The sequence below is a fragment of the Sinohyriopsis cumingii genome, chromosome 1 (assembly GCF_028554795.1).
Source record: "Sinohyriopsis cumingii isolate HCF-2022 chromosome 1, ASM2855479v2, whole genome shotgun sequence".
Taxonomy (NCBI): Eukaryota; Metazoa; Mollusca; class Bivalvia; order Unionida; family Unionidae; genus Sinohyriopsis; species Sinohyriopsis cumingii.
The window spans coordinates 92,621,558-92,765,736 of NC_142961.1; the positions used below are offsets into that span (position 1 = coordinate 92,621,558).

The 144,179-nt window shown below is 37.4% G+C and overlaps 2 protein-coding genes across 4 annotated transcripts; one reads left to right on the forward strand and one right to left on the reverse strand.

The window, feature by feature from the left end:
* The first annotated feature begins 26,084 nt into the window (after positions 1 to 26,084).
* Positions 26,085 to 79,438, forward strand: LOC149807354 (actin-binding protein IPP-like). Of its 3 annotated transcripts, none has more exons than XR_016422438.1 (8): positions 26,085 to 26,226; positions 32,088 to 32,157; positions 49,966 to 50,222; positions 57,618 to 57,746; positions 67,471 to 68,355; positions 73,800 to 74,020; positions 75,232 to 75,507; positions 78,677 to 79,438. XR_016422438.1 is itself a non-coding variant. In XM_089965801.1 (8 exons), coding segments are annotated over exons 2-8 (1,731 nt in total). In that variant the 5' UTR covers positions 26,085 to 26,226; positions 32,088 to 32,143; the 3' UTR covers positions 78,678 to 79,438. The 3 variants fall into 3 exon arrangements, 2 of the variants coding, with proteins under 2 accessions (XP_089821927.1, XP_089821918.1); XM_089965801.1 differs by having other exon boundaries at positions 75,232 to 75,455; XM_089965792.1 differs by having other exon boundaries at positions 75,232 to 79,438.
* An 18,719-nt stretch (positions 79,439 to 98,157) lies between these two features.
* LOC149807355 (growth/differentiation factor 8-like) lies at positions 98,158 to 110,863 on the reverse strand. The gene is made up of 3 exons (XM_089965812.1): positions 110,012 to 110,863; positions 104,170 to 104,739; positions 98,158 to 102,812 (listed from the first exon to the last, which is right to left on the reverse strand). Exons 1-3 carry the CDS (start codon positions 110,832 to 110,834, stop codon positions 102,607 to 102,609), a joined length of 1,599 nt encoding a protein of 532 aa, XP_089821938.1. The 5' UTR covers positions 110,835 to 110,863; the 3' UTR covers positions 98,158 to 102,606.
* Between the last annotated feature and the right edge of the window lie 33,316 nt (positions 110,864 to 144,179).

The window sequence follows — 144,179 nt, forward strand, 5'->3', positions numbered from 1 at the left end:
AAGTCATGGAAGACTTTTATCAATGTTTATATAGTAGGGATTCTTTGGACATGGAATGTGAAGATCCTGAGGAAGGAGAACCCCAAGACAAAGACGAAGAAGTCATCATGATGAAGTCTAGATGGCCAGAACAAGAATCACATTTCGTTTCCTGTTATGCTATAGTCTTGACACAAAAAAATTAAGGAATTGATAAAGAACGATTGCTATGGATGTCAGAACGATCATCCCAGTCAAATTCAACACGATAAATGCCTGATGCTGAGTCAAGAAGAAAAATTGGACGAATATCTGGACGAAGCTTGGAGTCTCATCTCGGAAGAAGATGTGTTACAACAGTGGTATAAAGGCTTGCGTGAACATTATTGTCCTCCATTAACCACTCAAGAGATCCATCGCATCGAAGCTCTCTTGGATCAGAGTTGGGAGACAAGGCGAAGAAACGGTTACTTGTCAGACATTTTCAAGCAAAATGTCAAGATCGAATTGATGACTTATCATTACCTGTGAAGAAAAAACCCACACAAAACAGGGATACCTGGGAACTTTATTACCTTTTGAACCACAGTTCGTACACTGCTTCTTGGAATCCTGTCGTCTGTGCTAAAGATGAACTCCCTCATCGCACACCTCAAAACCATCAAGCTTATGTGATCAACACGGACGACAGTCATCTCCGAGGAACCCACTGGGTAGCCGTCTACTTTCCTCAAGAAGGATGTGTGGAATATTTCGATTCGTATGGATTGCCCCCTTTGGAAGACGATATCATTGACTTTATGAGAAGAAATGCTCAGACCACACGATTCAATAATGTGAAATAACAAGGCACATATTCCTTGGTGTGTGGACAATATTGTGTGCATTTTCTGCATCATCGTAGTCTGGGCTATTCTTTAGAACATTTAGTGACTTATTTTGATCGTCATTCTTCTAGAAACGATGTGAAAGTAGATCAATGGTTTTGTGACCATTATGCTTATCTTTTGTCTCAAGCAAGGAAACGTAGTGTCCATCAATGGCTTAATGACTTCCAACAGTGGAAATCACAATTTCATTCACAACGTTGTCAACCCTGTCCAAAATAATGTGTTGGTTGAAAAAAATGTTTGTTATTTGAAAAAAATGTTTGTGATTAGAAAAAAATGTTTGATGTTATATTGTTGGATTATTGTTAAAAAATCTTAGAGTTGTTTGTTAGTGTTAAGTGATTTTGAATAAAAAATGTTGTGTTTTGAAGAAAAAAATGCCTTTGTGGTTTGTTTAACTATAGGTATCCTGATTCATGCTCTTTGACTTCTCTCTATCTCTCCCATAACACTATTTGAACGGTTCGACTCGAAAACCGTGTAGTAATGTTTTCCTTCACGTCCGCGCTTTGACCATAAAAACGGGGCAATCTCCAGTCTGCCCATCCATTGTCGACTCATTTTCCTACGAAGATGTGCTCAAGATTAACCAAGTTGAACGAAGCCTATGTGAATTTACATACGGTCATGACAAGTCTGATACCGAGACCTGAAGAGATAGACAATATCATAATGCTGAAAGTCAGTGAAGACCTGAAGGAAGAGCTCTTCAAGGAGGAATTCAAGAAGGAGAAAGAAGAATGGACGGAGAAGTACAGACTTCAGAAACAGCAGAGAGAGCAGCAACAGCAGCAGCAGCATGAACCTGACAGAGGCTTTGTCAACAGTTGTATCGACACCAAAGAGTTCTTCTTCTCTTTCCGAAGAAGCAGACCTTGTCCTGTGAAAAAGCCTATCGTCAGAGGAGGCCGCCATCTTATAACCTATGCGATCGCCATAGTTTCAAGTTCCAAAAAAAAAATTTCAGGGCTACCCCATACTCTCGAAAAGAAATAACATTCCATTGCCTATGATATGTTAGTCAGTTAGAAGAAAAAATACAGAAGTGAGTCTATAAGTACATGATTTCTTTATCTTGGTTAGAAAGTGTGACTCTAAGTCCTTCGTTTCCGTCGCTTATCAAAATTTTTAAATTAGTAATGTTCTGTAAAAAGTGGGTGAGTGTTTCTTTTAGGTCTGTGCGTTTTATTTTTTGTTGGTGATAATATGGATAATGTAAGTTCGGGTACAACGAAATTAAAAGAATTAGGCCCAGAACTCGGTGTGGAGGGAAGAAATATACGCAACATCAGCGGGAGCAAGAAATGCAGACCTAGCCAGTTAGCACTCCACTCACCTCGAGAACACAAATAACATCTAGTCAACAGCCGACTATACCTAACAAACAACCCGCCCCGGAAAGAGTGGTGGCAAAACAAAGGGCAAATTATGTTAGACAAACGGTATGGCAAACTCAAATGTAATTATCGGAGGCACTACGTTCTTTTCTCACTCCGATACTACAGGCAATCTCAGCTGAAAGAACAACCACAGCAACAATAACAGCGACAGACACCATAGCAGGGGATTTGAAACTATCTACCTCAACTGAAGAATTAGTATCAGAACCAGAAGAGGAAATTGAGACGGTTGAGGAGGAGGAGGGGGACGCTGACCCTCGTTGAGAAGTACACCGAAATGGAGCTAGATCAAGCATTGTATGACGTCAACAAAGCAGGGCAGTTGATTAGAGCCATACGATACGTTGCCTACAAATCTCTAGACACCTTTAAACCAAGACCTTCTCAATGTGGATTAGGGGTCAGAGTTCTTCCCCAGTTCTACAGACAAGCCTACACTGAATACCCCCTCAGTCAGCTGGTAGAAGCCGCTGCTTACATTGCCGCCCATCATGGTTACGCATTTCCTGATATCAAGAATCATGAGACTAGGAGTGCGGGAAAGAACGTGAAAGCAAAAGAGAGACGTGTTATCTTCTAACAGAAAAAACAGCCTTTTATAGGGCTCCAAAAGATTGCTTTTTATTAAATAGGGAACCATATTTGGCTTGGTATCCTTCCTTGACTAAACTATTCTCGAAACAAACTTGACCCATTGGAACACCGCAACAAACTTAACTTTTTAAACCTAACAGTGACCAAACTGGTATATGTCGCTTAGACATAATAATTTAAATAAGATCAGTATGAGTATTTTTATGTACACTAGGTACTAATATTAGACAGATATGTTAGGAAGTAGGAAATTTAACAGACTCGTTAGATTTGAACTAATTGCACAGGTGGTTAACACATTATTGGTACTTTTTATTGTCCATTAGCAAAAACGGGACTTGATTTGAAATAAGTACGGGCTAGCGTTTTGGTGAGTAGTTAACCTCCATGGCTGTCTTGCTGAGCACCTTTTTCCTCCTTTACCACGCTCGGACAGAAAAATGAGTGTGTGGTGAGACAATTCCCACTCATGTTTAAAGCCTTTCAGTCAGGTTGTTAAGGACTAGTTAGTCCTACACCTGAGTGGCTAAATTTAAAAATAAATAGTCTGTGAGTACATAAAAGCCTGGGGGATGAGGCTCTCTTTCCTTCCCCAGGAGTAATTAAAAATCACGCGGTGCGTTATTAAACCAGTGATACATGCTCCATTAGAGCGAAAATCACTTTAATTCAAGTAAGCAAGCAAGCAAGTTCGGGTACCGTCTCTAGCACTCTTGATGACACCAACTGTCTGGGTTATTTTCTTTCTTGCAAGCCACTATGTTCCACTTCTGTTTTTGATAATAACTTGTGATACTTCACATTTTCTAAAGTGGAAATCTTTACAAGCCGTACAAAATACAAAACTTATATGACTTTGGCTTTTGACACTTGCACAGACTCTTCACTTTATAAGTGTCACGAGAAAATTGTGTATCCAATTTTTACCATTTTCAAAAACACGCACACACTTGCAGCTTGACCAGAAATATGTACATCTTGTTTTGTGGATAAGTCACAGACAAGTCCAAGCATATATAGGTGGTTATGAACGTTAGGAATATCCCCTCAATTTTTCAGAAATATCAAAGCTTGTATGTGCATTTCCCTTTTCCACTCTATATTAGTGCTTAGATTTGTTCCAAAAAAAAGAAAAAAGAAACGAAACAATTTTGAAGAAAAAAACAACTGAATTTTGAATTCAGGTTTCTCTCTGTTTATAAATTTTTTCAAGTTGATGGTGCATGACAGAGTACATTCGCCTACCTTTCCAAAGTGAGAGGCATTTCTTCACATGTCATTGCCTTTGTTAAATTCGGTTTCATTGGTTAGTTATCGTTAATCTTTAATTTTTTGATGCATTTCTTTTTGATAGAAGATTTAAGGCTTTCTAATGTTGTAACGGTATTTATGTTGTTTAGTCTGTTGATGAAATTATCTATACCAAAGTGCTTAAGATTTTTCAGTTTTTTTATTATTTCAAGCCCTACAAAAGGAGACCAAGTTTGTCTTCAAAGACGATTGAAACTCTAAATTACACGGGCGTGAAGGAAAACATCGTTGTGTTCATTCTAATCATGCTTGCCGTATCTCTTTGTGTTTTAGAGGTCATATTTCTTCTTAAGTAAATACACGCATCAATAGACAGACAGATTGGGTCATCATCCTAGAGGTTCACTGTACTTTCGGTTCTTTACTTCATACAAACCCCAAATTTATTAGTTTGAAGAAAAAAAAAGATAACATGCCCCTCAATACTGTAACACGTCTGTTTTGACTCTACCGATGTGAGTGTGAGTGTTTATGTTAAAATGTTTAAGTGAGATATAAAAAAAATGGTCAGCTTGAAAACGCGAACCAATACTGTGACGCTCAGTATTTTGATGTGGTAAGAAGAAATGATACAACACACACACACAAAGAGGGCTTGTAAGTTCACATTTCAGTCTGTCTGCACTGTAATGGTAACAACGCAAGAACATAGGGATTATTATGCCACACAGTCCTAGAACAAAACAATGCATCACCCGTTGTAAGCCATTTCATTGGCTATACTTATTTTCTTACCGCGTTCACTTCGAATTGACTTGAGTAGCTATTCAGACAGTGACGAGAATGGCCATGCTTTACTGGGTCTATTCTATAGGCGATTTGTATAAAAAAATATTTTAAAAAATTAAACTAATGCACGATCAATCGTACCATGGGCGATCCCATGGAAATTGTGTCCCTCTTATTGCAAAATACATCAACACTTAATTTAACCGTGCAGATCGCTAGAACAAACCTCTGATAATATACATTTTGAAAAGTGTTGTGTGACACGGATCGCCATTGTCGCTTGGTGTCTGCTTTCTTGTTCGAAAAGAGATCGTTTCGTCTTGACTATAAAAATTTAATTTGACTAAGTTTTACGCACTACTTGAACTCATACATTTACGTTGTAGGTGTAAGCCGTCGTTCTCAGTTTTCTGGAAGTTCGTTTTTGCGTTTCTCAGATGTGATACTATATTTTATGGACCGAACGAAATTTCTTTTGGCGTGAATCAGGACTCGTGGTTTTGTGGCATAAATGGAGAGCATTGATTAAAGCTCAGTTATGTTATGTCGTCTTCGAAATCGCTGACACGGATTTGAACTAACACTTCAGGTTTTGTGTGAGGCGATACGGTACATCATTGCCTTTTACTTTCTCAATGAAATCGTTTCATCTTATTGCAAAATTACATTTGACTAGGTTTCATACGCAGCAGGTCCCTGTATATAGGGAGAGTGTCTTAGCGTCAGAGTATTCATTCCACTCTCAAACGATCAAGAAGATGGAAGAGTCAGCACAGATCGACCTGCTGGTCAAATATTGGCTAAAAGTCATACGAAAGCATAATTCACATGCGAAAGTGGCAACAAAACTTACTCTTTTGGTCGTTGATTTGATGAGAGTCATACGAAAGTGTGTAAGTGCTAATGAAGTTTGCTATATCTGCAAAGGTAAATGGGTATTTGTCTCCAGAATACCTGCTTGGTCTAAGAAAGAGAGACAAAAGTCAAGATACCTAATATCGTCGTCGGGAGAAAGGACACTGGGATTCAGAGTGCCCTACGAGAAAAGAGAAGAAACAGAAACAAAACGAAACAGAGAAGAGGGATTCAGAAGAAGAAGAAATTGAAGATGATGAAGAACTTGTGCCAGTAAAGACATGGAAATGGAAAAATTGACATTGTGAGCCGATGCGTTGGCCCTGATGTGAAATTTCATACTACCTTCTAAAAGAGAATAGACCAGAAAGAAAACGTAAGTGTCTCTTTGTCTTGACATTCTATAATAAGGATGGCGTCATTTGTTTTTTACTCACACTTTATGAAATTGTGCTCTTTCACCTATCTCTATCCCTCTGGAACACGTTTTAGTTAGAATTGAAATGAAAGGATGTTTCCTTTCACGCACGCTCTTCAGGCATGCAAGTCGGTAAACAATAGTTAGTCTATTCATCCATCATTTTGTGTCTTGATGTTTCCTAAATCACACACTGATGCCATAAAATAACGGGTTAAATGGGTTTTGTAGTGTTGGGGGTGGGGTGGGGTGTAGGTGCTTGGCAGAGTTGGTCATTGCAGGTGAGGGCTTAGGTGCTTTCAAAAAACTTTTTCATCTTCACTGTGTTGATGAAATATAATGGGTTATTTTCTTCATTCTGTGTTGATAGTATATATAAGGGTTATTTCTTCACTCCGTGTGGATAGTGTATAATGGTTTTCTTCTTCCCTCTGTGTGGTTAGTATATTATGGCTTTTTCCTCTTCCCTCTTTGAGGATAGTGTATATTAGGTTATTTATTTCTTCCCTCTGCGTAGATTGTAGATATGGGGTTTATTTTATTTACATCTCACCTCCGTGTGGATAGTAGGTATGGGATTTGTATTCTTCCTCTTCCATGTGTAGATAGCATATTTGGGGTTTGTATTATCTCCCTTCTGCGTGGATAGTATATTTGGGGTTTGTTTTTTTTTTCCTCTTCTGTGTGTGTGTGTGTGTGTGGGCGTGTGTCTGTGTGTGTGTGTATTCGCGTACGTTGTGTAGATCGTATATTTGGTTGTTTTTTCTTCTTCCTCCCGAGTGTAGTTCGTATATTTGGGGTTTGTCCGCGTTAGCGACGTTGTGTGGATAATATATTTGGGAATTGTATGCGTTCCGGTACGTTTGTATGGAAAGCATATTTGGGTTTTGTATGCGTTCGCGTACGTTTGTATGGATAGTATATTTTGGGGTTTGTATGCGTTTGCGTACGTCTGTGTGGATAGTATATTTGGCGTTTGTATGCGTTCGCGTACGTTTGTGTGGATAGTTTATTTGGGGTTTGTATTATCTCCCTTCTGTGTTGATAGTATATTTGGGGTTTGGTTTTTCCTCTTCCCTGTGTGTGTGTGTGTTAGTGTAAGAACGTCTGGATAGTATATTTGTTGGTTTTTTCCTCTTCCCTCTGTGAATAGTATATTTTGGGTTTGTTTTTTCTTCTTCCCTCTGTGGTGTGTGTGTGTGTGTGTGTGTGTGTGTGTGTGTGTGTGTTGGTCTCTGTTTGTCCCTATAAAACTCCCTTTATCCCTATCAAATACATTCTACCTGCCTACCTACAGTAGCACGTATTCAGGTCAGCCACTTGCAACACTGTTGCCATTTATCCCCTAGTTTCCAGTACAGTGACGTCACTGACGCTGGAAATTTTGAAACTATAAATATGGACTTGGGGTTTTCCACAGGTTGTAGCTATACATATGTACTAGAGTTCATAAACAGGAACGTCACTCAAGCTGAGGCTATAAAAAGATAGTGGGGTTTTCCAAAGGAATAACCCACAAGTTGTAGCTATAAAATAGATAGTGAGATTTCATAGGAATTTCAGCTGATTATAGATACATAGGTATTTATCCACGATCGTCACACAAGTTGATATTGTAAGTAGTTACTAATTTTATCGATTTTAGTCTAAACCATTGTAACTTACTTTTCGGGGATATGTTTATTTTCCTTTAAATTCTGGGACAATTTCGTCATTTTAGCGTTACTTTTAGTCACATCCATTTTGTCGTTTAGCATTTCCTTGATTATAGCTATTTATAGCATCATTACAATTATGCAAATTTTTGAACACCCCAGCAAGATTTCAGGTCTTGGTAATGCTTTATATATAAATCTCACGCTTGTACTAGTGTATGTATGTCTCTGTCTCTGTTGTGTTTGACCCTCTACCATCATTGTCCCTAAACAGTCCCACCATGTTCAATTCCCCTTGACGATATACAGACCCACCATGTTCAATTTCCATATGTTAAATTCCCCTTGAGGCTAGAGTTGCCCAAGACTTTTTCCCATGTTAAATTCCCTTGAGGCTATATCCTCCCAGGGGTTTCCGTAATGTTAAATTTCCCATTGTCCCTAGACAGTCCCACGATTTATTCCCCATGTTAAATTCCCCTTGTCTCCAGACAGTCCCACGAACTATTCCCCCATGTTAATTCCCATTGTCCCTATACAGTCCCACGATTTTTCTCCATGTTAAATTTACATAGTCCCCAGATCGTCCCAGGGGTGTTTTTAATGATAAGTCCCATAGTCCCCAGATCGTCCCACTTAACTACTAACAAGGCTAACCACAAAAGTACCACTACCCTCCCCCCAATTGACACCACCCCTCAAGCAACAAAGAAATCAAGAAAATTCCACCCAATAGAACTCGCATTATGCATTAAAAGCCACTCAACCCAATTAGTAAACTTATCCAAAAACAGTATAACAGGGGCACTCCATAAGGGTGCACTCTGGACAATTCCATATCATTAGACCGAAAACAGGATACATAATAGTAAATAATGGCCAAATTTTTGGAAATAGAGTCAATTAACAAAATCCCAGTAGTTGTAAAAAAACATCATAAAACTAGGAAAAACATACACCCAATTAAACCTGCAACTAATAATCCAAACCAACCCCACAAAGAAGCCCCAGCCAAGGCCAACAACTTGTCCACACCCACCCCCATGAATCAGCAACCCACATTTAAAGCAATCTTTAAATTAAAAGGCAAAATCCAAAATTTAAATAATGACAAATTGACTGCTCAACTCAAAAAGGGCGGGACTCCCGGGGCTTTCAGATTGAGAAATTACATGGGACAGGAAACCAATACAGCTGTCCTGGAATCACAACTACCACTCTCATCACCAGTTATACTAGGCCCCTATAGAAATAAGTACCACATAGGGTCATTTCTCAACAAACCAAGGTTATGTAGCAACTGTCAACATTGTGGACACTTTGCCTCCAAATGTAAATATCAGAAAACCTGTCATAACTGCGGGGGGTGGGGGGTGGGGTGGAGGGGGAACCATAGGGGGAAATGTAATTGGACAACCCCCAAATGTACCAACAGCCAGTGCCCCCACCTATCCCAATCACAAGAATGCCCTCACACAGTAAGAGAAATCCAAATTATCAACCTAATGAATTCCAAACATATGCCCTATCACGATGCAAAAAGGGAAATAATAAGGAACAAACCCCATAACGTTAATAATACAAAACGAACTGAAGCTACCCCAAAACAAACCCAAAACAAAACTCAAGACAAATCCAAGAACCCAACTAAAAATCAACCCATGATTTCCCAAAGCACTCAAACAATCCACCAAGGAAAAGTCAGCACAAACAACAGCCCCAACCACAATAAAAAGCAAGATATAAAAATTGAACAACTTCTTAGGGAAATCAAATCCGACTTATCCAAAAGACTCCTACCGTCTGAAGAAAAAAATTAGATGAAATAATCACTAAACTCCAACAAATCCTAAATAAGATTAAATAATCCCCCAAACAACCAATTTATTACTAAATGACCACCACACCTATGAAAAATACAACAAGTAGGAATATTACCATATGGCAATGGAATGCTAGAGGACTGTCAGGGAACATAAATGAACTACGAATCAAGCTACAAAACCTAGCTCACAAACCTGACATCATCTGCATCCAAGAGACCAAAATAACAAATAGAATCAAATCACTACCTAAGATCCAAGGCTACGCCCCAGGCCACTTCCTAAATAGAAACAAAGGACAGGGGGTGGATTAGCAACTTACATTATTGATAACATACCAAATGTAACCCCAGTTCAAATCACCCCAACATTAGATAGTAACGTAGCGGTAGAAATACAATCATTCATAATACACACAGGAAGGGGTGATGTACAAATCTTTAACTTATATGACCCAGGTGGCAATGCTAATGCATCAAACCTTGAAACATACCGACACATCAATAAACACAAGCGAGTAGATCGGATAGTCGTCTGTGGCGATTTAAATGCACACAACGAGCTGGGGGGCGGGGGGGGGGGAGTAGGACGGATAAAAGAGGCAGGTTGGTCGAAGCATGGGCTGCTGGATCCAACCGGACCATCCTAAATGACGGCACCAAAACCCGCCTCAACCCTGAGGATGGAACACTGTCTGCCATCGACCTCACCATATGCTCGCCAACCATAGCACAGGTGACGAAATGGAAAGTGGATCAAACTGAAACACTTGGAAGTGACCACTTCCCAATAATTGTCACCCTACAGATAACTGTTCATTTTGACTCGCTCAAAAAAAAACCTAGGTGGCAATACAATAAAGCAGATTGGGCAGTGTGCAAAGAATATCTAAATAATGTTAACACTAGTGACATAGAAAATGAAGATATCAACATCTATTATGAAAACTTAATCAACACCATAACTCAGACAGCCTCCAGTAGCATACCAAAAACTATTGGTAACCCTAACAAACAAGCTGTCCCATGGTGTAATGCCCAATGTAAACTAGCACTTAAAGAGAAAAGGCAAGCTCTCAATAAGTGTAGACGCACAGGCAACTCTGTAGACTTTACCACCTACAAAAAACAGGGAAAAGACCCTCAAAAACCTAATAAAGAACTCCAAAGAAACAACTTGACAAGAATACTGCACAAGCATTAATATTAAAACTAACACTAAGCAAGTCTGGGATAAGATTATAACAATTAGAGGGAAAACAGCTTAAAATTACTGGTGCCAGCACAAACAAGGACAAAGCTGACCAACTAGCAAAATATTTCTCAGATATGAGCAGTAACTTAAACCACACGAAAGCATTCCAACAACATAGAACTAAAGTAGAACAAACTCACAAAAACCTATTCACTGACCTTGACCCGAAAGAATCAAACTTAAATAAGGATATAACAACCTATGAATGGGACCAAGCAGTAAGATCAAAGAAGGATACATCACCAGGGGAAGACCAAATAGGATACATTATGTATAAAAGCCTGCCAAATAACATCAAGCTCACCACTATCAAATTGCTAATAAAATATGGACAATCGGGAAACAAACTAATAAATGGAAAAATGCTATAGTTATACCAATTCCTAAACAAAATAAAGATCCCAATAACATCAGTTCATATAGGCCCATTTCACTGACCAACAATATCTGTTAGATTATGGAAACTATCGTCAACAATCGCCTAAAGCATCACCTATAGCATAACAATCTAATCTCCGAAAACCAATGCAGAGTTAGAAACAAAAGATCCACTACGGATCAGCTTATACGATTAGAAACTGCAATCAAATTGACATTTAACTCTAAACGGAAAGCAGATAGGAACCTCATTGCGGTATTCATAGACCTGGAAAAGGTATTCGATCTTGCATGGAATAAAGGCTTATTAGCCAAGCTTAATCATTACGCCATTACAGGTCGAATGTTTAACTTCATCGAAAACTATTTGACAGACCGCAAAATAATAACCAGAGTTGGTGACATCCCTTAGAAAACGGAACTCCACAAGGAAGTGTATTTGGTCCCACTCTGTTCAACCTCATGATCAATGACCTCGACAAAAACCTGGCATCCAAACTAAATGAAATATCGCAATTCTCTGATGACAGTGGACTATGGAGAGCAGGAAACCCCTCCAACCACAAAATAATTACAGAAATACAAGATAGCTTAAATAATATAGGGAAATGGGCTGACAAATGGGGATTTAAACTATTACATGAAAAAACCGTAGCAGTAATATTTACCCCTAAACGTAAACTAAACCAACAGTACCCTAAATTAACAATACAAAACCATGAAATTAAGTACGTTAAGATTACATGATTTCTGGGTATGTATTATGATGAACACCTAAATTGGGGACACCACATCAATAAAATAATTAAAAGGTGCAATAAGGACCTTAACCTACTTAAGAATCTCAAAGGAACCAACTGGGGCTCCAATCAAGAAACACTCTTAGCATTATACAGGGCACTGATTAGATCTAAACTAGATTACGGGTGCCAAATATACAATTCAGCACCTAAACATCTAAACAAACTAGACAACATACAAAGAAAGACCCTCATTATAAGCACTGGACACTACCATCAACATCGCTAGCAGAACTCCAGATATTAACCGGAGAACTGCCGCTCCATCTCAGACGGCAAGAACTTATTCTAAGATATGCAGCCAGATTAACAACTCACTCTAGCACCCACCCACACGAATAGCGATAGAAAAATGTGATATCAGCACTAAACTTAAACACAATATTCCTGCAGGAAAAATAGTGCACGAATTAAAGGGACAACTCCTCATTGGAAATCTCCAATCTGAAATAAACGACCATTTCGACACTGAACCTTGGATCAACGAATGGCCTAAAGTCAATACCTCCATCACCAAATATGGAAACAAAAAAGAACAGGAACTCCAGTTACATGCTATCTCAATAGCAGAAATCAACACTAAATATCATAATTTTCTCAAAATATATACAGATGGCTCAAAAATAGCAGAACCACCCAAAACAGCAGCCGCATTATTTGTTATTCCAGAATTAAACATCAAAGTAGGACATAGATTGCCCGACCACTGCTCCATCTTCACAGCAGAATTCTGGGCCATTATAGAAGCACTTAAATGGATTGAGGAAAACAACATTCCTGTAGCAGTAATAATAAGTGACTCGCTTAGCGTCATTTCCTCTATACTCAATAACATCACCAAATCTTGAAAAAACTTTCTAAAACAAACCAACTTAATGCTAAAAAAATAAACAACAATAAACAACAAATAGAATTCATGTGGATTCTATCCCACATTAACATACCAGGAAACGATCAAGCAGATTTAACAGCCAAGCAAACACATAAGTGAACTTAATTACGTACAACTAGACTACAGTGTTAGCGAACTATTATAGTTTAACAACAGTATTAATAAATAAAAAACGGCAGGACAGCTGGAATGACAACTATAAAGGTAGAAAACTTTACAGCATCATCAATGAAGTAAATAGAAATAGGAAACCACACATAATCAAAGGAAATGACCAAAAAATAATTAATAGAATTTACACAGGTAAAACCAATTTGGCTAGCAGCTTTGGAAAATATATAGGACCCTTTCCCCACAGTCCTAATTGATATTATTGCTGGGTTCCGGAAGACCTACCACACATATTCAATGTATGCAACAGAGTAAAGAAAGAACAAAATAAAATCGTATTCCCAGTCACATACCCAGAAATCATTAACAATTCAAACCCAAACTTAAACAATACCTACAAAAATATAATATCATATTTACAAAAAAAAACAAAAAAAAACAGGATTATATAACAAAATATAAAAAGCTGTAATACAATCAATATTCTAACAATCGAAAAGCTAGGGAATCAGGCTACTTAAATAGGGACCACCCAGACCAGGTGTCTTTGAGCGTCTTCCTAAGACCCGAACGCTCGGCAAAGACAACTATACCTAGCCTGAATAATAAAAACCAATTAAGGCCACAAAAACTTAAAATAGAAAAATAGGATTCGACAAACTTATACATAAGACCTAAAAATACAATTAAAAATAGCTAGATATAACACAAAATATTTCTTTAATATTTTTTTCTTTTTTTCTTACACAAGATAGGAATCAGGCTAATTAAATAAGGACCACCCAGATTAGGTGTCTTTGAGCTTCTTCATAAGACCCGAATGCTCGGCAAAGACGAACTATCAGGGAAAAAACTATACCTAGCCTAAAAAATAAAATCAATTAGGCCTCACAAAACTCTCATAATAGGAAATTAGGAATTGACTAATTATATGTACAACTTAAGTAAAACAATAATAAAAATTAAAAAAACAAAAACTTTAAAATTTACAATTCAAAATTATATAATTTAAAAAAAAAACTAGCTGTAACACAATCTAACAATCGAAAAAACTAGGGAATCAGGCTACTTAAATAGGGACCAGCCAGATCAGGTGTATTTGAGCGTCTTCCTAAGACCAGATAGCTCGGCAAAGACAACTATCTGGAAAGAAACTATACCTAGCCTGAATAATAAAAACCAATTATGGCCACAAAAACTTAAAATAGAAAAATAGGATTCGACAAACTTATACATAAGACCTAAAAATACAATTAAAAATAGCTAGATATAACACAAAATATTTCTTTAATATTTTTTTCATTTTTTCTTACAAAAGATAGGAATCAGGCTAATTAAATAAGGACCACCCAGATTAGGTGTCTTTGAGCTTCTTCATAAGACCCGAAAGCTCGGCAAAGACGAACTATCAGGGAAAAAACTATACCTAGCCTGAAAAATAAAATCAATTAGGCCTCACAAAACTCTCAAAATAGGAAATTAGGAATTGACTAATTATATGTACAACTTAAGCAAAACAATAATAAAAATTCAAAAAACAAAAACTTTAAAATTACAATTCAAAATTAAATACTTTAAAAAAAAAAACTAGCTGTAACACAATCTAACAATCGAAAAAACTAGGGAATCAGGCTACTTAAATAGGGACCACCCAGACCAGGTGTCTTTGAGCGTCTTCCTTAGACCCGAAAGCTCGGCAAAGACAACTATCTGGAAAGAAACTATACCTAGCCTGAAAAATAAAAGCCAATTAAGGCCACAAACAAACTTAAAACAGGAAAATAGGAATCTTGAATAAACTATATGTAAAACTTAATTAAAATAATAATAAAAATTCAATTAAAATATAAAAACAATTTTAAAAAATATTTCTTTATATTTTCTTACAATTCTTCCTATTCCCCCTTTCACCTTATATATACATAGAGAAATACAGACTTACTAAATAGGGAAACTCGGATCAGGTGTCTTTGAGCGTCTAATAAGACCCGAAAGCTCGGCAAAGACACCTATCTGAAATAAATAACATACAGCCTGAGATAATAATAAAAATAACTCATAGCCCAAGCATGTACCGCTACTCTCCATCCCTTTCATAACACTGTATGAAAACATCCTACATTAACAACAACCTGCAACTGTATACTGATGAATTAACACCTCTGAAACTCATCTTCTCAACCTAGGTGACAGCCCTATAAATTCATAGATCTACCTACAATACCCCGAATTAGAACGTATAAGGTGGTCTTGAACCCAGACCATCAGGGCCGTCCACATTACATCCAAGGACCCCAAATTAGCACATATAAGGTAGTCTAAAGCCCAAAGACTATCAGGCCCAGCAGCACAAGGCTGCAAGTAAAACTTGATCTAGGAAATAAAATCCCAAATTAAGACATATAAGGTGGTCTAATTCCAAAGACCATCAGGGCCAGCGGTCGCAAAAGCTCATAGTTTGCACAAGCGACTATAATTTACATTCATTCATTCATTCAGTCTGACCACCATTCTCATCAAGACCGCCGAGGGAAGCGGACCGCCAGACCAGTCTACCACAAGGCTGCAACATAAAAACACTTTAGATTAGAACATTAAGACCCCAAACAATCATACCAACCAAAGTGGTCTCAAAAGCCCAAGACCATTAGGGCCCGCCACACAAGGTGGCAATAACAATAACCATCGCTGTCAACCTAGGTTTCTATCTCTAACCCACTCTCAAAAACAGCACAGAGTTTTATTCAAAATTATGCAAGACGACATTTAGACCTCATACCCTGGAGTCTGAAAGCACTACTGACCTGTACCATGGAATCGCCTCCCGAGCCTAAACCATTCCTCCACTACTACGACCAGACACCAAATACCATACGTGCAGTGCACGCCCTAACAAGCAGTATAAGCGAACGTATGCTGGGTCCAATCCCACTCGTCGCAATCATAGCAACTGAAAACATGAGTGTGTGTTGGGTCCAATCCCACTCAATAAGGCCCTACACTCAGATCGCCAGGAACTTAATAGTACCTCGATCTGAGGGCCTAATTAATAAGAGTTATGTGAACACATAAAAGCCTGGGGGATGTGGCTCTCCTTCCTTCCCCCAGGAGCAATTAAAAAGCCAGCTGTGCTGGCACTAACCAGTGATACATGCTCCTAGTGAGCGCACATTTCTTTAACTCAATTTCCATTCCAGTCTGACCACATTTCAGTTGTCGTCTAACGAAGCAGCAAGAAGCACGAGATTTATGACCGATGGAAGCCATTTTCCTTATACAAGCCTTGAATGCGATAAGGGGGTTAAGCCTCCAGGTTGCAACAGGATGGAGCCTTCGGGCCCAAGCAAAGCGAACCACACTTTTGCTGATATGGGAAGAAGATAGTAGATACAATTGGAGAGGTGCCAATAGAAGAAACTAGAGAAAGACCGACAAGAAGAAGAGAAAATGAGGCACTGCAGAGGGAGCACGAATTACAACAGCAGAATTTACACACCCAGCTGCAAGTGACTCCCTTTGTCGGTAATTTAACAACTCCTACCCACGGAATGATGCGAACATCTATCAAATCACCTCCAAATAAACTACAACCAGAAATGGAAAAGAGGCTCAAGAGAGGGGAACGGAGGTGAAACCATTTCTACCAATTAGTGGAAGGGAGTCAATGGCAACTAAGGGCACCCCAAGGGAGGAGGAAAAAAAGGAAAAAAATTCCTTTAACTATCCCAGTACCGCCACACGAAATTAAGGACAACAATCAATTAAGGAGATCTGTTGCAGCCACACTACACTTATCCCAGCTAACGGACACGAGTCTGACAACAACGACAACTCCAATAACTGCTGTTGCTGAACCTAAAACTGGAACAACAACATAAACAACTCGAGTAGCACACTCGCTGATATCTTCTACTGCAGTACCCCCTAAACCAACTAGCGATGAAATTGCTACTGATCATGGGAAGCTCACAACAACAACAACCGAAACCAGTGAGAAACCAAGAAACAACAACCTACTACACTACCAACTGAAGCAACAATAACATCAACTACAACCAAGTCGGCAATTACTGGTGCAAAACCAAAAACTTGTACACCACCAGAAAGTTATAAAAAGAAACTACTACAAGCCACGAAAAAAAGATACAAAAGATGCAAAGGAAACAAAAACAAGAAGTGGCCCAACCAGGACTGAACAAGGCACAATTCAAACAGAAGTACAAAATTATGTGGCCGACCAATTTGATGCATGGGGCCTTTCCTACCTACTACGAAACAACAACGCAGCCACCTATTTTACAGATGCCCTCCTGACTATACTCGAGGCCCATCAAAAAATCTACTATGATGAAGCACTAGGGAAAAAAAACTCAAAAAGTTTGAAGACGCTAAGGAAGCCATTGTCGATATCAGCACCATGGGTGAATAATTTTATAACTGCCCAATACCAGTCTTGGCGATGCTAGTAAATGAGCTTCTGAAATTCCACGGAGAGCAGACCAATCCTATCAAACGACACCATCAATGGAAACTCCTTGTCCTGGGAGATATATGCGGTCTAGATGGATACACAAGACGCAGAAGGGAAAGCTTCAACCCTCCATCAAACATCAAGCCGTTCCTGTATCCATTCTCCGAGGGTAGCCCTCAACCCTTCTCTGGGCTAACAAAATTTGCCATTTTATCAAGAGATTTCAATTTGGTTGGAAATCTCTATTCGATAATACTATGATACCGGATATGATCCTTTGACCACCGTTCTAAATTTAAACCAAAATACCAAACTTGACATTCAAAAATTTATTTGGTCACTTAGACCTAAATTTGAATTAATGCACATTTTGTGCATTTGGAATTTATCAAGATAGGAAAATTAAATACTCAGATACGAGGCTCTAATTACGATTGTGTCTAACACATAATTGGTAATAGGAATACCCATCATATAAGTAACTGGGTTGAATTTGACAAATATTAATTTTGGCATTTCAAGAACGTTCCGGCGGCGTTTGAACCTCTCTTCCGAGTCCCTTTCCTCCCTACCAGCTCGGACATTAAAAGATGAGTGTGTGGGCCGATTCCCACTCGTCTATAATCAGATGCCCCGATGAGCGTGTAAACACGGAACCGGGGTGACGTCATAAGACCAGTGTCCAATTCTGAGAGACGTCTTATCATGTTATACCTTCAAAAACAGACATCTACTTACTTAACTTGAGTGCGTGTTGGGTCCAATCCCACTCGAGTTAGCCTTACATACAAGTCGAAAGGGACTTACTGTCACACGACCTCTCGGCTAATCAATCAGCTCTCGAAGAGTGTATTAATGCGTTGGGGGAAGTGGCACTATTCCTTCCCTCTTGAAAAAATCAAACATTCCCAAACCGGAAATTAACTGGTCGTGAATGCCCGAAAGGGTGATATACGACCTAAATCCAAATGACTGACAGTGTGACCATCATTCCATTCCAGCTCAAGACGTCGACCGGTGAACATCGTACAGCTGTACCTCGGAGCTGTCCACCTGGTGGCTAGGAAATTACCACGAAGAATGATGATAATGATGAGCCACCAGCCATACAAGGACTAAGTTGTTTGCCCGGGACAGCAATGAGAATTAGCCAAACCACTTCACCGGAAAACTATATCTTGGGGATGGATGGAATCAGGTTTCCTATGGCGCCATTTAGGGGTCCCTTTCTTCAGAGCCTCTGACAGGTACCATGTCATTTGTATTAGGTCAATGAAATTCATGCGGCATGAGCGGGCACGGGGACCTGTAGAATTACGGAAGAACAAAGAAAGCTGGCCGATAATACCTATTTTGTCAGCCTTCTCTACTATTGAATAACAGTGGAGAGTACTGTCGTGTAAAAGGGTGACCTTACACTTCTAGTATACTAGCCATTACCTATCAGGCTGAGAAGCAGCAGTCCGGTCGCGGTTCGGATCCCTCAGGAGAGGCCCTTTCAAGAGTGGGACCGCCGATGTATTGGGACTGAATGATAGCATTGCTGTAAATCAGGCACTGCTTACATCTGAGGACCCCGGGATCACTCGAATTGAAAAGATCGAGTGCCTAACAAATTGCCGTAGGGAGTCATGCAGTTTCCATTGGCTGGAAACTGTTTTTGATAATATCTCTATTTTTAGTATCCTAATTTGACTAGTTTCGATTACCAACATGAAAATTTTTATTCTCCTATTTTCTTTTATACGTGATACCAACTATTTATAAGTCATTCTGACTTTTTATTAATTAGCATTTTGAATGTACACTCTGTACACTAAATTCCAACTTTGAATGAATTATTTTCAAAATTCAAAAAACTCAATGGATTTGGTGTCTTACACATTATTGGCATTTTTATTGTCCATTAGCAACTGGACTAGATTTGAAAAAAGTACGGGGTAGCGTTTCTGGGAGTACACGAAATCCATGGCTGGCTTTCAGAGGCCCTTCTTCCGAACCTCACTCCGACATCGCACTATTGACGGAATGTGGGACCATTTCCACCCGTCAAAGAACCAGGTGTCCTAATGTGGCGTCATCGCTGCCGACCAATCGTAGCGAACGTTACATACTGCTTGGGTTGACACCTGGTGCGTTCAATGGCAAACTGAATTCAAACTCTTCAATCATGAGTGCGTGTTGGGTTCATTCCAACTCATGACGGCCCTACATTCAGGTCGTATGGGACTAGTTAGTCCCACGATCTGATGGCCAAATTAATTAGTGTTCTTTCAACACATAAATGCCTGGGGGATGAGGCACCAATTCCTTCCCCAGGAGTAATTAAAAATCCAGCTGTACTGGAGTAAAGGTCGAACATGCCCTAACAGGAGAAATCGACATTATTTCAACATATCATACTATACCAGTCTGACCATCCATAGCTGAATCGTCAACCTATGAAGATGCCTTCTTATTTAGCTAAACTAATCGAAGCCTACGTGCATTTGCATCGTGTTATGCAAAGCCTGATACCCAAACCTGAAGAGATAGAGAATGTCAGAATGTTGAAAGTGGCCGAAGACCTAATAGAAGAGGTCTTCATAGAGGAAATCAAGAAGGAGAAAGAAGAATGGACGGAGAAGTACAGGCTTCAGAAGCAGAGAGATCAGCAGCAACAACAAAAGGAACCAGACAGGATTTTGTCCACTGCAGTGCAGACACGAAAGAGTTCTCCTTCTCATAACGAAGAAGCAGACCTTATCCTGCGGGAAAGCCTGCCACCAGACGGGGACGCAATCCTAGCCGATGAAAGATTGCCATAATCTCCGTCCACAAAAAACAGCCCTTTTCAGGGCTACCCAGATCTCTAGAAAAGAGGTTATTCAAATTGACAATTGGTATGAGTGTGGAGTAGTGTGACTATAAACACTCACTCCTTTACTGATGTGTGTGTGTATTTGTGTGTTTGTGTTTGTATGCGTTCGTGTACGTTTGTGTGGATAGTATATTTGGAGTTTGTATGCGTTCGAATGTGTGTGTGTTTGTATGCGTGGGCGTACATTTGTGTGGATAGTAGATTTTGGGGTTTGTATGCGTTCGCGTACGTCTGTGTGGATAGCAGAGTGTGTGTTTGTATGCGATCGAGTTCGTTTTTGTGGATAGTATATTTTGGGTTTTTGTATGAGTTCGCGTACTTTGTGTCGATAATAGATATTGTATTTTTCATCTTCCCTCTGTGTGGATAGGATATTTTGGGTTTGTTTTTTTCATGTGTGTGTGTGTGTGTGTGTGTTGTATGCGTTCGCGTACGTTTTTGTGGAATGAATATTCGTTTCTTTTCTTCTTCTTCCCGTGTGTGGATAGTAGATTTGAATTTTTTTCCTCTTCTCTCTGCGTAAATAGCATATTTTGGGTTTGTTTTTTCTTCTTCCCTCTGTGGTGTGTGTGTGTATGCGTTCGCGTACGTTTGTGTGGATAGTATGTTTAGTTTTTTTCTTCCCATGTGTGGATAGTAGATTCGATTTTTTCCTCTACCCTCTGCGTGGATATCATATTTTGAGTTTGTTTTTTCTTCCCTCTGTGGTGTGTGTGTGTGTGTGTGTGTGTGTGTGTGTGTGTGTTCTCGTACGTTTGTGTGGATAGTATGTTTAGTTTTTTTCTTCCCGTGTGTGGATAGTAGATTCGATTTTTTCCTCTACCCTCTGCGTGGATATCATATTTTGAGTTTGTTTTTTCTTCCCTCTGTGGTGTGTGTGTGTGTGTGTGTGTGTGCGTTCGCGTACGTTTGTGTGGATAGTATATTTTATTTTTTTTCCGTTTATGGATAGTAGATTTGTTTTTTCCCTGTTCCCTCTGCATGGATAGCATATTTTGGGTTTGTTTTTTCTTCTTCCCTCTGCGGTGTGTGTGTGTGTGTGTGTGTGTGTGTGTGTGTGTGTGTGTGTGTGTTTATGCGTTCGCGTATGCTTGTTTGGATAGTTGAGTGTGTTTGTATGCGTTCGCGTACGTTTGTGTGGATAGTATATTTTTTTTCCTCCCGTGTGTGGATAGTAGATTTGTTTTTTTCCCCTCTTCCCTCTGCGTGGATAGCATATTTTGGGTTTGTTTTTTCTTCTTCCCTCTGCGGTGTGTGTGTGTGTGTGTGTGTGTGCGTGTGTGTGTTTGCATGCGTTCGCGTACTTATGTGTCGATAGTAGAGTGTGTGCTTGTATGCGTTCACGTAATTTTGTGTGGAATGTATATATTTTTTTGTTTCTTTTCCCTCTACCCTCTGCGTGGATAGCATATTGTTTTTTCTTCTTCTTCCCTCTGTGGTGTGTGTGTGTGTGTGTGTGTGTGTGTGTGCGTTCGCGTACGTTTGTGTGGAAAGTATATTTAGTTTTGTTTTCTTTCCGTGTGTGGATAGTAGATTTGTTTTTTTCTTCATCTTCCCTCTGCGTGGATAGCATATTTTGGGTTTGTTTTTTCTTCTTCCCTCTGCGTGTGTGTGTGTGTGTGTGCGTTCGCGTACGTTTGTGTGCATAGTAGAGTGTGTGTTTGCATGCGTTCGCGTACATTTTTGTGGATAGTATATATTTTTTTCCTTCCCATGTGTGGATAGTCGATTTTATTTTTGTCCTCATTCCTCTGCGTGGATAGCATATTTTGGGTTTGTTTTTTCTTCTTCCCTCTGTGGTGTGTGTGTGTGCGTGTGTGTGTGTTTGTATGTGTTCGCGTACGTTTGTGTGGATAATATATTTGGGGTTTGTAAATTTTCGCGTACTTTTGTGTGGATAGTAGAGTGTGTGCTTGTATGCGTTCGCGTACGTTTGTGTAATATTATATTTGTTTTTTCTCTCGTCCCTCTGTGTTTATAGTATATTTGAAGTTAGATTTTTCTTTTTCCCTCTGTGGTTTGTGTGTGTGTGTGTGTGTGTGTGTGTGTGTGTGTGTGTGTGTTTGTTTGTGTGTATGTGTGCGCGCGTATGTTTGTGTGTGTACGTATTGGTCTTTGTTTGTCTCTATAAAATTCCCTTTATTCCTATCAAATACATTTCACCTACCTACATACATACAGTAGCACTTATTCAGGTCAGCCACTTGCAACACTGTTGTCATTATTCCCCAAGTGTCCAGTACTGTGACTTCATTAAAGCTGGAAATTTTGAGACTATACATATAGACTTGGGTTTTTCCACAGGTTGTAGTATAAATATATACTAGGGTTTTTAAACAGGAACGTCACACAAGTTGAGGCTATACATAGATAGTGGGTTTTTTCAAAGGAATTTCCCACAAGTTGTAGCATTAAATAGATAGTGGGATTTCATAGGAATTTCAACAAGCTATAGCTATAAATAGATACATGGATGTTTATCCACGATCGTCACACAAGTTGGGACTATAAATATTTAATAGGTTTATCCATTTTTGTCTAAACCAATGTAATCTAACGTTCGGGGATATGCTTAGTCTCCTTTAAATTCTGGGACAATTTCGTCATTTTAGCGTTACCTTTAGTCACATCCATTTGGGCCTTGGTCTTTTCCTTGATTATAGCTATTTATATCATCATTACAATTATGCAAATTTATGAACACCGCCAACATAATTTCAGGTCTAGGTAATGCTTTATATAAAAATCTCGGGCTTGTATTAGTATATGGCTGTCTCTGTGCACCATCCTTGTCCCTAGACAGTCCCAACCTATGTTAAACTTTCCCTTGCCCTGCTATAGTTCCATCCATGTTAAATTCCCCTTGTCCCTATACGTGCCCATGATGTTTTTCCCTATATGTTCTCATTAGCGTAACGTCACCTCACCTGTTCCATTCCTATTATCGCTATACAACAAGCCCACTTTCCTTTGTCGCTATACAGGCCCAATATTCCCCATGTTCAATTCCCAATGACTCTATATCGTCCAGGGTGATCTGAAAAGTCTTGACGCTATATCGTCACAGGGGGTGTCTGTAATATATTTTCCATTGATGCTATATCGTCCCCATACACTACTCATAATCTTGAATCCTATTGTATTCAATAATTCATCTGTATGGTCAAATTATTCATTCATTGTAACGCAGAACAAAATACGATACCTTATGTATGTCAATAAATGTAAGTATTAAATTCTGTCAAAGAATGCATAATGCATGTCGTCACAAACTGATTTCCAGAGTTGTGTTTGTCTGTCATAACATGTTCTGGCTGCGAATGTCAGGTTACAATCTCATCATAGGCTCCCACATAATTATTAGTTATTTTGGTGTGGGGTCGGGGATGCAGACATGTAGTAGTCAGTTTTCAGTTTTACGGATGCAGGCCAAAACATGTTTAGAGGTGAAATCCGCGGTTGGGGTGGGCCAAGTGTCTCCGCCTGGAACCAATGTGCAGGTGCCTATTAAATGAATCTCGCTCGTCATCCCTCTACATATTCTATCTTGTATGCTGTTGTTGTTGTTGTTGTTGTGGGGTTTAACGCCATTTTTCAGCACGATAGGCTATACATGGCGGCCAGTATTAATGGTGGAGGAAGAACCTGGAAAACCCCGGAAAGAACCACCGACCCACGAGAAGCTACTGGCAAGCTTTCTCACATGCCCACATTGGCTGAATCTTAGACTCGAACCGCCGCAAACAGAGGTGAGATGGCAGTGATCCGTAACGAAGAGCGCTTTAGACCACTCGGGTATTCTGTTGTTACTTTAATGCATTCCACTGTCATTCTGTGTCGTAAGTTGTTGATTCGCAGTTCATCATACCTGTCCAGTGAAGTAACGAGTAAATAATTCCTGTTAACTTAAATCAATGTTTATTTCGCTTGTTATATTGATTCAAACAAATACAATATAAATGAAATTTAGATGCACTTATTATTTTCGTAAAGAAGTCAGCACCTGCATCTTCGTAAAGAAGACAACGCCTTTTTTTGTCGTAAAGAAGTCAACATATATATCTTCGTAAAGAAGTCAACACCTTTATTTGTCGTAAAGAGTCAACATATATATCTTCGTAAAGAAGTCAACACCTTTATTTGTCGTAAAGAAGTCAACACCTTCTGCGCAAACGAAAACTTCCGAGGTAAAGAAGCAAACAGACTGATCATTGTTCATTACTTGTTTCTAGAAAAGTCTATTTCAGTAAAAGTTGTGTCGTCTGCGTCCAGTATTGGTAATGTCAAGTTTTAAAATTTCTAAAAACAAACTGAACAAATAAATAGGACGAACTCTTGTACATATGCGTTCAAATATATGTAAATCCCAAAATTTACGGAATTATTGAGATTTTCAAAGTCGGTGAACTACATCAGATATGTTGCTTGGAAACAGACTGGTCAAGGAAACACGGGTCCATACTGCTAAAGAAACTCCTTTTTGATTCAACACGCCAACAAGTTGACACTGTTTGGGACCCCTGGCGACAGACATTTTAGTTTATAATGTATGAATCAGTGTATGAAATGATTAAATTATGTGTATTTTTTTATATCCGTGATACCTTCTGTTTTTCTTTTTTTTTAAATCAATAGGGGATACAAACAAACGGTATGGAGTGAGAATCTTCTAAAATTGATCACAAATAAGTTGACCTGATAGGACTCGGACTACTATAATTACTTCCGGTTCAGGACAGTCTATTTTTAGAACATTTTTTTCCTCCTCAGTCACTAGTTATGTTAAAATTAATTTAAAGTTAATTGTTTAGTCTTTAGAATATTAGCAGTGTGATGTGGTTGTCGGTTGGTATTTGGACGATGATACACAGTGAGTAATTAGACATTAATGCTGATCCGGAATGAAATATTTTACCAATTGCGTTGCTTGTTTACAGACCACCAGTCTCTCTCTCTCTCTCTTTATATATATATATATATATATATATATATATATATATATATATATATATATATATATATATATTACCGGATAACTCATTCTAAGGATTATCTTTGCAGGTACCGCTCCGGTGGCCTAGAGCGTCCGCCTCAGATGCGGGAGGTCGTGGGTTCGATCCCCGGCCAAGTCATACCAAAGACTTACAAAAATGGTACTAACAGCTGCCTCGCTTGACGCTCAGCATTAAGAGGTTAGTGTTAGGACTGGTCGGCCTGGGGTCAGGATAATGTGACTGGGTGGGACATCATGCTACATGTCTGCGGCATGATGCTCCAGTGCTAGACACCGCTATGAACTGCCATACTGCATACATCGAAGCGATATGACTGAAAAATTGTTAAAACTACGTTAAAATCTAGATCGCACACACACACACACACACACACACATCTTTGCAGGTACTTTAGATTAACGTATGATTTATTGGGATTTGGACACAGTGGGAAGTTCAGTACCGAGAAACAAAGGTACAGTCTGATTAATATCAGATCTGAAATATCCTGTCTATGACAGTAGAGATCTGATATAACAAATTGTCTAGGACAGTAGAGATCTGATTTAACATATGTAGAAACTAGAGAAAAAGAACCGTGATCGGTATCCAACCTATAGTCCCATACTTTTAGTCTCGCAGAAATAGCTGAGATTCCGAATGACGGAACCATAAAATAGTCCGGATGAACGAGAGTAGATTTGATTGTGGTGAGCTACTTTTTTGGGGCACTGGTAGACCCACATATTTTGCTTTGTAATGCGGTTGCAAAAGATAATCTGGCAGTGCACGTTTTTGTTTATCAGCAAAAGGTAATTCGCATATTATATTTCTTGCTTATTGACGAGAAGTTTGCGTATTTTCGAGTGTGTTTGATATAACACCTATTTTCGAGGTCAAATGTCACCCGAATCTTGTTCGATTTCCGTTAAGATATTAACCTTTTTTTTAACCGCTTTTTTAATACTAGAAGAAAAGTTTAGGATATTTTGAAATCAGTGCTTCGGTGTATACCATAGCAGACCTTTATTTGTATTCCGAAGTACAATGTCAATGGTTGATATTATCAGTTCCTCAAATTTGGCAATCAAATTATCAGTTGTAATTAATTGGACATGGGTCAACGAGGGAGAAATTAGCATGTTCAGTTCATATGAAATCAAGGAGACAAACTGCTAAGTAGCTCCTAAATGGTATGAAATATGTGCAGATCTTCACAATGCAACCTGTAACACATGGTAAGACTGCAGGATCACACCTGGTTTCTCCACTATATAATGGGGTTTACACCACCCCATCCCAGGATAAAACTTCCTTTGTTGATTGGGGGTTGGGGTTCGTGTATCTGTAGTCCTACAGTTTAAGACATCGACCCTGACAATTTTGCTGAGAATAATTTTGGTAAAGAAACTGCATCAAAATATATAGTATGGCTAAAACAATTAGATTCTAAGCAGTACAGCAATGTCAAAATGTGCTATGAGATATTCTTGAAGATTTTGCCACTGGTTCCTGCCAGGCCAGGCAGTCAGAACAGAGCTACATGGCATGCTTATGAGAGAACCAGGATCTCAAACCAGAAGATGTACAAATTTTCATCAGTAGATTGGGTTCTACACCAGTAGATTTTTTTATCAGCATAAATTTTAAGTTCTTCAAGGGACTTAAAATAAATAAGAGCAATTTTTGGACATACAGGTAAAACCCATTATAGCACAATTCATTATAATGTGATTCCACTTACGACGTGATGGCAGCATGGCTCCCATTTGTTAATTTAAGGTGACCTATCTTTTTAACATAATAATAATAATAATAATGGCCTTATTTAAAGAGGGTAACTCAGTTAGCTAAGAACTAATCTACCTTGAGGCCCTCATACAAAGGAATTTATTTATTTTATCTGCATCTCTGAAGCCACTGGATATATTGGGTTTGGAAGAAGGAAATATAGTGGGCATTTCTAATCTCAACTGGAATACTATTCTAGAGCAGAGTTCCAGTGTATTGGAAACTTCATTTTAAATAACTCCTTATTTGGTTTGGGAATTTTATACAGTTTGGTAGACATAGGTCACAGGTGGGGAGTATTACCAGGTAGCCTATGCTGGAATAGTGATTGTAAATATTCAGGAGCACTATTATGGGATATCCTGTACATTAATTTGGCTTTTCTCAAACAGATTCAGTCTTTAATAGGTAATATTTTTAACTTACCAGAAAAATTTTCCTTGCTTTATTTCTGGATTCATATTAGCCCAAATGCTCTTTTTTGAAGATGTGCCAGCTTTGCTGTTTTTATCATTTGAAATACCCCATACTGTATTACAGTAGTCTAAATAGGGTTGTATATAACTGTTATAAAATAGTTTTCTGTGCCTTTCAGGGAGTAAATGTCTTATCCTACTGAGAAGTCATAAACTTGAATTGACTTTTTTACCGATATGTTTGATATGTTCAGTCCATGATAGGTTATTATCTACCAGAACACCAAGTAGTCTATCATGACAGACCATTTGCAAATTTTGTATCCTTCCTTGTCAGACATAGTTCATCACTATCAAGATTTGTCCTTTTTTGCCATGTTGAGATAAGTAATATTTTAGTTTTGCCAGTATTTACCACCATGCCATTGCATGTGCACCAGTTTGTTTAAGGCATTCTGTAAAGAAATTTCGAGTTCATGCTTTGTGTTTTGGATGTCTGACAATGTTGTGTCATCTGCATAGAGATCTGTAGATGATATTGAGTCTCTTAGTAAAAGTGGTAGGTCATTAATAAATAAAATGAATAGTAATGGACCTAGAATTGAGCCTTGAGGTACTCCATATCTAATTTGTTCCAGGTTCAGACAGAACATTATTTATGTAAACATGTTGTGTTCTCTCACTTAAGTAAGAAGTAAACCATCTAATGGTTCTTTCATCACATTGGTAGATTTTCAGTTTCTTCAAAAGGATTTCATGATCCACCATGTCAAAAGCTTTCCTGAAATCGACAAATACAGATCCTATTCTACCTTGGTCAAGTGCTAAACATCCTAGATACATACTCTCGGAAAAGCCGATAATTTGTATCCCCAGCAAATTCCACCATAAAAGTAAATATTGATTTAGCAATGAAAAATATATGATGTATTTATGCTTTTATGAATAATTTATCCCAACTTTTAAATAATTATCATGTAATATATAGTTCAGTAATATATTTTATCTGTGAATTGAGCTGAATTTTTGTGCATGCATTACAAAAGATACATATTTTTGAAACACACAATGCAAATTCGGGATCTTTGCTACTTGCCTGCATACCCTTAAAACTCGGATATCAATGTACTGTTGAACTTGTGATAGTTCTCAGCCAATAGTTTCTTATTCAAAACATTGGAAAAAGGCACACATATTGGCATTTTCCTGTGGATTGAACCAAAAATGCAAGAATTGCCCTTAAATATTCCTCTTAAAATGTCTTGAAAAATACAAAAACAATTAACATGACAAAAAGTCAAATACTTACTTTCAAGTGTCTGCTGAAATTATTTATCATGGTTGGTTGGTCTCCATCTTATTTCCCTTCAGGGAATTGGTCAGCTGATTTTCATTAAAGGCTCTGAACGCATTTTTAAAAATTCTTTTATTACTTATAACACCTCAAAAGACATCCCATGTATGGCCTTAAACTCCCCATATTCCAGCAGTAAGGTTATAATTAATAGCTTGATGTGTAAGCACATCAATTGTTCTTAAACAGTTGATTTGTCAAGCATCACTGCACCAGTTGTTGTACTGGTGGAACATTTCCTGTCCCAGTAGGCTGGTTCTGGCTATTTTCTCAAATATGTTGTCATAGCACATAAAAATACTGTATTTGGACTTTTTAATCAAGTAGCAATATGACTGAAATTTTTTTAAAGCTATGTTAATAATCCAAATCACACACACACTTGGCATGTGCGACTATTTCTCTACGTACGTCGAATAGTTTCTTTATTTTCTATTTATACTAATTGTATCTGATACATTTCCAAGAAAACAGACCGGTTTCTTGAATTTGAAACCAAATGTCACAGATTCATTACACACTTAAGTAGTAGACCAGTCTACATTGAAAAAAAAAAGCCATGGCACCAAATGTTAAGTGAAATGGGCTTTATCAATATGATTTATGGATGTTGTATAAGTATAAAATGTTAGAGGAGAGTGATTTTGTTAAACTGAAGAACATGTTGCATCAGGAAAAGAACAAATCGATAGCCCTATAAAAAAAAATTTTAAAAAATTAATTGTACATTGAAGTAATACAGCATTCAAAATTTGTGGACTTTACGACCTTTCAGTGAAAGTTAAACATGTTATATCGACTTATTAAGGTGAATATTGTGTATAAATAATTTATCATTTTATTTTGTGTCTGTATTATCATACTAATCCAAATGGATTTAGCCGATGTGTGACATGAATTTTAACTAACTGCACATTCAGGTAAGTAGTAAAAATAAATGTACATTTTACATAATGATATTGTTTATGCAATTATGGCATGTAATATATTAATTACATTGTTATACTCAGATTGCACTTTTTTGCCACTCATATTAGTAATAATTATGCTGAAAACTCTCATGGGGTTGGCATGTATGAACGTACAACAAAGCAGTTCAGGTTCACATTTAACATACTTTTCCTTTGATCATGTACCTGGGTAACTGATAATTAAGATTGATAGGTACCCAGTCAACTTTTCCTAAAATTTTGACATCTTCAACTGTTTCTTGAACTGTTTGATGCCTAATTCATGCAAAACATGTTGGTTGTTGTTGTTGTAGGGTTTAACGCCATTTTTCAGCACAAGATAGGCTATACACGGCAGCCAGTATAATTGGTGGAGGAAGAACCCTGGAAAACCCTGGGAAGAACCACCGACCCACGAGAAGCTACTGGCAGGCTTTCTCATGTACCCATGTTAGCCAAGCCTGAGACTCGAACTCACGCAGACAGAGGTGAGATGGCAGTGATCAGTAACGGTGAGCGCTTTAGACCACTCGGCCAATTGGAAAATTCCAGACATAAAATTTGACCCCTGATAGAATGTACAGTTTTGGGAAGGCCAGCAAGTGTAAAAAAAACCCCCACTTTGTCAAAGCTTGTACAGTGATTATAGCTTTAATATTTCACGAAGGAATTGCCTTTGGAAATCTTTGGATGCACACATTATGGTCAGCAAGTTTTGGTTGCCTGACTTGGTTCCTGGTAAGGGACTGCAACAATCAGCCATTTTTCTGCTAAATGGTTATTAAATGCAGGAATAATTTGCAGATGAGACTTAGCTGTCACCTGATTGGGTTTTCCTGCCATTTGTCATGTTTGACAAGATCTGCATTTGTATTTACAAACTTCACTTTTAATTTGCAGCTAATAAATTTGATTCACGATCTTGTAATAAGTCTTATTTACTTCTAAACGTCTAGCCAAGGGAGTTTCATGGGATAGACTAAGAATTTCCTGTTGATGTGACTTCAGAATGACAATTTGACAGCTCACTGACCACTTGTCACAAGTGGGAACATCAGGTGATCTCCATTTTTATCATAAGGACCCAATTTTGAAGTTTATGGCAAGATGCTTTTGTTGTGTATTATAATAATAATAGTAATAATGATAATTCTTTAGTTATAGAATAACTTGTTTAATATATGTACTTGCTTATAAGTTGTGTCCAGCTGCAAATAACAGAGATCCTGATCTGCCATAGCATAACGTGCCTGCATATTAGGGTCAATGTTACAACTGAAGAAGTTGCTTCCTTACACTGGATAATTCATGATCATTAATTTCCCATACTCATAGCATAAATATTCATATAAATTCATATCCTCGTATCACGTGACCATTATAAGTCACATAATCAGCATTAGTTGCTGAGAAAGGCAGTGCGATATTGCTGAAAATTTAGAATTTGTAAGATATTTATGCTCTTGAGTATGAGAAATTACCAATAATTGGGGTCAGTGCTGTTCATTCATCTGATTAACTCCTTATAAACTGCATAGACCCAGATCTGCCAGCACATTATGCGACAGCAGATCTGGGTCTGTGCAGTTTGCATTTGGACTCCTCTTATAGGAATCAACAAGATATGTTAGTACAAAGCTATTTTACATACAAAACTGTTTTTGTTCAGGCCTTCTCCAGTCTGTTTACATACAAAACTATTTTCGTTCAGGCCTTCTCCCGTCTATTTACATACAAAACTATTTTCATTCAGGCCTTCTTCAGTCTATCTACATACAAAACAATTTTCATTCAGGCTTTCTCCAGTCTATTTACATAAAAACCTATTTTTATTCAGGCCTTCTCCAGTCTATTTACATACAGAACAGATAATCTAATACAAGTTGAAAAAGAATACTTATTTCTTATTTAACATGTGGTTGTAGCATTTTTTTTAAGCATTGAAAAATTTTGTTTTGTATTAAAAAGGTAAGATATTTCAGACAATAACCCATAAAAGTTGTTGATGGTGAGTCAGCCACAGTCATATCAACTTCAACATGTTTTAGGACTGGATATTGAATTACTGGCTCTATTTAATAGTTTGTTCATTCAAATAGGAATTAACTCAGGGAACATGCAGCACCAAACTGCTTACAACCATTATTTGTGTTTATTTACAGATTAACAATTATGATGTAGACTCAGATAGTCGTTACTTACAGGCAGCACTGACACCATGGAGTCAAGCTGGTATGTATGCAGATGTGATAATTGCTCTTGAAATTTAATGTGCAACATGTGCAGTGTTCAAACTGGAATCTTAGAGGGATAGGAATGCCAATACCCTCAGTAGAGTCAGAGATTCTATAGAAATCCCAAGGGGCTGAAAATACGCCCCAATCTCAGTGTCAGTCCAGCTATCACATCTTGTTTATCATATTTATCTGATAAGCACATGCTTGGCAATAAGCCCACCCCAGCAAGTTTAAAAACTTTGGCAGATATTTGCTAAGAAAATCTTTGTGTGATATTAAAACCACTCTGTTTTTATACAGAATTATTCGGGTGACTACAGTGTTATCATTTTTGAAATTCTTTGTTTCTTCATTAAATACATTTACCCAATTATAATACCATAAAAGCACTAATACCTCACAAATCCAGCATTTCCTGGTTAAAATTTGTAGCTGAATAGCTAACAGTTGTTGGTACACCTAGGTGACAATTAGAGTGATCTTCCCTTGATACTGGTATTGGCTTGAATGGATTGGAAATGCATGCTCTCTATATGGATGTAACTGTGGGGAGGCTACAAGAGTGTATGTGTATTTGTGGCACTCAAGATTCACATTTTGCATAGGGTTAGAATTTTAAAGAAAAAGAATTTCCCCGGCTTTCCTCACTGGATATACTGGCTATTTAAAAAAGACTTTGCATATCTTCTTAGGTATAATTCAAAGAACCTTTAATTCCGTTTATTTTGGTATATGATTAATGGGTGTAATATGGGTTATAGAGTATACAACTTAGCCTTACTCCAGATGTGCACCTTTCAAGAAAGTGCTAGCTCCACTTGGTCATTTTCACTTCCTGAACTTCAGAGGTAAATTGGATAAAAAAGAGCCGATAACTTTTTTTTACATTTTTTTATATTTGGTAATTCATTCATTGCACTTTCAGAAGATGGTATTGTCTAGTCTGGCAAATTTCATTTTCCCTATTTTATTAGCTGCTATGTATAGTGTACTTTAGACTACTTCAGGCTGATTTTTTAGCACAAGGGAGCTGTCATTTTAGTTAGCAGTGTGCTTAGATCATGTACAATTTCCAAAAGTACAATATCCAAAGAAATATCATCCACATTACATTAATGTAGCATAGAGGTACGCCAACATTCTCTCCATTCTGCATGTTTTAAATGCAAACAACTTCACCTTACATATGTCACTGTCTCAAAAGTACATAATAACTGGTGAGCGTCCCCATTATGATTGGGTCAGTATTTTTGAAGAAACATTTTTATTGAAAAAATTTGTTTCTTCTTCAAATACTTGATCCATTCATAATACATTTACTTTAGGAGAATAGTTAAGAGGTGGAGGAAGATACCCTTACCCATGAGATATAAGGTATTATGGAAGAAACATATTTTACTACATAAAAATGGGTTCTTATTAAATGAAGGAGAACATTCCATAAACAAATTTTCTAGTTTTAGGTTTATTGGGGTAACCTTGACTAAACATTTTATTAGCAGCAATAGCTTACCTATAGCTTTTGTTTAGTTTTCTTTTTCGTGCCCCCAACAAATGCACTGTCCATTTGATGTGCATACATCATCCCTTAGAATAAAGAATTGTCAGTATGATGCAATAACTCGTGCAGCTGGCCTTGTCCTTGGTATGTTATTTTCAAAACTAGCACAGATAGTTCATCTTTTTCAGATGTTTGCCAAATTCACCAGAGGAAATTTGCCTGTAGTAGTGTTTTTTAACCACAATTTCAGCCTGGCCTCTACAGTAATTTATTTCTATTGCTGTTATGTTATCCATTCGTTTCTTTTCCAAATCTTTACATGGTAACATATTCCGTCTGGTTTCAGGGACTTGGGGTTACTTCATGTTCAACCACAGGGGCCAAGATACACTTACTATCAAAATCTTTTTCTATGTCGGTACCAATAAATAATTGTCTGCAAGGAATAACGATGTCTTGTTCACTAGATGCTATGTGTTCTTCAGTCTAGATTGACACTGCAGGAACCATGTTGTATGTGGTACCTATACTAGATATTTGAATCAATGCATTGAATATGTTCACATTGCTATTGTTTATATGTAAACTTCCTTTATTCAATAAAAGTTGTATAAAACACTGAGAACACTTTTTGTTACATGGAAAAGAAAAAGACTGGTAAATTTACACTACATCAATAGAGGGTTGTACTCCAGATGATGTACATGCAAACAAGGTAAGGTGACAAAATAAATATAAAGGAATAATGTCAACACATTCTTTGAGAAAGTGTAGCCACAAGAAGTCTTATTGGGACACTCATCCATACTGAATTAAATGTTCCAAAATTTCAAGAAAAATATCATCATACATTTTAGAAATAGGATCTGCAGAAAGATGGATTCATGCAGACTCCAGCCGCATTTATCAGAGAAAGAAGAAACTTCATTCTTCTTCTTCACTGGAATTTTCTGGCTTCTCTGTTACTGAAAATAAGGGGTCTTCTGACCAGAATATCCCTCCCAGTTTGTCACTACCTCCCATTGTTAGGGAGATATAGCAACCATGTAGTAGCATGTCGCTGCCTCCCATGGAGGAGGAGATGTACTACTCACTTCCCACTGAGGAGATGTACCACCTATACCATAGTGTCACTGCCTCCCTTGGAGGAGATGTACCATTCTTCTCATAGCATGTCTTTACCTCCCATCAAAGAGATGCACCGCAACCACCCAGTCAGAGATAGTGTGTTGCATCCACACCACCCTGTCAGAGGTAGTGTGTCACACCCACCTACTTGGAGGGAACAGAACCACACCCTCCTTAGTGATGAATCAGTTGACAATCCCATATCCTCTGAAGTTCACACTATGGCCTCACATTATGGAGATAGGGTTCTGAACGAGTTCCACCCTCTATCACCGCAATGTGAACATTGGAAATCTAAATGTGGGCTAAGACTAAGCTAGGGATTGGATCTGTATCTCCCCCTTTCCTATTATTTCAGTGAATCCTTATGGGATGTGGGGCCCTCCACCTCAGGGGTCATGGTCATGTATGCCCTCTTGGTTGCTTGGATCCTGCCCTCATAACAGGCAATGCTGCAGCTCATGTCCCACCATTACCTCATCACCGGGTGGAAACCATTCAGAAAGCTAGGGGCATCACTTCTTCCAGGACTGACAGACATTCTCATCTCTCTCCAGCTGATACTACTCCTTCAGCCCCTACTCACTGTGTTGCAGTATGGGATTTAGCATAGCGCATTCATATACCCTCTTCACCTCCTATGGACTTTGTGATACCCACACACTCTCCAGCTCAGAGTGTCCTCGATGATGCTGTCTCCCTTCTGGAAGGCAATAATAAGTTTTGAGATGGAGGAAGCACAAGTGATGCCTGCTCATACACTGACTCTTTCATCTCTCTTAGATGTGGAAGAGAAGGTAATATCTTTTTACAAGAGAATAAACCAAGTTTATAACCTCTTATCCTCTGACTTGTGCCCAAAACTTGCCACACTGTCCAAAAAGATCCTTTCTAGTCTCGAAAAGATTTTGGGGGCTCAGACTTAACCAGACCTCCTCCTACTTCCTCAATCTTCTATGACTGAGGAAATTGCTGAGAGCTTTTTGATGAGCCAAAATATTAATCAACAATGTTGAGGGTGAGCCATTCCCTCCTTGATGTTGCAACCCCTGGTTCCCTCTGTCAGCTGTTGGTTACATTCCCCAAAGTGGCCCATGAACCCTTTTCAACTTGATGCCAGTGTGGCAAAAGTGGGTTTCTTCAGTGGAGCCTAGGCATGCATTGCCATAAAAGACATTGAAGCTATGGAGGAGCTTCACATGCTGACCTCATCTGAGCTGCAGCTTTTAGCATGCTGAGAGAAGTGTCCTTGAACCTAGCTGCCCTTCGTCATGTGCTGGAAGCTGTGGCCAAGACATCTCGGCATGCACTTTCTGTTTCTATGGCTTTGTTGGAGGAACTTCTTCACATCTGCCATGATGTTGCTTTGGACTTCTCAAAGTTATTACTTGTCTGATCACAGTAAAGAATCTTTAGGGCTGCTCCATTTTGAAGCTGAGAGTCTGTTTGGAAACCTCAGTCCTACCGTGGCATCGCAAGCTTCTCTGAATCATCAGCATAGATTCTTCATATCCACTCCTGGTCCATCACAATCAGCCAGGAAGCATATAAATGTGAATTGCCTTCAAGGGCCTTCTGCCAAGTTCTTAAGCAGACACAGTCCCATTCCGGTGTGCAACCTCGAATGGACCTCATTCATCGGGCTCCCAGAAACCGAAAAACAGACGTGCCCAATGAACCTGGAATGGAAAGAGACAGTTTTCACAGCCTCCATTTTTTCCCAAGGAAAGGGTGGGGCACAGCCCTAGGGACTTGAGCCTTCTCCTGCTGCACATATCTCTTCCAAGCATTCTTATTTTCTGATGCCTGCTCAAGCATCATGGATGATGGTTGAGTTCTTTCAATAGTGAATGAGAGGTACCAATTCCAGTTTCAGGAACTACTGGTATCTTCTCTATCCAGGGCTACCATCTTTCTTCAACAGTCCAATCTGGTGAAACTGAGTGAGAAAGTGCACATCCTTTTACAGAAAGGGGCAGTTGAGAGGATCCAGAATGATCAGTCAACCTCCTTCTATTCCCATATCTTCTTGGTCACCGAGAAAAGTGTAAAGTTTCACATTATAATTTACTTCTCCCCATTAAATTGGTTTCTTCTTGAAGAACTTTTCAAAATGGAGACCTTCAGGATGCCTTTGTACACATCCCCATATTTCCTCCTCACCACAGACTTTGCATTTTCAGTTCCGGGTCATACCATTTGAAATTTCTTATGCACTCAGATTTTTCACCCGCATTATGGGAATAGTGGAAGAATACTTTTGGTTGTTAGAAATACCAGTTCTCACTTATTTTGACAACTGGATGATCCACAATGTTCAAATTCAGTCCCTTCATCAGGATCTATACCACTGTTGGTCCGTGGTAACTCTGTTGAGCATTTTACCCAATCTCAAAAAATCAGAACTTACTCCATTGCAAGACTTCATTTACATGGGGGGGGGGGTGAATTTCCTCACAAACCAGAGTTTCACTGGATTGGATAGGTCAAGTCCTGACTCTGTTAGAGATGCAATAAGCAAAACTTTTTGTCTGCTTGACTGTACTGGTCCCTTCAGGGAACCTTGAACATGACTGCAGACTTGGTTCTATTAGGATGTCTTCATATGTGACCTCAACTGTTCCCCCTTCTTGCAAGGTGGAAACCTCACAAAGATTCTCAGTCAACACTGATCTTTCTAGGACCAGCGTTTCATCACCATTTGCAGTGAATAGGGACATATGCTGTTTGCTGACACATTAGGTTCCAGTTGGGGTGATCATTTACAGTTACTGGAGGACATATTCTAAAGGGACTTTGGATCCTTTCTGAATCATCCCTCCACATAAAAAGAATTGAAGGCTATATACCAAGGGTTGCAAGGGTGCATTGACAGAGTAAGGGGTTGATTTGTTATGGTCACCTCTGACAACATGTTTATCGTAGTTGATCTCAAATGTCAGGGAGTCGCACAGGCCCCTTCTCATGGTGTAGAAGTGAGGAATTGTGTCACACTGACTATTGCTGACTCTAAAGGAACATATATGTACATCAAATGGACAGTGTAAGAAAGTTAATCAATAGCTATGAGTAAATATTGCATAATTTAAATTAGTTTTCCCCCCACTACATTTTAACAAGTAAATTTTAAATAAAATTTTTCATAATTTTGAAATATTTACCTTTTTTGATTGTAGCCCATTTTTATTGGGCTTTAGACCTATAATGTACGCTTGTGGACCCCTAGAAAATTCCTGATCATGTTGACAAATGAAGCAATAATACAGAATGAATCTTGGACCTCTTTACCTGATTGAATTTTCTGACCATTTACCATATAGATTCATATACAAGTCCATTCCAACTGCAAACAACATAGACCCTGATCTGTCATCAGATTATATGGTAGATCATAGGCAATGTTGTTGTTATGATTAGTTCTAAAAAATTGCAAGGAATCTGATCCACTGGTGCACAGTGCAGTTGTGGATCTGGGTCTGTGCAGTTGGATGTGATTTACATGCTGGTATATACAGTATTTTGTTTTCTTTTGCACAGCAGACTTTGTTGTCATTAAATGGTAAAATAAAGGTTCAGTATTATATTGTAGTACAAATTAACAGTTTTCTCACATGATTGCACCAGTCTTCCCTAAATGAAATGAAGCTACTTAAAATGATCAAGTTCATGTAAATTGTGCACAGTGAATTAGCAGTGTATATTGAAACCAGTAACCATTCAGTCTGTACATGATCAACTACCATAATCAAGTACTTACTAAATTACCCATTGCAATTATGAGATTGTACAATTATTTGGTGAACTTTCAGTTTTCGGTATTCTGTCTCAGCAGTTATACAGTAAACATTCATGTGTAAAGCATATGACATAGTTCCATTGTCATAACATGCGGTCAGTGCCACTGTGTCAGTATGGAGGATAAATGTACATTACTACTGGCTATACATTAAAAGAACATGTGGGATGGCCTGTTGTCCATTGTCCATTGGCCAACTAGCACAAGTTTTGTTGTTGTTACTTCTGTTCATCCCAAGGTCTTGTTGGTCCTAACTGATAATGATACCACTTATACATCAAATCTTGAAAATCTTCTTATATCAATAAGATGAGTGTTAAAAAAAATCCAATAGCCTGATGCCTGGGGCCTCTCTAATATCAGATTGGACCAATCAAAGTGATGTGCCCATCAGGGTTGTAAAAAAAATTGCCTGAGAAAACTTGGATCAGGTTGTTGAAATGCAGAAATGTATTTTCAAGATGTTGACCTACCTGCCATAACACAGATCAATCTGATTAAAATCAGATCATCATTGGCCTACATGAAGTGGAGATCTGATTTTAATCAAACTGTAACAAGATGTGTCATGCTAAAAACTTGATTTTGTACTCCAAAATCCCCTTTTAGGAAGCAAATAGCTATCAGCAGTGTCCAACAAAATGAAATTTTAGAAATAATGGTTGTTGTAGTTTTACTTTGTAAGCATGATAGCAAAATAAATAAGTGGAGGGGGGGGCCATTTGTTGACATACATCAACTCTTTTCTGAGTTGGATTTGCTCAGAGAATGCATTAGAGAAGTTAGAACACCAGGACCATCCAACCTCAAGTGAGTGTAGTGGTGAACAATAATGACACTTGCATTACCTTCAAACCTTTTATTGAATTTATATTTGAATTGTAGCAATTGCAACACTGTGTGACAAATAATATTAAAAAAAGGGAAATTTAGGGCATATGGAAATTGGAGTCCTGGTTTGTGGAATTTCAGTCAGGGTTTGTGTTTTTTTTCTAAAGTTACCATCCCTGGGCCTGTATTAAAAAAAAAATTCTTTCAGCATTGATGATGTTTATTTTTAAAAGACATTTAATTGTTTGCTATGTCTAAGATGAAATGATGATGCTCATCCAGTATGGCCACAATGGCATGAAAGTTGTGTTATCACCACTCCTCCCAGGCAAATGAATGGAATTATTGACATGTGGTTTTCACCAAAAGATATCTTACATTGTCTAAATGATGCTAATCTGATATTCACTATGGCCATACTGGTAGATATCTTGAAAATCTTGTTCCCACTGACCCTCATAAACTAAAACAGGAAGTCATATACCAGATCCCACTGACCCTCATAAACAGGAAGTCATATCACCAGATAACTTATAATGCTGTGCAGCTGGCTGTATATAATTTTTTTTTACTGAACTGAAGTTATATACATGTACCAATACACGGTATATTGGTAATCTCCAGTATACTGTAAAGATTGTTAATGACATCTCACAGTGTACTGGGATATTAGAACTTTACAATCAAAAAACATTTATAAATTATTTTTTTCTTCTTCAAAACGTTTATGTACTTGTCCATGACAGTCATTGTCATATTGGATATACTTGTAGTAAAGTTTACACTGGCATGATTACTTTTGTTCTCATATAATGGCAATACAATTTTCAAGCAATTTATGTTTGTATAAATACATATCATCAAGAGGTATGAAGGAGATAAAAGAGAAAACAGTAAATTCTACCTTCCGATGAAAGTTTCAACATACATGTACATATACCAGCTGGTGAATCATAAAAATCACTTTTATGTGAAATCATTATTGTTCAGTAACTCAGTCACCTTCTGATGATCAAAACAGTATCCCCTTGGTACAACAAATTTGCATTTCAGTTGTTGATATCACAGTTGTGACAGTTTCACTATCAGAATTAATATAATCTAAGAAATCTATATCCTTGTCACCAAACCCATTTATGCATAATCCACCAAGCAAGGAAAACCTCAGCATCGCTGTCATTGGTAACTGAACCCTGGCTTAACAAAACAATTAGCAACACAGCCTCTGAAAATATCATGCCATGTATGATAAATCATATTGATTACAGACATTTATTTCATGCTCATTTAAGATTTTTAGGTTTTTTTTATGTGTCATGGTCTGCTAGGTATATTTGGATGGAGCACGTTGGTACTTTGATTTCTGTTCCTGATATTTTTTATTTGTAGCTTTGTGTCTAAAGAGACATTTTTTTTCTTTTTCTGACTAACCATTTCCACAGCAGTCAGAATTGAAAAAATAAATAACGAGAAATTTAATTCAAGCTCTGCTTGGTCAACTTACTGGTATAGAACAATAGCTAAAGGATATTTAAATTTTTTTTAGTAAAACAAATACAAAACAGAAATATTTTTTTCATGCTTTAATTGCTTTGTATCAGCAACCTGGTATTCTAAAGTACTGGTTGCGAATGTAGTGTGATTATCATGCGTTCATTACCTAGTGTCTTGGTTGAGCCTTTGTTATTTACTGATTTTGTTACCCAGATCTTTTGTTGTTATGCCTTTGTTATTTAAATGACCACCATTGTTGATCAGGCATCGACACATCAGATGATAAAAGTGTATTGAGCATGCAGACCACACAAATAAAATGCTATAACTGATTAAATGCTGTAACAAAAAAAGGAATATTATAAGAAAGCCTTTGAAATGCAACATAATTAGGTGTTTAATGCTATTCTGAATCCGGGGCCCCGAGTGGCCGAGTGGTCTAAAGCGCTCTTCGTTATGGATCACTGCCATCTCACCTCTGTCTGCGGCAGTTCGAGTCTAAGATTCAGCCAATGTGGGCATGTGAGAAAGCTTGCCAGTAGCTTCTCATGGGTCGGTGGTTCTTTCTGGGGTTTTCCAGGTTCTTGCTCCACCATTAATACTGGCCGCCATGTATAGCCTATCGTGCTGAAAAATGGCGTTAAACCCCACAACAACAACAACAACAAAAGCTATTCTGAATCCAGGGCTTCTCAGGCAGTTTGGTAGCTTTTTCTTACAACCAGGTCTTCATCTTTTAGTCTGAGGATCCTGATATATATATATATATATATATATATATATATAAAATTTACTTTGCATTGTTTATTAGTTTTTTTACAAATGTATTGTATGCTATGGATAATTGTATTTTGGACTTTCTACCTGACCTGAATCATTGATTTTGGTTTAGTAAACAACAGGTTTATCTCAATCTGAATCCAAAACGTTGGAGATTCACAATGAAATGCAGGGTCTCCCTGTTGTTTGCCACATTTTACGTTATAAATTTCATAACGGACCTTCTAATTATAGCTAAGATTTTATCTTGTGAACATTTGGAGCCTTCCAGAATGAAATTTTCCATTAGGTAAAAGTTTTATAGAAAATGCTAATTGTAGGGTCAAGCAGAGGACTATATAATATTGTTTATTTTGAAATTATTCATTTGTGCTGTAAGATCAGAGCAGAATCAGTTGTATTATTGTTGTGTCCACTCCAGTATTTCAGTTGTGCTTGAATTTATTTATTCAAATTATTTAATTCAAGTTACCAGTATTCTTCTCTGGAAATACATAGCAGTTAGCGTTCAGAAATAACATTTTTGGACATAGGGAATGAGACTTTATAGTGAAATTAAAATAAGGATTTTGTTGTTGTTGTTGTTATTGGGTTTAATGCCATTTTTCAGCACAAGATAGGCTATACATGGCGGCCAGTATTAATGGTGGAGGAAGAACCCGGGAAAACCCCGGAAAGAACCACCAACCCACGAGAAGCTACTGGCAAGCTTTCTCACATATCCATAATGACAGATACCGAGACTTGAACCCAAGCAGACAGAGATGAGATGGCAGTGATCCGTGACAGAGAGTGCTTTAGACCACTTGGCCACTCGGGACCCCTTAAATAAGTATATATTTTTGGATTATATTATTGTGATTCAGTAAAAGACTGTTGGCACATCACCATGACAAAGGCCAAAAGAGGCAAATAAACACCTCCAGCATTAGATTTATTTTTGGAATACCACTAAAGTTTAGTTAGGACTTTATTCATTAGGACTTATGTTACAAATTCTAGGATGTTGACTCTGTATTGTTAAATTAATACAGTTTGTGACAGTGTGCAAATCAGCCTTTACACTGGTGATTTCAGTTGACAAGGACTGATGTAATGTTGAAAAAACATTACCAATATCTGCAAAATACTCATATTGAACTGTTCCTCTTTTTCATAAACCAGTAGGGAGAGAGAAGATTTAGAAATAACCGTTACTTCATTAATTTTGCCACTTGACAATTAGTAGATGTATTCAGGTGCCCATTCGGCTTCTATTTCATAAAGCGCAATCAGGATTTAGAAAGTACCACTTGTGCCAAACAGAACTTACCAAATTAATTGATCTTTGGCTGAAGGAAATGGATAATGGACATATGACTGGGATTGTTTTCCTTGACTTCAAAAAAGCCTTTGATCTTGTTGATCATGAAATTCTGCTGCAAAGTTGAACTGTTACAGGTTCGACAATCTTTCTTTAAACTGGTTTAGATCATACCTAAGCCAAAGGTCTCAACAAGTAAACATTGGCAATATTAGCTCTCAGACTTGCACAGTTCATTCAGGGGTTCCTCAAGGTTCAGTTTTTGGCCCTCTCCTCTTCCTCATCTATATCAATGATCCACCATTAAATAATGAATCCACAAATACAGATTTATTTGCAGATGATGCAACCTTGTATACATCTAGTTCTGATACTGAAGTTATCCAAATGAGATTTAAGCTCAGACCTTATTAGAGTCCAAAATTGGGCACAACAAAATAGGATGGTAATTAATGAAGGTAAAACAAAATGTATGATTTTAGGGATGTCACAAAAGCTGCACAAATCAGGGAACCCAGAACTATCTCTTGCAATAAATAATCATCCATTAGAAAATGTCAAACATGAAAAGCTTGTAGGTATGACCATAGATAATAATTTATTATGGAATGACCATATTGATAAGCTTTGTAAAAACACTGTCATCCAAAATTGCCCTACTCAGCAGAATCAAGAAATATTTACCTATGAAAACTCGAAATCTATACTACAAGTCCTATATTCTTCACACATTGGATTATTGTTCAAATGTATGGTTAAACTGTGCTAAATTGAACTTGACAGGATTTAAAAACTTCAAGAAACGAGCAGCATGCATAATTTTAAAAGCATCTATTGATCATCTCGCAAAAGCATTTTTTACAGAACTCAAATGGTTCACAACATTTGACAGGATAGATTTTCACAAGGCAGTTCTTTTATATAAATATCTATATGGAACTGCATCAGAGTATCTTCAGTACTTATTCAGGCCTTTTTCAACACAATACCATTTGAGATCAATATCACCTGGAAACCTTCTACCACCAAAATCTAGAACAGAACAATTTAAAAAGAGCTTCCAATACTCTGGTACAGCTTTGTGGAACAAGCTTCCACTACATGTAAAATCTGTTGAAAATATTAGAGCATTTAAGAAGAGATATCATGAGCATGTATGTGCTTCTAATAGATAATGGAATTTAGTATTTTAATACTAAACATGTTAAAATAAACAGTAATTATTGCTATCTTCATATAATGTGCATTCTTATACTCTCCTTAGAGGGGCTCAGAATAGTCCTTGAATCATGAGTCACCCTCTATAAATAAAGCGTTATTATTATTATTATTAATATTATTAACAGTTAATGCAATACTCAGATAAACAACTATGCTTGAACTACAAGATTCAAGTGTAGATTCTCAAATACTTCATGTTTATATAAGTTATAATATAAGAATGTTCCAGTTGTCTAATATAGCATTAAGAGCAAATTGAAGCTATAGTGGTGAAAAGATAGAGAGTGTGTCCAATTCAGGTCAGTCTATTGCAGATCCAAACTAGAAGTCTGGTCATAAATTAAGATGGTGCCACTTTGAAAATCTTGTTATACTTAGTTTTCCTTGATGGGTGGTCAAGTCAGTATGGTATTTTCATTATATGACTTCTTATGACATCTGGTTGGTCCTCAAGTCAATATGGTATTTTCATTATATGACTTCTTATGACATCTGGTTGGTCCTCAAGTCAATATGGTATTTTCATTATATGACTTCTTATGACATCTGATTGGTCCTCAAGTCAATATGTTACTTTCATTATATGACTTCTTATGACATCTGGTTGATGACATCTGGTTGTTCCTCAAGTCAATATGGTACTTTCATTATATGACTTCTGATGACATCTGGTTGGTCCTCAAGTCAATATGGTATTTTCATTATATGACTTCTTATGACATCTGGTTGGTCCTCAAGTCAATATGGTATTTTCATTATATGACTTCTTATGACATCTGGTTGGACCTCAAGTCAATATGGTATTTTCATTATATGACTTCTTATGATATCTGGTTGATCCTCAAGTCAGTATGGTATTTTCATTATATGACTTCTTATGACATCTGGTTGGTCCTAAATGAAAATGTTGCCAATTTGACATCCAACATAGCTATCATGCAGCCATCTTGAAAATTTGTTGTTATTCCTCCTAAACAGAAAGTCATAGTGAAGTGAGCTTTGCACCAGAAAATTTCTTGTAATGTCTTGTTGGTCCTAAATGAAAATTATATTGATCTAACTTTAAATGAAAATGATATTGATCTAATTTGCAGTATGGCCACAGTGACATGTGGTTTTTACCAAAAGTTTATGATATCTAGTTGTCATAACAGAAAGTGATACCAATCTTGCATCCAGTATGGATGTTATGTTATCCATCTTGAAAATCTTGTTATCATTACTCCTTTTGAATGGATGTGGATATTGACAAAGGAGATTTCACCAAAATACTTCTAATAATATCTTGATGGTTTGAAATGGACAAAGTACAAATCATGTTTACAATATGGTCACATTGGTGATCATCCTCATAATTTTATTATCACCCAGTATTCATTGAAAGTTACTTATCTCACAGACATTTCCTTTTTTAATGAGCTCCTGCATGGTCACACTTGTTATTTTGCACTTGACCTTGCGTGTCAGGATTACTGTTATTGTTGCATAAATTTATTACAATTGTTCAGTTTTTGGATTATTTGGCATACATGTATTTAACCACTGCTATTTACAGTTTCCATAATGAATTATTGAGCTTAATTCATCACTGCCATTTACAGTTTCCATAATGAATTATTGAGCTTATCTCGTCACTGCTATTTACAGTTTCCATAATGAATTATTGAGCTTAATTCATCACTGCCATTTACAGTTTCCATAACAAATTATTGAGCTTATCTCATCACTGCTATTTACAGTTTCCATAATGAATTATTGAGCTTAATTCATCACTGCTATTTACAATTTCCATAATTAATTATTGAGCTTAATTCATCACTGCTATTTACAGTTTCCTATAATGAATTAATGAGCTTAATTCATCACTGCTATTTACAGTTTCCATGATGAATTAATTATTGAGCTTATCTCATCCCTGCTATTTACAGTTTCCTATAATGAATTAATGAGCTTAATTCATCACTGATATTTACAGTTTCCATGATGAATTAATTATTGAGCTTATCACTGCTATTTACAGTTTCCATAATGAATTATTGAGCTTAATTCATCACTGCTATTTACAGTTTCCATAATGAATTATTGAGCTTAATTCATCACTGCCATTTACAGTATCCTTAATGAATTACTGAGCTTAATTCATCACTGTCATTTACAGTTTCCATAACGAATTACTGAGCTTAATTCATCACTGCTATTTACAGTTTCCATAATGAATTATTGAGCTTAATTCATCACTGCCATTTACAGTTTCCATAATGAATTATTGAGCTTATCTCGTCACTGCTATTTACAGTTTCCATAATGAATTATTGAGCTTAATTCATCACTGCTATTTACAATTTCCATAATTAATTATTGAGCTTAATTCATCACTGCTATTTACAGTTTCCTATAATGAATTAATGAGCTTAATTCATCACTGCTATTTACAGTTTCCATGATGAATTAATTATTGAGCTTATCTCATCCCTGCTATTTACAGTTTCCTATAATGAATTAATGAGCTTAATTCATCACTGATATTTACAGTTTCCATGATGAATTAATTATTGAGCTTATCACTGCTATTTACAGTTTCCATAATGAATTATTGAGCTTAATTCATCACTGCTATTTACAGTTTCCATAATGAATTATTGAGCTTGATTCATCACTGCCGTTTACAGTATCCTTAATGAATTACTGAGCTTAATTCATCACTGTCATTTACAGTTTCCATAACGAATTACTGAGCTTAATTCATCACTGCCATTTACAGTTTCCTATAATGAATTATTGAGCTTAATTCATCACTGCTATTTACAGTTTCCATAATGAATTATTGAGCTTATCTCATCACTGCTATTTACAGTTTCCATAATGAATTATTGAGCTTAATTCATCACTGCCATTTACAGTTTCCATATTGAATTATTGAACTTATCTCATCACTGCTATTTACAGTTTCCATAATAAATTATTGAGCTTATCTCATCACTGTTATTTACAGTTTCCATAATGAATTATTGAGCTTAATTCATCACTGCCATTTACAGTTTCCATAATGAATTATTGAGCTTAATTCATCACTGCTATTTACAGTTTCCATAATGAATTATTGAACTTAATTCATCACTGCTATTTACAGTTTCCATAATGAATTATTGAGCTTAATTCATCACTGCTATTTACAGTTTCCTATAACAAATTAATGAGCTTAATTCATCACTACTATTTACAGTTTCCATGATGAATTAATTATTGAGCTTATCTCATCACTGCTATTTACAGTTTCCGTAATGAATTATTGAGCTTAATTCATCACTGCTATTTACAGTTTCTGTAATGAATTATTGAGCTTAATTCATCACTGCTATTTACAGTTTCCATAATGAATTATTGAGCTTAATTCATCACTGCCATTTACAGTTTCCATAATGAATTACTGAGCTTAATTCATCACTGCCATTTACAGTTTCCATAATGAATTATTGAGCTTAATTCATCACTGCCATTTACAATTTCTGTCTCTTTTGCCATCTACTCTGGTGTCACTGTAACATATAGGTAAATTGTAAAACTAAACAAAATAATGTATGTATTCATTGATACTGTTCTCAAATAATAAATGCCCCTCCATACAAATCGAAAATCTCTGCTCTTGAAAAGGCCAGAGAGGGAATTCTTCCACTATGTGAAAATCCTGGAGAAATCACCTAATTTGTGGTGTAAAATGATATATTCTGATAAGGTCAGATTAATTTAATTTGGTTTGATATACATGTATAAAGATTTTTTTGCATCAGCTGCAACATTCAAGCATGAGGAGTCATGGTAGCTCAGCTGGTAGAGCGGCATGCTCGTAATCCATGGATCATTGGTTAGCTATCCACCCAGATCAGTAATCCATGGATCATTGTTTAGCTATCCACCCAGATCAGTAATCAATGGATCATTGGTTAGCTATCCACCCAGGTCAGTAATCCGTGGTTTTTTGGTTAGCTATCCACCCAGATCAGTAATCCATGGATCATTGGTTAGCTATCCACCCAGGTCAGTAATCCATGGATCATTGGTTAGCTATCCACCCAGGTGAGTAATCCATGGTTCATTGGTTAGCTATCCACCCAGGTCAGTTCAGGTTGGTTGTCTCATTATGTCAAACGGAAAGACACTTAGCTCTCATTCCATTAGCATGATGTAGCCATTAATCAGTCTAATGTGTGTATGTGTGATTTAGATTTTTAACGTAGCTTTAACAATTTTTCAGGCATATTGCTGTGACTTCTGCAGTATGACAGTTTATTGTGATGTCCAGCACTGGTGCATCATGCTGTAGAAATGTAGCATGATGTCCTACCCATTCACATTATCCTGAAACCAGGCCGACCAGTCCTAACACTAACCTCTTAATGCTGAGCGCCAAGCAAGGCAGCTGTTAGTACCATTTTTGTAAGTCTTTGGTATGACTGGGCAGGGGTTCAAACCCTTGGCTTCCCGCATCCGAGGCGGACACTCTAACCACTAGGCCACTGGAGCAGTCAATCAGTTCAGTTAAAAAGCAGAAAAAGAAATGTTCAGTATTGCATGTACTGCTTTAGTTGTTTTTGAGTTAATGAGGCTTTTTACCCGTGTTTGGTACATGTATATAATTTTTTACAAAGTAATTATGTACGTATAACAATCATATACAATCTGTTATGTGTACTACATTGGAATAGGTTTTTCGAGTTAACAAAGCTTTTTATTGGTGTTTGGTGCATGTATATAATTTATTACAAAAGTAATTCATTATGTAAATATAACACTCATATACAGTTTGTTATGTGTACTACATTAGAATAGGTTTTTTGAGTTAACAAAGCTTTTTACTGGTGTTCAGTACAGGTATATAATTTATTACAAAATAGTTCATTAAGTAAGTATAACACTCATATACAGTTTGTTATGTGTACTACATCAGAATAGGTTTTTTGAGTTAACAAAGCTTTTTACTTGTGTTTGGTATATAATTTATTTACAGTATAAAGTAATCAATTACGTAATTATAACACTCATATACAGTTTTTTTGTTTGCAAATGTTTGCTAGAAAACAAGCAAACCTTTGACCATCAAGCACACTCCTTTCTTTTTGCATGCTTGCCATTTGTTGTTTTTTTTGTTGTTGCTGTGTACCTTTTGTGATGACATTTAAGTGTTATCTGTGACAGTTAATCTTGAGACAGAAACATTTGATTGACAATGTGGTGTTTGTTTGTTTACATTTGTTTTACTAAAAAAATTTGTTTACATTGTGTCTTGTTCTAAATTTGTTTTAGGAATGGCTAGAAATCTGTCAGCTTAAGAAAGGACATTTTTATATGTGATCATATTTTAGATCCAGGCCTTATCTCTTATATATGTGATTATTTTAGATCCAGGCCTTATCTCTCTTATATGTGATCATATTTTTGATTCCAGCCTTATCTCTTTTATATGTGATCATATTTGTTATCCAGGCCTTATCTCTTTTATTTGTGATCATATTTTGTATCCAGGCCTTATCTTGTATATGTGATCATACTTTAGATCAAGGCCTTATCTCTTTTATATGTGATCATATTTTTTATTCAGCCCTTATATCAGTTTTGGGCATTTTTCATTCAGGTTAAAAAATAATATGACCTTAGATGCATTTGGTGTTTACTCGTTACATTTGTGTACATAAAGTTGCTATTAAATGCTGTTTTTGGACATTTTCATGTATTTTCCAATTCTCATTTCTAGCAAGTACAAGCCAGAGAACTATCCAGTCCATTTCTTCAAGATGCTGAAAGAGTTTCGCAGGGATGAAGTGTACTGTGACATCAAACTGGTCGTTGGAAGCAAGACATTTCCTGCACATTGTATCATTCTTATGGCTTGTGGCCCGTACTTTAAAGCTATGCTGATGAGTGGAATGGCTGAGATATCCAAAGATAGCATAACTATAATGGGGGTTGAGCCTGACATCTTTCAGATTATCTTGGACTTTATATATACAGGTCAGTGTTAAAAAAATCTAATAGCTTGATGACCGGGACCCTACAGATTTTAGATTGGGAACCTCCTGTATTCTAAGTGAGGTGTCAGTTGGGCTTGTCAAATAAAAAAATCTTTATATATATATATATATAGGTCAGTGTTAAAAAAATCCAATAGCCCGATGGCCAGGGCCCTACAGGTTTTAGATTGGGCACCTCCTGTATTCTAAGTGAGGTGCCAATTGGGCTTGTCAAATAAAAAAATCTGATTTTCCTGAGAAAACTTTGATTGCTTTGATGAAATGTGGATATTCATTTTCAAGATATTTGAAGACAGTAAATTATTCATGTATGTCCCTTACCCCTATGAAGATCTCTACTTATACTTCTATCAAATGCTCTAAACTTTGTGTATAAAGCAAAGCATGTGACCCATGAATTGAAATGGATTGCCTGGGTAACTTTTGACAAGTGCACACATGGCTTTAAGTTAACACACATATACATGTGATTCTAAAATACTGTTTTGGATATGAATGTACCAGAAACCAGCGACAACCAGTCTAGTAGGTACCAGATCTGTCCTATCAATTTTTGCAACCGGTGCACTGATATGTGTCCACATAATGGGGTTTAAGGCTAGTGTGTATACCTGACAAGCTGTTAATTGGTTCTTTTATTTTTGTAATCAGGAGAGTTTAGGCCAAATGCATGATGTTTTTTAGAGGTATTATAAATAATAAAGGGATCAAATGTGGTCATGTTGGCTCTTCTGTCTATGATTATAAAAATTGGCTGAACTTTGGCGGAGTTGAGGTTGGCAAAAATGTTTGCTTAAGTATTTTGATTTTTTAAGGGTCTTATTTAATTGCTCTTGCTTAATTCTAGTTGTTTTGAAGTTAAAGTTGAATGAATGATGATTTAGCTATCCCTTGTTCACACTTCCTCCAGTGTAATGAAATACTGGTTAAACGAATTATGCGACATAAATGAACAACATTAAAAGTGTAAACAGGAACTGAAACTACAACTGAAGACATGCTTCTGATGCTAATGAACATAAATGCTGTTGATCTACAGAGTATGAAGGGCATTGTTAGAGCAACTAGACAATGGCTGACCTTGTGACCTGGAAATTTGTTGAGATCCGAATAATCACACAAGTCAGTTTAATATGATTTTGTTTTAAGCTTGGGCATATGAAATTTGGAGTCAGGCTTGCGGAGTTTGAGTCAGGGCTTGTGTTATTTTTCAAGTTACCAGCCCTTGGCATGTGTCTAAAATAATTTTCTTTGAGCTTTGCAGGTACAGTACAAGAAGAAATGCATTTGGTGTGCCCATAGTTGTTTTGATTGTCTTAGATAACAAATTATTCATTGTATTGGGATGGGTTAAATATAATTAAAAGTTTAACTGCCATTTCTTGATCCTTTGATCTAGTCTTGTAAATCCATTGTAACTTTTATGTATCTTTTTGACAGTAGATAAAAACCTTGGCCCCAAATTGTTTTAAAATCTTGGCTATGGAAACTTTGGTCATTTGATCTCTACACCCCCCACCTCCCAGGTCCTGCAGGGACCTTGAATAAAGAATGATACCCCTCTTGCACATGGTTACCATACAGGCTGGTTAAATACTAACGCTGACATGAATATTCTAATGTGAATACATTTTGGAGACTATTTAAATCAGATACATGTTAAATGCGCCTACCAAGCTACTCATAGTTTGAGCTGTTGTATGTAATCTTACTTAGCAACAATACTTTGTACATATCTGCTAGCTGTAGTCTCACTTAGCAACCATACTCTGTACATATCTGCTGACTGTAGTCTCACTTAGCAACCATATGTTGTACATATCTGCTAACTGTAGTCCCACTTTGCAACCCTACTTTGTAAATATCTGCTAACTGTAGTCTCACTTAGCAACCATACTTTGTACATATCTGCTGACTGTAGTCTCACTTAGCAACCATATGTTGTACATATCTGCTAACTGTAGTCCCACTTTGCAACCCTACTTTGTAAATATCTGCTAACTGTAGTCTCACTTAGCAACCATACTTTGTACATATCTGCTGACTGTAGTCTCACTTAGCAACCCTACTTTGTAAATATCTGCTAACTGTAGTCTCACTTAGCAACCCTACTTTGTTAATATCTGCTAACTGTAGTCTCACTTAGCAACCCTAGTTTGTAAATATCTGCTAACTGTAGTCTCACTTAGCTACCCTACTTTGTACATATCTGCTAACTGTAGTCACATGAAGCTGCCAGGCTGAAAGTAGCCATGGACAAACCACATGCTACTGTGTAGCAACACAAAATATAGCCAATATACAACCACCACAACAGCCAATTTGAAAATCTCATTATTGCTTAAGAAGATCAGAGATGGTTTCAGTACCCAGCAGTGAAAACGAAAAAATATTGTTATCTTGGATTCCTTGAAATACCTTTTGGACAGTAGAGTCTCTATTTCTTTTCATGTACAAATTTTTGTGCCTATCAGCTAATGCAAAGCATAGCTTTAAGATAATGCTTCTGTGTCAGGGTTAGGAATTTTTTTATTATTTTAGTGACAAATAAATATTGCAAAAGATCATTGTTATGTGCAATAGTGCTTGTGCTATATTTTAACCCAGTGTTTTCTGACGTTTCAGCATTAAGTTTTACTTGTAAAGTTGTGTCTTCTTTAAAAAAATGTTTTGGACAAAACTGCATCGTGAGGCCTGTGCAAGGCCCATCTACATGTATGTTTTACAGACAATGTGACAGTGACATTAGTCTCAGATCCCTTTATTCATAATTTCAATATTTTCAGGTACAAGTTAGCTCTGCCAAACTCATTCATTGACCGCAAGTTTGCATTGTGACTATAACATGCCAAAAATATTTTGCTCCTTGCTTTGCATGTCTGTTTGCAAGAGAATTTCATGTATTTGTGTGTTTATCTCCTTTGTATATTATGTGAAAAGATTGAAAGTCATTACACAGCAGGTTGGCAGCATCTTGAAAATGATATTGTTTACCAGTAATCAATCAGATGTATCTTTCATCATAATAGATTAGAAGGACTTTATTTTCAGACACAGAACAGCTACTTTTTTGTTCTTTTATGACAAATATTTGACTAAATCAGGCAATGTGTATCGCTAAATCAGGTGTGAATTACTAAATCTCATGTGTATTACTAAGGTGTGTATTGGCAAATCAGATGTGTATTACTAAGGTATGTATTGCTAAATCTGGTTTGTATTGTTAAATCTGGTCTGTATTGCTAAATCTGGTTTGTATTGCTAAGTTAGGTGTGTATTACAAAATCTGGTGTATGTTGCTAAATCTGGTGTGTATTGCAAAATATGGTATGTATTGCTAAATCAGGTGTGTATTACTAAATCTGATGTTTTGTAAATCTGGTGTGTATTGCTAAATCAAGTGTGTATTGCTAAATAAGGTGTGTATTATTAAATCTGGTGTGTATTGCTAAATCAGGTGTGTATTGCTAAATAAGGTGTGTTTAATTGCTAAATAAGGTGTGTTTAACTAAATCTGGTGTATATTGCTAGATCAGGTGTGTATTGCTAAATTGGGTGTGTATTGCTAAATCGGGTATGTATTATTGTGATTTTACAACTTGATAGGAAGATAAAAGGTGCATATGATTCACACATAATAAAATGTGTGAAATAAAATCTTTGTGAATCTGGATCCCTTCAATACAGAGTGGCTGTATTTCTAGTAAACATTTAAAGACATTAATATCAGTGTCTGTAGTTGTTTATATGTGATAATATTGTGAGTAGCTGCCTGTGTGACATCATCTGTATATGGCTTTTCTTTTGACAACAAGGATCTGATGTATGGGAGTTGGTCTTGGAGCCAATTTGTCTGCATTTTCCAGTAAATTATGAATTAGACATTGTAGCAAGGGATAGGGGATAGGCAACAATCTGATATGATGTTATTTCATCCATGGCTGACTGTGACCAGATTTCAGTATTTGTGAATATGCATAAGCAAAAATACATCAGCAATAGAATGTAACAATCTGCTACACATTAATGAAAGTACCCACTTTATTGATCAGTAAGCGACAGTGTTTGCAAGAGAATCTTTGGCTTGTTTCTTCAAACAGTGTGAAAGAAAATTTTACTTGTACATGTACTTGCAGTGATTCAATAAGCAGGCTTGTGCATGTTCATGTGAAATGATAAAATCTTATCACAGGCTGCCATGGTGATAAGAGAGTAGTGCAAATTTTTATCCATGGCTTTCGTGCATTAGGTAACAGAAAATGTCCAATTCAACAGTTGATGCATCGTAATGGTGTGCATTAGGTAAGAGAAAACTGCCAGTTCAACAGTTCCTGTCTTGTAATGATGTACAGTAGGTAACAGAAAACTGCCAAATTAGCAATTTATGCATTATAATGATGTGCATTAGGTAACAAGTGTCCAAGTCAACAGGCTATGTTCATCTGTGTGTAGTCATCCAGACTGGTTATTCAGCTCATCGATTGCTAGATTGCCATTGGATTATTCTGAAATATAATTTAACAGATATGTCGCTACGACCTATAATTTGAGGTTGATTACCGGTAGATATTGATTAGACTCTTTCTAAGATTATCTGAAGTGCTAGTCATGCCAGAGTTAAAAACAAAACAAATCAAAACTTTAAGAAAGGAATGCAACTTGGGTAGTATATTTCCATTCAGTGCCAATGTAGGTAACCATACCTAGATCTTAAAGTTAATAGCTGCCTTACAGTCAGGGTGTTTGTGTCCTTCAGACTCACTGACCATTGTTTGTTACATTTCCTCAGGGCTGTTTCAGAAAACCTGCATGGGACTCAGAAAATGCATTTTCAAAAGTGTGTACTCATTGACAAAATTTAGAATTTTACATTTTAATATCAGTAATGCCAGAATTTTGTTATTGCATAATTGCTACTTTTCAGAGAGAAAAATAATCTAAACATATGACAAGAATTCATCCTCACATTAGGGTTAACCAAAAGATTCCAAAACAATTAGCAATTATTGTAACCTATTGGATTTTTGCTAATTTAGAAGTCCCATAGCTTTTGCCAAGCTGGTTGACTTGACTATCTTGTAGTTTTCTGTAATGAGTTTAGCATTGCTTCATCTTTTCATTTAAACTTGTGAAAACTCTCAGGTAAGGTGGTTTCTCACTGAAATTATTATATTAGCTTCATCCATGTGTATGCTTTTAGTTGCATAGAAGTTTGGGTTTTAAAAAAAAATAGTCTTCATATTAGCTTTTATTCACAAGAACAGTGTCTAAGCAGGTATTTTATAAATCCCCTATGAATCTTATAAGTGAGACTTCCTTTAAGAACCTTACCTTCAAGATTTTTTTTAATCATCTTGGATTTGTGAGACAAAGGATCAAGATTCATGCCCAATCTGTAAAGTAGGGCCATATCAGGTTCAGTGGGAATCAATGACGAGTTGGTTTCTCTGCTTTGCTAACCAGGGTTTTTTTTAGCAACAAATCAGCTTAATAGACTGGTTGCTCCTTTCCTGATTGAGATCACAATCTCGGTCATATCTGTGTTGTTGATGATCAAGGTTGACTTTAATGTCCTTTTGGTTATGTACATTATTATTTGGCAGCATTGAAAAAAAAATGGGTAGGATTTCAGCTTCCACCGTTTTTATTTGGATTGAATTTTAACTCTCTTGAGAACTTACCAGTCTCTTACTGATATGGACCTGTCTCTCATGAAAATTAAAGTCCTTGAAGTTTGAGCCATTGCTTCCTTATGGGCCTGTCTAACTCATTCATCTTTGTAGGATGTGATGAAGACTGCATTTTGGCACTCTCACTACTTTCTCTTCCTTTTGCCTTTCACTTGTTAGCCCACCAAATTGAAGGCATTTTCTTACAGGGACCAATTGTTGTCACTTGGGAAGTGTATGTAGATTCCAAAAGGACAGTTGTCTCGTACTTTTCAATGTGGGTAAGTATTTCTTGTATTTGTCTTTTATTCACAAGTTGTAGGATCATCATCCTCTCACCAAGCTGACAAATTCAGGGATGCTTTAGTAACCAGTATGGCATTGCAGATATTAAAATGTAGGTTGCGGGGGGGGGGTCAGGGAGAACTAAACTAATTTAATTATGTCCCAATAAGTTAGGCTGCTCTCTTGAAAAGAAATGAAGGGGCAGTACACATGGGCAAGAATATGCAGGGTCTTCCAGAGGTGATCCAGTGTTCTGGAATATTCTGCTTTACTCTAATGGAAGGACACTTTTTATCATATGGTCATATTTTCTTACCAGAAAAGTACCAGCTGTCACTGAAATAGCAACAGGTAAGTATTACTGATAGTACAATTAGTTGTATGCTCCCACCCACCCACCAGGGGCCCCGAGTGGTCTAAAGCGCTCTCCGTCACGGATCACTGCCATCTCACCTCTGTCTGCGGGGTTCGAGTCTCGGATATGTGGATATGTGAGAAAGCTTGCCGGTAGCTTCTCGTGGGTCGGTGGTTCTTTTCGGGGTTTTCCCTGGTTTTTCCTCCACCATTAATACCGGCCGCCATGTAGTATAGCCTATCTTGTGCTGAAAAATGGCACTAAACCCCATAACAACAACAACCAACCACCCACCCACCCCAAAAAACCCTACATTTTAGTCAGTATATCTCAGAATGACTAGAATACCTTGACATATTTTCTTTTAAATTGCCTTCCTTGGCTTCTGTTTAAATTGAACAGTCATCAGAACTTTGTTGAGAACATTAAATTGTTTTCAGCGAGTTTGCTCTTATAGTTGAGAGTTATGACTTTATTTCATTAACGTAACAAAAGATTGCTACTAACTAAACTAGACCAAGTAAGCAGCATGTTCTTTATATTTAGGTTAATTAGAGGCTAATTAAGGTACATGTGAGGTTCCACTACCTGAACTGGATTGAATAAGCAGCATGTTCTTTTTATTTAGGTGCTTTTGAGGTTAGGGTCGACACATAGGTGCTTTTGAGGTTAGGGTCGACACATGTGAGGTCAAACTGAACTGAACTGGATGGAATAAGCAGTATGTTCTTTTTATGTAGGTGCTTTTGAGGATAGGGTCGACACGTGAGGTCAAACTAACTGAACTGGATGGAATAAGCAGTATGTTCTTTTTATGTAGGTGCTTTTGAGGATAGGGTTGACACATGTGAGGTCAAACTAACTGAACTGGATGGAATAAGCAGTATGTTCTTTTTATGTAGGTGCTTTTGAGGTTAGGGTTGACACATGTGAGGTCAAACTAACTGAACTGGATGGAATAAGCAGTATGTTCTTTTTATGTAGGTGCTTTTGAGGTTAGGGTCGACACATGTGAGGTCAAACTAACTGAACTGGATGGAATAAGCAGTATGTTCTTTTTATGTAGGTGAATTGGAGGTAAATGAGGACACATGTGAGGACTTGCTGGCTGCAGCAGACATGTTTAGCCTAACCGATGTTGTCACAGCTTGTTCCATCTTCCTAAAGGACAGGCTACAGCCACACAACTGTTTGGGTACCGTATTTCATGTATTTTTATACACTTTAATTTTTCTTACACAATCCAGTATTCAAAATAATAATTATTTAGATGTATCATAATTTTTCTTACATATCACTTTGTATTTTTCAAAAAAATCCATAAAATTGTTGGACATAAAATTTCTAAGATTTACGTTTGCAAAAAAGATCGAAAATACATATTGCCATTTTGTTTTGTTTTTACAAATATTCATAATTAATTGTTGGTGAGAAAATACAATGATTGATGTATAAGCTTGGGCACCTGCAGCATAGGTGAAGGGGGTCATGTGCCGCCCCCCCCCCAACATCATGCTGCAAATATATATATAAATTCTGACAAGTTAAATCATGCAAATGAAGCTGAAAATATGTTACAAGATTCTGTTCAAAACACTTAGTAAATATTAGCTTTATTTTCAGACTGCTTACTATACTAACTCTCCTGGCCATGACTGACTGCCCCCCCCAAAAAAAAAAAATCCTGCAGGCACCATGTGCATAAGCTGTCTTGTTGTCATTACAGTATCTACTGGTGTTTATTAACAAATGGACAAATGACTTCACAGACCATGCCTTTAAATTTTATCATTAATTAGTTATCCTTATTAAGTCCGTCACCGTAACAAAACACCACATGCTTTTTAAATTGAGTTCGGAAGACCTTTGATGTTTTCTTATCCAACAAAAATTACATCTCAGTACATGCTAAAGTGAAGACCACCGACCATTGATCAACCAGTCTTATTGTTTCATTATAGTCATACAAACATAAAATATAAAAACTAGTCATTTTCTATCGTAAATATGAAAGTCACAAACTCCGTTAAATCAATTCGTATATATACATATAGTATCTTTTAAGTGCTTGTTCTGTTTTGACTTGGATATAATTAACATTTTATTGCAAATCTATTCTACAATATGCCCCACTATTCTCTTTATTGGCAAGTTTGAATAACAAGTAATGCATATGATCACTTGTCCTTACAACATCTTCTGTATGGACAATGGCTTAAATAGCACATTGACAGATTTTCATTTCCCTAAAGAGAGCCTTATTTCCCGACTGGCAGCCTCACTGATTTGACCTCTTCTGTCGATAGTAATGTTGTAATACATGATGATTATCACAGTCATCAGGTAATAGTCTTTTTTCTCATTGCAAAAGCTTCAGATAAAAGCCACCCTGAATAAACGTGGTCTTGTACACTGACAAAATTTTTGTTTCATTTCTCTCTCTCACACACACACACACGTGCGTGCTCATGCACATTAACTAAAACATGATTTCAAGTTCTTTATTTTTTATTGCAATTTGATAATGAGATTATTGTTGCTGTCAAAATATAAGTTTCACTTAATATCTTGACAATGTGGTCTCATATTGTTGTGTACAATTTACCAATAAAATATACCCATAACGAATACATGTTCAAACCATCTTACCATATTTTCGTGTATATTAGACACATCCAATTATAAGACACATCCATATATAAGACGCAGGTTTTGACGATTTGTGTAAAAAACATTTTAAATAAGACGCCCACGAATATAAGATGCACTCGGCCCGAACTGAGCAAACCCTATATTGACTGCAGATGACATAGCATTGATTTTTTAATAACTGATAAGTTACTTATGGTATTGATCTGTATCTAATATTATTTTGTTAAGTACTATTACATTATTGTTCCAATAAAGTTTAATAAAATCTTTTGAATAATTCTATGTGTTGTTTTGTTCAAATATGTACCGGTAAACATCTGTTTTCAAACCACGTGCATCAAAGTGGCTACCGGTACTTTCCTTTGTCATAAATGCAAATACATGTATCTCCAATGTTTCGATCACTCACCTCATGTAAACAAGGCTTCATTGACCGTTTTGGCTGGAGTTCAAAGAATTGTTTGAGGCAGGGCCGCAACAGTTTTTGTTTGATCTTGTCTTCCTCTAGGCCACTAGGCCTAGGCTTCAGCGGCTGGGGTTAGTATATACCAGTATATAGGGTATACGTGGGATCAATCTCTTGTTATAAATAAATGAGTGATCAATCTCTTGAGCATTTATAAAATTTTCACGATGACGAAGCGAAAATCATATACGGTCAATTTTAAATTAGACATCATCAAGTTTGCCAAGGAGCATCACAACAGAGTTGCAGTGAGAAGAATGTACGTGATTGGAAGTTGGAGGAAGAGGAGCTTAAGAAGATGAATCCTATGAAACGAGCTCATAGAGGTAGAAAGGCAAGATGGCTGAACTTGGAAGAAAATCTTGCCAACTGGGTACGTTCGCAACGTGACAGTAACCGTGCGGTTTCAACAATATCGATCAAACTCAAGGCTCGAATTATTGCTACAGAAATGAAGATCATGGACTTTCATGGCAGTGCGAACTGGGTGTACAAGTTCATGAAACGGAACAACCTTGCAGTCTGGGCACATACAGCTGTTGGACAGAAACTTCCAGACGATTGGGAGAATAAATTGGATGTTTTCAACACCTTTGTTCAGAAGGAAATAACTGAACTGAAGTTGGCAGATGATGACATCATCAACATGGATGAGGTTCCAATGTCATTCGATATTCCAGCTAGCAGATCAGTGGCAGAGAAAGGAGTAAAGACAGTAGCGGTTGATACCACGGGACACGAACGAACGAACTTTACTGTTATGTTGGCCTGCACAGCTGCAGGAGGAAAACTGAAACCCATGGTTATCTTTAAAAGGATAACCTTGCCCAGAGAAACTTTGCCAGCTGGAGTTGTTATTGTTGTCTGCAATAAAAAGGCTGGATGAATACAGAGGTGATGCAGACCTGGATGGATAAGTACTTCAGAACAAGAAGAGGCAGATTTTTCAAGAAGCACTCTCTTCTGATTTTTGACGTGATGGCTGCCCATAAGGAGACAACTGCAGAAACACATCAACAATGCTGGAGCCCACATAGCCATTAAACCAGGTGGTCTGACTTGTAAGCTCCAGCCCTTGGATGTTGCCATCAATCATCCATTTAAGACTTTTGTTCATGAGGAATGGGATCGTTGGATGACTAGCGGTAAGCACACCTTCACGCCAGCTGGTCGACAACATCGTGCAATGTACATAGAGGTGTGTAATTGGGTTCTCTGGGCATGGGAGAAAGTGAAAACAACAACAACGATCAATGGCTTCAGAAAGTGTGGGATAATTCCAGAACTGGCTGCCAATATCACTTCTTCGGAAAACGACTCAGCTGCATCCGATACCACTGACGCCAATGAGGATCGATTAGCAGCGGCTATGGAGGTATTTGGCGATGAGAGTGAATTCGATGAAAGTTTTAATGGATTTGAAGCAGAAACTGATGATGATGAAGATGAATAGATTGACTTTAAATCAAGACAAACAGTATTTTTATTAAATGTTTATTATAAAAATTGTTGACTGAGTTTTCGTTTGTGTAAAAATATAATTAGATAAGACACCCATGAATATAAGATGCACTTAGGGTGCAGGGTAAGTAAAATTTTATATAAGACACGTCTTATATACGTGAAAATGCGGTAATCATTTTGCCAAGATTACACAACATAACAGCTACATATGCTCTAAATGCAGACAAGTTTGCACACTGAGACACAGTCCTCTCTCTCTTTTGTTCACTAGTAACAACAAAAATCTATGAGTACTTTTATTTTTATTGTCATTAGATTCTTGAGTTGAGAGCAGAATGAGACAGAAAATATACATTTACTTTGTACATTTGTACCGCTAGGTTGTCAAGTAGTGCATGTTCTGTAGAATTTGTTCAGGTGCAATCCCATTATATTTTTTTACATGGTCAGTACCACCAAATGATAATTTTTTTATTTTTACATATAATTTTTCATTCACTGAAATTAATATTTATTTTTTCGTGTACGAAAAACAGCATGAAATACGGTAAAACTCTTTAATTATAGCAGTAATACATAACCTGCTTCTGTTTCATTGCTTTCCATTTTGGTGACAGTTCTTGCTAATTACTTCCTACTCAGTATTAGAGAGCCAAAATTGAAAGAACATGATACCAATATGACTCCTTATTTACAGCCAACATGGAGAATACCTGTTTTTCCTTTCATGGCATGCATAGTACACATGTGCTATGTTGTTCATCTGAATTCATCTGTGTTTTCATCCGTAAACATCTTTTATGCCAACTGCATTACCTTTTGTGTCAGTTGAGTCTTGTCATCTTAGCCCTTGTTAATATGTATGTTTTCTTTGTTCTTTTCAGATTTGAAGGTTTTTGTGCCATGCTAGGAAGTGGTGCTTGATCAGTAAATTCTATTCACCATTGTTGTCCCAGTGTTAGGGTAAGTATTTAATACCCTTTTTTGTTTGCCGCTTGTTTTGTTTTGTGTGACCGACTTTCTTAGAGGTTATTTTACAACAGATGTCCATTTTGTTGTTTCTGGACTGACCAAGCATGAGACTTAATGAAAGTCACAGTACAATCAACAAGGAAGAGGAGACTGCAGCCCTGGCCAGGAATGTCATAAGGCCCTGTGACTTAGTGGTCTCTGTCAATCTTTAGACTGCATACCTTCACATCCCTATCTTCCCACCACATAGAAGATGCATCTGTTTATGTCTTGACCAGAAGGCATTTCAGATTTGAAGTCTTCTGTTTGACCTCACATCTGCCCTCTAAGCCTTTACCGGGGTGATGGGGGTAGTAGCAGTCCGCTTGATGTCTTTAGCGATACTCATATTTTGATGGCTGATAGGATGCACAGTGTCCTTAGAGATTCTCTTCTGAAGGATCTGTCCCACTGCTGATCAGTGGTGTCTCTGTCTTATCCCTATCGTAGAGAAGTCAGATCTAATTCCTTCTTTGGACTTCATATATGTGGGAATGAATTTCCTAACCAGCCTGGAGAGGGTTCATGTTCATTAAGACAGGATTGACCACAAAAAAAATTTCCTCACCAAAGCTCTTCTGGCCAATACCTTGTTTTCGGTTCATTATCTCTTTCCTCTTGGAACTGTTTACTCAGGTGTATTGTTGGGAGACTTGTGCCTGCTCCAGTTTCTCCTTTTAGCAAACTAAGACTGCACAAGGACCTACTATCAGCTTGGATCACCCTGGGATCCAATTTTCATCACCTGCATTGGTGACTAAATTGGGACCAGTTTCTGATAAGTCTCCAAATTCTCATTGAAGTGCTGACAGGAAGAAACAACTTTTTATTTAAACAACTTGTTAATTTGGGTAGTGTTCCTAGCCATAAAGTGGTGTGTCAAACTCATAAGGCATCATTGTGTTATGGTCACAAAAGACATCACATCAGTAGTAGCATACATCAGGTATAAGGGAGGTACACTTGCTTCTTCTTGTTGCATGGAAGTTGGGAACCTCTTTTAATGCGCAGCTTTGATGGAGATCCCTCTCTGAATTTGCCATATTCCGAGCAAAACAAATATCCTGGCAGACAGTTTGTCCAGAAAGGAACATGTTGTCCTCGCATAATATACTCTGTACCAGACAGTAACAGAGTCACTTTTACAAATGTTAAAGAGCTGCTTGGAAGATGTGTTTACTAAGAGACAGAACAATCTCCCCTTTTATGTTTTTCCAGTATCAGATGAGAGAGCCATCAATTGACTGTATACATACGTCTTCACATCATTCCAAAAAAATGTGTAGATGCTCCACCATTGGGATAGCTTCAGCTTCATCAATCTTGTAATGGAAATTCCCAGGAAAATCAAGATATTTCCTCATCTGCTCAAACAACCATGATGGCAGTTATTCATTTCAGACCAGAGCTACTGAACCAGCACATCTGGATCATATTAAACTGGCCATCAAAAATAACCAATTCTCACAACCAGTTGAAGAGAGAATCCCTCATTCAACCAAGAAGGCCTTCCAATCTGAAAGCATACAAAGGCAAATGGCAGACCTTCACACAGTTGTATACACAAAAGCACATACCTCTCCAGGCATCTATACCTCAAATAGCTAACTTCCTTCTCTGGCTTTTTGAAGAAAAAAGTTAGTTTTTATGGGGTAAAACTAATTGTAGTTATGTAATACTTTCCTCCTACTGTTTTAGAGATTCCCCTCTTCCACCTCACACTGTTTTTATACTCAAAGTCCAGGTGAAAAGAGGAAGGTATTTCACATCCTGGCTGTGAAAAAATAGTCAGACTGGGATCATGTTCTTAAAAATTTGGGCAATCCAATTATAATTGGAGGAGGGAATAATTTGCTTAGACTGGATACTTTGAGTCTTAGAAAAAAAAACAATGTTGTAATAGCAGGTAAGTATTACAAGTACTACATAATTAAATTTAAATTATACTTGTAGCTCATTGTTAATTATTGTAAATGTTTTATTTTGCTAGTCTTCCTCTTGATGAAGTTGTAAAATGCATCAGTTTCGTCTGTTCAATTGATAAGTTTTTTATTTTTAAATACCAATTGATGAGTAAATAATTTATGTATATCATCCCTAACCTCTGTCTAGTACACTGTGACCAAATTTAATCTGTCAGCAGCTTAAGTAAAATTTGTTAACTAAAATCTTAGCATTAATTTCATGGTAGAGTTGTAGAACTGGAGATAGATGCTTATCAGTTGTATGACATACATTTTTGCCAACTCCCCCACACCATTCACAATTCTTGCAGGATAATCCCATAACTGAAAATGGTGAGATACTAAGTGTTTGCTTTGCCAGTAATGTTCTTAGCTTGATAAGCCTTTTATCCGGTTGAACAAAACTTGAAATCTGTTTGCTAATATTTTCCAGTAAGTTTCACTCGCTACATTTGAAAAAATGTACATGATGCTTCCCACCTTCCCCATTCAAGCTTATCTTGGGAGAAATACAGTAAGTGACTTAGTTTGACCTTCATTTTCTTTGAACTCATTTGTGCAACTTTAGTGTTCTATTGAATTTTCAGGCACAGCATGTGTTGGAATTTAAATTTTATTAAGGCTGGATTTCAACCACTACAACATGATTGGTTCTTAAATAGATAACTGTTACTATGGTTTCATGCTTGACTGACTTTTTGTCACTTTTGTGTTCTGAGTTACCAAACATTGAAGAAATTTGAGGCCAAATAATAATTGAAGGAATGCATCTTAGTCAGTTTCATAAATTTTTCAGGAAAGTAGATCATTATGACCATTATTAATGTTTCCATGACCTTTCTCATCTTTTAGATTTATCAGTTCATACTGAGGTACGTTGGACTTAAGGGACATAAAACTTGGTGAGAAAACACCTCAGCTTTGACAGGGACATGTAGTGAAATGACTGTATGTACTGATAGGTCAGATTGAACTGCAGACTGCATAGACCTAGACATGCCATCACATGATATGATGGACCAGTAGATTTGGGTCTATGCAGTTTGGTAGAACAAACAATAAAGACTCGGATCTTCTGGTACATTATGCGATGACAGATGAAGGTCTATGCTACTTGTAGTTTGACCCAACTTATAAAACAAGTATATATGGTATGTGTGATTAAAATCATTTTATTTACATGAAATCATGAACATTGTCTTTTATGCCTTTTTGCAGAATAATTACAAATCTTAAATGAAAATTATGCATTTATGTTGACAACATTTTCGATAGTTTTGGTGGTGTGGTGTTGGGTTTGTACAATTTTGAACAAGGAAAATCAAAATTCACATGTATATGGTCGGGCCAAAAATGTTGAAGGAATTCAAGGGTTGTTGTATTCAGTAAATGGATACACCATTGATTCTCATCTGACCTTAATTGTTACAGACTGTACAGGTATGTATGGGCCCTTAGGACCTTTATTGTTTCAGACTGTGTACAGGTATGTATGGTTTCATTGAATGATGCATTATAATTGTATAGAAGTGTTTAAGATATTTCAGTCTCTGCTCCAATATTGTGCCTATAATGAATGTGTTATCCATTCCTGAGGGGTGTCTAGACATACCCCCTTCTCCCCCCCTCCACGGATACTACGATTCATGATAAACATGTTTATGTCCTAATCAAATTGGAAGAACCAGAATCACCTTCAGGTGAACTGTTCATAGTGGAGCAGTACTGCAAATTTGAAGGAAAAAAAAATGCACTAGAGTAACAACTCTGCAACCATGTCATAAATTAGCGTATGTAGTAGAATATATCAAATTAATGTGTTTCACATGTCTTTTCCTCTTTATGGTGTTCAAGGTAACATTGCCCTAATTAGGTTCCAGTTTAAAGTTAAAGTTTTTTTTTGTTTTTATTTCCAAAACCCCTTATTGGGTTTTCTTTATATTTGTGGTGAGTCATTATGAAGCTTAATTTGCTTCTATGCACACGTACCCCTTTGACCTTGCAGATAAGGTCACAGTAATAGAAAATCTGTGTTAGGGTTTAGGGTCAGGTTTGTATACACCCACTATAAGGAGTGTATTATGTTTTTGATGTTCTTCCATCTGTCTGTTGACAATTTCTGCACAGTAACTAGAATTGTCTACTATCTGCGGTTACCAAACTGTGACTTGCTTGCAGTTTTGGTATGCAAGAACCCTATGAATTCCTGTGTGAACAGGTCAAACGTCATGGTCACTTACTAAAAGAAAACAAAATGGATTATTGATTTTAGGGTTAAAGTTCAAGGTCACTGCAAAAAAAAGGAAGAAAAATGGCATCTGCACAATAGCTTTATTTCTGCATCATGTACCTAGACCAAACTATGTAGATGGCTTACACTTGTGTTAGAAAGAATCCTATTGATTTTGGAGTTCATAGGTCAAGATCACTGGCTGAAAGAATAAAAAATTCTGCACAAAAATTATAGTTTGTGGATGATTGCATGTTGGTAAGAAAGAGATTAAAAGGTCATAATTCATGGTCACTGTGGCAGAAAAGAGAAAAATTACTTTTCAGAGCTTGTTTGTGTGTGCTATTTGGATTTTACACATAGCTTTAACAATTGTTCAGTCATATTGCAACAATGTCTTTAGTGTGGCAGTTTATAGTGATATCTAACATTGGGGCATCATGCAGCTCCCACCCAGTCACATTATCTGACTCCAGGCCGACCAGTCCTAACACTAACCTCTTAATGAGCACCAAGTGAGGCAGGTGTTAGTACCATTTTATAAGTCTTTGTTATAACTTGGCCATTGTTTGAACCCATGACCTCCAGCAACACTCTAACCACTTAGGCCACAGGAGCAGTTTTAAAAGCTTGAAGGTCAGGGTCATTATGGGTCATAGCAAAGTGGGTTTTGCATAATAACTCTTTGGATGGCTTAAACTTAGGACAAGTAAGAACAGTCTAGGTCAAGGGTCTCTGACTCAAATTATCCTACAGGTCACATGAGGGCATTTTCGATGGCTCATGGGCCACATGTGCACCACCTTATCTCTCATGATACCTTGTGATGCCAATCATTTTGCGGGCCACAGGATACAGCTTGGCAGACCACATGTAGCCCGTGGGCCAGGCATTTGGGAACCCTTCTCTAGATTATAGGGTCAAAAGGTCAGAAGCTACAATCATGGTAAGTCTGATAAGAAAATATTGGTTTCTGCACATGAAGCTTTGTTCACGACCACATATCTTGAACAAAGGCCCTTGGTCACTAAGATCTGTTTGTTGATCATGAATCCCCTGAATCGACCACACCCAAATTATTTTGCAGGGCAGGTGTTTATTTGCAGTTCATGGTACTCTTGTTGAATTTCAGGTATCAGTATGTTTGCTGAGATCCATGCCTGTACTGATTTGATTCGAGACTCTGAGAGATATATCAGCAGTAACTTCCTCAAAGTCCAGAGGGAGGAGGAATACAAAAACCTACCCCTTGACAGACTTTTGCATTATCTCTACAGTGAAAACCTCCGTATTGAAAATGAGTTTCAGGTCTTTATAGCAGCCATGGACTGGATAAAACATGACCAAACTACAAGAAAGAAGCATATCTTTGAGGTTATGTCCCCAATACGATTTCCTCTTATTTCTCAAAAACAACTTGATGAGTATTTACAAAGACAAGACGACATAAGTATTAAAGTTACACTACAAAAAATACTTCAAGATTTTCAATGTGAGAAGAAACAGAACATTGAAAAAAAAACATGCAAGCTGAAGCCTTTTCATTCCAGACCAAGGAAATGTGCTCGGAAAAACATTTATGTCATAGGAGGGTTTAGTCGACCAAAAGGAGGAAGATGGAGCGATGCTCAGACTTTATCCATTGTTGAAAGATTTGATACATTCCATCAGCAGTGGTACACAATGCCTAGCATTCAGTATGCCAGGAGTAGCCATGGTGCAGGTGTGGTTAATGGTTGTATATGTGTTGTAGGGGGAGAAAATGACTCTCTTATTTATGACAGTGTGGAGTCATATGATTCACTGACCCATGAGTGGATGATGCTGCCTGGAATGACCACTCCACGATGTGGTCTTGGGGTCTGTACACTGGATAACTATCTCTTTGCCCTGGGAGGATGGGTTGGCTCAGAGATTGGGGATACCATTGAGCGTTATGACACTGATAAGAAAATATGGACTGTTGTTGGAAAGATGACCACTCTGCGATTTGCTATGGGAGTTGTTGGAGAGGCAGGTAATAAAATATGTTGAAACAATTGCATTCAATAAAGAGCTCAGAAAAGGGGTTAAAAGGCTTCCTCCTCAAAACAAATTTCAGCTTAATTTAATTTTTGGACAGCTAAAAATGAGCTATGATGGTTCTGAGAGATTTGCTGTTTTCAAAGGTGAATGTTTATTAGATGTTCACACAGGTTTGACTCAATTCTGTATGAAAAAAGCTGATGTTAATTAGTGCTTGAGGCTGCATTCCTTTGCTTAATTAAAATTTAGATAATTGTTTGACATGATTTTTTAGCTTTACAAATGAATAGCAGTGAAAATATTTTGACCAAAGATACCATAGATTCAACCGAGGAGATATTCAAGTTGAAACCTAAATGACCAGGCAGATGATTTTTCATTTAAACAAAGTAGGGTGTTTCCCAGACACAGACTTGGTGTTAACAAAATGACCACAAGGTCATCATATCACATGCAGCTGTATACAACCATTCCATAATTAACTTGATGCCTTGGCACATTCATCTGTACACAGCCATTTCATAATAAATTTGACACCAGGTCATGTGCAGATTGTACACATCCCATAACTAACATGACACCATAGCTCATGCAACTGTAATACAGTTATCCCATAATTAATCTGACACCATGGCATTTGCTACTCTTCACAGCTTGACTAACTTGACAGTGTGGTACATACAACTGTATGCAGCCGTCCCATAACTAACTTGATGCCATGTAACATGCTACTGTACATAGCCATCTCACAAGTGACTTTACACCATGGCACATACAAATGTACAGGGTTACCCTATAACTAACGTGATGCCCTGGCACATGCAGCTGTACACGTCAGTCTGATAACTGACTTGACCCTGTGGCACATACAAATGTACACATCTTATACTTGATTCCATGGTACATGCTGATGTACACAGCCATCCAATAATTGACAGTGTGGCACATGCAGCTGTACAAAGCCATCCCATAACAAACTTGATCCATGACAAATGCTACTGTAGACAGTCTTCCAATGATTGATTTGACACCATGGCTCCTGCATCTGTACAGAGCCGTCTGATAATTGACTTGACACCATTGCATATGTAACTGTTTATAGCAATCCAGTAACTAACCTGATGCTATGGCACAACCAATTGTACACAGCCATCCCATAACTGACTTGACACAGAGCACATACAAATGTACAGGGTCGCCCTATAACTAACTAGGTACTATGACACGTGCCACGGTACACAGCCATCCCATAATTGACTTGATACTGTGAACAGCTGTACACAGCCATACCATAATTGACTTGAAGGAAGCAGAGCATGTTATTGTATGTACTCTCACTGTCCAAGTGTAGCTACAAGACACTTTGTGCCCCACCCAAAGTCTGTCTACCTTTAAAACTGTGGTAGGCCCTTAAAAAAAAAATCTAAACAGTCACCTGAGCAATGGGCATCTTTTCAATATTGGGAAGGCAGGTCCTGTTATCACCCCACCCCCAGTGTAATTTATGCTTTTTTAGACCACAAGACATAGAAGATAAGTGCTTGTAATGAGTAAATAACAAATATACTTCAGTAGGTGGGTGGCAAAGCTGAAGTAACAGATATCATTATATCCTTGGGAAAGACACCTATCTCTCATTTCCTTGCATTTTATAACCCGTGACTTGTGGACATACTGTATATACTCGTTTAGAAGTTGAGTCAAACTGCAACAACAAAGATCCTGATCTGCTGTAGCATAAGGCACCTGCAGATCAGGCTCTATGATGTTTGTTCTACTAATTATACCTATCAAACTACACAGACCCCAGATCTGGGTCTGTGCAGTTTGCAGTTTGACTTCTCTTATAAACAAGTATGAACAATACCTTGTTTCTTTTACAGCTATGGATGGATATATGTTGGGTTACATAAAATGTCATCGAAGTACACTGTCATTCATATATATATATATATAGAGAGAGAGAGAGAGAGAGAGAGAGAGAGAGAGAGAGAAAGAGAGATATGGACATGATTATTTTATTGCAATATGTTTTATTTAGAAATGTTCAAAAATTTGTTTGACAAAATATTTCATTAAATGAAATCAGATTTGATGCATTGTCATAAATCAGTGTATTTTTAATTCTCCTTAAATCTACTCCTTTTTTAAAATTACAAAATTTCTTTTCTGAAGTACTTATTTAATTGACTCTTACAGACAAGTTTTTTTTTTCATGTACAGTACAGTTTTCCAATAAGACCACTGATTGGGCAGGAAGAATTGTCTAAATGATGTGGTCAGATTTTATTCTTGGAGAAAATACAGCCATGTTAAGCCAGACGTTTTTGTTCATGTCCTTTTGATACAAGTTAAATGAGGAATCTGAATTAATAGCTTGCTTTAAAAAATATAGAAAATATGTTGAAATTGTTGTTTGGATACAGATACATGTTGAAAGTAGACCTAATAAATAAGATTTTGTAATGGATACTTTGTTTTGATAAGGGAGTTGCCTCCTTAGCTGTTCTGGCCATTAGACCAAGTGAGTGTAATGACCTTAATGCATTCATCATCCATTTACAATGTACTTCCACTGACAGTTTTTATTTATAACTGTTCAAAAACTGCTGCAAAGGATTTGACCAAATTTTATTGAAAGCATATTGGCATGAATCCCTTAAATGATGATGATTCACTATTCAGTATGGCTACTGTTTTAAAACGTAGAAAAACTCTTTAATAACTTATTCTGAAAAACTGGACAGCAGAGTTTTACTAAATTTGTAAAACAGCATCCTGGCGTTGAGTTCTTTGAGATATGCTCAGATCATTCCGATCCTCCATTAAATATAGCTTTTCATTACTCAGGATAGAAAAACCTTTAAACAGCTTCTCAGCTGCTTATTAGAATGGGATGAAATTTGATAAAAAGCATCTAGAAATGGAAGTCTTTCACATGTGTTCAGATGATGCTGATCCACCATCAGATATGGCCACCATTACTAAAAATAGACAAACCTTACAATGACATTTAAAAGAGACCACTCAGTTGGTCTTGTTTCATCATTTTTTGGGTGGACAGGTTTTACTGTGCTTTTTGTTTTGTCTGTGAATGATAAGACAAGGATATTGGTGTTATTGGGAAGGCCAGTAGAAAAATTTAGTGTTAAAATGTTGAAAGTTATGTCTGTTATAAAAGCTGATATATTGAACTAGAATTTGGATATAATATTATATGCCTGATATACTAAGATAGCCTTTCTCAGTTTATTAAGCAGGAAGCTGTATCATCAAAATGGCATTTTGACGTGATATGCTATATTCTGTAGATCCCATTTTAAATGTGCTGGTTATAGATGAAGGTTGTCAATCATAAAACTTCACTCAGCTACAGATTTTACTTGAAAATATTTGGACCAGTAAGAAAAATTACTGTATTCTGAGTAAGATTGAGAAATTTTGGAATAACATTTATTACTGGTGCTTGAAATGTTGAGTAAAGTTTTATGAGAAAGAGCCAGTATGCAGCATGTATCCACTGGCCTGCTGTCTGTCATCAGTCTGTTCATCAGTTTTCCATCAATGATCACAATTTCATGATTGCCAGTCCTAAAGTAATGGGAGGATTGCCTTAAAACTTTACATACACATTCATCCCAAGGTCCTAAATAAAGGTTATGCCCCTCAGACATCTAATATGGCCTCCACAACAGCCTTCTTGAAAATTTAATTATCACAGCTCTTCCTGAATGGAAGGTCATAGCAACATGGAGTTTCCATTGAAAGACTTTTTATAATGAAACCAAGGAATAGAAATCTTTATGTAGCAAGATAAATTTTTATAATATCTAGTTGGTCTCAGATGAAAATGGCACTTATCAGACCTTCATTGTAGCCATAGTCTTGAAAATCTTTTATAGCTACTTTTCCTGAACATCTGAAATGACATGATCTGACATGGGATTTTCACTAAACGACTTCTTTTGACATCTTGGACCTAAGTAAAGATGGTGCTGATCAATGGTGACAATCTGGAAAAACATGTTATCACTACTCCCTTGGAAGGTATTGTCTTCTCAACATAGTAGAACACTTCTCACTTTATATAATTGGTCTTAAATGAAATGATGTCGGTGTTTCCTAAAAAAAAAATTTAAAATGTCATAACAGCCAATTTGCCATGCAGAAATGTAAATTAACATCCCCTTATTGCTTCTTATAATAAAGGTATATTGCTGTTCCTGTAGTAACACAATGTTGATTTAACACCCAAAAGGGGCCCAGGGTGGCCGAGTGGTCTAAAGCGCTCTCCGTTATGTATCACTGCCATCTCACCTCTGTCTGCATGGGTTCGAGTCTTGGATTTGGTCAATGTGGGTATGTGAGAAAGCTTGCCGGTAGCTTCTCATGGGTCGGTGGTTCTTTCCAGGGTTTTCCTGGGTTCTTCCTCCACCATTAATGCTGGCTGCCATGTATAGCCTATCGTGTGCTGAAAAATGGCGTTAAACCCAACAACAACAACAACAACAACAATAACACTCAAAATGGTTGCCTTAATGACCCTAATGACAATCTTTTTATGGCTAATTCATTTCAAAAGATGATATGAACATGGTGATTTCATGTAGACACTGCTGTAACAGCAGTTTGTTGCTGGCTCTGAATAAAAGCAGTGCTTATCTGACTTAAAACATGGCACTATAGGGGCCATTAAAAAAAAATCTTGTTATCACTACAGTAAAACCTATCTTGAAATATCACTGCTATGTGAGACCACCAGTCATGAGAGAACACATTCTCAATGCACAAATTTATTCATTATATAACATGACCTGTTATGAGAGACCACTTGTCTTGAAAGACCTTCACTTTTTTGTCAAAAGAGTTGGTCTTTCAAGACAGATTCTACTGTACATTTGCATGAATAGTGGCACTGACATTGGCTTCTCACTAAAATGCTTGTAATATTTAATTAAATCTAAATGAAAATGGTTCAGACTGGACCACAGAATATCCACACTTTTGTGAAGGAGTTTGTAAACCACACCTAATTGAACTTGGGGGTCAAGTCAGAACATCTGTGCTTGCAATTTTGCACTTCATGGAGTTATGAAGAAAGTGATACATGTTTAAATATGCAAATGAAGTTTTACCAAATTTTTTATTTAGTTGCATTCTCTTAAATAAGTTGAAGGTGATATATGTATGGAATAAATGCCTTTTATTTCCAGTTAGATCAAAACTTAGAAAGTGGGGATATCTTGACACTGAGACAAATTGATTTTGTGCCCTTGATGTCAGATTCATGGTATGTTGGAGTAAACTGAAGACTAACAGAGATAGTGTTAATACTCATCAGTTAAAAAAATTCAATGACTTTTCATGGATTATTCTAATTTCTTTCCCCCCAGTCTCTTCAGTGGACTCTTTAATTGTAATATTTCCCTTTTTTAGGTTTGTTGTTTGTGATTGGTGGGATGAGTGATCTGGGTACTGAACTACAGCTGGCAGAAACATTTAATCCAGCCTTTAATGAGTGGAGAAGACTTCCTGATATGCTGGTCAAGAGAGCCTATGCAGGAGTGGCAGCATTGGATGGCTGCATCTATGTTGCAGGAGGCTGGAATGATCTGGATGGAGCTCTCAGCACTGTCGAGAAATATTGTCCTGAAACAGTAATGAGTGTAGTTTCCTCCATTGTAGCCCTGCAGTTGATTTTGCATTGTAAAAAAAATATGAAGTAGTAAGACAAAAATACGAGTCACTCCCAGGATTAAGCTGTAAGAATACTGATATGAGTCGCTCACAAGATGAGCTCTAAGAGTACTAATATGAGTCATTCCCAAGATCAGCTCTAAGAGTACTTGTTTGACTCACTGCCAAGATCAGCTGTATGAGTACTTGTATGAGTCACTCCCAATATTAGATGTAAGAATACTGATACACGTCATTTCCAAGATCAACTCAGAGTACTGGTATGAGTCACTCCCACTATCAGGTTTAAGAGTGCTGATATGAGTCATTTCTTAGATCAGCTGTAAGAGTACTTATAAGAGTCACTCTCAAAATCAGCTCAAAGAGTAATGATATGATTCACTCCCAAGATCAACTCTTTAGAGTACTGATATGAGTCACTTACAAGATCAGCTGTCAGAATAATAACATGAGTCACTCCCTAGATCAACATCAGGAGTTTCGTGTTGGTATATTAATGTTGATTCTGGTACTTAAAACTATAACTTTAAAACACTTACCAATATATATGATAGAATGGTATTCATTTTAAATTGATTTTATTTGTTTTCAAAGTATTGAGTGGTAATTGGTCATTAGTTTTTAGAAATTAGAACATAGATTAACTAAAACAAACAGAATCTAATACTAAATTTATATCTGAAACTTTGGTCTTCCCCATGTCAGAAATATGTGTGAATCTCCATCAGAGATTTTATCCTGGGTTTAAAGATATTTGAACTAAATTTCAGACTGATTTGGAAGGACCTAAGATTCATAGCTGGAGAAATTTCTTACCAGAAGAAATGTTCTGAAGTGCAAGATTTAATATCATACCAAAAATGTTTCAAGTCCTACAGTACATTGTTTTTTGTTTTTCTTAAATCTTATTTTTCTGGTAATTATTAGTTGAAGTTTTTTTAAGTTATACAACCTTCAGCATGAACAGATTTCTGGAATAAATTAATATCCACAAAGACAAAGCCAGGATCATGGTCATTGATGCTGCAATCATCCAAGATCTTGATGACATTTTCAAAGGGATAGAAATGAACTTTTTGAAAAGTTTGGAATCATACATTGTGTTTGAAGTGGATAGATACATTTTTATATAAAAGAATTTAAATGCTTATGTCAGATCATTTGATTTCAGAATGAATGGACAATGGTCAGCCCTATGAGAACTGTTCGAGCAGCAGCCAGTGTAGCTGTGGTCAATGGATTGTTATATGCTATTGGAGGACGCTCTTTCACTGATGAGTTCACTGCCCCTGTTACCATGGACACAGTGGAATGTTATGATCCAATCACAGACAGGTGGACAGATGTTGGCTTCATGCCAACTAGCAGATGTGAAGCTGCAGCAGTTGTCTTATAGTAATACTGGCAAATATAATATATCCTACAGATCACATATTAGCTTAGACGAGTGAGTTGATGACCACACTTTTCTAGTATCATCTAGAGTATTGACAACTATTTTAGTTCGACTTGCCATTACAAATTTGGTGTGAAGCTTCATTTTTATCTGGTTAATGATCAGCAGTAGAACTATCTTATTGAATGCAAGTTTATTTAAATATATAATAATAATAATAATAATGAGGACTTTGTATACTGTCTAATCTTTAGAAGCTCTAAGCATTTTACAACATTAGACAACACCTATAACATAAAAAACATATATAATAATATTATTATATATTTAACAATTTTATTTTACATTCTTAGGGCTATTGATCAGTGACACTCTTAAAGCATGTACCCCCAACACAAACTAATGATGGATCACAATAGCTACATGTGTGGCTACTTCATGTTCACGATGTGATGGTCTTGATGGTCACTAGTTTATCACAGTACTTTTGAATATTTGAATTTCCTGTACCAATTTTTGTATAAAAAAATTGCCTTTTAACATTTTTTTAGGTCATTTATTAAACACTGTGTTATGGTGGTTTTGCATAAATAATAATGACATATTGCTAATTTCAGATGTTTTCTGTAAAAAATTTTGACTTATGTGCTTCACCATACTGGTAGCATTTGAGCATGGAAAATCGTTAATAATCATTATAAAGCAAGTATCATAAAAACATACAACTATATGCATAAAAGCACCATAAATCATGCTATATATAATTTACATAAAAGCCATATTCAGCTGCCTGAAAAGGACACTGATCTGCCATTGCATGATCTGTTTTTTAAAAAAAAATATAGGATTGATTGCCTCTGTGACTAATCATGCCTGAAAATTCTGACTTGGACATAAAAATTTAACAAATCCACTTAAACATGTAATATAGGTGCAATATCTACTTTTAATAAGAGTGTTGCACTCAGTAAGTCACAGTTACAAACCAAGTTGCAAAACTCTGACAAATAATACTTCAGAAACTGACACAAATGCAAAACTTAATAGAAGTCGACAAATAGGGTGGCCAGATTGTCATGGAGTTTTTTTTTTGTATTCAGTAAGACACATTTTGATGCAAAGTTGCCTTCAGTTGTGAACAGTAATGCAGAGGTGTGAAGGACAGATGATATTACTCTATGCATCATTTACATTCATGGCTCATGGATTCGACCCCTGGCCAAGTCATACCGAAGACTTATAAATAAATATGGTACTAACAGCTGCTTTGCTAGGCGTTCAGCATTAAGAGGTTAGTGTTAGGACTGGTCGGCCTAGTGTCAGGTTAATGTGACTGGGTGGGACATCACGCTACATATCTGCAGCATGATACCCCAGTGCTAGTCCACTATAAACTGCCACACTGAAGACATCATAGTGATATGACTGAAAAATTGTTAAAGCTATGTTAAAAATCCAAATCACACACACACACACATGGCAGAGTATATGAACTATCATGGATTGCAGTTGATCAAACAATGGATGTTCCCGAGATGCCAATCAACTCCAGATTGACTTTATGAATTTAAAGTGAAGCCACTTGGGATGAAAGGTTTACCTTGTACTTTCTATCCTTTAAGGAACATGACTACATCTGTCAATTTAAACTTATGTGCTTATGTTATTATAAGTTTAATTGTGATGCATACATTGATGATGTCATCATTTACAGCGACACCTGGAATGATCATTCAGAAACAGTTTTGAAATTCTTTGATAGATTCAGTGATGCAAGTTTGACAGACTCAGTTAATGTGAGTTTTGCCATGCTTGTATTAAATTTCTAGGACATATCATGGGACACGTTTAAGTTAAAGCTATAGAAGTTAAGGTCAAGGCTATCTCTGAATTCCCTGTGCCTGTAAAAAGAAACTTGCAATTTTTGGGTTAGACTGGATATTATCAGAACTTTTTCTCAAATATTTCCACAATTGCTGAACACTTTACCAATTTGATGAGTCTGAAAAATGTCAGTGGGCTTTTGATAAGTTAAAGGCCATACTTATGATTCCATCAGTTCTTTCAGCTCCAAATTTCAGTGAATCATTTAAAATGTCTGTTGATGCAAGTGATGTTGTGGTTGGTGGAGTATTGATTCAGGAGGACAGAAATGGTGTGGATCATCCAGTGTGCTATTTTTCTAAAAAAATTAAACAAGCACCACAGAAATTATTCCACAATTGAGAAGTAATGTCTGGATTTGATAGTGGCTTTGCAACACTTTGAATTGTATATTTGTTCATTTTTTTCTCTGATTATTGAGTTCACTGATCACAACCCCCTTACTTTCAGTAGTAAAATGAAAAACAAAAAGATTATTAAACTAGAGTTCGACGTTGCATGAATACAGTATTGGAATCAGGTACATCAACGGAAATGATAATCTAATTGCAGCTGCACTTTCACATATATAGAAGCATATTGCTGCATGTATATCTTGTTTTATTTCATAAGACATGATGTTTTGTAATTTTAATTGTTTGTATATTTGACTAATGTGTAAAAGAAGGCTTTAGAGTATAAATCTTCCTTTTCTTAATGAGGGGAGGTGTTATATATTATTTAATTTGTATTGTTTTTTTTGCTTTTCTCGGTGATTATTTGTTATATATATCTGTATTTGTAACTGACCTTTGTCCAAAATCAAGTTAGTTGTGTGCCTGAACAGTGTTACTTATTTTGTCAACAACATAAAACATAGCTAATCGTTCTCTATGATTACAGATTAAATATTACTTTTGTCTGAATGTAGGATATTAGTTTTTCACATGGAAATTCCTAAACTTGTTGACAACTTTGAATGTTTTAGAGTGGATAATAAAAATATGATATGAAATTTATATGTGTCATAAATAGAGATCTGAGGAAAGATATAGAATAGAATAACATGAGCCCCCTTATACAGGATATAACAGTTTAATTAATTACATGGAAAAAATGAGATTGAACATGACATTTGAACTGTACACTTTTCTTTAAGAAATTAATTACTAAATTTATAAAAATGCAATTAGCTGTTCTATTTATACGTATATAACAAATTTCATCTCAAAATCAAGAGTTCGATCAAACTCAGTTGTTCAGCATGCCTGCATAAGCTGGTTGCTTGCTGGTCACTCCAGATTCAATGTTGGTAACAGATTAGGGTCCAAATATTCATTTTCATTTTCTCTTTCAGGTCATCAATCATAATTTGGTTGCCTCTTCTCTGCCCTTTCTGGATGATGTATACTTGGATCTATTTCTCTTTTAAAATAAATAAATAGGCAACTTAAATATTTGTCAGATGTTTACTTCTTGGATTAAACATTATCCCCTCTCGTTATATCAGATATCGTCTTATCATAATTCAACAGAAACTAGCACAAATATGGGTCATTTTGCAGCCTGACAGTCCTGTACAAGAAGATTAATGTATCTCCATAACAGGTTATTTAGCATCCCTAACTGAACTATAACACAGACTAGACACACTAAACCTGTATCCCCTGTCGTGAACTATAAGTCATAAACTGGATTAATTGTTGGCTGGCAAGTGCTCAATTTCTCAGTTAAAAGAATTCACATCTTAATTATACATAGGAATCAATGAAATTCACTTCTTGCCTTAATTACCATATTTTTTAACTAACAATCTATTGTGTGAACATCATGTGATATAGGACTATTGATTTCTTGGCATACATGATAATTAACATTTAAGACAAATAAATTCACACAATTATCTTAGGAAATTCTTAGCAAGGAAATAATACATGAAATTCTTAGAATAAATGAGTCATATAACATTCAAGACAAAACACTTGTGAACTCAAATCAATGGAAAATTGATGTATGAATTTAAAACAAATAAATTCAACAAATAATTACAAACTCTTGTCCAGAAATAAATTGCATGAGATTGAATCAAATACCTTGTGTATTCAAGACTTGATGGCTTATATCATAGCAGAATCTGTCTGTACCTTCCATGTCTCACAAACTTCAAGACACCCATCCCTTGGACAGTTTGTTTATCAAGAAAAGATACTTGCAGTTTTTCCTTGGAGCTAAGACTTTGCCACTTGCAAAACTTTGACTAATTTTGCGATGGAGAATAATTGAAACATTGAATTTTGTCTGGTAAACACACATTCCTTATTTTGCTTTGCAAATCAGAATTAAATTGATATAACTGCCAAATCTTGATACATGCCTATCCAGGTTTGTGTAGCTCGTCATATTTCCACACTTTCATAATAAGCTGATTTCCGGAAAGTCTCATGACATTTTTTCAAAAAGCTCAAAGTTGTCTTTATATAATTTTAACTCTAGTCATTTCCCAATACTTGGACCCAAAATTCACCTTGCCTCATCCATCTTTATGACTGCTATCAAATGGACCCTAATTAAAATTAAGTCATGCCCCAAAATGGAATATTAAAACCACTGCAGTCTAGCCATTTAACATGGTACATAGACCCATTCATTAATTAAATTTGTTATGTGTTGCACTGACCACAGCAAATGTGCTGCAAGGACATCTACAAATTGTGCACTGTTACATACTTGTTATGTATATCTATATGTTGACTATTTTTTGTGTAACTTTGTTCATGACTGTAAATTGCAATGATCACCTATAATCAAGATATTAAATAGTTATATTTTGTACATGGGTATAATATTCAGTTTATAGATATTAAGAGTGCAGATTGCATAGGCTCTGTAAATAGGTGTGTACATAGATTCTGCTTACAATCATTGATAATAATATTAATAATGAAGCTTATTTGCAAGTTTGGGGTAATTTCACATGGGTCGGTGGGGTCAGGTGGTATCTTAGACAAATTGTTATTTTCCTGTTGGGTGGGTTAGGTCAGGTGGATTCTTTTACAATGTGAGATATTTACAAAGTGTCACATAGCTAGTAAGGTGAAAATGCATTTTCACCTCTTTGTGTAATAAGTATGTGGAGCTGGACAGGTTTTTTTTTTTCCAGTCTTATTTCTTGTGTTCTTGTTATCACATCAGTCTGCAGACATATATAATATAGTATTTGGATATTATTTGAGAGGAAACATTTGTTTGGATTATTCTTTTTAAATACAAAGTGCTCACTGGACTAAAATATTATTCTGGTACTATTATGAATTATTCAAAGTCGTGCTGGACAATTCCATTTTGATACATCGGGACTGTTGGCAGACCAGTACATTTGAGAATCTGAAATTCATTCAGAACATTCAGTTCTTAAATAGAATCTTTTTTAGAATTATTTTGAAGACAGTTCATAATATTCTTTCATTTTCACTTTATAAATTTGATAATTAAATTATTTTTTAAGTTTTACAAAACTTGTTGGTTTCGCTTATTTCTGTTACTTAGTTAAGTACCATAGAGTTGTAACAATCCAACATTATATTTCTAGAACAATCAAAACCTGTGTGTAAAGGGGAGTAATGCTTTGCACTTGACAGCTCTAATTTGTTTAATCTAAACTGAAGTTCTCTTTCTTCCTTTTCTTTCTTTCAGCACTCTCTCTCCTTTTTTTCATTGCATTTACGTTTACATTAGCATTAGCCTATCTTCTCTTTCTCTCTCTCTCTCTCTCGCCTCTTTCTGCATTTGGATTTGTCTATCACTTTCCACTTTCTGCAATTGCATTTCTTTTTCTTCTTCTTTTGCAACTGCATTTTTCTGTCTGCCTCCTTGTATGCATGAAATTGTTGACAGAAGCTAATCTAGCTTCAGCTCCTGGATTGTTGTCCACTTTGAGAACTTTGACTTTCAGGTGCAAGTAACTGTCATTCAGATTGATGTAATCATAAGTGTGTCATTTGATTTAAAATTTAATAAGGGCTGAGGTGGTCCAATATGAGGCAGGACAAAATTCTATCCATTTGGAGTTTCGTATCATCAGTATTGTTGTGAGATGACAAACAAATTGAGTTCTGACTCTGCGTTTATAATGAGCAATACAAAATGTCCAGCTCTTTTACTGCTGTTCATCTTTTCTTATTCTGAGCTTGTTTTTGAGATTTGAAAATCTTATGGTGTTTCTTTTGACTTGTCCTTGCTGTGGCATACAAGAAAATTCCATGCATTCAGCTAGAGTGTCAAGCAAATTTATAGGTTCTTTTCATTGTATCAGAAGTTTTTTACAGTTTGAAGCAACACATTTTTTTTTACACTTTCGTGAATGCTTCTTTAGGACTTTACTGGTTGTTGAATACATTCTGGAGAATCTATTTTTTATGTGTCAAAATGATGTGTTTTAGAGCATGCACTTCTTGAGTGATCATATGTTTTAAGCATGGGCGCTACGGTACAAAAAGCAGATTTCAATATATCTCCTAAATGATCTCATCGAGCAACTCCTCGGTATACTAGATACCTCTGTTATAAATCACTGGAGAATCGTTTTCTAAAATATAGTACATGGCGACTTTTTCTTTTGAGAAAAGAACATGTCCCAGATCTCCTCTTATGCTACTATTGACAATGTCAAGATCAAATTCAGTGGCAGGAAAATATTGAAAATTCTCTGTGAACGTGATACTTTTTTCCTCCGTCACTGCATGCAGCTCAGCAACGGAGCAGATGTGTTTCCTACGATATTGCACTTTAAATTCAGCCTATCATTTAATTCATTTGGAGAAGTAAAGTAATTGTAGAATCGATCATTGTTGTTAATATCTTTGGTTGGAAGGCAAGATATGTTTCCTCTCAGAATAGCATATAAACTAGGAGATACAAGTGATAACGTTTTGGTGTCGGAAAAATCTAAGTTGAGATGATCAGGAGTTGGCTAGGACTTCGACGAGGTTTTATTCCGTGCTTTGCCAAACTTATTATTAAACATCGCTGAAATCGTTTCGACGAGATGTCGAGCATTACAGAAAATACCCTGAAGAAAGTCTCATGGGATAAATATGTAATTGATGATTTGTTGCTAATGGTGTTTAGTATTCATAAAAGCCAGCATCAGTTTTATCTAAGTGTTCTCGAACTTGTTTGTTGACGATTTCAAGGACGAAAGTGGTTTGGTCTTTGACTAATTTCAGACTTGAGTGGGATAAATGATTTCAACCAAAGCAACATAATAATGAACGTCTTGAACTAACTGTATTGCGACTGAGGTAATTTGGCCGTAAAACAAGATAATATAGTGTTAGGAAATGCATCGTAAAAACTTTAAATTGCGTATTCATTGTTCTATGGAGTCATTTGTCAAAGGGTGATTTTCCAGTGAGGGTTCTTATCACGTACCCCCGACAGAATTATTACTAATAGTGGAGAAGAACGGACAATTAAAAGATTAAATAGCTCCGAGCCCCAGCCACAAAAGCTGACAGTCTAGATGTATAAAATATAAAAATAATAAAGTGGAAGGTATAACAAGTTAATAAGCTGTATCACGGTATTAAACACTTACAGGACATTTTTTCAACGCAATTTCTTTCAATCATTACAAAGATCCGTTCAAATTGCTAGTTGTTTCATCACGCGAAATTAAAGGTGAGAGTGTTTCCTTCTCGTGTCCTCTCTATGTTACTCATCTGTAACTTCCGCCTTATATCCCGATTCGGTACTTCCGGTACCCTTGATTCCGTTCTCCGGCACTGTGCCTTAGTACAACTGCTTATTCTCCCAGCCCTGCGCCTCCGTGCTGTCCCCGTCGTCTTCTCTCTAATCCTCTGATGGCACCCTATCCCACCAGGAAAGCTTCATGTGGATTAGAAGGGACATATAATTTTGTCTCCTTGCTCAGTCACACGAGAATTAACACACTCTCACTGACCTTTCATCAGCATAATGGAAATTAAACCATTAGGTCAACTCATACACTCACATCTAAATAGCCCATACACGCTTGTTATATAATGAAGGCTATAACAACAATAATAGTATCACGACTTCTGATACATACACATATCCCTAATTCTCGATATAGTAAGCTATCAACATCAACAATATTCCTACGCATTTCCTACCTTACACGTTATGAAAGATGCGTACAAATATCAAAATGCCTAATTATACGTGCACAGGCCAACAACACCTAACTACACAATCCACAACTATACATTCTAATACAAACAAGTTCTAACACTAATCACTATTCAGTTATGCACCACGATGCAACATCGTAGCAGATGACACCATCCACTTTGATTCTGTCCTAACAACCTACATACATTAATGAATATTAATAATTCGCTATACGCTACATTACGGCATGTTTGTAATTCAGCTGTACATAGAAGATTAAATTTCTACTAAATTAAATAATAACGTAAAAATCTTACGACACCTAGTTAGGAGAGTGGGAAGACCAAGTTATGGCGGATATCATCGCCTCTTACACCAGCAAGGGACGAATCAGAAAGTGTATGCCTCCTGAAGATCTTAGGCCATTACTGGTCTTACCAGAAGAGGTTTGACCTCAGCCCTTTTTAGGGCTCTAATCAATTGTCTCGTACAGTAGGGTTTTCATTTAGGCTTGCTTACTACCCGACGAGAAATTAAGTAGTCTGCTCTGCTTGAAAACCCGTGTTGATATCACTCTTTATCATACAAATATGATCACCGTCCGAAATTAGATACTCAAATTTATCGATTTGGACGCCAAAGTTTTAGATCACTTAGATCTTGTATTTTTTTAAAAAACATTTCTCGGAAATCTGTGTTAAAAAATTATAAAATGATGTGGATAGGAAAATTTTCAACTGATAAGTGTGACTCTAATTACAATATATAGCTTCCACACAAGTGGTAGTAGGGAACTGCCCGATTGGATAACTGGAAAGAATTTGGGAATGCAGTTCGAGTTGTATGCAATACATACTTACATAGGGTGTTGACTCTGTTACCTAATCGACGAGATAAAAGATCCCAGTGTTGTTTGTTTGCACGCAGCCGGAGTGTCATAATCTGGTGTGTCACTATCCCCTCCCCCTTCCTCATAACGGCTAATTAAGAAGCCTGCAGTGCAGGCAATAACGCGTCGAGTAGTGGCTTCTTTCCTACTCGACGCACTTGCTTATCGTTGAATGAGATTTTCTCCATTTTGAACACATCGAATAGTTAACAAATAATAGTATGTTATGAACACAAACTTAATGCCCGAAATATTTGTTTACACACAAATTAGAGGTGAAATCTCCACGAGTGGTGGCTCCATTCCCACTTTGAGTAGTCGACGTACATGGCCGACATTAATTTAAAACAGACAGACAATCTTGCCATACCTTAAAAGGATGAGAGGAGTTTATATATTTTTATTATGGATTATTGACGTTGCTTTAATGGGCTTTAAATCTGTTTTAGGGTCTGTTTATTAGATTTAGCTTCTATACCTTACTGTATTCAGTTTATTTTGTGTGGGTTTTTTCATCAAGGGTATGTGTATTTGGCTTAGTAATATTGGTCTTTTTACTCGGTCATATTTTCCCTCTTGTCCCAATATCTGATAAGCATACCTTGATATTCAAGTACATCGAGCTGATTTTACTACTTGGCGTTTGTATACTTGCGTGGTGCCTTTAGAGTTTTCTGTCCTGGAATTTGTTTGTTTATATGTTGTGTTTAAGGCATTCATTGAACATATGGTCGAGAGTTTCTGGGGTGTGGTAATGTTCGCAATTTTGGATTTGAAGATTAAAAACTGATTCACACTCAATGAAACCTATGAGGTGTGATAGACCGAGACCATCAGGACCAGTTGCACAAGGCGGAAATATTGGAAGGAGCGAACTCCCCATATTATATATACGCCCCACGCTTTAGACAATATGAGATGATCATGAGCCCAGAACATAAGGGCCCACAGCGCAATGCAGTAACTGATTATCTGCAATAGCTGAAAAATAACAAATATCGAAATACCCACAAACACCACTCTTTAAAAACTCATCAATGAAAAGTTATATAACCCCGAAACAGCGGAGACCCTTAGAGGACCATGCACCCTTTTTCTGGCTATTTTCCACTGTTGGCTCGTCAAACAAAAAACATAAAGATAGTAGTATAGAAAAATGTGGGTTCTGGGCCACCTTTATCACTATGTGACAAAAGAGTGGCTAGAAAAGTCCCCATGGATCTATTCTGCTGCAGGATGGGGGTTCTGGGCCAGTGGCTTTTTTGTCCTTGGCTTTGGTTTTATTTTTGGCTTATTTTTATATGTCTTTGTGTCCACGAGCGAGAGTGTGAATGCATCCGGTGGAGTATCGTTTATCATCATAGAGGCATAATCCGTTTTTGTTAATGAGTGTTGTGGATAGCTGGTGTCGTTGTGAACGAAACGTTCTCATGGATTAGTACTGGAAATGTCCATGCAGTGATTGTTTGTAATGCTGGTGGGTGGCTACTTTGGCAGTAACGTTTTTTTTTCTCTCACTCATTTGGCTTTTTTTATGAGGTTTCCATCGTCACGATTGATGCAGTACATTTCGGCTCGAAGTCCTATGAATTCAGTGATGGGTATGCCGTGAGTTTCATCTTGCACTTTCCCACCACCTTTTTATTGTCATCGCTGTGGAAGGGATGGTCTCGTGAATAATCGCTGAGGTCTAAGAATTCCCGATGTTGATAGAGGTCTGCGTCGGCATCGTCAGCGTGAAGTTCATAGGCGAGGGAGTCGATATCGGTCATGAGTAATGTGGCTTTATTACGATACTTATGCTTGATGAAGCCGTGGTGAAAATCGAGCATGAGCATTTTGAAGAGATCGAGAACGACTGCCACGACGTATATAGACTTGTCCAGCAAGAGATTAGTTTTTCTGGATTCGATGGCGACGAGTTCTTCATCAAAGATTTTCATGCTGTCAAAGGCATCGTTAGCCACGAGCTTATCTCGTCAACGTTGGTTATTAACGATTTCGATTTTCTTTCTATGTCTGATGTTTTCCATGGTTTTTCAATAAATGTTATTGTTGATGACTTTGAAGAAGTCTTTCTCGAAGTCCGTGGTGATTTGGCGCATTGTGCTGTGTTGAGATCGATGTCGGGTTTCATCCACGGAGATTGACGGAACCTGAGTACTCGGTGAACTTTTTCGAGAACGAGTCCGTGCTGGAGAGCTTGTTCCATCAGCCGATAATACATTAGGTACTGGGTTTTGTGGTTGATACTGGGCATGAGTTTTATTTTATATTAGCATCTCCGAGTTCAAACTGCTTCTTTTGTTCAACTGTTCAGGAGAGAGCATCGAGTTGTTGACAAGAATTTTCTCAGCACAGAAGGGATAATCTTTATGAGCGTCGTGAAGGTGTGATGGATAGCTGAGATCGATTTCAGTACAATAGCCCCATCCGTCGAGATATCCTGCCTGTTCTTCTTGGAGCAATTGCTTTTTTACTGATCCAGTGAACATCTCCCTTAGGAAGGGATTGTTACATGGCCCAAACATAGAGATTGTTTGTGTCAAGGTAGATGATGCAAATGGGAGCTTTGTTCAACGAGTTTCTGATCAAGATTAAGCATGACGCAGGTAACAGTGTTTCGCACAACACAGTGGAAAGTACATCCCGTGTTTAGCCGTTACAAAGCTAAGGCGGAGGGAGAGGTACGTAGCATAGGCACGAAGATCAGACACATAGTGAGATTTAGCACTACTGGTTATTCCATCATTCATGTGTTTGACCACGGAGCGAGGGCTAAGATGTACCGTCATCGTTTTGTGTTTGAAGCTCATCGAGGAGTAGTTCCCATCGGATATTGTCTTTCATCTCAACGGGGATAAATCAAATAATCGTCTGGATAATTTGGATATAATGCTCGGCGGATAGCAAAAAAATGTTTCAAAAACCATGTTTTCATCATTTTGTTTGCGTGATCTGTACAACAACTTGTGGATACGATGCATGCCAGAGATGCAGTGTCTTGAAATGATCGTAGACGACATGCCATTGTCTTAGAGTTGTGCCGCTGTGAGTAACACGTTTCCTATTCCCAAGACTTTGGTGATCGCCAGAGCCACGCTGATATCAATTTTGAGATGAAATGCCTTCACAATGGCATCCTCGATATCTTTTCGATTTTCCACAATTACATAGGTCATATATCGGTCATGGTATTCTATACTAATTTTTAATAGTTCTTGAGCTTTTTTCCCACTCAGACATCGGATGCTGTGCTGCTGATCAAATCCTCGTCGTAACGAATCCTGACAATGACATTTCAGGATAACTGAACACGTCAGTCTCGCGTCAGTAACACTTGCATTCGCGCTGCTCCTTGAGTTTTTGTCAAGGTCACTTTGAGCGTCACCAGAGTATTATTTTGTAATACCTTCGTGAGGACTTCATTTAGATCCTCCGGTTGATATAAGATAATATCTGTGACAAAGACCTCATCGTCAAACATCTTTTATAGAATTATTTCTAATATTTTTGGATACACACCTTTTCGAATCGAGTCAGGGAATCCTGATTTCCTACCAAGTCCAAGATGAGATCGTCGACGGTCCTCATCTCGTGAATGAGCCAGGACATATCGAAGGGAGCTCCACTCACATAAGACAGCATCTCCTGCTTGGTGATATCTTTTTTGCTTCTAATCGTGGCACGAAATGTTTCATCAGAGTTTGCATGGCTAGTCCAGCTCCGGATATAATCAACATTATCGGATTAGCCATCGGTCCAGTGGAAATGACTTACGTGGCAGTCGCAGCGATCGGAATCATCGAAATGACTCTCAGGATGCGTTTGTAACGTCGATAGGCATGTCTATAGACGTAGACTCTCCGATGGTAATAGCGGTATTTCAATTCTAGTTCGTGACGCTGCTCTACTGATAAGTTTTCGTCGACGTGGTTAAAGTCGAGAATGGGTTTCTTTTTTTTTTCTTCTCTAAACCTCTGCGTCGACTAAACTCTGCATGAGTAGTTCAAGTTGTAGCAGGCTCTCCTTTAAGATCTTGACATGTGTTTTATCAACTTTAATAGTTCTGTCCCTGAACTAATTTTCATAATTAGGTCAACTAGGCACCATCAGGACTAAATCTTTTTGATCTCGGTCATCTGGTTTCATTTCACAAGACCCACGAGCATCTCGGGAGTCGCTGATAGATTCACATGTAAGATCTCTCAACGTCAGTGACAGTAAAATCAGTGTGATTATATTTGTCATTGTGGTGATCAGTGTGATTATATTTGTCATTGTGGTGATATTAATAAAGGTAATAAAAAGCAGTAGCTATTTTGTCCACACTCCTGTGAATTTTTTCGTAGGCTGATATTTCTGGAATGATAAACGTATCTAGACCAGTGAATGTCATGATGAACATATATTTGCTGTTGTATTTTTCTCGATCATTTATTTTTTCAGGAAGACCATGAGAGGCTACTGGAGGATTAATAAAATGACCTTTGGGGATGAAGTCACCCTCTTTAAGAACATAGCCAAGCTTACTCTTAATCTCTTCCTACTTAAAACTCTCCAGGTACTTATACACATCCGGTCGGTCGTGGCATCGGATTTGATGCCATGGATTCTCCACATGAGCACGCGGTGTGTTCCTGTCACACGTCCACGCAACGTTAATTTATAGATCGAGACTGGCTCTGGAACTTACACCTGCATCCAAAAATTAGAAGTCACTCCTGCCCTCGCCCACTCGTTGGCAGTATTTCTCGCGACTAAATGCTGGAAAAACAGAAGATGTGAGAGGCGTCGTATTCTGAGGATGCCGAGACGGAAAATGCACATCGATTTCCAATCGCTGCAGGCAACACGGGAATGTGACCATTGTTATTTTTGAAGTATCGTTTATCCACGTACTGCTTAGGAGTGGCTTCGGTGTCGAGTACGGGAGGATATTCCGTGATCATCAATCGTGCTCCCGTAGCCAAAAACACGTTACCCGTGACCGTGTCTCCACTTTTGTTTATGGCATAACTTTTTACATTTCCATAACTAGATGGAGTCGTTCTGGGAAGACCCTTGATGGCATTCTCCGACACGGTGATCACTCCTGTCATGGTTCCGCCTGTTGAAGATAATTTAGTGCTTCAAAACGAGTTAAGCGGTGAATACGAACTCTTTGGGGTGTTATCGATCATAGACCATGTGGTAGGAAGTCCATACAGCTTCTGATTTTGCATCGTGGTCGCTCTGTACAGAACAATTTGACTATCGTTGACATCCATCAAGTAGAAGTAACTGGAGTTGTTGATGCGAAAACCTTCTACTTTTCGAACTACGATGGGGGGGGGGTAATTTCAATTCGCATCTCTGTCGATCCAGATGGAACACTCTACAGTTCCAAAATTATACACCATGCTTGCTCTGCTGTTGAGTCCAGTCATCACAGCCACATGCCAAGGATTTTGAGCCTTGATTCCAGAGGCTGATGAGGACATCAACAGATCGCTTATGACCTCTACGGAAAACGTGCCTGTTACTGCAACATTGCCATTGATCGTATTTGCTAGCCAGATAGACCTCACTGTCAGAGGCTCCCAGGGGTTGAGAAGACCCCGCTGTCTCTAAAGGAAGTCCGTATGAGCTCATTCCACCCATGTTGAGATTTCCCGTCATCGTTCCACCTGCAAATGATACTTTGGCCTGCGCGAGGAGATTCACGTAAGACCATCGCGTGGAATTGGCGAGGAAAAACTCACATCTTCGAGATTAGTGAGACTATGACCGCTCATGTTGAGATGACCCTGCATGGAGTCTACAGACCGACTGACTTTATCATACTTCGAAGAGGTACTTCCCGATCCATGCAGCGTACCGAAAGACGTGTACAATATTTTGCTTGTATATAGAAAATGAACATCATTAACTTTGACGCGACAGAAAAAACAAAAGAACAGCCGCATCACTTTTGGTGCCCGATTTTCATTACATGATCTTGGGTCTGACGGTCGTGGAAAAACCAATCTCCTCCTGAACTTGCTCCTCAATAACATGCTGAAGTACGAACGAGTGATGTTTTATGTCCTCAATCCTCATGAGAATAAATACCACACGCTTTAAGAGTTTAGAGACATAGTTGCCGAAAAACGAGGTATTCACGATAGCGGATCCAGACGAGAATCAGCCTCTGGAAGAACTGGATTCAGACTTACATAAGATCACCGTGTTTGACAATATTAAAATCGATCGAGAAAACGTGATAAAATCTGCACACATTTTCATTATTGCGACACAAACGTTGTGACAATCTCACACAGTCGTACTACGATATACCTAAATACATCCAAAGGAACGCGGACTGATTTGTGCTGTTTTCAGGACAGGACAGCCGAGACAATGATGCGATGGTGAGAGACCGCTGCAGTAGCATCACTGCCAAACAAGTTAAAGACTGCTGAGCTGCAGCAACGTAGAGTTTCAAACATGATTTTATGACCTTTCCGGAACGCTATCGCAAAGGCTTTGACGCATTTTACCTTCCTGATTAGTATAGCCATGTTGTTCGAAAAAGTCACCAGGTGTCGTCAGCGTGAGGATGTCCTCAAATGTTTATCGATCAACGGGCGGCTTTACGTCAGCGCATTCTTGAGGACAAAGTAAGCCAGCAGACCTTTCAGCAGGATGTGGCTGGAGAACTGTTTAAACCGCTCCTGACTCAGCCAAAACGACATACGATGTCAAGCAAGATCAGTAGCTACATACTCTGAAATCGACTCAACAACACCAGCAGCGATTTCTAGAGGAGTTAGCCTTACCTCCTCCCGAAAGTGATATATCGGAGACGATGAGACTAGTGGAATCTGAGCATCAATAAAAAGCTAAAAAAATAAGGCGAAAATAAAAAGAGGTAGCCGCCTCTCTGAAGAAGATGAAAGAGAATTAGAAACGTCAGAGGCGAAAGCGAATCTTTTTTACTTGACTCAGCTGCTCGAAGAGTTCAAACAGTTCAGTGCTGCAGTGGGAAAGGAGATCAAAATCGGGGGAAAATCTATCGCTCGGGAGCTAAACCTATATTTCCCATTAAGGATCCAGAGCCTCTGGAAGAGAAAGGAACAACAGCGAGTCTTCCTGCATAGGTCATAAAAATAGCATCTGAAGGAGCAAAGCTACCAAATGAGAAAAACAGAATATCCCAGATTGTGGGAGATGAAGGGCAAATATCAAACAGAGATTCGGACACAGAAGGAAAAGGCACTGGAAGACAGAGTGGTGGAAGCATCCGCTACTTCCGCACTCATGCTGAGATTGTCTCGCGATTCAAGTTACCGATTGCTTCTAAACAAGCGGTAAATCTCGGTGTGGAAATTGGAAACGAAATGGTAGAGATCCTCGATCATATTCTGGATCAGAAGCTGATGACGCCAGATCAGTATCACATTTTGTATGAGGACTTGATATAGAATGGCTCTCGTTGACGCTATGCCATTGTTTGATTCGAGATCGGTCACGTCCACGGTGAGGTATAATCTTTCGCTGGAACTCGACTAGCAGCCGTTGTACGAAATCGCCTTAATATTCGCTTAACTCTGGAATAGCTTCTTTACCATCACTGTCAACAAAAATCGTATGTAGTCGCGCTTCAGCAAAAAACGATCACTATCTCTCCAGGATGATGCAACATAACTGATATCACCACGGAAATCTCCCGACCGATTACTCCGACAGGAACTGTATCTGAAAATATTAAAATTGAACCGAATTATTCTACACTTCGTACTAGAATCACCCTTTCGGAAATTTACATCGTACGATTTGACATCACCAACTCAATCGGATCTCTTGTGGGACTGAAAGCGGAGACTTCTTTTGCTCAAAATGGAGCGTAGGAAGGAGATCTGATCGTCAATATCACCGATGTGAACATCCTCCTCATCAACTGCTCGATCGCTCAGGGATTCTTATCTATAGTAGGCTCAACCTCTAACGTGATTTATTCCACGTCGATTAACGTGCCTCCAGGATCACTCATGCAAATTCATCCTAATCCTTACATTTACTATGCCATCCTGAACACATACGCGATCTCGGAAATCACCGTGTGGTTGACCGATCAGTCTGGAAATGCAGTCGATAATAAAAGTGAAAGAATTACCTATTATTTGCATGTGAGACGCAAAGCGGAATATAAAAAAAATGTTCGCAGATAAAATAAATCAGCTATGAAACCTTCACGAGTACATCGACGTAAAATCGTAGGTGGATTTTTATCCACATTGTTTTATTCCATATGAGCAGCCGTTCCAGGCATTGCCTGCAAAGTCGCACCCATAGCCCTCAGGGCAGCCGAAGCGGTAGTTAAAGGATCAGCCTCTGCTGTGGGAACAGCTGTAGGACAAAAAATAATCAGCAAAATCATGACAGCAGCGATGCTTGCAGATCTGTCCAGGTTGGCCAAGCAGGCTTTTGAGAAAATCGCAGGAGTCCTCAGCTACCGATCCGAAAGAATTTTACAGGACCTGGATAGAAAACTTGGTACACTGAGTACACAACCATCTGTAGGTGCTATCATGTCTGGATATGGATCAAAAAGATTATGGTTATTTTTTATAACAGTATTATAGCATGGCATCATGTATTCGAGATTTAATGAAATATAGAGACAACGCGAGTACCCATCGAAAAACAGAGACACGTGACGAAGATGTGTACCTGCTTCCCCATAAGGCCTTTCTGGAAAATCCGCGGCAAAATAAAAACTGTGGCAGTCGGAAACTATGCAGCCTATGCACAACTCGCGCTCCAAAATAACGGATGGTCGTTATTCAAGTCTGTGCAGTACCAGTGGAACAATCAGACCGTGGAAGAAATCAATTGCTAGATGTGGTCAGCAACGAATTTCGCACGAGTGCAACCCCAGTCAAAGCCGCTGCGCTGACTCTGACAGACGCCGCTAACATTATAGCATACAGACTTGCTCATGCAGAAGCAGATGCGTATATTTTAGCGGATATAACAACCAACGCTGCATGATCTGTCGTGGTGAAAAACGCTATCGCTTCCACGCTGGCACGGCACGTTTCTCTACTTACAACGTTGGATTCGCAGCTCGACGTGCTCTGACCGATATTGGTCAGGAGATCTGTACGATGCTTCCTCACAGCAGCATCTTCAGCGTGTGTTGAAATATCCGTACCATCTCCAGAGGCGTCAAGCATACTCTGGTGCTGGAAAGAGACTTACTCGCTCAGTAGATTTATCGAGCAGACTGTGTCGACGATGGAAAATTCAACATGACGTGGTTGTCGCTTTGGATGCCTAAAATCACACCCTCGACAACGCACATGCTCGAACTGGATACAACGTTTGCCAGATTCACCAAGAAACTGTACTTCGAACAACACCGCATTTACATGCCAAAATTTCTCGCCTCTCAAGACACGTGTTCGTGGCTTTTCAGCTAGCTAATCAGCACGCTAATCAAACCAAAAAAAACCCCCACATTTTAATAACGTCAATCTCTCTCGTATTCACGTCCGCAGCAACTCCAGACAATATCCGGGGCGAGAACTCGAATGCAACTTCACCGCTGCTACCCGAAAATATTATCGTGCTTCCGTGATGCTGATGGAAGCCATGCAGAAGCATCAAGGCTTGGATACAGGTACGCAAGTCTCACTGGACTATTTGGTTAACTTGTATCATCGACTACATCCAAAACTGTTGGAGGGACAATCCCCCGTTGAATTGGTGATATATCTGAAAAATACAAAACATTATCCACTTCTCATATAACCATCATGATCTGTTGATGTCTGAAGTGTAGAACCAAAACGGAGTGTCGACCCCGTCGAGGTGACCACAAGATATCATCGACACATTATTAAGTCGAGATGCGCCTTGTGTGGTTTTAAAAAAGCACAAGTTGTCACCCGTAAAGCTTAGTATCATGACTTTGTATACAAAATGCATCTTTGCAGACACTGCGAACTCTATATGAGCTGCGAGGACCTTCGCGTGGAAAGAAATATGTGTGTGGGAGACTGTAAAAGATGTCGACATCTACAAATACTCGGTGGAGCCATGGATGTCCATGCTCTCATCGAAATGCTACCCAAACCTCGGGGTGGAAGTACGCTTCCAGGACATACATATACGGGGTCATGTAATTCCTTAGAACAACAACTGTATGCAAATGATCAGCCACTGCCAGGTCATGAGCCCTATAACTGCGTCGATGCCATCGCGATACATCACGATATCTGTTACAGAGATCATCCCGATGATAAAGCGGGATGCGATCGAGTCATGGCGAGGGACTTAACAGCACTCAAGCCTAAAAGTTTAAGAAAACGTATCATTGGCACAAAACATAAGCTGGGCATAGGTATGTCTTGTATTTGCGTAATGAAAGATGTCGCAGAGGAACTGCATAACCCCGCACGAGAGCATTTTACACGATGCAGAGTTATCGTCGTGGACATCGTCGATATATGGTTCATCCACTCATCATTCTCCTCCTCTCAGCTCTCTTCACAGCAAATCATCTCAGGCACACAACTCAGATCCTTATTCGCGTATGCTATCAACTCCTTCGCACGCTTCAACCATTTCCTCCTCATCGAATTCAAACCATGGATCTTTTATCTCATCTCTCAGTCCCAATTTATCTACACTCCAAGGATAATACGGAAGAGACATTCTATTACAAAACCACATTTCTAATAGAGTGAGCCAGAATCCCCCTTAAAATAAAGTCAAGCAAAAAAGCCACTTGCCCAGAATCCCTATCTATCAGTATTATAGATCCATGGGGACTTTTCTGGACACTTATTTATCACGTAGTGATAAAGGTGGCCCATAACCCCCATTTTCCTATACTACTTATGTTTAATAAAACTTTTAACATGACCTACATGTCCGAAGGGCCTAACACGAGAAAGGAATCATGCCATTCATCGTTATTCCTGTAGAGACAAAAAATGACTGAAGGTATCAGAGTGGAAACTTGAGGGAAGCATCAATTTGGTAGAGAGAGAGAGAGAGAGAGAGAGAGAGAGAGAGAGAGAGTAACATCTTCTGGGTCGGATAGAGGTGATGGTGTTACCGCAACAAGAGACACATACAAAGAGGAAAACCTCATTGAAAATAGCGAAGGAGTTCGTAAAGAAGTCATTGACGAAAAAGTGTTGAAAATCAAGGGAGCATGGGGTTGAAGAGAGAAGGGAAGGGGAGCGTCTGAAGAAGGAGAGAGATTTCAATGTCTCAGCCAGATCTGGATGAAACTCCAAGAGAGTCTGAGACAAAATGAATAGGAGGAGAAGGAGCGGCAGCAAGAACTATTGATGGAGGAGGATTAAGAGATGAAAACCAACGAGCACCTTTTAGGATTTTCACCATTAAAAGATCAAAGGAGTATTTGGACCAGATGTGTGTTTGTTGCAAAGCTGGACCCGGGAGGTGCGGTTGTCCTGAATATATAAAACTATCAATGGTTCAAAACAAATCTCATCGAGTAGACAAATATTGGGTAATATAATTGCCACGGTGTGTGTTTTATGTTTGTGTATGCCTATGTTTGTGTGTAAATGTCACAACCAAATTTAACTTAAAAACAACTTAACCCTCTTGCATATATAAAACAAAGTCACTGGCAAACTTAGCTTAAATATCTGACGTACAGTGTGTAGGCTTTCAGGATTTTATTATTAGTGACGTTGTTTTACGTGCTATCATATCAGAACCTTGAATTTATGCATACTATCATAGCATAGCCTTGTTTTTGTATAAAAAAGTTTTTCGTACTCTCACAGTAAAACCTTGATGAAAAATGGGCTGATGTAGTCCGGATCAAATGTTTGCTGTTTCTTGTGTGTGGTAGATTATAGAAAATTCATTGCTGCAAAGTGCATCTAAATGTACAGCTATATATATATATATATATATATATATATATATATATATATATATATATATATATATATATATATATATATATATATATTTGTGCAGAGCTTACGATGCCAACAGTTTACTTTAGGCTGACCCAACCCAGTCTTAGTTTATCAAGATCCAAGACTGTATTCAATCACAAAAAATGCCATTAACGTGATACCTAATGATTACAGAAAATGGCTCAGGGAATATTAACATGTATGGATTGTGGATATAAGCAAAGTGTGTACTCTTATATTTAAGATAACAAAGTCTGTTATGTCGAATTGTATTTAAGATGAATACTAATAGGTACCAAAGAATACATTAAAAGCCTTTTTAATCCAATATGTATACAATGAGAACGGAATTCTATGGATCTTAATGTATTATAAACAGTTCATGAATTTATACTAATTCCGCTAATTCCGTCTTGTGCCTATGGTTGGAATGTTGTTGATTTGGCGTTGTACGGTACAAGAACACCAGTAGGTTATTTAGTGTCAAGGCAATTGCAGTAATGTGCTTTCCCTAAGGACACGCTATTCTAGCGACAAAGGTTGATCCGATGGCAGGATTCGAACGAGCACCGTTTCGTCCACGAGTCCAGAATGCTAACCACAGAACCATAACGCCTCCCAAACATGGAAAGACAATTTGCAGATATTAATTAACCCTTTATAACATTTCAGACTGAAGTAGTTCTCTGTATTTGTACTGATCTTTAATAATGTTTTCCTTTTAACTTAAGTAAATATTCTACCCCAGAAGTGCTGCATTCAGGTAAAAAATTTTTATTAAGTCCGTCACCTCATTGATGGCTTGTGTGTGAACACCATAGCCGAATTTCATTATGCGAAATCCTCTAACTTTACACTGAGGAAGGATATATCGTTTATCTAACCGAGATAAATAGCTATTTTCTTATCTACAAGACAGCTTCACGCTTTGATAATCCTAACCCCGTATCCGCGAATATTTCGAACGTTATATATTCTGACTTCAGGAAACGCATAATTTAGAAGAGTTACAGAATAGCCTTGAGATGACGCCAAATTTATTCGCTGTAGTTTTCTTTAATCTTGAGAGAAGCAATTTATATTGTTTTTTGTCAGTGGCTGCTGATCTTTTTGTTTGTACTTGAAATTAGACCCTGCTCCTTGCTCCTGCTCTTCATCATCCACAGAAATGCTATGCCACCACCACCCAGCCCATTCCATGGCACCTTCACTAAGTCCATTCCCATGCCACCCACACCCAGCCCATTCCAACGGTTTGTGTTCCAACTCCGCCCAGCCCATTCACATGCCACCCCCACCAAGCCCATTCAGATGGTACCCTCACCAAGCCCACTCACATGCCACCCGCACCAGCTCGTTCTATTACCACCGCACCCAGCCCATTCCTATGGCACAATCACCCGGCCCATTCCCATACCACAATCTGTCAGGCCATTCCCATGCCACCCCACAACCCATTCCCATGCCACCCCATCTACGATTTGTAAGCTGATACGTATGCATTTCGGCATGACTTTACAGAGGTCGTAATTTGGACTCGTAATTTGGACTCGTAAGCTAAGCGATATTTGTATGGTGGTTGTGTTTTTATGCTCTGTTTGTGCATGTGCTTGCACTCGTGTGTGTGTGTGTGTGTGTGTGTGTGAGTGTGTGTGTGAGAGAGAGAGAGAGAGAGAGAGAGAGAGAAAGAGAGAGAGAGAGAGAGAGAGAGAGAGAACCTTGCTATAGTTTAACATTTGTGTTAATCTTGAGAAAATAGGTAGTGGGTTCATTTATTTAAATTGTAATGGAGCTAGTAATAAGAATTATCTGTTAAATTACCATGACCAAAAGATAATATTTATAAGATACAGACTACAGTTCGTGAACATTGCAGTTTAATAACAGTACTAATAATAATAATTGCATATAGTAAAATCAATTACAGATAATATGGTGCATTTACATTGGTTACGCAACTCAATCTTTATACATGTGTATACATAAAAGTCTCTTTATCAAACACACTACTGAATGAAATAGTGCATGAAATCTAAATTATTACTAAGTGCACCGAGATCACATGGTCATTTGCATTGAAATGGCATTTAAACAATAACACAAACGTTAATTTTCTTATATATACACAAACTTCCGGTTCACAACATCTGATACATTCACACACCGTCATTTTAATGTGCAAAATGAAAATATAGAATAAAATAATTCATTTTCATATTGAGAAACTAATATACTTTTTATTTTCTAACCGAATACATTACAACGCAGGTTTTTTTTTTGTTTTTTTTTTTTTGTTTTTTTTTTTTGTTTGTTTAGTCTGGTTTGATGTTTTACGGCACAGCAACACAAAGGTTCTATTGTGCCCAGGCAATGGAAACAAAGCATCTTTCCCGGAACAAAACACTGTAGCCCACCCTGTCTGATACGATGCTCGCAACACGTCGGCTCACGTGACCATAATATGCATAAGACCATCCTTGATTATACCTCAAGGTTACCAAAGGTATTTTTCCAGCTACTTGTTACAGGAATGATTTAATAAACAAAACGATGTTGAGTTAAGAATTCCCTCACATTTTTGTCTCAATCAGCACGCCGTTGGTTCCGTGTCTGTATTTACTGATAGTGCAGGTATAATTTTCCGATTCATGTATTTGTACCCAAACGGTGACTCGCTGGAACGACCGCGTTTTGAAGTGAAGATTACAGAGAAGTATATTTTTATTGTTAAAAAAGGATCTGAAATGGCATCGAATCTTTGTAATATAGAATATGTAATCTCCTATTTTAATTCGCTGATGTTGTTATACACAAACCTAAATGCCCTGTAGTGCTTCAAAGGAGCGTTGCGAACAAACTTTCGCGACGTCCGTCAAAACACCAAATAAATTAGGTAGCACACTTTGAAATGCACATTGCTAAAATCACGAGTATAGATTAATACCATCATACAACCACCACTAACCAGTTTACTGCCAAATACTGATAGTCAATGCACTGTTATGACTACTTTTCAGACATCTTAATGGTGCTCAGAGACAGTGAAAATACTGTTCTTCGGAAGTATGCCGCTATTCTCGATTCAGTAAATGACGGTCGAATACATATTTACGGTTGACTAACTTTAGTTATATGAATCTGATTGCTGAATTCTTACAGTATCACAGGACCCAGTGTTTGCATGAAGCTCGAGATCGTAAAAAATAAATATCTTTGTATTTTAACATTACTAATATATGATGTTGATTTCTTTTCTTGCAGCAATGAAATTATTGATTTTCTCTTCCATAGTTAGTCCTATTGATTACGCAAACATGAAGGATGACCACGATACAGCAATCTGAATCTAACATTATATCTACGAAATATTTTTTATGTAATAAAACACCTTAAAATATATTCTTTTTTTAATATAAGCCTTCTATTGTACAAAAATGAATACCACGTGATACAGAAGCAATATCTTGAACTGAATTTTAACAGAACTCCTAAATTAACCTTTTTTCTATGATCTATACAGCACAAGAGAGATTCCGAGTGGTCACTAACCTATTCGATTGCCAGAACGTGCACAAATCATGTACATTACATAATCTGGTGGTTGACCGACCCAGCAAGCAAACAGAAATCATGTGCATTACATAATCTGGTGGTTGGCCGACCCGGCCAGATACAAATAAATCATGTACATTAGATAATCTGGTGGTTAGGCGATCCAGCAAGGTAAAGATAAATCATGTACATTACATAATCTGGTGGTTGACCGACCCGGCAAGGTAAATATAAATCATGTACATAACACAATCTGGTGACCCAGCAAGGTAAGCAGAAATCATGTACATTACATAATCTGGTGGTTGACCGACCCAGCAGGGTAAACATAAATCATGTACATTACACAATCTTGTGGTTGGCCGACCCAGCAAGGTAAACATAAATCATGTACATTACACAATCTTGTGGTTGACCGACCCAGCAAGTAAACAGAAATCATGTACATTACATAATCTTGTTGTTGGCCGACCCAGCAAGTAAACATAAATCATGTACATTACATAATCTGGTGGTTGGCCGACCCAGCATCGTAAACAGAAATCATGTACATTACATAATTTGGTGGTTGACCGACCCAGCAAGTAAACAGAAATCATGTACATTACATAATCTTGTTGTTGGCCGACCCAGCAAGTAAACATAAATCATGTACATTACATAATCTGGTGGTTGATCAACCCAGCAAGGTAAATATAAATCATGTACATTACATAATCTTGTGGTTGACCAACCCAGCAAAGGTAAACATAAATCATACCTTGCAGCATATGTAAATTCTACTCTTTAAGACTCGACATTTTCCCTTGATGTTTTATTACAATTGTACAATACTTTAAGAAGTCTTGTTTGTCTTAGGAAACATTTTTAAAAAGGAAAAGCGCCGGTGTTAAAGAAATAACTACTCTACTAATCGCTCTTGAGGAGTACTAATCTGTTTTTGAAATAAAAGCATTATTTTGAAAAGATATTATCGTGAATTGCAACAGATAACTAGCGGATACTCTTACAGTTTCATAAAGGATATCGTGAAATTTTTAAAAACCATATTAAACAGAAAATGAAATTTGCAACTGGCAATGTCCGAATTACTATCATTACACTTTTATTTAATCATTATATATCATACAGCCATCGGTCCATGCATATGTGTAATTTGCATTGATGTGCAATAATATTGATATTCATGTAACTACTACTACCACTACCGCTAACAATAATAATAATAATAATAATGGAACAAACCTAAAATATGTAACAAACATAATGTATGTGTTAGTTGTATTTACCTCTCCCTTTATAGATGCGACTGTTTAGTGATCACGTGTTTGATTATAGGAAATTGGTGTTAAGATATTTTTCAATCCGAGTAATTTGCCAGACGTCATTTTTAATCGTATTCACGTGAATTTGTTGCAGCAGTTTAATGAATTCTCCATTAATATACAGATTTATTGGGATAGTCTGCCCTATCGGTATTTGGTAATTAGAGATAGGAATACTTGGGTTCTGTTTTATATTATTTGGAATAAAGTACAGATCTACGGCTTTGAACTGAATACTGATAATTCATAATAATGTGACGTAAGTAAAAACATACAAGTGTACAATTGGTATCATGACTGTGTGGTTGTTAGTTTAAGTAGAGGAAAAGTATAGTAGCGCGTTAGATAAAACACTTCATTGACAGCGATGGTCGTCTTGACATCCTTAGAAATATTGGTGTAACGACCTCAAATCAGATTCGCGCAGTGATATTGCTTTTTGTTTTGTTCGGTCGCTGCAATTAGATCTTTGGTTTGTTAATAATAATAATAATAATAATACAATAATAATATAGGAATTAAATACACCTGACATGAGCAGTCACCCCTACATAACTATTGTTAAAGAGGTACTGTTTACACCTCAAGGATAAGCTTCAAAACTTCGATTATTTCTCTCCTTTTCCCATTTCTTGGCGAATTTATATATCTGATAAAGCAAAAGAGCAAATTGCACTGTACTCCTTTTTACTTCTAATCAAAATACACTGAGTTTCTATTACATCAAACATCAAGTAGTTTAAAATGCAAATAAATAGAAGACAAATTCTTAAACAATATATATATATATATATATATATATATATATATATATATATATATATATATATATATATATATATATATATAATCAAGCTAGTTCCAACTGGTTTGACCGTATAGTTGTAAGTTTCCTGACGTACGATGCAATCGAACATTAAAAACTAAATAATACGTACTGACTAAGTGCAGTGCAGTTTATTGTTTTGTGTAGCCCATTTTTGAAGGTAAAATTATGTAGTTCGTAATTGATCGAGGAAGATTTATGATACTGATAGGACTTTTTAGTTTTCAAGAACTTGTTGTAACAATCGAGACAGAATTCGCTACTGGGTTACAAGTTCCGTCCCCACCCCCACCCCGTTCCCACTGCCGAGTTTCGTCAAAACGTTTAAACTTACCAAACCGTGTAAGGTTCTGATAGATTAACCCCACAACAAAAGAGAAGGAATGTTAATGATGATAACGACGTTAATGGCGCATCCACACGCACATTAGGTGTACGTACACGTATATGATGGCCAGGATTACAAAAACATGACATTATCTTCGATAAGCGTCTTCGGTATGTTATAATTTGCACCTGCAACAAGAGAGAACATTTCATTGAGGATACCATTTCACAAAGTTGATTAATAATGCTGTTGATGGTTTCCTTCCCAGTTTTCTAGCTTTATGTACAACCGCATGCGCCTACAATAAGGTCTGGCACGTCTGCCTTTCTGACAGCTCCCTCGTTGTCCTGATACAGAAGACTCTGAGGACGGAGCCAGGCGACTGGAGAACAGCACGGCTGCAGATCCATCCCAGTGTACGCCGGTGAATTGTATCTTAGACCTTGCACGGCTTTTGTGTGGTTGTAATGGGCGGCTAAGACTCCTGAAGTGAAGTAGAAGAAAAGGGGAAACATAAGTTCCACACAATATACTAGCTTTTGATCCTACTGGCATATATAAACTGCATGTCTAAATTTCGGTCAGATTTTTGTCAAATTACACAAGCATATTGCTCTGTATATTTAATTTGCATTATTTCTTAATTTTGTAAAATCCATTATATGTTATGGGTTATATAAAATTTTATTTTGTAACTGACTTTGTCCACAATCAAGTTCATTGTCTACCTCCCCAGAATAATTTATTTTTGTATTCTGTAAACAACTAAATATTATGATCATTATCTTAATCTGAGTAAAGGACATTATGTTTATCATGCTCTTTAGTATAATTTTAGTAACAGACCTTCTAATTATAATTCAGACTGTTCTAGAATTTAACTTTTGACCCACATCTGGGAACTTCTTTTGTGTTTAAGCGTTTTTTAAATAATCTTGTTTACTGGAAAAAAATATTTACTCCTGCGATAACATCTGGGCAGAAATCAATCATTTTAGTATTCAGTATTTTGATTTGTGTGAAATTATTTAATTCAAATTATTCTTTTCTGGAAACACAAAGTGCTCAATAATATTCTTGGAAAGTTGACATTAACTTGGAATTATAGTGAATTCAAACAAGAAAACCATGGATTATATTAATGTGATTCAACAAAAGACTGTTGACACATCATTACAATTCAGACCGTTGGTACATTAGTACATTAGAGACCACATGCCACTACAGGCACATTAACACCTTCAACGTTGGGAATGTTTTGGGATACCACTAAAGTTTATTCAGAACTTTATTCATTACGACTTGTGTTAGTAATATTAGGATTATTTGGGATTTGATTCGCAATATTTTAAGTTCGTTTTCAATTTCACTTTGTATTCTAGGGTAATACAATATTTGTTGAATTTTACAAATCTTGTTGGTTTTCGGTCTTTTCTATTACTTAGTTTAAGATCATAAAGTCGTAATAATATTCAAAACCATTTTTACGTTAATAAACAAGGGTGACATCACAGTACTATATTGCTTTAAACTGACAAAAGCTTTATGACAAGGTTTTCTGTAATAGTCATTAAACTGGCAACGTCTCTGGCATGAAACTTCTTTTTGAGTTAGAGGTATCAGATACAAAATTATAACAAATTTATTCTGGCTACTGGGATTTTAATATAATTCTGACAAATTTCACAGCACTAATGGTAATTATACTAGTAGTTGTAGTAGTTGTAGTTGTTGTTATGTGGTATTGCTGTTGGAAGTAATGAATGTTTGGATGATAGTGGTAGTAGTAGCAGTAATGGCGCAAAAAATTGTGGATAGTGACTGAAGTGATTATACCTTACCTTCACATGATCCTGTGCAATAATAAGTGTTTACACTTTTGGGGTATAAAATAAAATTCCATCCAATGGCTTCAAAGTTTATATTCAAACTTTCTCTTCTGCAACAGTTTCCGCCAATACACGCTGCCTCTCTCTTTGAACGCGCCAGAAAATGACGTTTGTCCTGAATATCAAAAACTAGGATCGGCTTGTGACCTTCCTTGGATCCAAAAATCGTTTTGTAACTCTGTCTCTGACAAGTTTTGCATATCACTGAAAGACCCTTATTTCTAGCTGGCTTTTGAAGCCAGCGAACCACGGTTCTACGGACATAAATCTTCATCCATCCGTACTTTAGAGACGTTTCAAGACGCTTGACAATATTCCGATTGCGAAGTGTCCGGTTTCCATAAAAGTCGTACGTCATACCAAGTTCGGAAACCATAAAAGTTTGTATGTAATGGTCGTTCAAATCCGCTTGTTTATAGATCCAAAGATAAACGGCGCTTACGGTTGACGGATCAATATTCTTATCATCTAGTTTGAAAGTATAACATCCCGTGGCCTTCTTATGGACACACTTATGTGTCACTATAAAAAGAGAAAAAAGTGATATTTAAAAACATAAAAGGAGCAACAACACAAAACAACAGCAGTAAAGAACTGAAGAGTGTTTTCTGACTGAAAATAGTGGATGACAAATAAATCTCGACAAGGACAAATACTTTGCGTTATTACTTACGAAACAGGACCACGGATAGATTGAATTCCTCGAATGAATTTCATGACTTCTTCGACACACACACACACACACACACACACACACACACACACACACACACACACACACGTGTGTGTGTGTGTGTGTGTGTGTGTGTGTGTGTGTGTGTGTGAATAAAATCAAGGCTCCCTTACTAATGTAAGGGAGCCTTGATTTATGTGTGTGTGTGTATTAATAAAATCAAGGCTCTCTTACTAATAGCACGTGGATTAATAGCAGCAATGCTCTCTAACAGCACGTGTATTAATAAAATCGAGGCTCCCTTACCAATAGCACGTGTATTAATAGCACCAAGGCTATCTTACTAATAGCACGTGTATTAATAGCATCAAGGCTCCCTTACTAATATCTCGTGTATTAATAGTATCAAGGCCCTCTTATAAATAGCACGTGTATTAGTAGTACTAATATTAGTACCCTTACTCGTTCCTCGTGGACAGGGTACTAACATGAGCATATACGTGTTAATGGAGCAAGCCGGGTGTGAATCACACCCGGCGCTCTTTTAGCCTAATAATAACACTTTAAACAAATTCCTTGCAAATAATCCAATAAATAGAGTAGTCCTCTTATTTAATACCGGAAGTATCGAAAATCATTGAAGAAATAGTTGTAAAATCTCGTTTACTTTTTTCAGCCGATATTTTCGTTTAGATCGTCCGCCATGTTATTTCAAATAATGATTACTTCCGTTCTCAGCCTCGTTTGTTTGTGTGCCATATAAGGACATTGACGCCTTATTTGGAAATGTAAACAAATCGTAGTAAAAATTTGGCGCCGTTTGGTCAGAAATTCTGCGCATTAAAAGTAAATAGGGTTTATTGGCAACTTTGAAATTCAACCAAGAAGCGATTATTCGCACTTGATTGATAATAATTAAGCGTAGAATATCCAAAATATGTTCTGGCAAGCCTTACGTAGAAAAGGGGTCACGGCGAGAGTCTCGCGTTATCTGTCATGGCGGGCAGGATAAGGTTAGAGTAACCATGCCAATTTATTTTATCGTGTAAGGGCTTAATAAATTCAAAATAAGCCAAACTTCTTTCACAACATGATTATACTTATTTAGTTGATTTCTACACTGTTTGTTTTTCTGACTTTAGTGATGATTATTTTTGCTCCATTACATGATATGGGATCAGTTCGTAGCCTCAACCACAACAAATCAAGTTGAGGCTATGACATCGTAGCTAGTGTATTGGTAGCATCAAGGCCCTCTTACTAACAGCACGTGGATTAATAGCATCAAGGCCCTCTTACTAACAGCACGTGGATTAATAGCATCAAGGTTCTCTTACTAATAGCACGTGTATTAATAGCATCAAGGCTCCCTTACTAATAGCACGTGTATTAATAACATCAAGGCTCTCTTACTAATAGCATGTGTATTAATAGCATCAAGGCTCCCTTACTAATATCTCGTGTATTAATAGTATCAAGGCTCTCTTATAAATAGCACGTGTATTAGCAGCATCAAGGCCCTCTTACTAACAGCACATGGATTAATAGCATCAAGGCCCTCTTACTAACAGCACGTGGGTTAATAGCATCAAGGCTCTCTTACTAACAGCACGTGGGTTAATAGCATCAAGGTTCTCTTACTAATAGCACGTGTATTAATAGCATCAAGGCTCCCTTACTAATATCTCGTGTATTAATAGTATCAAGGCTCTCTTATAAATAGCACGTGTATTAGCAGCATCAAGGTCCTCTTACTAACAGCACGTGGATTAATAGCATCAAGGCCCTCTTACTAACAGCACGTGGGTTAATAGCATCAAGGCTCTCTTACTAATAGCAAGTGTATTAATAGCATCAAAGCTCTCTTACTAATAGCCCGTGTATTAATAGCATCAAGGCCCTCTTACTTACAGCACGTGGATTAATAGCATCAAGGTTCTCTTACTAATAGCACGTGTATTAATAGCAGCAAGGCTCCCTTACTAATATCACGTGTATTAATAGTATCAAGGCTCTCTTATTAATAGCACGTGTATTAGCAGCATCAAGGCCCTCTTACCTACAGCACGTGGATTAATAACATCAAGGCTTTCGTACTAATAGCACGTGTATTAATAGCATCAAGGCTCTCTTACTAAAAGAATGTGTATTAATAGCATCAAGGCTCTCTTACTAACAGTATGTGTATTAATAGCATCAAGGCTCTTTTACTAACAGCACGTGTATTAATAGCATTAAGGCTCCCTTACTAATAGCACGTGTCTTAAGCGAAGAAAAGCGGGTTGGCGCTTTGAATTTATCAGGTTACTAACCTAACGCTTAGGTTCTCAGTCATTTTAAACATTTTAAAACAAGATGGAAGGATCTCAGAGCTATTCTGGGGAATGTTGGAACGATTCTTTCTTTAATTTTAATTAACACGACATAGACCCAAACTTGAGTTACTTGTTAGTGTATGTACTCGGATATTCGCTTTGAAAATAAATATGATTGTGTTGAAACAAGCACGTGTGAACGTGTGAATATAATTGCGCCTTGAGCTTCTCTTTTGACTCAGATAACACTAATGCAATCGGATTTTGTTTTCTTTTTTTTTCTTTTTTTTTTCTCACCTTTTTAGTTTTTACCGTGGAACAGACAACCTGATAGCGATTTGGGTCATAAAAGTTTTGTGAAAAGCTGGAAAGCTGACTTTGGCAATCGTTTTTCTTTATTTTTTTAATGATAATCCATACAGAAAGTATTTCTAATTTATCTTTGACTAGTATAAGAAGAATCCCTCGAAGGAATCGACTCTCTACTTGCTGAAAAGAATTTCCAGCAGGATAGATTCTTCTTTTTACCGCTGAGTATTGAAACTATCTCTGATACTCCTGAGTGATAAGATTTTCATATTTGCCACTGTGCCAGCTATACTACATAGAAGATCCGCGCCATTTTCATTTAGGGCAAACTAGTCACCACCCAAAGCGCCAGCATACTTACTTTTGGGGTGGGTGGGGTGGGGACAGAAGTGTAGTGATCAGTTATACAATTTGACTGATGTAGGCCAAGTGTCTCCCTTGTCCCTATGTGCGGGCGCCCATGTCACCATCTCCTGTTTAAATGTATGTCAGTCACCGCATTTACTCCAGAACTATTGAATGGCACTTATTTTATATAGCTAGTGTGTCACTGTCTGGAGGTGGGTGAAAACTACTTGGGTGGGCATTGGACTGCAATGGAGAACATTTTCAGTCGTTCTAGTTTTAATTTGGTTACGATCCCGTGACATTTCAATTTCGGGTAATACAAATATGTAGAAATTAATTAGGCCAATGAATTCTCTTTGGCAGGAATGCAAAGGGACGAACAAAGAAATAAAATACCTGTACATGTATTATTAGACTTACTTCATCACCAAGATCTCTCTCTCTGTCTCTGTCTCTGTCTCTCTCTCTCTCTCTCATGTCATTTCATTGTCATGCAAATTGGTTAAGTAAAAGTCGGTTAAAATCATCCTTTACATATACTTTGAGAGTTGTTTACCTAAACCATAAATTTTACTGAATGTTCGATGTAAAGTAACATGTCACTAATATAATGTTTATGCATTCACTAACACGTGCTTAGCGGTTGTGTACGAAGGTTCATACAACTGCCTGGAACAATGATTATCAACAAAATTTACAATGTTTATCAGATTTCGACCTTGGGCGCTCGCAAATAGGCCACCCCCCCCCCCCGATTTCACCTCGAAACATGTTTTGGCCTACATCTATAAAACTTAATAACTGACAACTGAATGTTTGCCTCCGCCGGCCCCCCCCCCCAATAATAATTCTGAGGGAATCCTGACTATTACATAATATGTTTGTGGGGTTTTTTTTCACGCACTGTCATCTACGTTGTCATATAAGATAAATCAAAACTTTTTATAAGAGTGAATGTGAAACAGTCGTGCTATTACACCAAATCAGTATTCTTTTTTCTATAAAAAAAAATAAAACATAAACTAGAAATGTGTTAGGAGATTAAGACGGCTCATTCATCCCACCTTTTACGTTTTGTACAATCCTGAAGTCAACTAGACTAAACCAACCAAAACTCAACACTTACCCATAGTCATTGAGGTTTGAAATATAGGTCACAGTGACCTATTTTTATGGTTTCATACTCACTAAGAAGCATTCAACTACCAAGTTGCATGCCTCTGTGGTCAAAGTGCCCGAGAACCTGACATTAAATGTAAATATTAACCCATGGCACAGTAACACACTATAGTTCACAGTGATCTGATTTAGTAAGGTGACATTGTACTAACCAGCCACGCACAAAACTATCTGTTTCTTCTCTAATAATTCACGAGAAAGTGACCCAAATGCAAATGCTTAACCGAAGTAAATGATATAACATAGTTGAAGGTGGCCTAATTTTGGTGAATAACGAGAAAAAAAAAATACATCTTCACAAAATCCCATTGCCCCCTTTTCCCCACTTTTATACGATTATGTGCTCAAATATTCACGAGAAATGGATCTAAACGCAAAACTTAAACGGAATATTTACAGCATGAAATATAAATCACAGTGACCTAATTCTGGTGTGATGTTTATAGTCATTAAGCCGCATTCACATACTAAGCTGCATGCTTCCGTTGCCAATAATGCCTGAAAGACTGACATAAATGCAAATCTGGACCCAAGTCACTGAAACACACATTATAGGGCACATTGACCTAATTTATGTTGAGTGCCATTATACTCACAAGAAATGTCCACATACAAACTTCCAGGTCACTGTGGCGAATAATGACGTGAAACTGACTCAAACGCAAACTCGTAAACGAAGTCACTGAAGCCGAAATATAGGCCTCAGTGACTAATTTTAGTAGCGTGATGTTGTGTGGTACTCGCCATGACACAATTACGTATGAAATAGCATGTCACTGGAACAAACGATGCATAAGAAACTGACCTAAAAGCAAACCATAAACCATGTAGTGACAGACGGACGGACAAGGGTAACATTATAGGCCCGTGTTACATTCATGGCGGGGTATCAAAATACAAGCAAAAAAGTATATACGAGGGAAAGCAATAAGCTGGAAAAGAAATTAGGATTTCTACGCCTTGTTCCTACCGTCTTGGCCAAAAACTAGAATCTGTTTCGCTTTCGCATAAAAGAGCTCGGCTTCCGTCTCGTCCTCTGGCTTTTCCTCATCCCTGGAGAAATTTCCCAGGTAAAAGTCAAACGGGATCACTGGTTCCTCTCCCTTCGTTAGTTCCGGAGCTCTTGACAGCTGCAGCTTTTTCAGGATTTGGTATTTAACCACGGAGATTTTGAATTCATTATTTCCCTTTTCATTGTCACAGTTTCTACACTCATGCAGATTGGCCTGTTCTGTTTCGTTTCCGACTGAATTTGTCTTTTCATATGTTTCACCTTGAAAATTGCCAGTCTCTGAATTATTCTCAACTCTGTTGAAATTTTCTTTCACTGTAGAATCATTATAACCAGAGGCACCCGAACTTCTCGAATGCGCAGTACCCAAATTAGACTCACTGTAATCAACATCATCAATGGATGATGCATTCTCTGCAGAATTGATGTCTGGAAAGTCCCAATCTGCATCAAGGCTATCAGGGTTCATGTCTGCGACGTATGTATTTGACGTCGTGGTGTCAATGTTTTCAGTTGCGGTGATTATACCCTTGTTGCTATCGAGCAGTTGGGTTTCTTCCTCACTTGTGGCATACATCCATTTTCGGCGATCATCATGTCTATCTTTTGTTTCAAAATCTTTCCTTTGCTCCAAATTTTGAAATTTAGAGCTCATTCTACCAGCTTCATCATTGTGTTTTTTCTTGTCTATTTTCAAAGGTTTCACATGAACCTTGTCATAACAACAAACAAAATAATTTGCCACAATAAAAGTAAGAACTGCTAAGCTAAGGAAAGCCATGCTTCAAAGCAACTCTGAAATTCAATCACACGACTGTTTACACAAATCCTACAGGAGTACATCATACACACATCTGTTAAAACTATCACTGCAGAATATAAACGTGGGCGCTGTCCCAAATAACCAATCGAAAAGGGTTTTGCACGTTCAAGGTTAGCACGCTTATAGAATGACTTGGGTACTGTACGGCAAAATGTGGCAAATACATGTTGTAACCAATAAAAATATATAGCAATAGCAGCATTTATTCCTGATGTAGAAGCTAACATACATACATACATACATACATACATACGATTGAATATGAATTTCCTAGTCATATGCTGAATTATTCACTTAAATTCCTTTGTCATACATTACCTGTCTGAGGCATGTGGGTGTTGTAGCGTGTTTGTTTGTTTGTGTGTGTGTGTGTGTGTGTGTGTGTGTGTGTGTGTGTGTATGGAGAGAGAGAGAGAGAGAGATATTTTGTAACCAGACTTATATTAACATCGCAGGTTTTTAGCTAAAACTACTTTTACTTTTTGCATACTTTCAAAAGAGGTCAGCAGGTGTAGTAATACTGTTTTCATTAAATGATAATAATATGCAGGAATTTAATGACTCTTCTTTAAACACCTCGAAATCCGACCTTGAATACAAATCGTCCCGAGAGCTCGTAATATAAGCTATTAAACAACTTTACTAAACTCTATTTTGATAGAAAATTAACCGTGGCAAAAGTGCCGTGTACTTTATACACTGAGTGCAACCGTACCCTTCATTTATAGACCTCAGTTTTCATTATTTACCTTTGTCGAGCTTAAGCCGGTTAAAAGCATGCAAAACCCATCCAAACTGGTTACAATTGGTTCCAAACATCAGGCGATGAGCCCAAGTGTGCGGATCTAACACCCACTGGTTACTCCATCAAGTCGATCCCCCGTAATCCTCGCGGAGGTGGAATTGCTGTCATCGGATCTAACACCCACTGGTTACTCCATCAAGTCGATCCCTCGTAATTCTCGCGGAGTTGGAATTGCTGTCATCACAAAGAACACCATGATAAAACGTCTTAACCACACCATAACATTCAATTTCGACCACACATCGTTTGAACTCGTCCAAACAACACTCACACTGGAGCAAAGGTCAGTCCATTTTTTCTGCCTATACCCCCCTCCTCCTAGTAGAAAAAACAAGCTGGCTGACTCTCTCTTTTTGGAGCAGTTTCCGAATCTCCTGGACTATGGAAATTCGATAGGTGGCAACGTGGTTATTCTTGGAGATTTCAGCTTTCAGTCTGACTGTCCCGGAAACCCAAATACATCAAAACTCATAGATTCCATTAATGTTTTCAACTTCAAACAGTCAGTTAACCAACCCACCCATAAACACGGTCACATTTTAGACTGGATTCTTCATAGACCTGATGATAACATTCTACGGTCCTCCCTGGTATCCCATGACCTTGCATCAGATCACCTCTGCATTATATGCCATTTTGACGTATCAGTCCCTAACCCTCCACCTTTATCTCCTACTAAGAGAAACCCCCGTATGATAAATAGAACCAAACTAATGCAAGACATCCAAGCTAACTTAACAACTTGCTTACCTGCTACCGCAGAACAACTCGATAACTGCCTGCGTTCATTGCTTGACAAACATGCCCCAGCTACCAAGTGCAGAGTATCAATTCAAAAGTGTTCTCCATGGTATAACAGTGTTAGGGACCAAGTTCGCGCTGCTAAAAGAGACCGCCGTAAAGCTGAGAGGCTTTGGCTTTCCACCAGACTCACTATTCATAAGCAAATCTATGAAGCCTCTAATAAGAATATCACAAATATAGCCCATACAGCGAAATCAGCCCACTACGCTACTAAGATCATGGAAAGTTCCAGCTGCAAAGAGCTCTTCGAGATTACTAACAAGCTAATGTCAAGGAACAATCTACACCACTTCCAACTATCTTCTCTCCAGTCGACCTTCCGGACATGTTTGTAAATTTCTTCCGTGACAAAGTACAAACCATCAGAGATAAGCTTGACACCACAATTTCAATTGACTCGTCGTCACCATACAGTTGGGATACAGAATTTGAGCGGCAACCATTAGCAGCATTTGAACCTGTCTCTATGGATTTCGTACGTACAATCGTGATGAAGAGTGCACCAAAGTCATGTGAACTTGATCCAATTCCAACATCACTGCTGCTTGAGTGCTTAGATCCAGTATTGCCTTCACTAACTGATGTTATTAATACCTCTGTCTCATCTGGAGAATTCGCATCATTTTTCAAAACTGCCATTGTAAAGCCTCTGCTGAAGAAACCAACACTAGACCATAACGATTTAAAGAACTACCGCCCAGTTTCTAATCTCCCATTCATATAAAAAATCTTAGAAAAGGTTGTTCTATCCCAGCTTGTATCTCATCTAAATTCAAACAGTCTTTTTAGCAATGTACAATCTGCATATCGCCCTTGCCACAGTACTGAAACTACTCTTCTAAAAATAGTTAATGACATTCTCTCTGCGTTGGATAGCGGAAAGATTACAGTCCTCACCCTCCTTGATTTGTCTGCAGCATTTGACACAATAGACCATAATATATTACTTCACCGTCTCCAGCATGTATTTGACATTCATGATACAGCCTTACTGTGGTTCAAGTCCTACATGGTCAACAGGACACAAATTGTGTCTGCAAATGGAATACACTCCAGCCCAGTTGATCTATGTTGTGGTGTTCCACAGGAGTCTGTTCTTGGTTCTGTTCTCTTCATTCTATACACTCAGTCGCTCTCAAGTGTCATAGATCATCATCCAGTGTCTCACCAATTGTATACTGATGACACCCAAATATGCAAATCTAGCCACCCAACTGAAGTTGATGCTACCATCCAAGGTGTAGAGAGGTGCATTTCTGATATGAAATCATGGATGACATGTAACAAGCTGCAGATGAATGATGATAAAACTGAGACCATTCTGATCACAACACAAAGACTTTCTCATTCACATCCTTTACTTCAAACAATAAATATCAGCAACACCAACATTAAATACACACAATCAGTACGAAACCTAGGTGTTACTCTGGACAGTACTCTCACATCGCACCAACATGTCATGAACATATGCAAGGCTGCATTTCTTGAGCTGAGACGCATCAGCTGAATTCGCAAATATCTTTCAGTTGATGTCACTAAAACACTTGTGTGTTCATTAGTACTTTCAAGACTGGACTATTGTAACTCAATTTTGTCTGATTCATCTCAATCTCTGCTCCAGAAACTTCAAAAAGTTCAAAACACAGCTGCTCGGATCATACTTAGAGTACCACGATCAGAGCACACCTCCCCGCTGCTCTGTACCTTACACTGGCTATCCATTCGATCCAGAAGCAAACACAAAATTTGTTCTCTGTGCTACGTTTCATTGTCGGACTCTAGTCCATCATACCTATCCGACCTCACCCATTTGTACACACCAGCAAGATACTTACGCTCCTCTTCTGACAATCGTATACTCATTATTCCCACTATGAAAACAAAGTCATATGGACAGCGTTCTTTTGCATACCAGGGCCCAGCAACGTGGAATGAATTGCCTACTGAACTTAGACACAAAGACACAGTGATCACATTCAAGAGGGCTCTCAAAACTCACTTATTTCGACTGCAAGAACAATCTTAAAGACCTAATAATGTTTCCTATCTTAAATATTCTCAGCATGTTTTTTTAATGTTTTCTAATTTCATGGTGTTTGTTTTTGTAATTATATCATTATATGTTTTTTATCTTATAGGGTTTGTCTAATGTTGTAAAGCGCTTAGAGCTTCTAAAGATTAGGCGCTATACAAAGTCCTCATTATTATTATTAATTGTGTGTCCGTCCGTGTAGCTGCTATTCAACAGAAGAGGATACCTGTTCACAGCAAATTTAATTTCAGAAGCAAAATCTTGAAACGAGTACAAATCAAATTTAATTTGTCAATATGGCCTACCTGATGAGACATTTAGGACATAAGAAAATGTAAATACGCACGACTATCATACCCATAGTCAGTAATTCAATGGAATATAGACTAAATACGGGTACTGTTGAACAGTGTTAACGGAGAATGTCTTAAGCTATTTGGAAGAAAAAATCGATTAATCGATGGATATAGATATTAATAACGTGTGTCGATAAAAAAAGTTAGACAATCTATGTTTTAAGAGACATTTTAACGCTCTGAAAATTCATTTGTAAAATTTTTAGTTTTAGAACTACAGACTGGTTGATCTCAATAGCACAGGACTTGACGTAACGAAATTAATCGAGAAATTAAATATGTAAGTGATGCAACCACTTCAGCCGTGACATCTACGTATCACTATCGGCAAACGCAAGCAAGACGAAACGGACTTTTGTTTGTCAGAACTGAGATTATGTTAAATTATGCTTCTGTTTTATTTTTAGGCTTGGTGATGAATTAGCTCAGCAAGAGATGACTTGGCGCTATTTTTCAGCACACAACATGGTGGCTAGTACATTTGGTGGAGGAAGAACCCGGGAAAAGCCTCGGTAAGAACCACCGACCCACGGGAAGCTACTGGAAAGCTTTTTCACTTACCCACAATTGTAGAGCCCGAGACTTGAACAACAGAAGACATAGAGCTTCAGCTAAATAAACAAGCAAACATCACCGTTAAATTCCGTCATCATTTTAATGCAGTGCGGATGAATTTTAGCACCGTGTTTTGGGCATGATCTTTCACAGAATCAATAGACGATATACTTAATGACATTTAACAAAGAGCAACGGTTGTTCATCACGCTATCGCACTATTTAGCTGATTGATATAGCATAGCTATACATTATGCTATCCGAGTATGTCAACTTTAGCATGAACACTGCTAATATAAATTTAGCATGAACACTGATAACATAAATTTAGCATGAATAATGCTAAATTTTTTTTGGAATTTTGAGGTTTGCAGCCTTGTTAGGAGCAAATGAGTCGAATGTTAATTTGAGTCACTTCAACTTGAATGTAAACTGGAGTCGCTGTAGCAAAGTCCAGTCATTTAGTGTTGATATCATTGTATAGTCGGAGTTTAAAGATAAACATGTGACGATGGAATTTATCCATGACACCATACAATTCCATGAATGCTTTATGTTAGGGCCTCTCTGTGAACATCATATTCTTTACATAACCTTGTTTAGTATTGACATGTCCTGGGGACGCGGTTGCTCATAGTGTTAGCTAATTAGGTTTTTTTTAAAATATAGAATAAAACGTTATATAAAACTAATTAAATATTCTGTGAATGTCATGTCATACTGAGAACTTTACATAGAAAACTATTTATTGAAAGTGAATCAGATAACAGGATTGATTTAGGTTACACTCATAAATGATACTTGAAACTGATCTTGATTTGATAAAACGTGGATATTTCCTGATTTAGTAAATATGTGACAGCAATAATACTCAAGATAAATATCATTTTGATTTTAGCGTGGCCTGTGTATAATGACTTCCACGTCAACTAACTTAAAAAGTACTTATGGAACAAACAACCTAATTTCAAATGCATTCATTTGTTTATTTTTAGTAATAAGAAAACAATATGTTCACTAGCTAAATTTGTTTATGAAGCGTTTAAAATAAGAGAATATTTTTGACCTGGGTAACAAAAGAAAGAAGCACATTGATTGGAAATTGCTAACTCCAACATAACTTTGAAAAATAATTTTTTTGCATATACCAAGATGTTATACCATTCTATGCTTTATTTCTTATACTGATGTTGGCGCACCTTACTCGCGAACAGACGGATGCTGCCTCGAATCCTACCTAGACCAAGTCGAATACTGTGTTCTTTGTTCACGACAGTTTGTTTCAATTGTCAAACAACAATAAATGAATTAATCCATTAATTGAGATATTAATGCAAATTCTTCCTTTTCAGTTTATTTAAAGTCACAGTAGTGCACTTACTGGTATAATTTACAAATGTTATCAAGACAGATGTAAGCCTGTCCATTTTCGTCAGAATCCTGATCATAAAGGTTTTTTTTCCTTGTATTAATCGTAAAAGTCATAATAAACCAGTCAAACAGTCTTCACAATTCTGAAATATTAAAGAATCTGGAAGAATATTTCACATCTACAGCCACAGTGAAAAAATAAGTTAAAGCAGCTAATATGTGCACTTGTACCCAGAAGTTCCAACTCTAACAAACTAAATCTATCAAGATTTTGAAAATGTAGATTCTAAGGTTGTAAAACAGCATCCTTAAAAGATGAATCCTCTCAAACAGGAATGTTTGAAAAAGGAAATTGAATATTTGTTGGAGAATTACTTTATTAAACCAAGCAAAAGTAACTCTAGTTCGCCGTGCATTCTTGTCCCGGAACCAGATAAAACTTTCAATATGTGCAGTGACTATGAAAAATTGAAAAGTGTCACTAAAACAGAATAATTTCCTATACCAATAATTGACTGTATTGACAGAATTTGAAATGCAAAATATGTCACAAAGTTTGACATGTTAAAAGGATCCTAGCAGATTCCACGTACGGATAGGGCAAAATAAATTGAGGCTTTTGTAACTCCAGATGGACTCTACAAATACAAGGTGGTGCCATTTGGTATGAAAAATTTTCCCCTCAGTATTCCAGCGCTTAATGAACATGATAACATCTGGTATAGCAGCAGGGAGGGCGAACAGCCTTTAATTGATTCACTCTAATTTCTTCAAATGCTTACTAAGAGGGAGATGTTACAATCATCATCTAAGAGTTACACAAATTAGATATACATAACACTCCCCTCATAAGGAAAATAGTGATTATTTAATAAAGCTTTATTTTTCCATATTAAACAAATACAAACGAAAATGATCATGAAATTACACAGGAAGATGTATAATGTTTAAATGGTTTGATTGAAATCTAGAGATGAAAGAACCGGTGCACTATTAAGTATAGCCTTGAATTTATCGAACGCATCCTGACATTTGTCAGAAGAATAAAACTTGGTCTTCTTACTCCAAAAAGTGGTCATGAGCTCAACAATTATAGACAACTTCGAGTAAATTTACGAAAACATCCAGCCTTACCAAAACATCACATCAGTTGCTTTTTACTGACAGGCACGGGGGATTCAGCGATAGCTCTGTCCTTAACTTCTACGGGCTTAACTTGACCATGTCCCACAAAATGTCTTAAAACTGTGACACAAGCTCGGCAAAACTCACTTTTATTTAAATCATTTGTCAAATTTGCCTCTCTCAGTCGAACGACAATATCCAGCTGACCTTTCCAGCAGTCGTTGTATAGAATGACGTCATCGATCTACACATCATACAGCCATCTATACCAGAAGCAGCAGGGAGGGCGAACAGCCTTTAATTGATTCACTCTTATTTCTTCAAATAAAGGCTTCCAATAAAAAATCGTTGGGAAAATGCCGTATTTACCAAAAATAAGGCTTCCTTGAGGATTATATATATTAGTTACATGTAAGACTATATCGTGAATAATCTCGAAGGCGAATCCTCCCTGCTGATATTCATAGGTTAAACTATTTTATCAAGGCCGATTCGTAAAATTTATCATCATAAATTAAAATTATTAATATATCAATAACGAATGGATGTTGGAGAAGCACATTCTGTCAGATTAGCACGAGAGCGACTAGAAGCAATAAAGAAATATCTTCCACTGAGAGATTCTGTTAGACAAAAAATAAAATCACGAGAAGAAGCAGAGCAAGGTATCGCTGAATCATCTGAATTGCTATTTAAACCCATTACAACAACTACCGAAAGAGCTATATGGGGAGATGTTAAAGATCCTGAGGAAAAAAAAGGATATTCTTCCATTATTAGAAGAAACTGCGTTGAGAACTAAAAAAGTAAAGGGAATTTTACTAGATCTTCCAGCTGATATAGCTGCAGCTCAACCTCAATTTCAACCTCAACCTCAAGATCAATTTCCACCCGCTGAAGAAATACCAGAGGATGATATGAAATATGATGATATAACAGAAACAGGACGATGCAGGGCCAGGGTTGATGCAAACGAAAAATTTGAACCTGTCGCTATTAATCACATAAAATTAACTAAACACATAGATAATTTAGCTGGATTTGCAGTTAGGAGTTATCATGAACGAGATAAATATTTAAAACCAGCATATGCTGGTGAATTTGTCGCTCCTGATGATTGGAACAAATGGATATGTCGTATTTATTACGATAAAAGTCAGGCTAGAGAGAAAGATCCAAAATACATTTTATTTAAAAATGCAATAGATAAACAATCTTATTCGATGCAGGAACGATATGAGAAAATTACTTTACAACCTTCTCCACTATCTTCTCCACGACCTTCTTCACAACCTTCTCCACGACCCTTTCTGCAACCTTTTCCATTAACTTTTCCACGACCTTACACAGAACAACCTCCTCCACGACGACAACTATTAACGAGACCAGATTTGATATTTACCGATAAGGCTCTTAAGGATTTTGAAGATAAGATCCAATTAATATTGCTGCGTTTGATTATGATGATAAAGGTGGATATCTATTATCGAAACGTAGTGACTAGTTCTTAAATAAACAAATGATTAAATAAAATGATAGTACACAAAAACCACCGCAAACCTGTACCTATTCGAGTAATAAACTCGCGGTTACCAGTGTATGAAATTACTTAGGGAAGTGGATTCGGTGATGATGTTAAAGGTTTTATCACAAGGATAGCTCGTAAAGCAGGACCTATCGCAAAACAATTATCAATGAAGGCTATGGACTTTATTCGTGATAAAGCCACCGCTGCTATTGGTAATGTTGCTAGTAAAGCGTTCAATACCATCAAAGACAGAATAGAAAATTTAATATGCCGAGAAAAACAACCGGCGAAATCGACTAGCACTAATGTGGTTCCGGTCAAATTGCCTAGCACCTCGGTGATGCCTAGTGATGTTAGTAAGGTAATCAATGATGCAGCAAATCAAAAATTAACAGAGTTGATAAATCAAGAGGCAGAAAATTAAAAACTAGCAGAGTTAATAAATCAAGGAACCAAACAAATAAATACGAGTCTGATATCGGGAAGTGGTCTTCGTTTTAGAAGATAACCAATTTATAATAAAATGTTTGAGAGAATATCCAACACAGCTTTCACCATGGATGCACAGGTGCGTAAAGATGAATCAGTACGCGATTATCAACATTATTCATATGATGCAATAGACCCAAATCAGAAGGGACGAATTGAACTACGAGTTCATGATACAAGCAGATATTTTCTACCCTGTGAAGGATTCACTGAGGTTGCAGGTGAAGTTGTAACAAACGTCGCCGCTGATACAGCATATGGAGGCGATGACATGGTTGGTCCCGTTAATAATGGGATTATGGCATTATTTAAGAGCGCCATATACATGATCGATGGAAAAGAAATTGAGTCAATTCATGATAATGTCGACGTTGCTACAACGAGTATAGGCTTAGCGAGGTACTCAGATGATTTTACTAAATCAGCTGGTCCGACTATGATATTTGCCAAGGATACTTCTGATCGCGCTGATATTGATCTGTTTAGTCGTATACTAGTGCCACGAGATACCGCGGTTGACCCACAACCTGCTGGAGTAGTTAGACCAGCCGCTAATTTTAAGATGCCCCTTGATTCCAACACCAATTTTAATTTAGGTTTTCACACGCGTAAACAAATGTTAAGAGGTGTTCGTAGAAGATTCTCATGTGCAATTCCATTAAATCACATATTTGGATTCTGTAGAGGTGTCAGAAAAGTTATTTTTGGAGCCAAAAAAAATTGTTCTTTACAGAAAAGATAATAGTAAAGATGCTATCTGGAAAGCCGCTGCCATTGCTGATGGTAAAGTAGTATTATCTAAACTTACACTATGGATGCCGGTAATGACTCCATTAATCGTTGAAGAACAAAAAATACTTTCTTTTATGGATCAAGGCGGTAATCAGTAATGTCGTGGCTAACAACAGTACTGATAGTATTAATAGTACTATAAACGGTACTTTTACTTGGCATATATCATCACAACAAGGTGTTTCTGCACTAAGACATATCTTTATTGCTCTTCAGTTGGCTGTTCGATTAAATAGTCAATTAAATAGTCCAATGATATTTGACAATTTTAGTGCCACTGAAGTATCATTGAGAATAAATGGACATCAAGAACCATCTGAGGAGACATCATTATATTTTAATGATAATGATATTTCAGTGGCACGTGCTTATTATCGTTCAATGGGTTTATGGGACGAGATCAAAATGTTGATACTGGTTTACAAATATCACAATTAGATTTTATGACAAATTATCCGATTTATTATTTTTCACTAGAACATATTGATTTGGTTAAACAATCTGTCGTTGATATACACTTCAAAGCTAGAATAGTTAATGAACACGCTGATAATTTTAAAGCAGTCGCCGTCATGCTTAGCGATAGAGCTATGCGTCTTGAGGGTATTGGAGGGCGAATGAGAGTAATTGATGCTACAGTGGAAAGAATGTAAGATTAATTTAAATCAATCGCTTTATTATAAAATGCCATACGATCATGTTAGTGTGACTCTGACTCCGGGTCAGGTGAAAAAACTTCAATCAAAAACAACAAAAATCTGTGGAGCAAAAATGACATTAAAATATAATCAAATTTCCAGCGGTGGTCCAAATAAATTATCGTTAACTAAAACTCAAATAAAAAATTTTAATAAAGAGAAATCGGCAAATACTGGAATTCAAATTGATCTTTCCTCGAGCGCCATCAAAGATATGATTAAAGTAGGTGGTTTTTTCCCACTTCTCGGTTTATTACCAGCGTTGGTTACAAAAATAGCTGCTGCTGCTCCAGCAATAGGAAAAGCAGCTGCATTAGGTGCTGCTGGATACGCCGGTAGTAAAATAGCAGAAAAAATAACAGGAGGAACATATAAAAATAAGGGACGCGGCCTAAGACTACCAGGAACCCCGCCATCGTGGTACAGACGCGGCCTAAGACTACCAGGAACCCCAGCAACATGGTACCCAAAAAGACGTTAACGGACGCAACACAAAGTGTTTCCCAATGTCAAATCTTGATTTAATTGATGCAGCTAAAAAATTAAAAATAAAATTCTTCAGAGGTGTTTTCATGCGAGATCAGTTACCGGAACAAACCAATCATAATGAAACCGGTATGATAAATCTCGATAATAGTGATGGTCCTGGAACTCACTGGGTTGCTTACGCTATAAATCCACGTGAAATTATTTATTTTGACTCGTATGGACTAGCGCCACCACGGGAGTTTCTAAATTAAGCACAACAATCAAACGCTCCAATTTGGTATTCAACGTTACCGACACAAGCATTAACTGATCCGCCAATATGTGGCAGTGAAGCAATTAATTTTCCTGATGAATTATCAAAATCAACTAAACCGTATCATAAAGTCGTTCACGAATACACCGCTGATAAATTAAATCAGTCGCTGATAAATAATGGTTGATATTTACGGAAGATCTCTTTTATCACGAACGTTAAAAAATAAAACTCGTCGATGTGGATTTGTCGAAGTATGCAACAAAGGACGATGTTAATAATCTTTTAGCAATATCAGGAATAGATCCTGATGAGGTTGTTTTTTTTCAGGATCAACACGGAAAATTAAAAACGAGTAATATCAAATTAAATGATATAATTCGACTAACCAAGTATAACAATCACGTGAATGATTTCACAAATCTCCAGGAAACTATTAGAAAAACCGATGAAACTATTACTGAAAATTTTAGAACAACAGATGAAATTAACAAAAAACTCGCTGATATCAAGGCCAACATTGACCTGTTTGAAGGAATTCGAGTACTGATTCCTGGAATTATCGAAAAAAACAGGTCTTATTAAAATCCCATCTGGAATCTCATCACAGATCAGCAATATTATATCTACGATATCATCGGGGTCAGCAACATGGTCAACAAATAATAATAGTTTTAAATTCACCGCATCAGTTATTGGCTTATACAGATTATCTATATTTAGTTCGATAAGATTCAGGATAGTTACATCAAAATACAACTGGAGACATTCCTCAGATAGATTTAACTGTTTTATTAAATAGCGGAACCGAAGAAGAGTTTACACTAAGACCATCTGATGATAAAGTAATAACAACCGATGTACCATACTGGTGGTGTATTGAATTTGTATCCGAAACACCCCAATTATTTAGTAAATAAAATATAATGAATACCTCAGTCAACGATGCATCTCAATACAGATACAATCAAGCGCGTGAATGGCAAACATCATTAAAAATATCATTGATACATACACGGGAAAAATAAAAAAATATTGACGACGATTAGTTATCGTTGATGTAATTGTTTATTCAGTGTCCGCAGCTGTTGCTGGAACCGGCATAATATTGTCCGCGGTAACATTGATGGCGCCGGTAGCAGTGACAATTTGTATTTCAGCGGTAACAACGGTTGCAGGTGTTCTTAATATCACTGGAAAAAAAACATGTTCTTGTACGAATGAAATATTATCCGACTATATAATCCGATTACACACAGCAACGATTGCGTATTCAAAATTATCCTCGTTGTTATCGGAGAGTCTAAATGATGGAATTATATCCGATTCTGAGTTTTCATCGATGATTAAAATTTATAATCAAGCTGATATTAAAGCTACAAATAGTAATAATGTCGGAATTACTTCAACAGATCGAAACAAACACAATTCCACACAAAACCACGATGATTTCGGTAAGTTAGACTAATCCAGAATTTAGTATTAATTTTCTGACTGCAATTCCAATAAATGAGATCGCGCTATCACAATTACGAGTATATTACAGTTGGCCAAACATCAGATCAAAATCATTTGGTGGATTACTATCAAATAATTCATTTGTATTTGCTAATAAGAATAAACCCGACGGTACTCCTGATTGGACTGTTGTTGGCATTCCAACAGGTAGTTATCAGGTCGAAGAAATCAATGCTGAATTATCACATAGAATAAAAAATATCACCGGGGAAGAATCTAAAATAAAAATATCCGCTCACGAACCAACGCTGTCATCGATCATCGAGATAGAATCACCTAATTATGCCGCAGATATTTATCAGAGTTTAATAAGAACCGTTCTAGAATGGCCTGAAATTCAACCACCAGCACCACTAGCGCCACCAGAACCAAGAAATCTGATTAAACTACGGACAGGCAATCATATCACGGTATTAATCCAGATTACATGTTTGAATTATATGTCATGAAAGAATATACTTTAAGTAGTAGTTTTTTATATACCAACAAAAGCAATATATTGTGGAAATTTTATGGTGATGCAGGTATAATAGGATCAGGAGGAATAAAAAAAGGAGTTACATCTGTTAATATAACTGATGTTAATGAGTGGTTGAATATTATCAATCAAGAAGATAAAAACAACTACAGCAATTACGGCAGTATTTTCATGAATGTGTTTTTAATGTATCAAGTTCATGCAACGAGGTTATCAAGCGCGTAGAAATATTAAATCAGCTCGCATCCGACATGGAATATATTAGCCAGCGATTAATTCAGGCAATAATTGATGCCCAATTGTCAATTGTAAGCTTCAAACAAAATTTTTTAAACACGTATTCGCTGACAACGGAGTCGCTGCCAAATTTTAAATTTCCCGGTTATAACGCACCCAAATTAAGAAAATCCGTCAATGATGTCATTGATGAGTTTTTCCTTGAAATATTAGCCGCGTGGAGAAAATCATTACCGCCATCAACTATATTTAGACACAATAATGATCCATCTGGAGGTGGACGGCATATTTCACCAGAAATAGTGAATATAACAACGTAGTCGCAGTTAATCTTGGTTGTGATGTCGTCGAAGGTAGTTACAGCACTGACACGACAATATCAAATCAAGCTCAGCAGGGATTTATTCTTTATTCATTTTCGCCAAAAGATAAACCATCTGGATATTTAATCGTGCAAGAACCAATCAATCCGGTTTATCTGCGATGTCATAATCGTTTATTATCGAGGATGAATTTTAGATTAACAGAACAATCTGGGAATTTATTAGATTTGAGAAACGAAACATAAAGTATTAATTTACTTATAAGATCGTAAAGATTTTCAATCTTAAGGATATATTTCCAACCTCTAGTCGTAAAAAAACAACAACAAAAATTTAGATAAAAATCAATAAAAACTAACAAAATATCATTTTTTAAAATTATTTTCACTTTTCATCATTATCTAGCATTTTCCTCAATTGCCTTACACGAGTATTAATTATCTTCTTTGCCTCGTATTCGTGGATAATTCTGATCTAATTTTTTCAATTGCTCTAGACAAATCAGCAAACTCCTTTATCTGTGCTTCATCTACGGCAGCTAATGATTGATACATCGCTGACTGAATTTTCTTTCTAAATATATATTCGGCTGGTAGAATATATCTTCCGTCGTGTTTATTTTGTACTAGTATTTCAAAATCAGAGATAATTTTTTCAGTGATTAATTCATCAGATATTTTTATTCCACGAATTTTTAATTTTTCAATAGCGTCAATTACATCATTGATATTTTCGTCATTCATAATATACTAATATTATATTTCTAAATAATCTGAAGTGAAAAAAAATAGGATGATTTCTAAATCACTGAAATAAATATTTTTTCATCATCTAATATCAGAGGAACATAAGAAATCGAAATCCAGTTTCCGAACTTATATGAAAACGATGATTTGGTTATTTTTTCTGCAACTCTTCGTAATAAATCGAAGTGAACACTAAAATATTTTTCAGCCGAACTCATCGACTGAAATATTATTTCTTCGCCAGTCTCCACGTTGAAGGATTTAACCGCTCTCTTTTCAATACACTTAAACCGACCAGTATTTCCCCGTGTAGAGTTTTCACTCGGAGTGATCGCTTGAAGGTTGGATATGGAATTATTTAATTTATTTCCGTCAATATGATCAATTAGAAGACCGTCTCTGATTATTCCAAAGAAACACTCGTATATAAAACGGTGACAGTAATAATCTTTCTTTCCGGCTCTGAATCTAAGATGACCAGCATTATTAACCACACCAACTGATTTTTTCAGTTTGCAGTGTCTAACCACACAGCTGCAAGATGCTTCGTAGTTTTGAATGATTGGATGCTTCGTGAATATTCCATTCATTATAGTAATATTATTTGTCTAAATCACAATTTGCCTGAAAACTTATTTAGATAATCCTCCTCGCGCTTGATGATTCTGTCGCTGTCATTATTTTTTTTGTCATAGTGTCTTTTGAGTTCTCTGTAACGTTTTTCACCACAATCTGCACATAATCGTGTTTTTTTCCTCGGATTCCAGCACCACACCGTATACAATGAGTTGGTCCAGGACAACCTCGACGAATACACTGTAAATGTTGCCCGCAGAATTCACTTCTGTATGATTTTCCACAATAATCCAAGAAACCGACCATTAACCATTTGCACTGGTTCATTATTATGTTAGATATTTGCCTAAAATATAACATAAATACATTTAATCTTGATGATGCCGAACACGATCTAACTGAAGTCAGTAAAGCCAAGAAAGAGTTTTAATGGAATGGAGCATCTCATGTGTGGTCTACGTGGAAAATTATGCATCCAGAAGGTATCATTGATAATACGATGAATGATGTACGAGCGAAAAAAATAGTAATCATCGTGATAAGAAATTTATCTTTAGAATAAAATTTATCGCACAAATGATCGACAACGATGTGTGGATTATTCGTGATAAACGTGATCCTGTTGTTGGTGGAAAAAAAAAACTGTTATTGTGTCTGGTGATTCTAGACCCGGTTTATTGACCGGTATTGATAAACCGTATTACGAACGATCATATCCTGTAACAGCAGTTGTTTATGGAATTTATCAGCTAAATAATAAACCCGATGTTAGAATCTTGCTCCGATGAAACTTTCTTCGTCAGGGATAAACTGTGTAGCTGAGCGAGTAATGGAACATTTAAAAAATACAAAACGTGGACCAGGTTTAACAGATTTAAGACGTGAAAAAATAATCATATGGGCTGAATCAGTTGCTGAAGGAGCACCAATAAATGATGTTGCTGAATTATCAAGTAAATTAAAATTTCCAATAACAGTGAAAATATTATCGGGGGAAATTTTATATGAATCAGTAAATAAATCAAAGGGAGCACCAATCATAATCATAGATCATAATTCCCACGCGTGGACATCTGCGGTAACAATATTTCTACTAGATCGTATTGTTACATTTTATTCGTTAGATATGTTTGATTTTATTTACGAAATAAGTAAATCTGATCCTGTGTCAGTGTGGTTACTTAAAAACTCCGAAAACGAATAAGATCGGTTTGTGAGACCTAATGGCGATTTATACAGAAATGAATCATTACACGAAGAAATGAAGAAACTCGCGGAAAAATATTCAATAAATTCCGAACAATTACTAGTTAATTGTTTTACTGTTCCGTCTGTTGCTGCTCACGCCGATAGAGAAAAAAACCTATAGAAACCAACAAGAAATGAGTTTCTCAAAGATGTCCAACAAAGTTGCATCGAATACGGACACGGCGGTTTGTGGAATACTAAATATAATTACATCGATATGATATCCGTTGATATGGTCGCGTGTTATCCAGGAAGTTTTCTAGGATTAGGTGAGTGCGCTAAATACTTTGAAATATTCGGAATCCTACAAGTGAAATGACACGAGTATCAATTAATGGTCCTTTGCCAGATTTTCCTTTGACTGGATTCGCTCGTGTAGTATCATTTGAATTTGCTAAGAATCTTCATAGAATTTGTTATGTTTGGTTAGGTAGACATTTTTCAGAGCGACGTTGGGTTCATATAGCGCTGCTAAGATACATGATTGATTCTGCGATATTAACTTCGTTGATGGTTAGTGAAGCAATTATATCGTATAAAAAACAAACATCAGTCTGGTTACTAACCGAACATGATGAAAAAACAGCAAAAGATCTCGGTAGAAAAATAATCGTAAATTTACTCAAGATGGAGCATATGATCACCAAAGGCATCATTCACGATTAATCATGGATGATGCTGAATTAGATTTTATAATCGCTGATACCGCTGAGATAAATATATTTTGTAATCGAGAAAATATTTACTTGTCGTGTGGAGATAAATTAGGTAGAGTTGTTAGTTATATTGATGGAGAATCTCCTCAATACACTCATTTAAGATCTTCAATGCTGGCTTATGTTTCTATAAACTTACTATCGATGATAAATAAATTTCCCAACTGCGCAGTCAGAGTAGCCACTGATTCGTTTTATATCGATAAAAAACATTCATTACTGTTAGAAAGTTTAGTAAGTGATGGTTCATGGGGTTCATGGAGAATTAAAAATGAAAATATACTCGATTATTGTGGATCAGCTGATGTTGAAACTATGGATAATTATTATCACGATGAAATATCGGAGATTTCGTTAGAACCATCCGTGTATGATCCAGTATCTAGACATAAAACAGTTTACTTGAACGGGCCAGGTAGTTCTGGTAAAACGACACGAGTAATATAATTATTTCGAAATTCTGACATGATTGTTTTAACACCAACACATAGACTTGCTCGAGAAATGAAACAACGATGGGTTAATTTGTGTACTTATCATAGTTTTTTTCAAATATAGCGGTGGTACATGGACATCTTCTAGAATGGGGGAAAAATATATCAATAAAGTTATTATTTGGGATGAAATATGTACTGTGTGGTTAGAGGTATTAAAAACATTTCTTGATTGGTTATTGTTGAAAAATACAGCTATGGTCATGTGTGGTGATCATGGTCAACCGAGTCCCATCGACGGAGCATCTCCACATGATTGGTTAAAGAATTTTGTTGATTATTACGAGGAAGTTGATACCGATTATAGATCACTTGATGTAGAATTAAGTGAATTTAAGAAATTAATTCGATTACAACCAAATAAAATTCAATGTGAAGTTATGCGTGGGGTAATTTCAGAAACATCCATGAAGGACTTTTTATTTGCGTGGAAACCAGATGATTTGATAGTTGCGAGCAGAAAAATAGTCAGAGATACACTTCAACGGGAATTATTTCAATTACAACGAATGAAATTTCCGATGTTGCCGGTGCCGTTGTGTTATCGGCCAGCTGATACGCGACGACAAAATATTGACGTTGATGTGCCGGAACAAGGAAAAAAGAATTTAGTTTGAATGATATTGTTACAGTTGATATTGATTTCGTTCAAGAAGCATTAAATATGGACAAATCTCCGTGGACACTTGGATATGCAGTGACAATTCATTCATTGCAGGGATTAACTATTTCTGATATAATTGTTTGGATTGTTGATGATCGCATAGAATGGTCAAATTTAGTTTATTTAGCGATATCTTGGGTTAGAAAAATATCTCAGTTAAGACGAATTATCCTAGACAAGTTGATAATCAACGATGAACTTAATGACGATATAATAAGAAAAAAATTATCCAGCTACAAACGATTTGATAAAAAAAATAGTCATGATTTTGATCTTGATGTTGAGTTTATTATATCGTTGAAACAACAGCAGAATAATCACTGCGCGAGTTGTAATTGTATAATGTTATGGAGATATAAAAAAAATGATTCAAGACAATTCACCGTGGATAGGAAAAATAACCATCTCCGTCATACACGAGGAAATGTCACGTTGGCGTGTTTGGAGTGTAATCGACGTAATGGAGCTGGTGTTATTTGAGTGATTTAGGTGGTAATTGAGTATCCGCAGGAACTACTTGTAGTTCTTTACGCGTAAATCCGCGCTGACGAGCAAGTGAATCAAGTATATAAATTGCTGGTCTAGCAGTTGATCTTGTCACGGCGGATATTTTATGTGTTGTGATACTCCAAATAGGATCAGTCGCTCTTTTTCTGCCACGTTCAAGTTCACCTGGTTTATATAACTATCTCACGATGATACTACCTAATACTGGTTGTGTTGAAAAATCACGTCGTTGTATTGGAATAATTTTTTTTTGTAATCGCGATGGCCGGTCTCATATTTATTGCTCGGGTTGTTTCATTATTTATCGCGGATATTACATCTGGTAATCTTTCAACCCACTCGTAGGATCTCATATCTTGAATAAATTCCCTCGCATATTGATATCCAAATAACCGCTCAGCGAGCGTTCTATTAAATCGCTCAACAATTGCCTGATCACAGTGAATCCCAGTGTGTCCTCGTCGTATTTTAACATCATTTTGTTTCATTAAAAATGATAACGCACCTAAAAAGTCCCTACCTGGATCAACCTGAAGTAAATTTGGCCATCGCAGAGGTCCTCGTTGATAAATTTTATTAAATGCATCTGCTACGTCAACGGCAGTTGATGTTGATAATGGTTCCGCCTCTTTATATCTACTTGCAATATCAACTATTGTAAGCACATATTTGTATGTTTTTTGATTAATAACATCATGAGGTAAAACATAATATCAGCTTGATGAACTTCATTAGGAACACTAACATCAAAATGTGCATACTGAATTCGCTTAGGCGGTGGTAGATAAATTTGCCATACTGCTTGTTTGGATAGCAAATTTACTGCAGTAGGAATTTTTACTTTTGCAGCTTTAGCAAGTTTATTAACTGCTGCTTTACCTTTCCAAAATCCAATTGGAGAATAATAAATTGATTCCATAATATTAATTACCAGCACCTAGCGCTAATTTACCTTTCATTGCAGTATTGATTAACCAACTAGCTAATTTTTCTCTAATAGATTTATTAGGAATAGAATTTAATGTATGAATCAATTTTACGTCCGCGAGATGCCTTTGTTGTAAATCATTACTTCGATAGGCAATATCATGAACATAACACGCCCTATCAATAGCATTTACTGGTTCTTCATTTGATTTTGGTTGATCATGATTGTCAAGTCTAATATTAAGTCGGGTTCTTGGACCACAATAATTATGTCCTGGAAGATGTTTTCTCCTGGATATTTAGCCCAAGGGATTCCTGGTAATTTTGCTAATTGTGCTGCAATGTCACCGCCCTTTTTTTTCCTTTTTTCTTAATTGACTTTATTTTGGCTGGCTTTTGTCGTTGACCAGATGAAATAAATCTGAATTTCTTTGTGCCACATCGCGCACATGTACCTGTAGTGGCTGATCTGTTATTGCGCGTTACAACCGTAGTTAGACCAGTTGTTGGAGTACGCGCTTTACATTTTACACAATATAAATCCATGAGTATAATTATATCATGAATGTAATTGATTTTTCCGCCACAAAAAACAGGAACCAGTTAAACATCATGCTGCGTTACCGAATTCTATTAGAATGATTATTATAGGTCCATCTGGTAGTGGAAAAACACAGTTGTTGCTTAATTTAATAATGAGATGGTTAAAATGGGATAAATTGTATTTAGTAGCACCAAGCGTTGACGATCAGCGGTGTTATGAAGTATTAAAAGATTTCAATGAAAATGCGAGATTGTTGAGTGATCAAGGTGAGGATATTATCGAATTTATCACTGATATTGATGAAGCTCCATCTGTTGATTCTATTGATGGAAGTATTAATAATTTAGTTGTATACGATGACGTAATGTTAGACAAGCAGTCAAATCCAGCAAGGATATTTTCTCGAGGTAGACATAAAATTACTGATGTTATTTATGTTACTCAGCGATACACGCAGATTCCAAAAGTAATTAGAGATAATTGTAATATTTTGTATTATTTTAACGGCGTAGATACACACGTTGAGAAATATTCACCAAGCTTCGTGCAGCGGTGACATGGACATAATTAAATTCAGAAATTTATTCAGTCATGCCCAGTTATCTCCGCACGGTTTAATAACGATAAATTTACATGATCCTCGAACAAGATATCGAATCGGCCTTGATAAAATATTTTAACCTATGAATAGCAGCAGGGAGGGTTCGCCTTCGAGATTATTCACGATATAGTCTTATATGTGACTAATACACTGGACAACAAATTTTTACAAAAGTCATGTTACTGAAATAAAATTAGTCAATTCTTATCAATTTTTATGTGCTGAACACGAATATGACAGTCAAATTGCAAAATTGGCTCTAGTTTTTTTGTAATCTGCAAGAAATTAATGTTTACATAACGAAATGCATTCCAATAGTAAAAGGTCAACTGTAATAGCCTACCTATAAAAAATCAAGTCATTGACTACATCTTAGATTTCTTCGCCTGTCTCTTGTACAGCTGTTCGGGAGCATCTCTGAGGAGTGTCCAGCAGTAGTCAGCCAGCATTGTAGTGGACCATTTTCCCTGGTATCTTTGTTCCATTGTTGCGATATCTTGATGAAAACGTTCGCCGTGTTCATCACTAACAATACCACAGTTGCTAGGAAAGAAATCCAAATGGGAATGAAGAAGTGAATCTTTAGAGACATATTGCAGCCAAGTTTCTTATACTTCATCAACATGTCTTCTACTAGTTCCTTATAGTTTTCTGCCCTAACATTTCCGAGGAAGTTTGTAGAAACTAGGCGAAAAGCATTCCATGCTTGTTTCGCGTCACCTTCCAGCAAGTTGTTGAACCGGTCATCTTTGAAAAGCTCTCGAATCTGAGGACCCACAAAAACTCCCTCTTTAATCTTTGCTTCGCTGAGTCGAGGGAATTTTTCATGCAGGTATCGGAATGCTGGCAAAGTCCGGTCAATGGCTTTCACGAAGTTCTTCATCAAGCCTAGTTTGATGTGAAGGGGTGGTAGCAAGATTTTCTGAGCCTCAACCAGAGCTGGGTGTTGGATATTCTTCTCTCCAATGGCTACATTCTGCCTGTGAGTCCATTCCTTCCTCATGTAGTGCATTTCCCTTGCTCGGCTATCCCACTCGCATAAGAAACACATGTATTTTGTATATCCTTGCTGCAGTCCCATTAAAAGGGCAACTACCTTCAAATCACCACAGAGGTGCCAGCTGTACTTGTTATACTCAATGGAATTCAGTAGCTGCCTTAAGTTATCGTATGTCTCTTTCATGTGGACAGCATACGCTACTGGAATAGATGGAAGAATGTTTCCATTGTGCAAAAGCACAGCCTTGAGACTCAGTTTCGAAGAGTCCACAAATAGTCTCCATTCTTGTGGGTCATGAGTGATTTTTAAAGCATTCATGAGGCCCTCAATATCGGAACAGAATATCAGATTACTTTCCTTTCTGAAGAAAGGCTCCAATTGCTGGTGGCGCTTTCGATATGCAGTAATTGTGACATCTTCTTCTAGAAGATTCCATTGTTGGAGTCTTGATCCTAGCAATTCTGCCTTGTTCTTTGATAAGTCCAAATCACGAATCAGGTCATTTAGTTCTTCCTGTGTTATTCTGTGTGGGGTTGATGATGCACCACAGTGAAAATCTGGATCACTGCATGCTGATGGACCAGGAGAAGAACAGGTCGACTCACCTTTGTCTTCGTCAGATGAATCAAGAGAATATTCTGCTGGAGGTTCTGGAATAGGAAGTCCCTCACCATGTGGAACTGGTCTCAATGCAGACGGAATGTTTGGGTAGACTATTCTCGACTTCTTTCGCTTCGTTATTCCGCCGGAAAGAGGAGGAACCAAGCAGAAGTAACAGTCATTTAGGTGGTTGCTTGGCTCTCTCCACACCATTGGGACTGCAAACGGCATTGATGACCTTTTGCAATTCAACCACTGTGAAAGCTGTGTTGTACATGTAGCACAGCATATATGCGGAGCCCAAGGCTTGTCTTGGTCACCAACCTTGCATCCGAAGTAAAGATGATATGCCTTCTTCACTTGAGAATTGATACTTTTCTTCTGGTTGGCAAATGTCACTTCCCCACAAATATAGCAAAAATTGTCCGCGGTATTAACACACTTTCGAGGCATTACTGTTCTTTATTGTACGTAAATGGATAAAATAATAAGTTTTATGTAACAGTAGCTTGAACTGTCTCGCACAACGTCTAAAATATTTTAAATGCTGAACCTATCTGATTGGGCTTTATATAGTACACTGCTTACGTCAGCTTCAGCAGCCGCCTGGCATTAGTATAATAGGCCTACACATGTATAGTACACTGCTGACGTCAACTTACTTCAGCAGCCGCATGGCATTAGTATTGCATTGCATCAGAAAATGATGCAATCAACTGTGGATGATGTGAGCATGATGGTATTATGCAATGTTACATCATTATTCCGGATGTTGCTGCAGTCCTACTGGAGAAATTTACACAGTGAAACATAGAAAATGAGGTATATGAATATCTTCAAAACGAGAGCCAATACAAATTTTTCACGGTTATATTCGTGTTCGGCACACCAAAATACTACAGATTAGGGCCTTTTCAAGTCAGTAATGATTTCACTGTTGACCAGTGATATATATAATTCTCAAGGAAGACTTATTTTTGGTAAATACGGCATTTTCCCAACGATTTTTTATTGGAAGCCTTTATTTGAAGAAATAAGAGTGAATCAATTAAAGGCTGTTCGCCCTCCCTGCTGCTTCTGGTATAGATTGTTTTATGATGTGTAGATCGATGACGTCATTCTATACAACGACTGCTGGAAAGGTCAGCTGGATATTGTCGTTCGACTGAAAGAGGCAAATTTGACAAATGATTTAAATAAAAGTGAGTTTTGCCGAGCTTGTGTCACAGTTTTAAGACATTTTGTGGGACATGGTCAAGTTAAGCCCGTAGAAGTTAAGGACAGAGCTATCGCTGAATCCCCCGTGCCTATCAGTAAAACGCAACTGATGTGATGTTTTGGTAAGGCTGGATGTTTTCGTAAATTTACTCAAATTTGTCTATAATTGCTGAGCTCATGACCACTGTTTGGAGTAAGAAGACCAAGTTTTATTCTTCTGACAAATGTCAGGATGCGTTCGATAAATTCAAGGCTATACTTAATAGTGCACCGGTTCTTTCATCTCTAGATTTCAATCAAACCATTTAAACATTATACATCTTCCTTGTAATTTCATGATCATTTTCGTTTGTATTTGATTAATATGGAAAAATAAAGCTTTATTAAATAATCATTATTTTCCTTATGAGGGGAGTGTTATGTATATCTAATTTGTGTAACTCTTAGATGATGATTGTAACATCGCCCTCTTAGTAAGATGGTGGTTAATTTGGTATGGCTGGCGTTATCCAGAGGACAACCTCCCTCGATATTATAACCCGCCGAGAGTGAAAGAAGAATGGAATTTCAACAGAGAACTGAGCGAGAATACTGGGAAGAAATAAACAACACGAGCCCCCTTTTGACAAGAAAATAACAAATTTAATCAAAACAAATTAAAACTGCGATTCCACTTCAAGTTAGACTATCTAAGTAGAATTTAACTGGCGTGTCCAATTTGGATTTATTACATCATCATAACGAGAGGTGAAAAGAGCGCAATGTCCACGATCGATTACATCACCTTCATTCACTTTGACTGTATATCAACGTCTCTAGTTCATCCTTCCTAAACTCTAGGTTCTGCCCCTTCATGGACTTCCTGGTTCTTTTATTCTGACCTCGTCCTTTTTTCTTTCCTTTCCCCGTACTCCTGTCTTCGGACTGCCTCGTCTTACTCTCTGAAAGCTGTTCCTTAAAGGACAAATTTACCCCATAATCCGTATACCCACTTTTTAGAGGTACATATAATTCACTTAAAGTTATTCAGAGCATGTTGCTATCCACATACCCCGTAAATTCTAACTTAGTACGGTAGGACATTAAACTCGCTTTCCAGCGGCAGGTCTTAAATTACCACGTGAACATCTACCAAATATTACCGTATTATTTTACATATGCTACTACATGTTCGATTACTATTGCATGAAATTCAAAAGAAATGTAACTCACAGCATTCCTTAACTGCAAGATTATCCAATCATTACAAAATCAGATATAATTAGGTAATTATCGTTAACTCACGATGATCTGTATCGTCCTAACAACAAAGTAAATTATTTCATACAACCTTATGAAATCCTATACATATGAACATTTGGATCGCCTGCAATCAATTCTACCAATGAATTAATAACTGTATAATTAAAAAGGTGGATTGTATAACAATTCTATCATCAACACTTTCCATGAAATTGAACAAAATAAATTGCATAACATCTCTAGCATGAACACATTCCATGAATTGAATAAACGATATATACTATGGAAACCTAATCATAGCAAACACATTTGCATAAAACAAACAATCAAATAATTTAATATTACGTGAAACTAAAATTGCGTACCTTGTCGCTGTTTCTTTCAGGACTTGTGAGTCCTAGCACTAAACATGCCTTTTTCACACAACGACCACCTGGTCCCTTCCTTGTTTCACGAGGAAAGCACTAACCACTTTTATGCTTTCACCGGAGTCGACGAAGTTTCCTCTTCTAGGAAATTTTCAGACTAAAGAATTTCGTCTAGGGTCGTCACTTTAAAGTCAGGTTGCTGTAAAGTGTACGCCCTAATTTATTCTACCCAATCTTAGGCGGTGGTCCCTAATCTTTCCTAAAGAAATAATTTCTTCCATCGGATTTAGACAGCTCAGAATCTGTGTACGACAGTGCGTGACAATTTCCCTTTGAAAATATGATAAGTGGATAAAGGTTCATACCAAGCGGTTAGGGTTGATAGCTCAATGTTTACTTTCTAAGGACCGTGTTAAGATACCCAGGTCAATTTCACTGGGTCGGAATGCTGTTCCTCTGAAGTTTACACTGACACGGGGGAAGATGAAAGAAGAAAGGTCGAAGTGACTCTTCACAAAGACTTCCTGGTTTAAATTCGATAAGGCTTTAATTGCTCAATGCATTCAACTTTAAAATTTTCTCTAATTAAAAATTCGACACTTCACAATCATTTTGTTTAATTTAATTATGACTGTACATTGTAGTGATTATCTGGATTTGGCGTACGTGCATAGGTTCTGTTTTAAGATATTTAAAAAAGTAAAGTGCATGGTATATAAAAATATATGCTTACGTAGTTGATAACATTACTAATAATACAATTATTAGTAAATATGTTTGCGAGTTTCGGGCCTTTTTAAATTGGACAGGTTGGTCAGGCGGTATCTTAGAAGAACTAAATTAATTCCTATTGAATGGGTTCACTCATGTAAGTTCTTCTATGATGTTAGAAATTTTCGATTTTTCACGCAGAGGTATTTATAACATGCGGGTTTGTTTTGCCTTTTCGTCTGCATATAAGTAACTTGGACTGGGCAGTTTTCTTATTCTTATTTCTTGTATTCTTTTTGCAACATCAAGTCTACATACGTATTTTATGTTGTATTTCAGTTATTATCAGAGAGTAAAAGACATTTGTTTGGATTATTCAGTTGAAATAGAAAGTACTCATTGGAATACAATATCATTTTGTAACTATTGTGAATTATTCAAGGAGTTCTGGACAACGTCATTTTGGCACATCAGGACTGTTGAAGGACCAGTATATTCTAGGATCTGAAATTCATGCGGAACATTTCGTTCTTTTAGACTTTAATAGCACTTTTAGCATTGTTTTGGAATCAGTTCATCATACTGTAAGTTCTTCTTAAATTTTCATCATATTATATTGATAATTAAATTGTTTGTTAAGTTTAACAAAACATGTTAATTTTGCTTATTTCCGTTGCTTAGTTTATGACGATATAGTCGTGACACGAGAAATAACCTTTTAAGGGAAGATCAAAATAATATCGATCATTTTGTAAGGAATAAAATAACTTAGAATGTGTGGCAGGTAAATACGATCAAATACACAGATTCTAAATAGTACTTTGATTGCCATACAACTGAGAGTGTAGTGCAGACGAGTTTGAAAATCAATTTTGCATGCGTCGTTATTTCCATTGTTCTCAGTAAGATGTATTACGCCAAGAGTACACATCTTATTTCTCTACTCGAAAATTTGTTTATTCAGTGTGACTGGAGAAAACAACTGGATTGTATTTTGTTTCTGTCACTGCACACACGATCCGCTATGCAAAGTCACTTACGTTTGCTTTTGGGAGGGGTCCTGGAAAAAAAAGATAATTATAACAACACCTCACCATCAATAGCAGCAGAGGGGGCGAATCGGACATTTTGTCCAATCGTTATTTTGCTTAATTATTACTTTCTGCAACTCAACGATCTAGTGTCGTCAGCGCCTGGTAAAAAAAAAACGACGTCGGTCCATCCTACACGATGGTGACGTCATTTGGTTTAATTAACACCTTCTGCGCGTCGATCCCCAGCGTCGTCAGCGTCCGGTAAGCACATCGACGACCGCGTCGATGTCATCGCCCCCTCTGCTGCTAAGTGGTTATTTACAATGAAAATTATTTACAACTAACCGAATATTTGGTCAAGTCCGATACGATATCGTGTCCGAGGATCATGTAAATTTATCGTTACGAATCCATGTGGGGTCGACTGAGCATGACTAAAAAAGTTTCGAAAAACATTAAAGTCCATGTCACCGCCGCACCATGTCTGCCAAATATTTCGTAGCGTGTGTGTATCAACGCCATTGAACACAGCAAGAATATTACAGTTGTCTCTAATTACTTTTGGAATCTGAGTGTATCGTTGAGTGACATATATCACGTCAGTGTTTTTATGCCTGCCTCTGGAAAATATCCTAGCTGGGTTTTTTTGATTGTCTAACATAACATCATCGTACACGACTAGATTGTTAACGTCGCCATCAATATCATCAATACCCGGTGCATCATTGATATCCGTAATAAACTCAATAACATTTTTTTTAGCGATCGCTGATGCATTCTCGTTGAAATCTTTCAACACCTCGTAGCATCGTTGATCATCTACGCTAGGGGCGATTAAATACAACTTATCCCACTTCATCCATCTCATTATTAAATTGAGTAACAATTGCGTCTTGCCGGATCCAGATGGTCCGATGATAATCATCCGGATCGAGTTTGGTAACGCTGCAACATGCTTAACTGGTTCTCTTGTTTTAGTCGCCGAAAAATCAATTATATTCATATCTCTATACATAAATTATGGATCTATATTGTGTGAAGTGTAGAGTGCGTACTGGCACAAATGATATGACAACCGCTACAACAAGAAATAACAGATCGGCGCTTACTGGTAAGTGTGTACAATGCGGTACAAAGAAATTTAGATTTATTTCTATTAGACCCGGAGATGTTTTAAAAAAAAGCGAGGAGGTGACATCGCAGCCAAATTGGCAAAACTCCCCGGAACACCGTGGGCAAAGTATCCAGGAGAAAAGCACCTCCCAGGATATAACTACTGTGGCCCCGGAACACGATTAGATATTAGACTCGATGATCAAAATCAGCCCAAACCCGGTGAGTATCCAATAAACGCTATCGATAAGGCGTGTCATGCTCATGATGTTGCTTACTACAAAAGTAGCGATCTGCAACAGCGTCATATCGCGGATGTAAAATTAATTCACGCGCTAAATGCTATTCCTGATAAATCCTTCAAAGAAAAATTGGCCTCATGGTTGGTAAAATCGGCTATGAAAGGTAAATTAATGATTGGAAGCGGAGCTTCTCGCGCTGGTAATTGAAAACGATAGCGTTTATAATAACAACATGGAATCCATCTATTATTCTCCGAGAGGATACTGGAAGGGGAAGGCCGCAATTGGTAAGCTTGCAAGCGCTGCAAAGGTAACAAAGACCACTGCGGCTAATTGGTTATCCAAACAGGCTATATGGCAAATCTATCTACCACCGCCTAAACAAATCAACTTCTCGCGCTTTGATGTCAGCGTACCTAATGAAGTTCATCAGGCTGATATATTATTTCTGCCGCATGACAACGGTTACAAATACGCGCTAACCGTAGTTGATGTTGCGAGTCGATACAAACAAGCGGAGCCGTTAAAAACAAAGTCGGCAACTGAAGTAGCCGCTGCGTTTGAAAGAATTTATCGAAGAGGCCCTCTGCGCTGGCCAAATCTATTACAAGTTGATCCCGGTAGTGAATTTCGCGGCGCTGTTTTATCAACGCTGAAACATCATAGCGTCGCGATACGACGAGGTCATATTGCGCTACATCGTGATCAGGCAATTGTTGAACGATTCAATCGGACTGTCGCTGAACGGTTATTTGGATATCAATACGCGAAGGAATTCATCCAAGAAAAACGATCTCGTGAATGGGTTAAAAGGTTGCCAGGCGTAATTGCAGCGTTAAATAACGAGATTACCCGAGCAATCAACATGAAGCCCAGCGACGCGATTAAATACGAGTATATACCCGGAAAATCAAAAATAAATAGCGTTTCCAAGCCGATTCTCGGCGATGTCACTGTTAGATATCTATATGAACCAGGAGAGCTTGAAGGCGGTAAAAAAAGAGCTACTGATCCTATTTGGAGTGTTACCACACATAACATATCAACGATAACACGATCAACTGGTAGACCACCGATCTACAGACTGGATTCAACTGCTCCTCAGCGCGGATTTACACGCGAGCAACTACAAGTGATACCTGACGATACTCAATTACCCCCGCGTGGTCTTAACTAGCGCCGTTGCGTCTATTGCACTCAAGACATGTCAACCTCACATTGTTTTTAACATGACCGAGACTGTTATCGATTCTGTCCACGGTAAATTGGCGAGCGTCTTTATCCGAATAACGCCAGCGCATTACACAATTACAACTCGCGCAGTGATTATTCTGTTGTTGTCGTAACGCAATTATTAATTCGGCATCAATATCAAAACGCCGCTGTTTTTTTTTATCCTGTTGGCGGTAACCCGAGAGTTTTCTATCAATGACGCTTGCATCAATGACTCCGTCACTGGCTTCGTCACTGGCTTCGTCAATAACAATTCTTCGAAGCTGATTTATTCTCCGTACTCGGGACACTGCAAGATAGACTAGATTCGACCATTCGATGCGATTATCAACCATCCAAACAATTATGTCCGTGATGGTTAGTCCCTGCGAGGAATGTATTGTTGTTGCGTATCCTAGCGTCCACGGGGATTTATCAGCACGTAGCGCGTCCTCGACGACACCGATATCAACGAGCACGATATCATTCAGCACGAGAATTTGTTTTTTTGTCCCCGACGCTGTCGGGGCTGGAATTTCAACTTCAATGTTCTGCCGCCGTGTGTCCGCGGGTCTATAACATAATGGCACTGGACGCGTTGGAAACTTTTCCTTATGCAACGTAAACAACTTCCGCTGAAGTGTGTCTCTGACTATCTTTCTACTCGCTACAATCAAATCGTTTGGTCTCCATGTTTCCCAGAATTCATTTAACGGCGTTTCCGGAATCACCTCGCGAATTATTTCACATTGAATTCTATCCGGCTGTAATCTGATTAATTTCTTAACCTCGCGCAGCTGTTCATCAAGTGCTCGGTAATCAGTATCGGTTTCTTCATAATAGTCCACAAAACCCCTTAACCAATCATGTGGACCCTCGCCGACAAATGGTGGCGGTTGACCATGGTCGCCACACATGATCACCGCTGTATTCGCGCGCAGCAACCACTCAAGAAACATTTGTAAAACATCTAACGAAACAGTACATATCTCATCCCAGATGATAATGTCGGGAATAAATTTTTCACCCATTCGATCAGGAGTCCACTCACCGCCGCTGTATCGAAAAAAGCTGTGATAAGTAACGGCGTCAACATTTCGTTGTTTTATCTCTCGCGCTAGTCTATGGGTCGGTGTAAGCACGATTATACTTGCCCGCGTTCGAAATAATTCAATTGCCCGAGTCGTCTTTCCTGACCCGCCACAGCCGCTTAAATAAACCGTCTTGTGTCTACAAATTGGATCAGAACACGATGGTGCATTAGACCATTCTGACAATTTATCACCACGTAAGTAGTTGTTCTCAACGGTGACATCTGCTGACGAGGAATAATCGCGTCGTATTTCATTTTTAATTCTCCATGTACCCCAACTCTCGTCCGGACTAGTAAACCCGGCTACGTTTTCCTTATACGCTACGTCAATATAAAACGAATCAACGGCTACTCTAACCGCGGTGTCGGGAAATTTATTTATCATCGAGAATAAATTGATAGCGGCATAACCCAGCATAGACGCCCTCAAATGCGGATACGCGGGGCTGTCTCCATCGGCGTAAGTAACAACTGTACCCAACTTTGTTCCATTGGACAAGAAAGCTGTTTTGCAGTTCACGTATCTATTTTTTGCCACTGCGTCCTTGATTACGAAATCATATTCTGCGTCATCTATAATCAGCCGTGAGCAATATCGTTTGTAGTCGTGGTTTTTTCCACCTTGTGTGAACTTACCAATTATTCTTCTACCGAGATCTTTTGCCTCGCGGTTTCGTTGGTTAAATATCCTCCTGGACCATTCGATGATATATTCCTCGTCGGCATCAATGTTTTTTCTGGACTCGTCAATTATGCTATCTAGACGCTCCGGTTCTGGTAACCAGACTTCAGTCTGTGCCCGGTATGATATAATCGCGTCACTGACAATCAACGAAACTAGCATGCTACAATCAATCATATACCGTAGCAGCGCTATTGGCAGCCACTTCTTTTCAGCCATGTGTCTACCGATCCAAATATAGCAACAGCGATGGAGTCCTGCCGCGAATTCAAATGATACTATGCGAGCGAATCCGGTTAAATCAAAATCAGGCAGTGGTCCATTAATAGCAACACGAGTCATTTCATGTCTGGGGTGTCCAAATCGTTTGAAATACTCAGCGGCGGATCCATACCCGAGAAAACTCGCTGGATAACAGGCAACCATATCAACCGAGATCATAGCGTCGCGGTTGTATTCAGTGTTCCATAGTCCACCGTGATAGTATTCCAAACAACTGGATTGTACATCCGGTAGAAATTCCCTGCGCGTTGGTCTCCACGCATTTTTCCTTGCTGCAACATGAGCTACAACCGATGGAATCGTAAAACAATTTGTTAGCAGTTGTTCATCATGCTCCTCAAATTCTATGGCGGTTTTTTTCATCCTGTTGTGAAATGCTTCAGTGCGATATAATTCACCGTTTGGCCTTACAAACTGATCAAAGGTATCCGCATCGTTTTCAGCGCTGCGAAGTAACCACACTGATACAGGGTCGTTTTTACACAAGTAGGCAATAGCATCAAATAGTTTCCTCTCCGCGAGAAAACCGTCCTTGGAGAATTCTTCTCCTAAAAATTCTTCGGGTATATACTTTACTGTTCTATCCCGTGGAAATATTGTGATCGCGGGCGTCCATGCGTGTTCGTTATGATCAATAATTTTGATTGGGGTTCCCTTTGATTTGTACTTTGATTCGTATAATACTTCACCGGTGATCGTTGTAACGGTTATTGGAAATCTCAGCGATGTTTCTAATCTCGCTATGTCGCTGATGGTCGCTCCACGCTCTTTTACGGTTAGTTCCCACTGGTTGATTTTGCTACGTCGTAAATCAGTCAATTTGTTTCCTCGACATGCATTTGTAAAATGCTCTATTATTCGTTCTGCTACACAATTTATCCCCGTTGACTGTTTCATCGGTTTCAGTTTTCCGATATCAGGTTTCTTATTTAACGGGTATATTCCATAAACAACTGCTGTTTCAGGATACGCTCGTTCATAGTATGGTCTGTCAATTCCGGTTAACAACCCCGGCTTGGAGTCGCGGCTGACAGTGACTGTTTTCATGTCGCTGAGAACTGGTTCAAATTTATCACGTATGATCCAATCGCCTGATTCCACCCGGACAATGAATTTTACTCTGAAGAAATACCTTTTACCGTCAAGTTGTGATATTATCGTTACTGCGCGGTTGTCGTTCATGGTAGCATCAACAACGCCATCAATTCGAAATGTTGACCAACTATGAGATGCACCATCACGCTTGAATTCATTGATACAATCGCGTATTTTATTCAACAGGGTTTTATCGTTTATTAACGCTTTTGGTGTGTCCTTGAGGACTCTATCGAGATTGAACTTAATATTTTTCCAGGGCTTAATTACTGCTAATCTCTCAAACTCATCCATATAATTAAAACAAGTATTTAAATGAAAGAATATAGTATAATGAATCACTGCAAATGGTTGATGATTGGGTCGACAACCCCGTGCAATAAATCATGTAGAGGTGAATTCTGCGGGTATCATTTACAAAGCGTTCGTAATGGTTCTCTTGGCCCCCTACCGTGCTTGGTTTGCCACGTCGGTGTAAGAGGAAAATCGCAGTTGTGTATCAATTGTGGCGGAAAGCGATACAGGGAACTAA

Coding starts and splice junctions, on each gene's coding strand:
- LOC149807354 (XM_089965792.1), top strand. Junction 57,747..67,470: donor ACAGCCACACAACTGTTTGG/GTACCGTATTTC, acceptor GTTGAATTTCAG/GTATCAGTATGTTTGCTGAG. Junction 68,356..73,799: donor GGGAGTTGTTGGAGAGGCAG/GTAATAAAATAT, acceptor TCCCTTTTTTAG/GTTTGTTGTTTGTGATTGGT.
- LOC149807355 (XM_089965812.1), bottom strand. CDS start 110,834: ATGGCTTTCCTTAGCTTAGCAGTTCTTACTTTTATTGTGGCAAATTAT. Junction 104,740..110,011: donor TCTAGTTTTTGGCCAAGACG/GTAGGAACAAGG, acceptor CTCTTTTTATAG/TGACACATAAGTGTGTCCAT. Junction 102,813..104,169: donor TTGCACAGGATCATGTGAAG/GTAAGGTATAAT, acceptor ACTTCACTTCAG/GAGTCTTAGCCGCCCATTAC.